This window comes from Miniopterus natalensis, chromosome 5 (assembly GCF_054644295.1).
Source record: "Miniopterus natalensis isolate mMinNat1 chromosome 5, mMinNat1.hap1, whole genome shotgun sequence".
NCBI lineage: Eukaryota > Metazoa > Chordata > Mammalia > Chiroptera > Miniopteridae > Miniopterus > Miniopterus natalensis.
In genome coordinates, this window is record NC_142085.1 from 71398902 (window position 1) to 71508332 (window position 109431).

The 109431-nt window shown below is 39.9% G+C and overlaps 1 protein-coding gene across 1 annotated transcript; it reads right to left on the reverse strand.

The window, feature by feature from the left end:
* Positions 1-13282: 13282 nt before the first annotated feature.
* On the reverse strand, positions 13283-83661 carry MOXD1 (monooxygenase DBH like 1). Its single transcript, XM_087817769.1, has 12 exons — positions 83371-83661; positions 66227-66373; positions 64395-64559; positions 64181-64264; positions 32595-32774; positions 32208-32310; positions 30407-30573; positions 29069-29260; positions 27465-27524; positions 23716-23858; positions 14554-14722; positions 13283-14166 (listed from the first exon to the last, which is right to left on the reverse strand). The coding sequence occupies exons 1-12, from the start codon at positions 83659-83661 to the stop codon at positions 13999-14001; spliced, it is 1869 nt and encodes a 622-aa protein (XP_087673895.1). The 3' UTR covers positions 13283-13998.
* Between the last annotated feature and the right edge of the window lie 25770 nt (positions 83662-109431).

Genomic DNA, 109431 nt, shown 5'->3' on the forward strand with positions numbered 1-109431 from the left:
ATCATTGGGAGCTTGGCAGGAAAATTGTATCTGACCAACATGTGATGATCGGGGAGGGTATGCAGTGACTGCACTGATGTTTTATTGTAGGGGTGAGATGTAATGTAATATGTGATATAATGAGTTACAGATAAATAAGAACAAATGACACCGTTATCAGTGGAAGTGGAGTTCTTGGGGTGCTGCAGGGAACAGTATTTCCTGAGGCCCCCACGGGAGGATGGGGTTTCGTGGAAAGCTTTATTGATTATGTAGGATTAAGGTCTGATCTCTGTCCATCTCACTGTGGAAGAAGTCCAATCTTACCTTCAGCAGGGACAGGAATTTACAGTATTGTTTTGAAAATCTGTTTCATCTATAAGACCATGAGCTATTTTAAGTCAGGGGCCTTTTCTACCTATCATTGTAACTCCAAAATTCTAGTACTGTGCCTGGCTGGCACCTAATAAACATTCAATAAATCTTGGTTGAAATGAATCAGTAAAGGCAGCCTTCTAAGAAAGAGTAAACTTTTTAAAAAGGAAGATTAGTTAAAACCAAAAAGGGTCAACAACCACTTATTGATTAGATAGATAGCAACATGGATTGTATTCGAGGAGCAATTAGTATGGACTTGTAACATTTTGCAGTGCATTGTCCAGGACACAGTTTGTACATGTGGTCCCTTGTGGCATTCCTAAGGCTGTATTGCTACTAATTGTTTCCAGGTCTCCACTAAACTGTAAACACCCTGATGCCAAGACTGTTTTGTATTCCCGAATAAATCTCCAGCAGCTGCACGGTACCTGGCATACAGGGTCAAGGAAGAGTTTGAGGGGGGAAGAAGGGCAGGGAATAAAGGAGAGGGGAAGGTATAAGAGTGTGTGGGTGGGGGCAAAGGGTAAACATTTAAGACTGTGGTAGAAAAATATTAGAAAAGATTTTTTTTTTTATGAGATCGAGGATGCTAGACCCAATAAAGCACTCAAAATATAAGAGTTTCCAGGCTGACAGTGATTGAGCCAAAAGAAAATCTGTTCTTCCCAGTCTCCTCCTGGTTGCTCAGGTGCCACATGGGTATCTGACTAACGTTCAAACAGAAAGCCGGACTCCTCATACAAAAATGTGCTGGCATGCCAGCAGTGACCTTTAAGAATCAATCACTGCAGACGGGCATCGAGGCAAGAGGAAATGATCTCCAGCTGGGCTGGTTCCCCTCTGCTGGCGGAGAGGCGGGCATACAATTACAAGGAGCACGATTTTTTGTTTTCAAACTGCCTGCCCAATTTTTCCAGTATTTTCCATAGCTTTACTGCAAAAAATAAGTTTAACAGGATGTGAAAACTCCCTCCGTGTCTTGAGACAATTCCCCTCCTAAGCCGCTGCTCAGCCCATTGGCCTCTCATCCACCCAGTGTGATCTGCGTCAATTGTTTTAGCAGCCAGATACCAAGAACAAATATTGGCCTTTCTTCTTCCTGTGTCCCTGAGTTTTTCCTTTATCCACGTGCACCTGGCAGCTCCCCAAAGTCAGAAGGCATCGCCTAGGTCGTATTCACTATCTCAGTGTAGATAAGCACCGCTGATCAGTAGCCACCAGTCCTCCTTCCCCACTCAGCCCTTTTCTCTCCAAGTGTAGGGTCCAGCTGACCTGAAGCTGCCTACCACCTGTGGATCTTTTTAGACCACCACGTAGAGCGGGTGTTAGGCAGCAAATGCAATACCCGCCCAGATATTTTAAAAATAACATAAAATATGGTTTCTAGGATAATCTTACTCCTTTGGCATTTCTCAAAGTTCCCACTCACAGGCTTACACATTTTTTTGCTACTGAATAGTTGATGGAAATTGACAGTTCCTGTTATTCCTCTAACGCAGGCACACGGGCACACATGTGCAGGAAACATGTTTTGTTTGTTTCTTTTTTGTTTTTAGAATGGAAGGAGTTGAGGAAAGAAAGTTGATTTGTTTTTTAGTATGTATTTTTTAAGGTTAAAAAAAATCTGGCGTATTCGTTTTCAAGAATCATGCTGTATCAGAACTTCAAAAATACGTGTTTTTTTTTCTGAAAAGATAAATTTCTAGCACAAGGAGTTAAGCTGCTCCCTAAAGCAATATAATATTAGAATAATCCAACATTTTGTCCCCAGCTGATAAGCAACTGCTTCACTGAGGTTTACATAATGTTGAGAAGTGAATCTAATTTTGTAGATGAAACAGCACTGTTAAAAATATGTTTCTATTTTGAACAAATCTGTAAGTGATAATACATGAAATTGTCACTGTATGTCTGTGGAAAAAAAAAAAAAGTGTGGGTATAAATTCTTTTGAATAAAATTCATAGTATACCACCTTCTGAAAATGTTTGTTAGCACTGTATTTTCTTTTTCCTATATCATATGGGACTAAATTTCAAAATCTCATCTTTGCTCTCTCCTGTTTCTATTTGTTCCTAGCGGGGAATGAGCGCTCAGGGCCGCAGGCGCCCGAGGCGGCGGCTCCTCCCCCGCCCGCTGCCGCCAGGCTCGCTCGGGGCGCAGCGGGCCCCCCTCCACGGCCCAGCGCCCTGCACGGGCTCACCAAGGAAGCAAGTTACTTTCCCCTGCAAAGAACAGATGGGACTCAACCGGCCCAAGAGGAAGCCCGACGGCTGGGGGCCTACCCCTTGGTTTGGTGACAGAGCTGGGGACGCCAGCGGTCCTGTGGGGTCCCCCTCACTGGGGGTGTCCTGTCCCTGGGGTCGCTCACCCATCCTGTTCGCTCAGGGGGGTGGTCGTGGCCCGTCTGAGACTCGTGGCAGCTACTGCTTTTCCGCAGTTCTGTAACAGAAGGAAAAACCAAGTGCCGACCTCTGCAGCCTCATGAGCCAGGGAGGTCTCGGCATGTGAACTGCGCCGGGCGGGCGGGCCCGCTCCTGGAACAGCCGGCGCCCGCACGCGCGGCTTCCGCGGCTGCGGGGAGAGGCGCACGCTGCTCCTCCCGCGGGCAGCCGGCCGGGTGGACGAGGCCAGGGCGCGCTCCCCTCGGGGCCGCGGTCCCGCGTGGGCGGGACAGCGCCGGCGGAGCAGAGGCCCCGCGCCCGCGCCGCGCGCGCCCCCGCAGCCGGGCGTCCTGGGCCTTGCGGGGAATCTGTAATTGTGTCTTAAAACTCCTAACTCTCTGGCCATGAGCAAATAGTGGGAATTTCACTACGTATAGAGCTTTTTTTACTCTGCTAATTCCTGCCATGAGCTACACACAGAAAGGCCCTTTGGGGGATTTTTCTTGCACGGGCCCCACCTGGCGTTTGCAGCCGGAGACGGGGAGCCCTCCCAATGAGGGGAGCCCGGGGCCGCTCGCGGCTGCCACCCCTGGGGCTCCGGGTCCGACGCTGCCCCGCCTGGACCGAGCTGCCGTCCTTCCCCATCAGCCGGCCCAGGCAGAGGGGTGCGGGGCCGGCGAGCGCGGAGCAGACGGACAGATGGCAGAGGGACAGGGGAGGGGTTGCGGGACCAGATGAACCAAAGGACGGGTGTGCACTGAGGCATTACCCAGGGACACAGGCGTAGTGCGGCGAAGGCCTGGGGAGGGGCCAAGGAGGGGCACGTGGGGGACATCTGCAATGGTGTCAACAATAAATAAATTTTTTTTAAAAAGACAGAAATAAACAATTCTTAAGTTGTTAAAAAAAAAAATTAAACCCTTTAGGATGTGTGGTTTCCAACAAGAAGCTCGTGGAGATGATGTCTTCACAGAAGAACCGTTCAGGCTACAGCCGTGTTCCCCCCACTCTCCTTGGCCTTTAGGGTTTGTGCTGCGGGGGAAGAAATGTGAAAGCGGGCACAGGGTGGCAACGTCCTGGGCCTGCGAGCCAGACCTGAGGGCAGGCACCCTGGCAGAGCGCGGAGAGCATGGGCCTCCCACTCAGACGGAACTGGGTCTGAATCCTCGCTGGGCATTTTTATTCTTTTTTGCGGGGGGGGGGGGGGCGTGAAAGGGAATTATTTAATCTCCCTGAACTTCTGTTTTCTCATCTACAAAATAAGAATGATTGTGTCTGCTTTATAGGATGACTATATATGCTATCATATAGTACATGACGTATAACTGAACCTCAAGCAAACACAGCTCCTAGTTATTATAATTGCACTATTATCTTTGAATTTTATTATTTTATTATTTTATTATTATTATTAGTTTATTATTTTATTATTATTTCCCCAGAATCTCTGCGTAAGTAGTGTCTGACCTTTGGCTGTGCTTTGTCAGGAAAGTCCTGACAGACTTTTGAGAGTTAAATGAGAAAAGGCTGGTGAAGGCCGCCCTGGGAAAGTGCTCACTGAGACTCAGCCTTCCCCCAGCTTGTACCCTCTCATGACATTCACTGTACCGCATTTCCTACTGGTCCCCATTGTTTCTTGTATTGAAACTTTTTTTTTTTAACCAGATTGTAAATCTTGAAAGGCAGATGGTAAACTCTCTCCCTTCGCTCTCCTCTTTTTCTAAGTACCTAGACTGTGCTAAGCACATAGGAGAGTGTCTGTGATCCACGGTGTGAAGGAGTCATAGAATGACAGGTGTTCAGTCAGACCCGCGTGGAAGAAACTTTCAATCCAGCTCACTCTGGGACCCTGCAAATCAAAACAGAAGAGCTAATACTCTTTTTAGTTTTGTGTTCCAGAGTGGAGAGGCACCTCCTCTCCTGTGGGAAAAAAGCAAACATAACTCTTGGCATACTTGATTCTTCCTGAATTAAAGTATTATTATGCTGAATATGCCTTAAGTTCAATAGCAGATTCCCCAAACTGAGGATGCAAAATCCTGACGATGTTACTGTGCAGAATCCTATCTTCCCAGGTAGTCTGCTATTTCCAGGCCTTTAGTAGCTTCTAAAAAGCTACAGAATGACGATCCACAGCCCCTAAGGCATAAATCAACGCCACTTACTTTGTTCTGAAAATCTTGTGCTAACATAATTATATGGACAAGGAAACCTCTTATTTCTTAAAGTCTTGTGATCTCAAATCTCTACCTTCTATAACTGGTCAGATGGCAGAAATAATCCCTGTTCATTTTATGTGTGAACTTGACTGGCAAAGGGATACGGAGATGGCTAGTAAAACATTGTTTCTGGGAGTGTCTAGGGAAGAGATTAGCATTAGAATTGGTGAACCGAGTAAAGCCATTGTCCTCACCAAAGCTGTGGACCTCATCTACGCCATTGAGGACCTGAATTGGACAAAAAAGCAGAGGAAGTGTGAATTAGTTCTCTCTCCCTGCTGGAGCTGAAACATCCAACTTCTCCTGCCCTTGGGCCAGCCGTGTTCCTGGTTCCTGGGCCTGGAGTTCAGATCAGGACTTAGACCATCAGCCCCTGGTTCTCAGGCCTTTGGGATTCAGATTGAATTCTACCACTAGCTCTTCTGCTTCTACAGCTTTCGGACAGTCTTCTCTGCCCTGTGAGCCAATCCTATAATCAATTTCCTCTTAGAAAATCTAAATATATCCTATTGCTTCTGTTGCTCTGGAGAATCCTGACTAATACACACCTCACAGGACAGCCATGCTATGCAAACAGTTTTATAGTAACTTAAAATTTTATTTATGCTTTCTTTTTGAAAGTTGAAAAAATAAGGAAATTAGCCATAAAAGTACACTGCCTTTGGGGAAAACTAATTTAATAAGTAGTTTATTTTTAAATAAATCTACAATTTAAAAATTCAATTCAAAAAAAGTAAAACATAGTAGGTAGTTATTTGCTCCATTAGTGAGGGCACTTCTAAAGTAAGGACTTTATCTTTGCTCTCTAAACAGCTTGTATGTGGTGCTGTACCTGACACTAATGTATTTAGCAGGCACGAAATACATTTTTAATATAATATTTCTTCAAGTAAATTTAAAATATAAAAATTAATTTACACAGCTTTCATTACCTAACCCACCTGCTTCATGAGAAGGATTATGAATTCTTACAGACAGGTAATATAATCTAAAGTCTTCTATTCATTCCATGAAATTCAATGAAACCAACATTATTATGCCAGACACCTGCTAAACATTCATATTCTTGAGACAGACAATTTGAATTTAGCAATATTTCTCATAAATGGGCATTAACAGTAAACTTGGAGATGTTTTATTATTTGTTTGTTTCAATTTGAAGTGGATAGAAACATTTGGTCACATCCTTATGTTCAATCAATTTCACTAGTGTACAGAAAACAAGAGACTGAAACACTAGGGTCAAAAAAAAATACTTTATAGTAAATGTCTTTTAAAAGGCTGTATTAAGATAAGCTTTCTTGTTCTTCTTGTGTAACACCAATAGAAAATATGAAATTCTATTAGGGTTGCATTAAGATTTTTATGCAGATCTTCAAATGCCCACCCTGCCATTTGACAAGATTCAAATCTTCCTTAGTCTTGCTTTGGAATCCTTCCAGAGAAAATTAGCACTCTTTGCAAAGTGACAGATCTACCACAAGAGGGCACTGTACTCCCAATTCCCTGCAAAAGCAGATAAAATTAGAAACACCCCTCTTTCCTGGCTAACTGCAGACGCCAGATGTTGCAAAAGGAACGTTTGCACGTGTCTTTTGTACTTGGACAAAGATGAAACAGAAGCCGTTCTGAGCTCAATTCTTCCAAAGGCAAGAAAACAAATGTAATGAAAACTTATTGGTTTGTCATATCATCAAGCCATTTTTTATCCGTCCACAAGGTGGCACCTCTTCCTTGATAACTGACCCATTGAGACAACAGTGAATTTTTTAAAAATTTTGTCTTGACTGTCATTTTGAAAAAATATTTCTGATAAGTAGAAGCTTTATTTTAAAAACTTAAAAAAAATTTTAATCTACTTATGAGATTTTATCTTTAGAGAATATGTTTCTGTTAAAAATGATCCAATGTGAGAACAGTGAAATAGAGACAATTTTTACTATGTCTAAGGAATTTTCATCAGTGCCTGAGCTGAAGCTCACTTAATACAGGTAATTCTGAGTCTTACCTGTCTCTCGTTTCCAGTGCTGGGTTCAAACTCTCTCAACAAAAATGGACAGAAATCCTTATTTTAAACAATCAGTTAGCAATTTATCCAGGAAAAGCATGAAAAAGCTAAATTATATTTTGAGGAATATGACTTCATTACTTAACACTGCAGATAGGTTTTAAAAATTATTCTAAGTTTAGCTGGATAATTTTCTAACTCATAATGCTCTAATTTTGCCTTTTGACTTGCACAGTCCATTATTAAAGTTCCCAAACTTGAGGCATTTCTGGGCTGGACTGCAGCACCTTGAACTGTGGTTTCTTTTTGTCACAGGGGACGTACTCTCTCCTTTAGAAAAAAGAGAGAGCAGGACCAGTGAGAATGGGTTTATATAAGACATACAGACTGCTTTGGTGTAACAATAAGAATATTGATGAGCATTTTTAAGAAGCTACCACATTACTTTCATTAGTCAATCCTGAGTGTTCTAGGCCCATTCCTTGAGATTATGTTTCAGTAGCTATGATGTGGGGACTGGCACTGGGGAATCTTTATTTTTACAAAATGCTCTGGTGATTCTGACTCACATCCAGGTTTTACAATCAATGAAAAGGAAACTATGGCAAAAGGCTTGTGGAGAGATAATAAGAACTTGAGTTAAACTCATAATGGTGAGGATGGCAGAAAGCATTCAAGGCTCTACAAGACGTGGAATGGAAGGACAGACAGACTATGAGGGTTAAAGAAATGGGTGAAATCTATGTTGAGTTCCAATTTCAGTCTTGGTAAATGAGAAGATTGTGGTGTCAGTTTACAAGAGGGAAATAGTTAAGAACATAAACTTTAAGGAGCAAGATGAGTTCCATTTGGGATATAATAACTATTAAAACGAACATACATATAATTGAAAAATATGTATATAATGTAATAAAATAATATACAATTCATGTTATTTATGACCAAGTGGCTATGTCTAGGCCAATGTTTGGAGACCAGGAATTACCAGGATACAAGCAATGGTGAACCATGTGGAGAAGACAGAACCCTGCTGAGCACCAGCATTTAAGCCTGGAAGCTGCAGAATCACACTTTGTAAGGCCTGCTCAGCATTGTTTTTAATTTTAAAAGTTGAACCAATTGGCTTGGACCAATCTGACTTGGACTTTGGCTTTCTGCTCTTCTTTGGCTCTGCACTCTCTCCGGGTTTTAGTGTTCCCTTTAAACTGGGCTCCATGAAACGGATGGAAACTTCCCACTCCTGCCCCACTCCCAAGGAGCCGCATTGACCAGGTAGATAAGCTTCGGTCCTCCCCTACGGGAAAAGTAAACAACTCAGACAGAAACCAAGTCATAAAGAGATGTGTTGACATACATGCTTAGCAATTTCATGAGTGTTAATCTAGGCTGCTGTCTACTGGTATGAAAGGAACCCAGCAGTCTCAGGAAGGCCAAGGGTGCTAGGCGTTCACAGGAAGAGGACGAGAGGAGAGAAACGCCCAGAGAGAAAACTCCAAGAACCTACAGGAGTCCCATTAAGTATTCAGTTGACTGTTAATCCATTCATGTGGAAGCCAGAGGGAAACCACCTGAAGGAATTTGAGGAAATCGTGGCTGAAGATCACTCGCCACTGGGAATAATGCTACAGACAATGTCTGTATTTCACAGTATTTGCACATACTCTATTTTGGAGGAGGAGGGGGTACATAGTTCATGAAATCTTATCACATGTATATATTTGCACAACTATCACAGTCAGGAAACAGAACTATTCCATCACCACAAAGACACTTCATTTTACCCCTTGATAGTCATATCGTACACCCAACCCTATTCCTGGCAACCACTGACCTGTCTTCCATCGCCATAATTATTTTGATATTATTATATAAATAAAATCATACATTATGTAACCTTTCGAGGTTGCCTTTTCACTCTGCATAATGGCATTGAGAACTGTCCCCGTTTTGGTATCAATAGTTCATTCTTTTTATACTGAGCGGTATTTCATCGTTGCCAGTACCCGTTTGTTTTTCCATTTATCCATTTGAGAACGTTTGGGGTGATCTCAGCTTCCAGTTATTATAAAGAAAGCTGCTATGAACATTCCTGCAGGTTTCTGTGTGAACAGAAGGTTTCCTTTCTCTAGTATAAATACCCAGGGAAGTGATGGCTGAGTTATACACTAAATGAATGTTTCACTTTATAAGAAATTTGCACACTTTTTACTCAACTGCTTGTACCACTTTACATTCCCATCAACTATGTGTGATATTTACATATTTTTACTTAACAGCCTCACTGGCTTTTTTCCAGCATTTTTTATTTTAGCTAATAGATGTACGGTGGCATTGGTGTGATTATCATTCGTTGTATTTCCCTCTTACTGGTCTGTCAATTCTAGAAAGTCAGGCAACTTGTCCTGTTTAGGGCCTGACCAAGTTTCGAGCGCAGGAAATATGTGCCGTTTAGCTGAGAAGATGCAAGAACGAACAAAGAAAGGAGGGGAGAACTGGAAGGTGGAAGGAGAGTGGGAAGAGGGCACAAAAGAAAAGGTGAGGAATCCGTGGGGACACAGTGTTGGCTCAAATGCCAGGCTGTCGTTCTGTCCGCAACACAGACTGCTGGACCCTCCAGTAATGAGAAATCTACAGCTGCTTGGGCATCTGTCCCCGCGGTGGCACCCACATCCTTTAGAAACAAATGATGTCAGTGACGTGTAACCCCTTCCGTTCCTTAGTAAGGTCACACCTACCACCACCAGTCGGAAGGAACACATCTTAGTCCTTGACCCACAGCCTTGTCCTTGATTAATCAGGCCCATTTCTTCTCACAGACTGAAAGAAGACTCATCTGCTGTGTAAAGGGGACCTGTTTTAAATTTTACATTAGACTTTTTTCTTGTTAAACCACAGGCTCTTGTTTCACACTGGAATAAATATTGTGCCACTTTTGTGGGTGACAGGAGAGCGTGCATTAAATGCAAATTATCCCGACAGATCTTGGGTGTGGCTTGTGCACACATACAGTGCCAACTAAGGAAATTGGAGGGGAGGCTGTTAGACTTCTTTGTAACGGCCATTACCTTTTGCAGGTACCTTTGTCATTCATTCACCCGAATACTCCACATGGTTCATCCCCTCCAACCTCTTACCCACACCACAGCAGTAAACAAGAAAGCTGAAGCTCAGGGTTAGGGAGAAAAACAGAGATTGTAGGTATGATTTTTTAAAATCTCTTATTTTTGAGATCTCTTTCCACAGCTAATACAGCACCAATTCCGACGGCCATAGGACATGGTTTCTTTTCACCCGCAGTGCACATGTTTACTTGTCCTAATATTTGACATATATATTGTGTTCACTCATAAACGCAATTTAAAACATTAAATGAAAAATACCATGAAAGCACTTCCTTTGCAAACTTCAAAGCATTCTATAAACGTATGCCATTATTTTTGGTTGTCAATATTTAATGAAGTTATGTAAAATTTTAAGGGGGAAACTGGCTCAACTCATGCTTGCATCCCTACATTTATAGATTCCCCCCAATTTTCAATTTTTTTGCATTGCACCAATTCATCACTATTAGCCTGTGTCTATAGTTTCTAACTTTCCAAGGATATACAGCCTTGTCATCGTTTCTCAAATACCTCCTTCATGCCATGTAATTCATTTTAGTATATTCTTTTTATTTTAAAAAAGGTATGTTCCCTTTTATTTGCTCTCTGTAAATTGTACTAATTCTAGATTAATTTTTTTAAAAAGTGTTTGTTGGAAAAATAAAAAGCAAAAGAGGAATAGACCAGTGAACACAAGCAAGCCCATATTTGGTGGGATGTGTTTTGCAGTTGCCCGTGAACAGCTTGGGATCTTCAGAAAACTGGTTACAGGAACCTGGGCATCTTTGCTGGGAGTTATATGCCCCAAAGCTTGTTCCTTGGGGAATGTTCCTCCATCACCACATAGTACAGTGGTCAATGAGTGTGGGTAATGATTCACACTACGTAACTTCTCTTGGACCTTCAAATGCACATTTATATATTAAAGTCAGAAGTTCTGCAGTCAGCCTGTTAAACTTTGTAACAATTTTCCATGACTCTTTATAGTTTCCATGGAACACAGCCGGGCCAAGGGAGTTAGGGATGCTGCCATGAGTCCATTCAACTGACCATTTTCTCCTCCTAAAATGCCAGCTTGACTCTGCTGGATTTGGATACAACTGTTGATCAAGGTCCTGCAGGACTAAGATGACCAAACTAACATATAAACTAGGTTCGTGGTCCAAATAATCTATGGAGAAGCGATGGTCTATGATGATAAGGTTTTCATTAGCTAAAAGGTTGCAAGAATAGTATTTTTTAAAAAACAACAACTCCTATATCCTTAATCCAGAGTCAACTGTTACCATTTTACCCTATTTGAATGACCATACTCTCTTTGTAGACAGACAATAGATAAATATAGATTGAATTCTTTTCTAAACCCTGAGAATCTGAAAAAGTTGAAGACATATAGCAATATTCATCAAATGTCTCAAATATTTATTATTAAATGAAAATCGTCAAAAATATACAATTACTAAGTCTGTAATTTCAGTTATAGTAACTTATTGTAAGGAAATACTCGTTGATATGAAAATGTTTTAATTATAAGAAAGTTAATCACAACGATGTTTATCATACTGAAAAACGAAATGGCCAGTATATCCAACAATAAGCGTTTGGTGGAGCCAATTGTTCCAGCAACTATATCCTGCTTTATTTGCCTTTCTGTCTGCCACTAGTCATTGTCATTGGCCTAGACAGCCTTTATGAGAAAGTTCAAACTCTTAGTAGGTCTGCTGCTGTTGACTGTATCACTGTTCTCACTGCTAGGGCTCCTTTGATCCCGTCTGATACTTCTTCAGAGAAACTGATCACTCAAGACACCGTCAACCCTGCGTGGCCTTGATGAATATTAGTTTCATTCATGCTCCACCTGCATTAAGGGTCAAACTAGGGACCGCTGTACCTGGTTTTCCCTCAGGTCTCAGGCAGTCCTAGCCTAGGGCAGATAATGTGACCTAATCCAGGGCAGCAATGAAAAGCTTGCTGTTCAGGAAGGTCTTTCAGTGTAAGAGTAAACTAACTTAGAATATAATCGGAATCCTACTGATTATAGATAGATAGATAGGCTATCCTAATTTCAAATAGTCAATTCCTCACAATTATATATATTCATAAGAATTCTCAGCAGAATAATGCCAGCTTTATTCTTAGTAGCATCAACTGGAAAAATAGATTCTGGTGGCTCCAAAAATGCAAACTTCCAAAAGCAGTGTACCCTTTTCTAGCCAGTATGTTTAGCTTCCTTACCAAGAACAAACAAAGATAAAATTACATAATTTCCAAAGGAAGTCATTTTACTTTGACATCTCGGATTTAGATGTTCTGAAGTAAAAATAAACATAAAATTTCACATAGAGAATGTCTGAGATTATTATATTTCTTATATAAATATTTGGATGGAAAAATCATAGTCTGATATACCAATTATGAAATAAAAATAAGAAAAGTTAACTATAAAATATGCCTCATAAATATTACAGACATTTCATTTTATGGATTAAATTCTTAGAATCAGGAAGGAAACACACCAAAACATAACATTTATTTAAAAGGCAATACAGTTAGTACTGAAGGCATTGCTTGCTGGGAAGAAAGGGCTTAAACATGAAATAGGAAAACGCAACGTGCTTAATCGATTTCCCTGGAGGCATCAGTACGGAATCACTTGCTTCTCTCAAGGCGAGGTACCACACAAAAATTTACCTTTACTTAGTTTATTCGTAGGATCTAAACTTAAGAAATGAGGAAAGGACACAAAACAAGGTTTAGCTGAACAATACAAAGAGAACCAAAAATGTCGTAAGATTTTCAATTGGTAACAATTTTATTGTGGAAAGTTAGTCTATTACCGAATATAAAAATAAATCTGCAATAGCAACTGTGACTCAAGTTGAGCCAGTAGGCAGCGCGTGTGACCCCGACGGCATCAGGGAATCAGGGAGTCAGGGCGTCAGGGGGTCAAGGGGTCAGGGGGTCAGGGGGTCAGGGGGTCAAGGGGTCGGGGGTCAGGGGGTCAGGGAGCCAGTGCGTCAGGGGGTCGGGGGTCAGGGAGCCAGGGAGCCAGGGAATCAGGGCGTCAGGGGGCCAGGGTGACCGGGTTTCAGGGAGTCAGCGAGGTGCTGCGGGGCCTCGCACCCTCCTGGGCAGGAGGCTCACGCCATCTGGCCTCTGACCTGGAGCCTCGGAAGGGACCCGCCAGCGCAGGGTTTGCAGCGGCTCCATCTCCTCAGCCTGCAGCCACAGGCGCCCCTTCTGTGTGTCCCATGGCCTCTTTCTTTCTAGACAGTGATGGAGCTAAAAACCACTCACCCGGCCAGTGCTGAGCAGGGTACAAAAGGCCCGCGGGATGGGTGCGGGGCGTTCGGGAGAGCAACAGGCTCAGGGAGCGAGAGTAAATGGGCACCGTGAGAAAGCACCGAGGGAAGGGGCCGCAGGCAGTTCACAGACCAGGACAGAGCTGGGGGACACCGGGAGGTAGGGGGGACCCGTGCTCCACCCGGGCCACACCCAAAGAGCAACAGGGGGGCAGAGACGGAGGGGAGGGCACTTCCTTCCACATTTTTCAGAGGAAAGCATTTCCTCCGAAATGAAGCCAAACCAAAAATTAAAAAAGTGAAATAGCGATTATGAGTGTTTAAATAAAATGTAACACAGAAGGAAAGAAAGAATTCTTTTACTTCCACTTGACCTTGTCCAGATTTTGACAAAGGTTATATTACGTCAGGCCAGCTTTGCTTTATTGGTAATGGATACATTTTCCCAGACATTTCTGAGGAAGAGAGCCCGGGGCCTCCCCCAGGTGGCCTGGCAGAGCGGGAGGAAGGGGCACAGCAAGGGTCGGTCTCCATGATCTTCACACTCACCCCCATGCCCAAAGTGTCTGTAACATCCACGGTAAACGGCGGATTCGCGTGGCAGAAATCATCGCCCGAGGACAACAGAATTAGGACCAGGAGTGGAAGCTGCTCAGCAGGCCGCCCAGCGCAGGGAAGCACAGGAGCAGCTTGAGGGGGAGGCTTCTGGGCAGAGGGGGCGAAGCCGAGGTGCACACCGAGGGCTCTGCTTTGTACGGTCTCTTTATAACTGGGGGTAAGGTTGTCATCCCTTGGATCTGAAAACGAAAGAGCAGACAATGCCAGTGAGCGGAGGACTGAGGAGCAGGCCTGCGGCCAAGCTTGCTCAGCCCTTGCACTTTTGCAGGGATCAAAGGGGTGGGGGACCGGGGGACAGGTGGCTGCTGAGGCTGTCAGACATCGGACAGTCACAACCTTAAGGGTTCCCAGGGAAGTGGAGAAGAGGCTCAGGCCTAGCTCTGGGATAGAAGAGATACAAAGCAGTGGAATTAGGAGTTTTGGGCCAACCCAAGCAATCATTAAATAGATCATGAGCTGGATCGTTGTCTTTATGGGTATTTGTTGCTTAGATTTTACCTGGTGTGGATTCAGGTAAAATGTAACACCTGTTTTCCCCTCTAAGATTAAAACAAAGCCGGGCTTACCGACCACTCTGCATTGTCCATCTTGGAGCATCTCACATTCACCTGCAGGCTAAGGACGAGCTTGTTGAAGGACAGACCTTCCTTTTTAGTCCATTTAAACTTATTCATCGCATCCATGAAGGAAAGGTTTTTATATTGTTTGGGGCTTTTGATAATGAAAGGCCAGGTCCTGAATTTAAAATTAAAAAAACACACAATTAGTCATATTCAGAATCAAAGCATTACATGTTTCCATTACTTTTCAACAGACCTCACACTTGTTCATTCTTACAAACATAGATGACCTGATGCAATGCACTGATGAACTCGTCACCAGTTACTAGAGGAAATACATACCAAAGAAGGAGCATAAGACTTTGTAAAACATGAAATACCTTATTTTAGTAGCAGATGGGTATTATTTTTGGACAAATAATTTTGACTCAGAAAGCTTCCCCAGAGCCTCACAGTTCTTCATTTATTTGTTTTGGGTCTAGTTAACAATGCAGCTGGTAGGCAAACAGTTCTAAATAGTGAAATGCTAATGGTGAAATAAAGAAATGTGTAGGATTTTAAAAGGCACTGGAACTGAAATTTCAGTTCCATGCAGTTGAGAAGCCTGACCCCTAGTGGCTGCCCTGAGTTGGTTTGCTGACATGGAGATAAATCCAAAAGATCTGAAAATGAGTCAGTGTTTTTAAAATTTTACTGAGAGAAAAAAATATTTTTCAGATGATATGTTTTGCTTCTGCTTGCTGCTCTAAAAAAAACTCCCAAAACATATTAAATGTCCAAGAAAGAATAAATCATAGAAGAATCACAAGACCTGTGTGAAAAGATGCTCTTCGTTGGGTATGTTTATATTATTGATTCCTGAGAAAAGGAAAAGTATGTGCTGACACATAACAAAAATTTACATAAACTAATCCATGGACCTTCCAGCAGATTACCATGGGTATCTGGCTCCCATGACGCCCCAAGAAGATGTTCCAGTAATTACCAAACCATTAACCTCCAGCGGAGGAAGCTACATTTTAATATTTGATCTTCACAGTTTCTTCTCTTATACACATAACCTACTCAGGCACACTGAATATTATCTTTTTAAGTAAATTAAACATCCTTTATTAATTTTTTAAGTTATAAAGATAAATTTTTAATGTCTAAATTAAAATTATTTCCTCCATACACTAGTAAGTAATACAGTGAAACAGCAATGCATAATATACAATGACTTTTCTATTCTTCAGTCCTAATTTCCTTTTTTCCTCTAATTAAAGTCAATATGTCTTTGTTAAGTTTTAAATGCACTATTTTGTACAGAGACTTTACGGATAAATGCCATAAAGAAGAGCATTCATCATCACTCTACATTAAGCATATGTATCAATGACCTAGAATCCATCACGTTTTAAAACTGAACATGCTGCGAAGACTTGTAGAGATGCCATTCAGAATCAGTATAAAACAGAAACTTGACTTGAAATAGGCCTATTATGTTTATATACAATGTCCTTTTAAATACAATAAAAGCTACACCTCGGTTTTATTAAATATAAAATAACTTTAAAATGAAATATTAAAAATGAGATTTGCTTTCCAGAAAGGTAAGGTATCCATGTGGAAAAAAAGGAAATCAACTTCCTAACTAGGGAAATACTGAGAGGGGAGTGCGGGAGGGTGGTGGTGGTGGAATCATCAGCCCGTAACCACAAGGTGGCACCAGAGTCTCTGCTAACGGCCTGAATTCAGCGGCCCAAATCCTCTGAATTTTCTGCAGACTTGCTGATAAGAATCACTACTGCATTATTGTACATAGATACAATCTTAAAAAGCTTTGCTGCTAGAATATATTAGTAAACTGGGTTTTTTTTTGACACGAGGTACAAACACTTATTAACTTACTATTAATATGTGGAAAGGATGTCAAAAGGGAAAACCCAGTGGCTCATATGTTGGAGACAGCACAGCATGACTGAGTAAGCTCAGGATGGAGGCACCAACCACTCTGAGATGGCATCACCCTCTCATGTCTGCTGTCTCCTTCCCAGTCCTACTAACTTGGTTCCGCTACATTTCTGCACATGAGGGCCGTATGTAAATGTCTACCCAGACAAACATTTTTAAAAGGGTATTGTTTATATATCACTGTAGATGACAAAAATAAATCACGTTAATATTATTTAATATTTGACTCAGTTTTCTTTGTAAGTTCAATCTAATTCACAAGTTGATGTAAAAATATATACAAAAATGAAATAAACTTAGACTATCCAAAATAACTTTGGAAAAAGAAAAAAAATGACAACTTTGGGGATGTACACCCTCTTAAAGACATACTATAAAACTATAATAACTGAGCGTGGTATTATATTAAGCCTAAACATGTACAATGATACAGAATTCAGAGTCCAGAAATAGTCAGTACATGGTTAAATAATTTTCAACAAACATTCCAGTGTGATTCAACAGGAAAAAGGTAGGTTTTTTTTTTCATCAAATGCTTCTTAAACAACTTGGTATCCATATGAAAAATAATGAACCTCAGCATTTAACTCATGCCACACATACCATACTTATTTAAAATGTATCATCAACCCAAATGTAAATCCTAAAACTGTAAACTTCTTTCAGAAAAAAAAAAACACAGGAGAAAATCTTCCTGACCTTCGGTAGACAACGAGTTCTTACAGAGGATATCAAAAGCACAAAACGGACTATAAATGATACAATGGACTTCAAAAAATAAAGCTGAAAAAGGAAAATCAAACCACAGACTGGGAGAAATTATCAGTAAAAATATATCTGACAAAAGGCTTATATCTAAAGTATAAAGAACTCTTTAAAAGCATAAAAAATTTTTACAAATCAACAATAAAACAACCCAATTAAACAATGGACAAGATATTTGAACAATTAAAAAGGAACATGTATAAATGACCAATAAGCATGTGAAAAGAGGCTCAACATTGTTAGTCATAAGGGAAATGGAAATAAAACCATAATAAGATATCACACTACATACATGCTAAAATAGATAAAATTGAAAATACAAAGCCTTGAGAAGACTATTAAGCAGTAGGAGATCTTATACATTACTGGTGAGAATGTAAAAAGGTCCACAATTTTGGAGAAAATGTTGAGAGTCTTATGAAATAAATGTAAACTTAGTATACAATCCAGTGATTCTACCATTAGGTATTGACCCCAAAATTTGAAGACATATGTCCGTACAAAGACTTATACAATAGTGTTCATAGCAGCTTTCTTCATAAAAGCCAGAAACTGGAAACAACCCAAATGACTTTTTAACTGGTGAACTGATAAACAAACTTGGGTGTATCCACAGGGGAATACTACTCAGCAATGAAAAGGGATGGACTGCTGAGACTCGTACCAGCATAGATGAATGTCAGAAACCTCTAAGTCAATAAACAAAAACAAACTAAGCACAAAAGAGCACATACTATCTAACCCCATTTTTATAAAATCTAGAAACGATCAAACTAGTATAGTGACATAGAGCAGGTTCAGTTTCACAAGGCTTGGTGTGCAAGGTGGGCTTGTCTCCAGACAGGCCTAAGAGAACTTTCAGGGGGATGGAACCACTCTATATCTCGTCTGTGATGGGGCTGAACAGGTGTACACATCTGAGAAAACTTTCTAACAAAAATAGGTGCCTTTTATTGCACATAAATTCTGCCCCAAGCAATTTGACTTTTAAAATAAATAATCAAACAGAAATAAAAGCCTATCAAGGAGCCAATGAAAAAACACACAACATAATGCCACAAACTTTACAATCCAACTGTTAAAGAAGGGAGCCAGGAAATCTGATTTAACAGGTTACAACTCCTAATCCTCCTGACACCCTCTAAGGAAATGGGTGCTGGGAACACACAGTGAGGGTGGGTCCCCCTGGTAAGAAGTGAAGGCTCGAAGCGGCGACAGATTGGACAGCAGGATGTAAGACCCGGGACATTCCTCCATGGAGAGCGGTTCAGCCCCCACCAGTTAGGAAACTTCTCCGAATAGATTTTTAACAAAATTTGAGGAAGGATTAACCCATGCACTGGAATATAGAGTACACAGTCCCACCTCTACACCCACAGCCCTTTGCCATCAAAACATTCAAAAGCACGCACATAAAATATATCGCCCAAACCTCTAACTGCAGTGAGGTGAGAAAGCGAGCTACTCCCAGGTTTGTTCAGAAGGAGTCAAGAATTCACCTGTATTTTATCAAAGAGAAGTTTGAGAGAGAATTGACTCCGCCGAAGTAAGAAATAGCCCCGCACACCCAGGGCGCAAAGGAGGCTATTCCACACTCCAGGTAAAAAGACAGAAAAAACCTGACTCTAGAAAAAAATATAAACCCGTTATACTGGTGAGAACCCCCACAAGTGTTTCACGTAATAAACTTATTTAATACGAGCACGGATTCGATTTAAAAAGAGCTCGAACAAAAGATGGAACAACAGAGTGAGATGCGAAGGGAGACAGCAGCCCAAAGGAAACAAACTGAAGACAAAACATGAGCAGCAACTACATTTTTAAGGAGCAAAAGAGCGCGTCTGAAAAATTTTAGAGAAAATTCTTGAAAAGAAATCCCAGAGAGATTAGGAAAAAGTCTGTAGATATTAACAAAACTTCCCTGAAGTGAATATATGTCCTGAAAGGACACTCGGAGTTTCAGGAAAGTCGGATTCAGACGCTCGGCGCTGAAATAAGTTCAACTTCACTTACGTGCTCCGCAGGCAACGGGCCAGAGCCCCTCCCATGCACCGGAGAGATCTCTGGGGGGACGTGCACCCCAAGTATCGTACCCAGGCAAACGCCGCCCAAGCGTAAGCGCAGGAACCCTCGCATGTGGGAGCGCGCAGGGCGCAAGGACCTGGGCGCCTCTCCTGATGGAACAGCCCGAGCGGGCGCTGGGCGCCGACGCCGAAGGCCTCAGAAACGGGGGTCACACAAAGACGCGGATCGCCACCGAATCCATTTAAAAGTACAGCTGCCCGAAACACTGTTAGAATTAGGGTTCCAAATTAAATACGAGCATTAAAAATCTTGAAGATACACAATTATAATATAAGTAGTAATTATTTGGAGGTGTAGACAAGGATGGTCGGAGACCATGTGAACGTGTGAACACCCTCTCTTTCTTTTATGAGCTAAAATTAAAACATGTTGTTTGGGGGGTGGGAGGGGAAGAAAAGAGAAAAAAACAAACAAAACAAAAACAAGAAAATAATCGACAAAAGAAACCTCCGACGTTTAAAAAGTAAAGAAAAAAATAAAAACAAAAAACACCAAAGAACAAACAAAAAAACCCAACCACGTAGTTTTTTAAAAGCGGGTGTAACATCTACATGTTTTGTACAATCTGTTTTCTCAGCCTCTGTGAGCCCCTTTACTAAATGCTGTCTCTTGTGGTTAAAAACAACAGCCACATTGATTTGAAGTTCAACGACTGTTTAGTTTTAGCTCCGTACCTTTTTCTTCTGATAAATTAAAACCAAATTAAATTTTAGTGTTTTTGTTTAAAACAGTGAACAAGTTATAATTTTTGTAACAACAATCTATTCATCTTTATATTAATACCTACACAGAAAGATGTCTGCAATAACTTTCAACTGGTGTTAGTATTTTTTTTCTACCAGAATTTGAGCTGATGGCTTTTATCTTTAAAAAAAAACAAAACCTTTTCTGCATTACTTAAACTCTTTATAATAAGCATTTGTCATTTTTACACATTATAAACATAAAGTGATTTTTCCTATAAAGAAAAAGAGAAACACCCCTCCTGATTCTTTTTTAGAAACAACAATAAACACAGGAGTGCTCCATCATATAAACCTGTCTGGAAGGGCACAGATGTGTGGCACTGCACAGAATAATTTATCTAAACTCACTATCTATTCTGCTGTCTAACCTGTGTGAGTTTAGTTCTTTAAGCCTTGCCAGATCTGTAGGAGGCACAGAAAAACTGCATCCCCCAGAACAGACAAACCCTGAAACAGGATGTAGTTGTCATTATTTTTCTACCAAGTCTTCCTCTAATCTTAGGATTTCTATGGAATGTTTCAAGTGAAATAGGGCACCTAACTAATTATTATATTAATAGCACAAAATAAGAGATTTGGGCTTATATGTTATGTGATATTCCTTTTTGGTACTGTGCCCTGAAACCAAATTAGCAATTTTCTTTTAAGCAAAACACAAAAAGCACCCAAACCATTCCTCTCTTTCTGATCTTTTAACCCGTCCCTTGCTATGTTTGGCCTTCAATAATATTTTTATCACCGTGATGATGAACTGAATTGAGAGTTTGATTTAAAGTCCAAATATATATTTTATAACATATGTTTTTGAAGAATAAATATATTTAACCTGTAGTTAAATGGCTTTATGTGGGCAATGATATCTCAAAAGTGGTCTTGTTCTGTGAAGCAATTCTCCTGTCCTTCCAAGTGATGAAAAACCCAACTTCAGTATTTCCTGGGCGGGAGGACCGAAGGCATGGACACTGGCAGAGCTCACTGGGATTTGGAAACTGAGCATTTTCGGAGTCTTCACACAAGATGAACACAAAAGAAAAACAAGACTCTATCCTAGTGTTTTTAGAATGACATTTAAGTGCTGTTTTGATTTTTATTAATATTTTATTTATATATAATTATTTCTTTTTAATAAAAGGCAGATATATACACACACACACACATATATAAAAGTCATAGACCACACTACAAACCCCATCTCTGCCATTTTTTGTGAATTACAGAATATTGAACAATTTCTTAATCTCTCAGTTTCCATTTCTTCCTCTACAAAACTAGGATTGCAAGTCCTGCTCTACCAACTGGAATTGTGTGAAAAATAACTTACATGAAATCATGCATTTGAAAATACTTCATAAACTACAAACTAATTTGCATAAGCATTTTGTTATCTGTATATTAGTAGATCCAGACTTCTGTTCTGGTGGTCACTGGGTTGTCTGGGTAGAAACTCAGTAGAACACATCTATAAATAGTAAGTTTAATTTAAAAAGAAGAGTCTTTTTAGGTGATATTTTATAATCCCTATAATATTTAGAAACAAAAAGTAGGCCATCACTGTATTCTCCTTCAGCATCTGAATTTTACCACATCCTCACTGCTCTTTCACCCTCTCCTTAAATACAATCCTCAAAAATCTATGGGTAACTTTTGCCTAATTACATCAGTTTCTTTCACTTTGAAATGTCCTAATCATTAGAAAATTCTTCCCTATTAAGACAAAATCTACATTCCAAAATTCCCACCAGGCATCCTAATTCTGCTCTGTGGTGTTATTTTTTCCTACATCAACCTTAATATATCCAAACCAGAATTTTCAATTTTTTCAAACGAGTTTCCCTACACGCACACCATTACGCCATTCACACGCCGTCCTTCTTCTGTCGCTCTTCTCTCACCAGTGAGTCCAGTGAGTGCTACCTTCAAAAGGCAACCTGAGGGTAACCATTTCCCATTAACTCCACTGCCAGCACCTTGGTCTAAGGCGCCCTCAACTCTCACCTGAGCAACCACAAGGGTCTCCTGCTGGTGGTGTTCTTTCCAATCTTGCCCTTCTAGAGTCTCAACAGCCAAATTGACTGTTTGAAATACACTGCAATGGTTTCCCTTTGCACTTAAAACCCTAAGTTCTCAGGTTGACTGTAAAGTCCTCCATGATCTGGTCCCACTTGCGGTCAGACCTCCTCACTCATTCCCTCCTGTATTTCACTCTGCTCCAGCCAAACTCACCCTCTCGCCGCTCTTTGGACATATTAGCTTCATACCCACCACGGGGTCATTACCCGGACTCTTCTCTGCAGAGTACACCGGGTTACCTTTGCATGGCTGGCTTCTCATCACCTAGGTCTCTGCTCAAAAATGTCACCTCCGGCCGTAGGTTGAACGTATGTGTCCACCCAAAACCCACATGTTGAAATCCTCATGCCCAATGTGATGTTATTAGGAGACGAGGCCTTCTGGAGTCTCTGCCCTCATTTACGGGATCGACGGCCCTATAAAGCAGCTCGAGGAAGCTCCCTTGCTCCCTTTGCACGTGAGGTTACTGTGAGAAGATGACTGTCCATGAGGGAGTGGGGTTTTACCAGACACTAAGTCTGCCCACGCTTTGATCTTGGACTTCCCAGCCTCCCCAGCTGTGCGAAACCGATTTCTGGAGTTTATAAGCCACCCTTGTTCACGGCATTTAGGATACAGCAGCCCCTCTCAAAAGAGGCTTTCACCATCCTTTGGGCAGCAGCTCCACATGTTTTTCACTGTCTCAATTATTTTCACAATATCTAATAGCTGAAATTTTATAGTTATATTGTTTGTTTATTTATTTATTGCCTCTCCCTTAATCTAGAATATAATCTCAAATTGGCAGGAATAATATTTATCTTTTATTATTTTATCTTAAGTAGTGCCTATGATACACAATTGTGGAGATAGAGTTAACATAGCTGGCCTGAGATTACTGTTCTTAGAAATGCCTACTTGGATGGTTGACATTTTGCTGGCGTCAGGGAATTTAAATAGTAAACAATTTCCTATATTAATATAAAACTTTCTCTAAATTATAAGAGTGACTAGACTTTTTGCTCAAACAGTATGGTTTATATTGAACACATGTTTTCTTCCTGGGAGTCTGGAACTTAGGTATTTGCTAAGCAGAGGGCACCTACGTGACCAGCCACCAGTAAAAGCTCTGGGCCCTGAGTCTCTGGTGAGTTTCTCCAGTTCACAGCATTTCAAACATATTGTCACAATTTAATGCTGGTGGAATTAGGCACATTCTGTGTGGCTCCACTGGAAGGGGTTCCTTGGGAGCTTGCACCTGTTTCCTGTTGACATTGCCCCATGTGCCCTTTTTCCTTTTGTTCATTTTTCTTTATGTCCCTTCACTGTAGTTAATATTATCCATGAGTGAACCCTTTAGGTCCTCCTAGAAAAATCTATGAACCCGGGGGTAGTCTTGGGGGCCTTGCACAGAGCAACAAAGAAGCCACCTGGCCTCCCCAGTTGAAAACACTCAAATAGCACAGCGCACAAAGGAACTGCATAACCTGGTGGTAAACCCAGCGTGAAAATAACGTCCGCGCTGCTCCGAAGCACATCAGCGCCACCGCGAAGCCCGCTCGCTACTCACGTGACTGGCCTGTAGATCTCCTTGACGCCGATGAACTGCAGCTGCTCCATAATGTCCGGGATGCTCGCGCACCGGGCCAGGTTGATTCTTGGGTAATAAAGAAGGTACGAGAGACACATTTCACTCCTGGTGCTCAGCCCTCCCTGAAAACGGAGATGTTGCATTTAGAAAAAGTATGTTCCCCCAACTCCGACACAGCACACAAGCCACCAGGGTCATACGGTTCCTTCTGTCTTACAATGGAATAAATCGAGTTGAAAAATAACCTGAATGACAAATTAGTTTTTTAAAAGTTAAATTAAGGTACTTCCATAAAATGTGATAATATGTAACCATTAGCAATGTTAAAAAAATATTTTTATTCCTATAGAAAGATGATATTTTATCTAAAATATAACAAAAAACACATGTAGTATTTTACAGATCTGTAAAAATTATGTGTTCAAATACATTCACATACATACATATTTCAAAATGTTACCAATGGGGATTACAGTAATTTTCTTTCTCTTTTTTTTTGTTTCTGTAACACTTGGATTCTTTAATTTTCCTGTAATTAACAATGTGTTTTGCACATAGAATATGCGCACCAAAGCTATGGTAAAGAGAATTACGTCCTATTAAAAATGTATAAATGAAACTGAAAAATGTATAAATGAAACTGAGAAAAATGTATAAATGAAACTCACAAAATGTATAAGTGAAAGTGAAAAAATAAGACTGGCACATTTTAAATTAATAGAATTATTTCCATCTCTTTAAAAGTTGCCTTTCTTAAATAACCTCAAAACCTCCTTAAATTTCTGTTTATGTGATGTTAACTTCTCACCACAGTGAACATTTCAGAGGATTATGGGGGTATTTGGTTAACATGATACCAATCAGTCAGCTTGATATTTGCCAGGTTGCACTGGATTTTCTATAATCTTGTCCTGTGTGTAAACATCAGCAGCTGCATAGCACAGGGGAGACAGACGTATGTATTCCTAAACAATATATTGTTTACTTTTGCATGTCCTTGAACTTTAGATACATGATATCATAACTACATATAGCCTGTTGCAAGTTTGCTTTTTTCAATCAACATTATGTTCTTCAGATACATTTGTGTTAATATATGAATGAATGGCCTTAGTTCATTAATTTTCATAACTATATATCTTATATGGACATGTTATAATATATTTATTTTGTTTCCTTTTGATAAATAATTGAGCTGTTCCCAGGTTTTTGTTCCGGGTTGTTACAAGTTACTATGACTATTTTACATAATCTTCTCCTGGAACATTACCTGCAAAAATAACCTCAAAGTTAAATCCACATAGGAATGGAACTGGTTAGAGTATATATCCTTCAACTTCTCTAGAGAATGCCATGGTTTTCCCCAAAGTGGTTTGATAAATTTATATTCAGCAGCATAAATGAGGGGTCCAGTTTCAATACAGTGGAGTTACAATTTTAAAAATTGCCAAACTGGTAAGTATAAAATATCTCACTCTGGTTTACATTTGCATGACTCCAGTTTCAAATAAAATCGAGGATCCTTTCATATGTTTATTATCCATTTGGGCTTTTATTTCTATGGAATATTTTTATTTTTTGTTCTTTTTCTTTTGTGTGTTTGTGTTATGTTATCGATCAAGGAAATTTCTTTTTAATGCTGTTTGAATCTATATATTGCAAATATGTATATTTTTCAGTTTAAAACTTCTTTTCAATTACTTAACCATGTTTTTTTTGGTAACCAAAAGCTTTAATGTAGTCAATTTCATCAATTTTTTAACTCATAACTATAAGTGCTTTTTATGTTTTGTTAAAGAGTAGTTACCTACCCCAAAGTCATAAAGATATATTCATATATATTTCTCCTAAAGGTTTTAAAATTTGCTTTGAGAGAGAGAGAGAGAGAGAATTCATGGATATGGACAACAGTGTGGTGACTGTGGGGGTGGAAGTGGGTGGGTGGAGGTGTTAGAGGGCATAGAAGGGATAAAAGGTGATTAAAAAAATAAAATGAATTAAAAATAAAATAAAATTTTGCTCTTCACATTTAAATATTTAATCTACCTGGAACTGATGTTCTGTATGTTGTGCATGATAGACAGACTTTTATTTTTGGCATTTGGAGGTGTCACCGTGCCAGTATTCTTTAATGAAAAGTCCATCCTTTTGTACTTCTCTGAAGGCCACGTCTATCCTAAACCACCTTTCCATATGAAGGCTTCGTAGGTCCGTCTCCGGGACCCCTGCTCTGGTCCACTGTTCTAACTCTGGACCCAAAACACACTATTAACCACCAAAGCTTTAAAATAGGCTTCATCTCCAGTAGTTTGTCTCCCATCCTGTTCTTTTTAGTAGTGTCCTGCCTATTATTAACACTTTGTTCTATGTAGATTTTAGAATCAACTTTCTCCATATAAAAGCTAAAACTATAAAAGTGTTAGAAAATTAATATCTAAAAGAATACCTTTGCAGCTGTGGCTAGGCGGAGATTTCTTAATACCAAAATCCCAAATCATCAAATCTCTGAATTTTTTACTGAAATTATATCAAATTTATAGACCAATTTAATCGGATTATTTTTACTTTCCTAAGCTTTTCTATCTATAAACACAGTATCTCTTAATTTTTTTAGGTGTTCCTGTAATGCCTTGCAATACAGATTTACAATATTTTCCATAAAGATCAAACACAACTAATGCCACCTTTTATTTCTATAGAAGTTAGAGTTTTTAATTATATTTTTTGAGATAGTTTCTTATATATTAAAATACAATTAATTTTAGATATTACCAATTTTGAGATTTTTTTTATGTAGAAAATTACATACCTATGAATAGTGTTTCTCTTCTTTGCTTCTTCCTTTCTGACCTCATACCTCATTTTTTTTCTTTTCCAGTAAAATGCTGAGTAGAAATTGTGATAATAAATACCCTTGTATTCCTGATTTTCAAGAAATATTTCTAGTACTTCGTTTAGTTTGATATTTGCTGTAGATTTTTCATAGCCAATTTTTATCTTGTTAAGAAAATTCTTATTCCTGGTTTGCTAAATTTTCATTCCCCGCCCCCCCCCAAGAGTGACTTAAGTTTTATGAATGTTTTGTTTTCTTCTCCAATTGAGGTAATCATATATCTTTTTCCTTTAATACAACTGAAGAATAGCAGTAATATATTTTCTAATTTAAAACAATTTTATATTTCTTAGTGAAATCCAAATTGGTCCTAACATTACATTTTTATACAATTTGACAAATTTGAGATTTAGTTTAAGATTATGCTAACTTAATAAAATGAGCTGCTGGGAGATGTGGTCCCTGGAAGAGGTAAGTACGGCATGAACGATCTAATTCTTGAATGTTTGGCAGGAATCCCCAGTAAGTCCATCGCGTCGGAAACCCTAAGGTCATGCCATTCATTCTTCCTTTTGAAGTCTTGATTCATCTAAGTCCAGACTCATGTAGATGGTGATCAGTAACGAAAGGTCTATTATTAATAATATTTGGTGAGGAAAAATAAAAGACCTAGGATAGCTTTTCATGAAAGAGTCAACAAATTACAATGCAAATATTACCATAGTATCATTAGCGATTCTGATAAAATGCTAAAACAGGTCTGATTTCATTTTTATGATGTTTCATGTTCAAGACATTCAACAATTTTGCTTCCCGTTGGGAATGGTTTTCTTCTACAATCAAAGTTTATTCCTCTCTCTCCACAGATAAATGTTAATAATAGAAATTTTCTTACCCAAGTCATCAGGGCTCTATCTTTTGTGTTGTAGCGACACTCGGTAATTAGATTATCTCCCTGAAACACAAAAGTATGAGCTTTCAGATTGGAGTTCTACGTTGTTTCATTTATTGAATACATTTGTAGGCCAACAGTTTAATTTGCTATGTGGAGGGATGCATTCATTTGATTCGAGAGAACACCCTTGATCTATTAAATTCTAGCATAGTGAGCAAGCAAACAAACAAGGTTCTCTGGCTTCAGGCCGGACTCCACCATGTTCTGGCTGCACGCGACCTTAGGCAAGGAAATGAAGCACTGGGTACAATGTGTCCATCCAAAAAATATTGATGAAAATAGCACATATTTTGCACAGCTGTTGTGCGGGGATGAAATGACAAAACACACATTGAATACTTAGTAGAGATTAAACACTTCATAAGGGCTAACCATAGCTGCTAGACATTGTGATTATGTCTTCATTTACATTATTTTCCTTAAAGGCCTTTGGCCATGTATTTCCTCACAACAGGATTATGAGGCAAATTAATAGTAATTTATTCTTCCTGTGTTTTCCAATCTTTTGGACAGTTCAGCACACATAGAAAGTGATAGTTTTTAGACTGTCCACTCAGGTAAGTGGACGGGCTATGTATGGGTCAGCCACAGCTAGCTCTGGGCCTGAGATCTGCTCTCCTCGCCCTGCTATATGGAGGGACGAGGGATCAGTATCTCAACCCACTTAGACCCTCCGCCCAGCACACCAGTTGGGAAACTGAGAGAACACAAGAAAACTGGTTGGAAAGCCCCGAGATAACACAACACAATGAAAGAGAGTGTAGACTCTTGACAAGATCAATGTTTCTGGCACTTCATCTTTCTCTTCTCAGGGTGTATCGAGGAAGTTCTGCATGTAGAAAAGATAGAGCTATTACGCCCATTTCAAAAATCGTATATAAGTATTTAACTTTTAAGAATGATACAAGGGCAGAAAATTGCATGACGATCTTGGTGGTCACGGGATAAAAAATTTGAAAAAAATGCAGCAGCACCGAAAAAAAAACACCAAAAAAACCAACAAAAAACCTTTTGAAAACCTTCATTACTATAAGGCATAAGACTCTCTTCTGTGTCCTTCTGTATGACCCCAAGTATTGTTGCAAGTGGATTATACAGGACGGTATAATTAGCTATGTCTGAACACCTCTGCCAAATGAAAGAACTGTCCTTATAATCATGTTTACTAAAATGAAACTTCTGAAAAAATATCCTATGGAATAAGGAAACCTCTGATTTTACCATCACCCTAATTGCAGCCAAAAGTTTCAACCGGGGAGTCAATCAAGAAAAGAGTAATGTTAGTGCTGGGAACCCGATTTTTATTTTCTTTTTAAATCAACAACTTGAAGTGCCCCTGGGAATAGTAAGAAAAATGAGTTCTGATTTTGGAAAACAGGCCAAACGCATCCCATCTGGGTTTGTGCAACGCCCATGGTGGGCGGCTTTAAGCATAAGGGTACCAGGAACAGTGCATCCCACCACTAGAAACCTGGCTAATTCTCAGCAGATGTATGTCTCGCGACCTTGATAACATTCAGTGAAAAAGAGCAAAACATTCATACTGGTAAGATTGTTCGTTCTTCCTTCAGATACTGAAACTCCTGGAAATTGAAGTCGAAGTTGTCATCGTAAGCAAGTAATCTCATTTCCTCCCCTCTGCGGAAATGCCGCAGGCGGATGCTCCTGCCCGCCAGGTGCGCATGCAGGAGGGCGGCGAACACGTGGATCCCGCTCGGCCTCTCGGCCTCCAGCGCCTACGAATGGGGCGGGAGAGAGGAAGGCTCCATCAGCCCGGGGGTGGGAGAGAGGAAGGCTCGATCAGCCCGGGGGCGGGAGAGAGGAAGGCTCCATCAGCCCAGCGAGCGTGTATTCAGACAGTTCTCATGCAAAGAGATGCAGAGGGACAACCGAGAAGTAAAGCTAAAGCGGTGTATGTGAATGTTTGAGCCACCAAACATTTTGAATTTGGATTTCTCACGACATTCCTAGCAGGGTTATCATTCCGAAGCAACATTTGCCAGAGGAAGAGAAAGGGAACGAATGCTGACAGGACCTACTGGACTATTCCTAAATGTCCCCTTTCTGTCTCCTTTGAGGGGGTAAAGAGGAAGTCAGAGATCCTGGCAAAAAATATCCCAGTAGGTTAGCAGCCTGCAAGTTAAAACTCGTAAAAGGAGAAATTATTCCCACATTTTCTGATAAGAAAACCAAGTGGGAGAGAGGCTTCGATGACTTGCCCGTGGTCCTACAGGCAGTGAGTGATGTCCTGGCGATTTGAATCCCGGTCTAACCAACTCAGAAGAGCATGCTTCCCTTCAGCGGCCTGCGGCACTCGGCAGCCACACCGCCTTTCAATTCATAAAGGATACGAGCCCTGTTGAAATCCTCTCATTCCAGAGAAAAAACTATCAATGAAAGCAGCCATTGTTAAATACTTATACTCAGATTTATCTTACTCAATATGTATTTTTATATTAGCTATTCTTGCTCTTTGGTTAAAGAATGGAAGAAAACTACGAAGCAAAGCAAAGCAGAAAAAACCTGAAAATTAATTAATGGAAAAACAAATAGAGATGAAAGGTGAAGCTGAGACAGGAAACTACACAAACAGAGAAAGAGAATTTAAAAGATAAAACACAGCGTCCGATATGAAACAAACAAAGGAGGTGGGGCCAGGAAGGAAAACAGGCTGGGAGTCATTCTTGTCTTCAGAATTGGACTCCTGTAGCCTTCAAGATTTAAAAAAGCAACCAAAGGTCCTGCTAACATTGTAAATAATGGTTTCCCAGTGTGACAACAAGGAAAACGCGGCTGATGAACAGGCATGGACTTTCCCAAGCACTGCTTTCTCAGAGCATGAGTGAGGGCGCAAAGAGCGCCCGCAGGCGGGGCCGGCATACCTCTTGCAGGCACTCGCGGGTGCAGTGGCCCTCGGACTGGAACTCGGGCATGCCAGGGGGGATGGTGTGGAAGAGGCTCACCCAGAGGCCAGCCTCGATCACCCCGGCATCGTATTTCCTTATATCTGTTGTGTGAAATAGCCTCAGTCCAGAATTATCTATTAAGCCTGGAACAAGAGCATGTAATTAAAAGTGAGTTTGCATTTGTAAAAAAAAAAAAATTCCCTATATTCAGTTGAAGAGATTCATTCATTGCCCCTGAAATCTCACAAGGAAAAGCAATACAAGTAAAGATTAATGGAAGACAACATTCAGCTTCACACATGGGAATTAAAAATCAAGTCATCTGCCGGGCCGGGCGTGGCTCAGAGGTTGGGCGTCGATCTAGGATCCAGGCGATCGGGGCTCGATTCCCGGTCAGGGCACATGCCCGGGTTGCGGGCTCGATCCCCAGTCGGGGGCGTGCGGGAGGCAGCCGACCAATGACTCTCTCATCACTGATGTTTCTCTCTCTCTCTCCCTCTCACTTCTCCCTGAAATCAATAAGGATACCTTAAAAAAAAAAAAAAAAAAAAAAGCCTCTAAGAGGCTAAAATTAAAAACAAACAAAAAAACCACGCAAGTCATCATATTGCCTGCTGATATATTCCACAATTATCTACCATGAAGACAGAATGAAAACCCCAAGGTCATTCATCAGAATGTGGAAAAACTCAACCAAAGTCTTACACAGTTTTCAGGTAAAGTGCAGTAGCATTTACGTAGACGTGAAAAATGCTTGGTGGAGAAACCATCTGCTGATGGAGAAAGCCATCAATGATGAACTTTCTTTATAGTTTGTCACCGTTCTTCCACTCATTCAACAGCTATCCAATCAATACTAACTAGACTGTTATATGAAAAGCACTGCAACCAGCATTGTGGAATGAAGGATGAATACGTCACCTTCCTTGCTGTGACATATTTATAAGGAGGGCAATGTGAACCCCAAACTTCATCAGTCTGTTCCACTAATTTTGAAATTAGTTGGCTCCTTCCTGCAAGTGGTGACTTACCTACCTATGAACACCAAATTGACCCTTTGGAGGGATTAGCATGTATATAATCTTATATTAATTGGTGTGCTTATTTTATTGTTTCTCTTTCCCACGATACTGTAATTTCTACAAGGGTGAAAACAGTGTCTGTTTTTTATGAACATTATATTGTTAGGCACAGACCCAGCACGTAGTCGGTGTCCAGTATTTGCTGAATAATTGCACGAATCAATGTAAAAATAATAACTTTACTATCTTTCAATGTTTTGGTTTTGGAATATTACATAAGTAAATTCTGAAATCAAATGTAAATACTTACCGCTCTTCATTTCAATATCATATCACACAGTGTCTCTGCATAAATACTTTTTGAGTATATTTATGGTTTTCCTACCACACAACAAAATGCTTAATATTTTCTAGTGTGATGAATGACAGTTTTTCACATGAGTAGTTAGAAAATGTTTCATAAGTACCTGTTTTGGGGGACTAATTTACACAACAAAGGAAAAAATGTCTATTCTTCTGCTTCCTGGTAAATTGTATGAAAATGCTTAAGATTAGTGGCCACAGGGCCCATTTGCCTTGTTCATCGCTGGTAATGACTCTTGTCCCCGTGTAATTATTAATAGCACCCCCTAATTCAGATCACCAACATATAAGTTAATCCTTTCTGACAAAGGATGCTATTTTATTTCAACTCTGAGACAGAAGTTACAAAACTTTTAAAAATGATAGGCAGAATATATGAAGAGAGAACTCACCGTCCTTATATGTCGGATTGTCATAGTGAACTTCCAGGAGCACATAAACAGGATCTAACGGAGTGCCGAGGGATAATCCAACATGAGGTGGATAGGAAAAACCCTAAATTAGGAGAATTTCATGAGAGAGTGTCCTAGGAGAGCTCCTGAAAGCTCTACTCCACTCAAAACCCAGCCATTCTCAAAAGAGATTTCAACATCCTGGAACTCCATTCATCTATAGGTGATAAAACAAAATGGCTTAAGAAAAGAATTACTTCTTTTGCAACCAAAAATAAGCCACCCTCCTATTAAAAAGCAGTATACCGAGCTTTACTTCTAAATACTGGAATCACAGGGGAAACATGACGGGTGAACTGTGCGACATCTCGGTCGTCTCAGCCCCACCTCTCCGCCGATGGCCCAGGCGAAGATGACGGTCTCGCAGGTGTGGAAGGCGTCGGGCATGTTGGGGTGGTAGCACTCGTGGCCGGAGCCCAGGACGCTGGCGTTCAGGCCGCTGCTGCACTGGTAGAGCAGGACGTGGTGGACCAGGCTCTCGTGGCCTCTCTGTATCACGGGCTCCACCTAGAGGCAGGGCAGAGCCAGGGTGCGTGAGCCCGGCCGCCGCACAGGCCGCGCACGCCGTCAGCGTTTCAGAGAAGTGGGTTTCCCCACGGGCGAAGGCTCTGAGGCTCACGTACAACCTGTTTTGACGACGATGACAACGACAACGACCATGCCAACAAGGAGGAGACAGCTGTTTACTCCAGGAATCCCGGGGCTTTACCAACCGGTGTGTTCTAACTCACTTTTGTTTCCCTTACCATGCCGCATAACAGATGTTTCAAAGTTTGCTTTCCCTCTTCCAGGCTTTACTTTGCCCTTGCTCGTCTTCACTCAAAAAAATCAAGACCCTTTAGGCATAAACTCCGTCGGCCTCCCTCTCTTCCACCTCTAAAGGTTTTCTGTACTAATCCTTACTGGAGGTGCCGCATGATGTGTCATCTACCTACCTTGCAGATGCTGAGCATAGAGATGGGCTCGAAGGAGGGTTCAATAGTGGATATTGTTATTTTAGAATTTATTTTATTTCAGAATTTAAAAAAAAATTCTGTTAAGAATTTACTTAGAGTTTGGGAGAAAAGAAAAGAAAACATTGTAGTGATGTACTCCTGTGACACCCCTCAGATTAGGAGAGGGGAGGTAGAAACCAGCGAAAACAGAATGAACAGTGAGGTTCGTCCTCACAGTGAAAGCAGGTCCAGGCGAGCACGTCCTACCATTGTTCCTTCTGCGAGTTCCCCTCATAACACTCTCCCATTCAGTCCAGGAGCCCAGAGAGGGCTAAGCGTACCCTCAAATCACAAAGAGCAGCATACCCAGAGCAAACGTGCGGACCCTGGGCTTGGCCTAGCTGGGTTAGCGGTGTTGCCAGCAGTTACATGGTTCTTCGAGCCTTCTGATATCTGACAAAGAAGCCCTGGTGCATTCCTAAATCTCTAAAAGATTAGCGGTCTGAGGGCACATCCCCTTTTCTGCTTTTAGGCTTAACTACTCAAGTGCAGGCAACGCATTTTTTTGGTAAATCCTCACATGAGGATATTTTTCCATTGACTTTTAGAGAGAGCAAAAGGGAGGGAGGGAAGGGGAGAGAAAGAGAGAGAGAGAAACACTGATGTGAGAGAGACATCAGTTGGCTGTCTCCCGCATGGGCCCCGACGCTGGGCTGGACCCTGCAGCCCAGGTACCTGCCCTTGACTGGGAACCAAACCCGAGAGCCTTTGGTGCGAGGGTCTCACAAGAAAGTGGGGTGACACTCTAACCACTCACTGGCCACTGCCAGGCAATGCGTTTGCTTCAGACATGGGTAATAAAGAGGAAGCGTTTTCAGCCATTTTTGCCTAAGGCTTCCCATTTTGATTTTCTACATAGTTTTATCTTTTAAAAAAAAAAAAAAAAAGTAAAATCTAAGCAGCAGAAGAGGGAAATGGTACATGGTAGGTAGAGACCTGAGTAGGCAGCCAAGGATTTGAGTTTTTAACCCAGCTTTATTTTCTGCTGCACACTGAGTCACGCCTTACTTAGCATATGTACATTTTAACATCACATGCATAGAAAGGACACTGCCCATGGCTCTGTCTACACTTGTCTCTGAAATACTGTGAGCCCTCAGAAATTATTTTCTATTTTACTTGGAAATGACAGTTATTATTCAAGCATGGTTGCATAATATACAATGATTACACAAACAGGTAACCCAGGATTTCTACTGGGTTTTAGTTCCCACATCTAGTTTAAGCTTCCTTGTTAGACTTGATTTATTTGGGCACCTCAGTACTCCAGGGGGGCACCGGGCACTGCTAATATGTCCACTGTAAAATATTTAGGCACATGTGGGATTTTTGTTAAGTTCAGGAAGAACCTATAGGTTGTACTGAGCTCTAAGACAGGTCCTGGAAAGGAATTGTTAGGGAAAATAGCTGGCTGTTGCCAAGGCAGCCACAGAAACTAGTGGTCTTCATCGAGGCATGGCAAGAGTGAGCTAAGAGTGTGCATGTGGAGATGTGAGGCTGGGTGGTGACTGCCAGTAAGATGCTTAAAAATGGGCAAAGGACTTGAAAAGACACTTCTCCAAAGAGGACATACAGATGACCAACAGACATATGAATAAGTGCTCAAAGTCACTAATCATCAGAGAGAAGCAGATTAAAACCAAAGTGAGGTGTCACCTCACATCTGCCAGAATGGCTACTGTCAATAAAACAACACACAAATGTTGGCGAGGGTGTAGAGAAAAGGGAATCCTTGTGCACTGTTGGTGGGAATGGTGCAGCCACTGTGAAAAACAGTATGTAATTTACCTCAGAAAATTAGAAATGAAACTGCCTTATGACCCAGTGACTCCACTTCTGGGAATTTATCCAAGGAAACTGGAAACATAAATTTGAAAAAATATATGCAGCCCTATGTTCATTGCAGCGTTATTTACAATAACCAAGGTTTAGAAGCAGCCCAAGTGTCCCTCAGTAGATGAGTAGATAGAAAAGCTGTGGGGCATTTACACAATGGAATACTACTAGGCCATAAAAAAGGAGGGGGAGGCACCCCAGTGCTCCACAACACATCCTACTCGTTGGCTAAATGCAAGCATTAAACACTACTCTCTCTTGTCTATCCAGTAACTGTTCATGGGAAAAACTTTTCCTTTTGCATCACTGTGGTGTTTGGAACAATGGTGTAGTTATACATTTTTTTATTAAAAGTATTTCTGAAAAAATAAGGCTGTAATGAATCATTGCTCTAAGGAGCAGAACTTCAAAAAGGTGCCCTATTTTGATCACTTCACAGATGTCACATTATTATCACAATCAAATGGGAATGCCAAGGGTTGTCTCTATTCAACAAATACTAAACTTACAGAAATTGTCAAAGAAGGCATGGCAACATAAAGTATGTAAGTCTAGATTGTTATTTCTGAGGCTGAAATGAACATTTAAATTGTGTTTTAGGCTGGCTCTATGATTGCAGAAGAAATAAATACAAAGCAACGTAAAGCAGTGCATATGGAAGTGGATGGCAAAGACACAAACACCCGATGACATATTAAAGCGTGTTATTGATCACTGAGTTCTTGATCGCATACGTGGGATTTACAGACACACCTTCAAATGATTAGACGCCAGGCGAGCTTGGCGGCTGGAGGTTATCTATTAACCTCTGTGCATAGTAAAGGAACAGCTGAGGAACCAAAACACAGATCAAAGAGAAGGAGGGAATAAAGAATTGCTAAGAATAGCCAAGAGCAAGTGGAAATTAACATCGACCATGACACTGAGCCTGGAAAGTGAAAGGCCCCCAATATTTATGCAGTTCCCGGTGACCTGTCCTCCGCTCTTACCCTCTTTATCCAGGTCAAATGTGTCTAGCACAGTCCCTGCAACACACAGAGACTGCTCAATAACTGTTTACTCCGTGGAAATGAGTAAATACTCCCCTTTCTCTGAAGCCAGCATTAATAAGGCTGAGTCACCAAGTTCAAATCCACTGCCTTCTAATTTCTGGGTTGGCTCAATTCCATTGACATACCCTGCACTGAACTTCAGCACCCCCACTGCCCCACCCCGTTCTTACAACCACTGAGGGCTGCACCCCCGCGGAAACTCTCTTTCCATCCCTCTTCCCTCCTCTTTTAGTTTTTCCACACCCTTCCAGTCACTCAACCCACCACTTTTCCCCAGGAGGCCACCTGAACTGCTTACTCACTCACCAGGCCCTCGCAGTCGACCCAGGCCCTCATAACCGTCAATCAATCCTGTGAGCTGCCCCTTCTGATCCCCCACTTGGGATACTGAAGATACTTCCACAACTTATTCACATAAGACCTCAAAATTCACGATTCACACTCGTGCCTCCACGTGAGCCTTTCTTTATCTTGCTCTGCATCCTGTTCCTTGGCTATGAATGGGCACAACTTCCAGCGAGTGGGAGGACTCTGCCCCATTGCAAATCTTTAAGAATCTGTGCGTACCTCCTAATCAGCCCTCCGAAAACGGCTCAATTATTTTGGTGAGAGAGGAATGGATGTCTGTCTATACTAGCTGCATGAGGCCAGTTGGGGGTAGAACTTGATGCAAAGAGCAAAACGATTGAAAAATCTTAAACACCAGCAACCTATTCCACATATTCAGTTTTTTCAAAGTATATAAAATTTTATAAAGTAATGAAATGATCCAAAGAACCTCATGTGATGTCGTCTTCTGGTTAGGATAGAATAAGAAGGGATAAGTAAAAAACAACCACCTTCTAAGTGTCTCAGAATTCCTTAGAACTTAGAACTAAGGCACTATTTCAAAACAAGAGGTAAGAAAATCTCAGGGGAAATACGTTACCTTTCTGTGGTTGGAGCTGGCGGGGAGTGGGTCCTTGACAAAACTGTGCCTGCCTCCTGGTCTCCCTTCACCAGCGAATACTGTAAACAGATTCAGTTCAAAAAGGACTCCTCCTCAAAGCCACTCAGCATCAGTAAACTTAAGAATCCACGTTCTTTTGACCCTTCAAATACCAATTCCCTAAACAGTAACACTTACTGAGAAGAATATCGGGGTTTTTTTGCTATTTCCCCTGTACTGGGGTGAACGGTATCCCTCCAAAATTCATGACCACCCAGAACCTGAGAATGTGACCTTCTTTAGAAATAGTGCCTTCTGTAGATGTAATTAGTTACGAGGTCACACTGTCTTAGGGTGGGGTCCTAAAGCCAATGACTAGTGTTTTTATAGAAAAGGAGAGGGAAATTCAGATTCAGACACACAGAAAGAGACAATGGCCATGAGAAGACAGAAGCAGATACTGGAATCAAGCTGCCACAAGCCAAGGAATGCCAGAAACCACCAGGAGCTGGAAGAACCAAGGAAGGATTCTTTCCCAGAGCCTGCGGAGGGAGCATGGCCCTGCCGATGCCTAGATTTTGGACTTCAGGCCTGCAGAGCTGTGAGAGAATAAATTTCTGCTGTTTCAAGATACCCAGCTTGTGGTCATTTATTTTGGTACTGTAGAAAGTGAATACATCCATCACCCTCAATTTTTTTATGATAAAATAACAACTTGCAGATACGTACATTTTATAATTAGGTCATAATTTCCCTCCATTTGTTTCTGATATGAACTTATCACAAATACACATGCCCCCCCTTACATGATTGAGGTTAAATAGGTTTCATTATCTATAGCTAAATAGATGTGTATCTCGCTTTAGTTTTTCTGTTGTGGGGCAAGAACAGGGAGAAAGTGCCCTTCTTGACTTGTCTAAGTACACTAAGCTCAGCGTGAGAGAAACAGGAGGTTGTTAGAGGTCTCCGAGCAATTTCCCTATACTTACTCTTCCCAGTCTACCCATTTAACATGTTGCTTGTTGTAACATGAGTGGAACATAGCTCTCCACAAACAACTTGCAATTCAATAAATTAAAATTAAAACAAGAGGAGAGAGGCGAAGGGTGGACTCTGTAATGAGCTGGAAATTTTGTAAATTCCCATCACTTTTCTTCCTGCCTGTTCTTGTTCCTGGCAGCATGCTTTATACATTCACCTGAGGCACAGGTTGTGCTCCACGTAAGAGCCAATAAACCATCTCTCACAGAGGTTATCCAAAGATCAGCTGGCTCATGAAGAGATGCTACCTCTGAGAACACTTCAGGCAGAACTAGCAGTGTGAATAGATGATTACAAGATCATGCTGACTATGGCAGGGAGGGGGGTGTCCAATTTATAAGAGGCAAACAAATTGAGTAAGAGAATGATCTTCCCACGGCTAGTCCACTCTGAAAAAGGTCAAGCTCCAAAGCAAAACCTGACTTCTAGTGTGGTGTCAAAGGGTCACAGCTTGAATGGACTTGGCAGCTAAAGCTCAGGAAGTGATGGTTACGTGGGAGAGAGATGAAGAAAAGGAAAGGGGAGAACTGAGGGAGAGTTAATTATCTGGGAAATAATTGACCCCCTGCTGCATCCCCGAGTCTTCATGGAAAGTACCATCCTCAAGCATGAGCAGGTCCTGCCCGCCACTATTGACCAGTTCAGGGATGGGTGCCCAGTACATCAATCTTTTCTTGGGATTTTCAAACTATAATTAAAACAAAAACAAAACATCACCCTCTAGAAGCTGGAGGTTGTAGAAGCCAGTGTGTCATGAGATACAAGTCAGCACACAGACTTGTCCAAAGACAAGACAAGACAGTCTTGGCAGGGTCTGAACACCTAACAAGCTGTTTCTGAAGCCAGCTGCACCTGCTGTTCTGTGGCTTATTTAGTCAGCCTTCCCTCTTATTTCATGAGTCAATATATTCCTATTTCCTAAGCTATTTGAGGTTGGGTTTCTGTTACTTGCAACCAAGAGTCCTCATTATGAGAAATTATGTATCATCAATTCATCAAGATGTATGTGCATTTACGTAGGTGCTATCCGAAATTATTCTTTTTTTTGTCTCTTAGGAAACTTGCCATATAAAACGACTTTGTTTTTGTTTTACTCTTTCATCTTAATTGGCTCTGGGTGAGTTAATAACAAAGTTAGTTCAATAAATGCCCTTGAAAAGCAACATGGGGGGATCACCCCTATAACACACCCGAATGTCCTTCGCCCTTGCTTACGGACTCCTGAAGTTCCACATATGTGCAGCAGTATTAAGGCTGCTTTCTTAAAGAATATGCACGGGCCCTCGAGAGAGGTAAAACATTATGATTTATAGTCAGTTATTTCAAAATGTAAATTAACTAGGTTCTTTTGCTGAACACCTCAAGAATATAAAAAGCACAGGGTTCCTTCCTTCCTCATGCTGCTCCAGGGTCTGCAATTCCAACTCCTCCAAAGAACCGAAAACATACTTGGGACTATGCGTGATAAGGGATCCAAGAGGGGGAAAGAACATAATCAAAGGTGACAAGGGCTCAGGGTTAAAAACTTTCCTTACCATTTTGATCTGAAAATCTTCTCTCTCAATAAATGTCATTCATTCATGCACTCGACTAACTCCCTCCTGCAAAACCCCAAACAATAACACCTGTATCTACCTACTATGTGCTCTTTGTTAGGTGTCGAGGGAGGAAACAAAAATGCATCCGCCATGAATGACAATCACACAGTTCATATTCTAGGACAGTAGAAAAAGCCAGAGAATGGTACTTTCTGGTTGCCTTCCAGCATCAGTTCCATCAGAAGGTCTTCCGGCCAGGATCCTGAATTTCTTAGTCACACACCATTTGACTGAGAATGATCCCCTCTTCTCTTGAGGGGCCTAAACCCATCTATGTGAGTCCATCTTTGACATGAACTTAAAGTGGTCCAATCGCAGGACTTTTACATGGTGGCTGATGGAAGAGCTGTCCTCTCCTGTCGCCTGCATGTGAAAGGGAGTCGGGGCTGCCATTTCTCTTAGGTGCTTTCCTTCTTAACAACACTCCATATTCCAACCAGACAATTTCCCCAGACCAGCACTTTTCACCTTGTTAATCTGACCGATAATATTCAATGGCTCCACACCACCCATCCTGTAGTTGGTCAAGTCCACACTTCTTTTTCTGAAATTCAGGGCCCTCTGTTACTGGCTGTATGCAACCTACAAAGTCCCATATGCATGAATTCTGCCACAGGGATCCCTTCCCTTATACATCATGTTCAGTCTCACCTCCATAATTTCTTTCACACTGTTTTCTCCATCTGATACATCCTCTTACTCAACTTTGCTTATTAAAATCCTACTCACTCTCGAAAGCCCAGGCTTTGTTTTCACTGGATGCCCTCTCTGATTGTTTTGGCTCACATTTGCCGTGTTGCTCTGAACTTCTTTCAAGCTACTATGTGGTAGCTTGAAGCCAAACACTTGGTTTGGAATCCAACCTCTGGTGCTCGCTAGCTGTGTGACCTGAGGCAAACTGCTTAACCTTACTGAAACTCCATTGTTGTTTTAATTTATAAGATGGAAATACAAATCAACTCTTGATCTATTATAAAAACATAGAGGAGAAAATGTGTCTAGCACATAATAATTTATAGTAAGCCGCTGAAAACTATACTCAGTTCTATACAAGTTAGCACATATATTTTTTTATTAAAGGTAATTATTTCATATGTGAATTTTTTTTCTCCTTAATTAGAGCAGCAACTCATTGTTCCACCACTTGCTGACAATTCGTTATATGAAGCAGACTTCTTCAAAGCCTTTTTATTTGTGTGTTGTAATTAGGAAAATATAATATTAAGACTGTATCTTGCTAGTTATCCTTTAACATGCTATTGCTTACATCTTTATAGGTTTAAGCTGTTTGTAAATGAAAAATTGAGTTATTTTTAAGGTTAACCTGCATGTCAAAATCTGGAATTAAAAATACATACAGTCCAAAAGCATATAATATAGATATGACTTTGCTATTTCATACTGCAGAAAAATGGTTCAGAGGACTTTTCCAACAGTTTTATTGGTCAACACATGCTCTTTAATGCAATGACATGTACATCAAAGGTGTGAGTATATCTGGATTTCTGCCAGTTCTATGCAAGGTGGAGAGACTGCATGAACCAACATGTTTTATGGAGAATTAAAACTGCAGAAATAGGATTATAGCTCCATATCTCAGAATGACAGGCAGGACAGAACCGTGCAGTAAAATGCATGGACACTCCCACTTCATTTTATGTGGCCCATTTTCCTATCTTGGAGAAGGGAACTAAGAGTTAACAGAGGGAAGAATTAGAAGCAACACTCTGCTGAGCTAAGAAAAGTAAACACTAAATTACCAAAACAGTGGAGAAATTATGTGCAACATTTGTGTCAAACAAAGGGCTAATACCCTGAATACAAAAAAGTTCTGACAATACAGACCAAAAAACCCAACAGTGAAAATGGGCAAAGTACATGAACAAAAAGTTCACAGCAAAGAGACTGCAGAGGAAAAAGATGTTAAAAGTCATTCATAATTAAATAAATGTAAACAAAAACAGCATACTTTTTTCATTTGTCAGATTGAGAACATTTTAAGTTTGTTAACAGGCAATGTTGGCAAGAGTTATGGACTGAATGTTGTATCCCCCATCCCAAACTTCACATACTGAAGTCCCAACCATCTACAAGCCAAGAGGAGAGACCTCAGGATAAAACCTTTCTTGCTGGCACCCTGATCTTGGACTTCCCAGCCTCCAGAGCCATGAGAAAGAAATTTCTACTGTTTAAAGCCACCCAGCCTTTGGTATTTTGTTACGGCAGCCTAAGCAAACTGATACAGAGAGCAAGTATGTACTGGCATAACACTGGAAATAATTAAAGGGTGCTGATTAAATTATATTTAAATTCAGATAATGGACTACCACAAAATCATAAAGGAGTAAGATAGAGCTACACACACTGAAGCGGAACATTTTCCAAGAGGTGCTGCTAAATGTAAGATGGAGTGTCAAAATATATAGTGTACTCCTAGTAAAGAAATAAACAGAAATAGACATAAAGAGATGTGATTGCATATACAAAGAAAATGTCAGAAAAAGAAAAAAATAATAATGATGTTTGTGGGAAGTGAAATGTGAGTACTAGAAGTTAGAGATTTTTGCTTTTCACTTTATGGCTTCTGTATTTGAATTTTTTTACAGTGAACAAATATTAACTTTACAATATATTTTTAAAATTCTGGTTTCACTTCCTAGCTGACTGGCCCCTGACAGGTTAATTAAACATATGAGTCTCTAATTTCCTACCTCACAATGTGATCGTGAGAATTACATGAGATACTGGAAAACCCCACACAGTCCATGGTATATACAAAGCACTAATCAAATGTTAGTTCTCACATTTCCCATTCTTAATGACGTTACATGTGTATTATATTTATGTTACACTATTATACTTAATTTTATAATACAGTCTTCAAAAACCTTTGAAATTTTTATCTCCCTATACAATGCAACATAATATCTTTTCTTTCATAGTATTTTAAATTAAAATTTGTTTTTTAGAGCAATAATTGACCAAGATGGATTTGGAACTAGTTTCCAGAACAACATATTGTTACTCTGAAAATTCAATGATGTCCTTTGAGTTTTTAGGCCCTTAGAATAATTTTAAACATTTTCTTCCCCAAACCTGTTCAAGACTTCACAGCCCAGTGGCCGATGTCAGCACGTGTGCCTTGACCCCTGAGCAGGCACAGCTCCTGCTGGGACGGTCCCAGCAATGACACCGAGACCTTTCCTTGGTTCTGCATCAAACATTTTCTATCTCTCTTGATTGTTTTTTGCTTTTTGGTCTCCTTTGAAGTTACAGTTGCTAGTCTGCTTTTGTTGTGTTGTTTTTGTGTACAGAGTTTTTCTTTTTTTTTTTTTATGGCTTAAAGGCCTAATAATTCCACCCATGAAAGGACAGAACTCGATTACTAACAGATGATCCTCATGATAAAACTCCACAGCTCCAAATTAGGGGAAAGGAAAATAAAGTTTTTCATTTTGGCCAATACCACTTACAGATAAAAAGAGCCAATTAAATTATGCACATTTTAAAACTAACTTTTTAAAACTTGTTTTCACATCCTGAAACTTTCTAGTGCTTGTGTTTATATGTAATTTATCATAATAATTTTGGCAGTTTTAAATAAAGCATATTATTTTAGCATTTATTCATCATAATTTAAGGACTGTATTTCCTGACAAAATTTAATAAATGGGCCATCTTTTTCTTTCTTCTTCGAGAAGGGAAATAATCATGGCATGACATTTTTTATTCCTTCAGGCATAGTTTAAAGAGTAGATGTAATTGTAAGCAATACAAATTAATAACATTGCCTTATGCAGAATTCTATTAGCTTTTATCCAGTGGTCTAGAATTCATTGCTATTTAAATTTAAAGTATATTCTGTTTTATCCTATCATGAAAATAAGAGAAAAAAATGTTAAATGCCTTTCTCTGAGATACAACATAGCATTGCTTTAGAGCTGGTATTAAATCCAGGTCTTCAAATCATAATTTACTTCAATGAATTTTGTATCCTTCTATGAAGTGTCTACAAGTAGCACAGCAGACCTGTTCAATTCAGCCCTTAAATTAGATACATAATCCCCAGTGCCCAAGTTCACAGTGCATCTGTCCCCCGGATAAGACAGAGCTTCTGAACGCTGTTTACAACCCACCATCATTGACTTGAATCTAGATTTGAGTTATCCATTCAACAAACATTCACTAAGCACCACTGTCAGGAACCGTGCCCGGGGCTGAAGACCCAAGGCCGAGCAGGGCACGGGTGCCGGGGGGCTTAAGTTTTATGTCAGGTAGAAAGACGAGTCCCATGGAAAACGAAGGGCGCTTTGATAGCAACAACAGCTACCACTCGCGTTCACACGTACCAAGCCTATTACGCGTGTCCTCATATTTCATCTCATCCCATCTTCATACACTCCTGAGACAGGCATCCCTGTCCTTGTCACAGACGAGGACACTGAGGCACAGTTAAGGACACTGAGCAAACTCCCACGGCCGCTGGGTAATGGGCTTGCCGCTGCCCCGACCGCTAACTGGCTCCGGTCCCATCCTCGGGGCGACCGTGCCCGTCTCCCTTTCTCATCTGCACAGGCGCAGAGGGAGTGTGGGGGGACGCAGGGGCAGAAAAAGAACTGCAGTAAGGCTCGGACTAACCTGGGGCTTTAATATGACGCTGCCGTTTCAAAGGCCACTGAAGTTTCTTCACGGACTTTTGCCCTCTGGCTGGAAAAGGCGTGATAAAGATCTGAGAAAGGCTATGCTTGATCTCACAGAATTTGTGACTAACCAGTACTCCAATTAAGAAATACTGTCTTTTATACTTCAGGAAAGTTCTACAAATAAATGAATGCCAGTGGATGGCTTTTGTAATTCTAGCTCCTTTCTGTTTCTCTCTTATTCTCTATGTAGTTAAACATAAGGCCTCCATGAAAAGCAGCAGCCATTTCTAAGGCAATTCCATGAAAAGGGAAACCAGCCAACTGAACTCTGTCTGAGGCTATGGCTGAGTGAAGCACGGTCTTCCGTGGGACAATCTCACTCTAGGTGGAAAATCCCATCCAACGAAGCCTTTGTTTAGCTTAATGAACAGGGCCACACCTAATTCGCCTTTCTAAGCCCCGTGTCTCCTGCTGCCTTCCAGCTACTTGAGTAAGCAAGTCTTCTCCTCTAGACGTAGGTGTCTGCAGAGCAAAGCAAATGTCTTATTAAGCTTTGGGGTTATTTGTTTGCTCTAGATTTAATTTAGAAAGTTTCTATCCAGAGAAAATAATATAACCTCACGTATCGACCACACAGAATTAATGAACATCTTGTCACTTTTACTTTGTTATTCATCTTTGTCCCCACTAATCCAGCACATTTCTCTCTGTTCCCACTAGGTACTCAGTGGTGACCAGAACTTCCAAACTGGTATGGGAAGGTGCGTCTCAAGGACAAACTCAGGGGTCATTAGTCCCAACAGGCTTAATCTGTTTTTTTCCTAAACACGTCAGTCATCTCCTTTAAATTAAACTTAAAATAACTTTTGCAACTAATACTTTTTATAATTTAAATATTCTCAGGTCTGTAGTCATAGAAATCAAAGCTAAAAATGGATCTACTTACAAAGGAAAGATAAAAAACATGGGTGACTGATTTATTCCAGATTTTTCTCCATCAGATAAAAGCCACGCTCAATCTAAACTTCCTAATTTACAACCTTCATAGGTATTCAGAGATATTTGCAGTTTCCGAAATGTGTCCACTCTCCTTTCTTGGCAGTTGAAAGAAGAAACCTAAAAAAGGCCTCATAAATTGAGCTATGAAATCGTTCCAGAGATCTCATCATCTTCTCTACCACAAACCATCACTCCTTTCAGATGCTTATCAAAGTCCTAATCCCAAATATCAAATGTTTTGTCAAGTGTTTGAACTTCTACCTTCACAACAAACCCATCTGCATTCTATCCTTGCTTCTGATGCCATTGTAATGAACCAGTTATTAATAACAAGAAAGGAGCAAATGGAAGACCAGACATTATAGGCATGTTCCCTGCAAAACACTTGGGGAAGGAAACCTGATAAAGGGAAGGCAGATACATGCCCAGTAACGTTGGGGTCACAGGAAAGGTGCTGCCTGCCAGTCACCTGGGAACAGAGGTCATTGACCACAATGGGCATGGCCACTGCAAGGGCATGAACACTTGGGGATATATAACCCCCTAAACAAAGGAGCTCTTACTCTCTTAGTTCCTCTCAGCACGCTTGGCTCATGGCTCACGCTTGGCTTCCTGGCATTCTTCCGTGTGAACTCATTTTTCATTGGCAACACTTCCAAAGCCACTTTTCTAGTTGAGACTGCCTTTTCTCTTCTCATGTACACTGTCCTCATATGTCCTGGCTAAAGTCTTGGTTCCAATCTTCTATATCCTGAACTCTATAATGAATCATGCCATTCCTCCCATCAAAACCCAATAGTTCCACTTTGCCTTAAGAGAAACTCACTTCTTGGCCTACTATCCATACGCTCAGCAATCCTGCCACAAGACACCTCCTGACACCCCTACCCCGAACTACCATCACCAAATTACCAAGAATATCTGTTCTCTGTGCCTTTGATCATGGCATTCCAGGCTTCTCAATTCTGAATGTGGCAAAACTGAACTGCATCTATGCGAACTTGAGCTGTCACTAGGATTAGCTAGATGTTCTGAACGCCCCTTACTTGGAAAACATCTGAATTCTCAAAACTTAAAACAAATATGCCGTGAAATGTTTTGAAAAGCTCAGTAAGAAATTAAGGACAATTTCCTGAACTTAAAAGAAAAGGAATATAAAATTGAAATCGAAGTGATAAAAACAGAAACTAAGGCTCTTGTGAGAATGTGCATCTACTGGTCACAAGGATAGGTTAATCCAATGATGGGGGCAGGGGGGAGACTAAACTTGACACACACCACTTCTCCCTGCACCCTTGATTTAGGCATAGAACCTGGACCCTCCAAGTTGATACAACTCCAGTGAAGTGGTGGACTGAAAAAATATAACTGCTAGTAAAGGCTGCCAATGAAAAAAAAAACAACTGTCTGTCTCTGCTACAGTTCTATGTTATTGTGGACTGAATATTTATGTCCCCCCAATTCATATGCTGAAGCCCTAACCTCCACTGTGATAGTATTTGAAGATGGGGCCTTTGAGAGGTAATTAAGGTTAGATGAGGTTATGAGGGTGGGGCCCTCATGATGGGGTTAATTCCAGCTGGCTCTCTCTGCCCCCTTCCCTCTATTCTCACACGAAGAAGAGGCCATACAGGTACAGAGTGAAATGGCAGCCACCTACAAGCCAAAAGAGGCCTCGGTATGAAACCTATCTGGCCAGCACCTTGAACTTGGCTTCCTGCTTCCAAAACTGTAAGAAATAAATTTCTGTTGTTTACCAGTGTATGGTATTATTTTGCTATGGTAGCCACGCTGACTAAGACATGGGTAGAAAAAATAATAACAATATTCTCCCTTGGTGATGTGTAAACATAGGTCCACCCTCATGTGACAGTAGGATATGAATTTCTAGTCCTGAATGGTTAGAGAAACTCCAAACCAAGAAAATAAAGAATCCCTCATGGCTTACCTCCCCTGGCTTCTGGCAAAAAGACATACAAATATAATACTTCTGGGAAGAAGCATCCTCAGTCCAGGACCTTGTGATTCCCATAAATTAGGTTAACTTAGTAAAATTTAACAAACACTTGGGGAAACAAGAGACTATCCACAACAATATTTAGATTCCTAAGGACTTTTTATGGGAATGATGGAACAGAAAATAGAAAATAACTTTGTATATATTATAAAAGCTATTTTATTTAAATGTTTAAAAAATGGATGGGCTTGGAAAGATAAGAAATATGAAGATTGACTCAGCAGATTTGAAAAGAACAGAATACAATTTCTAGAAATACAAAATAATTGAAGTTTGTAAGTTGAATAGCATATTAAAACTATAAGTTGAATATCATATTAAAAGCAATTTAAGAAAGAATTACTGAATATGAAGATAGCATTATGACCTCAAACTTCTCCAAGACAACTTTTTTTTCCACTTTTAAGATATAATTGACATACACTAACGTGCATATATTTAAAGTATAAAATTTGATGTTTTGATATATGAATGTACTCATAAAACCATCACCACAATAGAGATAATGAATATATACATTAATCACAAAAGTTTCTCCAAGCCTCCTGGAAATCTCTGTCTTCTCTCCTTGATCCATCGTGACCCCCAGGAAACCACTCAATGGCTTCTTTTCACTATAGGTTAGTTACATTTTCTAGAATTTTATTAAAAAATGGACTCTTACATATACTTTGTTTTGTCTGGCTGGTTTCATTCAACATAATTTTTTTCAGATTATCCCATGTTGATTTTATATATCACGATTTAACTTATGTATCACTATTTAATTTATTTTTAATTGCTGAGTACTATTGTATTGTATTGTATGTTTATCCATTCACCTATAGATAGACATTTAGGTTGTTTCCATTTCTTGGCTATTACCAATAACGCTGCTATGAATACTCTTCCCAAGTCTTTGTATGAACAGAAGCTTTCATTACTCTTAGATACATAGCTAACAGTAAAATAGCTGGAATATATGGTAGTGTATATCTAATTATTTTAAAAACTGCCAAATGGTTTTTCAAAATGGTTGTACCACTTTTTATTCCTATGCACAATGTATTATAGTTTCAGTTACTCCACATACCACCAATCCTTTAATTTTCATATAGCTGTTCATAGAGGTGGTATCCCAGTGTGGCTTTAATTTGTACTTCCTTAATGAGTAATAATATTGAGCAGTGCCTCAAGACAGTGGACTCAAGACAGAGCAAAAAGGACAGTGTTCTCTGAGATATGAGAAACAAATGAGGTTAGTCCCATAATTTCCTCAGCCTACGGCCCAGAGAGTTTCCAGGCTGTTGCACAGGAAGGGGAAACCCAGGCAGAACCTGACATTCTCTCTCAGTTGAAGAGGTGGAGCTGGGAGTCCGGGGAGACCAAGTAGGTTACAGTTCACAGAATAAAACATGGGACAGGAGAGAGATTCACAGAGAGAGTACTCAGGACATCTGCCTCAAGTATTTTACTGAGTACTGGTACTCTCATGCAGCTAAAAATCACCCTAAAAATTTCTACCCAAGACCAAGCAAGGAGTCTACTCTCACCATTTCTGTTCATCTTTGTTCTGGAGATCCTACACATTGCAATAAAGAAAAAAATTTAAAAGAAAGAAAAGGCATCATATCAGAGAGGAAAAAATAAAACTGTCTTAATTCTCAGATGACATGATGATCCAAGTAGAAGACCCAACTGAATCTGTAACAATGTTGCTAGAACTAATAGGTAAGAATAGCATGTTTGAGAGATACAAGATCCATATATAAAAATCATTTCTATTCACTGGTAACAAATAATCAGAAAATAAAGTTTAAAGGTAAATAACATTTAAAATAGCATAAAAATATTAAATACTTAGGAGTAAATCTGACAAAAGTTGTACAAGACTTCTACACTAAAAACTAAAAACATTATGTTTAGAGCAATTAAATAACAAAATATTCATGACCTTGGATTAGGCAAAACTTTCTTAGTTACACCACCAAAGGCACAATTCATAAAAGAAAAAAAATAGACTAGACTTTACCAAAATTAAGAACTTCTATTTTTCAGAAACACTGTTAAGTAAATGAAAACATGGGACAGGAGACCTTAGATTAAGACAAAATATTTATAAATCAAATATGTAATTTTAAAAAATGTAATCGGAATGTTAAAGAACACTCGAGACCCAAAAATAAAAAAGCAAACATCAATTTTTAAAATAGACAAAAATTTGAAGAATCACTTCACCAAAGAAGATATACAAATCGCAAATAAGCAATTTGAAAAGGTGTTCAACATCCTTGGTAATTTAGGGAAATACAAATTAAAACCACAATGATATACAATTAGCAGGATAGCTAAAATTTTAAGACTGACTGCTCTAAGTATTGATGAAAACATAAGCACGTGAAGCAGCCCTACATCACTGCTGGGAATGTAAAATGGTGCAACTACTTTGGAAAACAGTTTGGCAGCTTTTGAAATGTTAAAAACACTGAATACCCCATGACCCGGCTGTCCTATTCCTAGGTATACACCCAAGAGAAAAGAAAGCATGTGTTCACAGAAAGACTTATATACAAACGTTCACAGCAGCTTTATTTATAATAGCTCCAAAGTAAAAACTACACAAATATCCATCAAGTGAATGGGTAAACAAATTGTGCAATATCCATATAATAGAATGCTACTCAACAATAAAAGAATAAACTATTAAAACATATAAGCATGCAGCAACATGGATAAATCTCAAAACAATTATACTGAGTAAAAGGAAGCAGACCAAACAAAGTACATTATGATTCTATTATATAAAATTATACAAAACTAATCTGCAGTAACAGAAAACAGATGTATGGTTGTGTGGGAATAGGAGGAGGGAAGGAGTGAGAGAGATTACGAAGAGTCGTGATGAAATTTGGGGAACATGCTTACATTTTTAGTGTGATGATAATTTCAGAAGTGAACACATAGGTCAGGAGTTATCAAATTATACATTTTAAATGTGTGCAATTTATAATGTATATACCTTAACAAAACTGTTAAGAATAATCACACTATACAATACCACTAAACTCCCTCTAGAACAGCTAAAATTAAAAGCACTGATAACACCAAGTATTTAGGACACAAGGCAAGCAGAGCTGTTGAAAATCTGCGTTGTATCCAGGCTGGAACTGTTTCTTAGGGCAAGAGTAATGGCACGCCAATCCCAAGATCAGGCCTCAGCAGGCATTATAGTTTCTACTCTCTCGTTTGGAACCTTGCTACCACCATTTGAACAAGCTCCACCTAGGATTCTGGAACAAGATACTATGAAGGAGAGCTCGCTTTCCGAGTGAGGCCTCGCAGACCAGGCTACAAAGAGCTGACTCCCAACCATATGACAGAGCTCAGTCACCAGGAAAGAACTGCCTATATAACCCAAGCTTATTACAGACCTATGAGTAAGCAAAGCAATAAACAGAACCCCCTGGCCAATCTGTAAACTATAATGTATGTGCATTTACTTAACGCCTTTCAGTTTGGGGGTGGTTTGGTACACGGCAACAGCTAACTGATACAAATGAATAAAAAATGCTGGTATAGTCAGATAAACACTATGCCAAGGTGAAAAAGAACACATTATTTTCTGCACAGAACAGCATAGGTGACTCACACAGGTTGAGCAAGAGAAGCCAGGCACAAAAGAGTACTTACTACTGTCTGATTCTCTCTACATAAAGTTCACAACTGGCAAAGTTACGAAAAGGAGTTTTTTTAAAAAGGAATTGGTAAAGGATTGAACAGTAAATTCAAAGAGGAAATATAAATAAAAAGAGCCCCACTCTCACTGGTAGTCTGCAAGAATCAAGTCAAAACCATTTTAAATATTTGTTTTCACCCATCAGTAGGCAATAAATTGAAAAGACTGAAATATTCAGTACTTGAGAGGGGATTAGGAAATATGTACACATTGCTAGTGTGTGAATTTTAGAAAGTTATCCGATGAATGTTAAAATTTGGAAGGTATATAACCTATACTCAATGCATTTAGGAATTTATCCAACAGAAATGAAACCACTAATACATAAGAATATACTTACAAGAATATTTATTGAAGCACAGTTTATAGCAGCAAAAAATGAAATCACCTTGAATGTGTATCAGTGTGGATGGCTGCAAAAATTGTGCTTTTTATACACAAGAAGGGACTTAATTATGTAAATATAAAAATAAACGTGTTATTATATTTTGACCTATATAGGGGTGGTAATTTGAAAAAGCAAATTTTAAAGTAACATATGTAGTGATCCTACTTTTGTTTAAAAAAAGAAGGGAGATTTACTCAATAAAATCCTATATAATTTTATAAATGTTTTTTGAGCATAAAGTTATAAAAGGTTACAAATAAATCTGTTAACATTGGTTACTTCAGGGAAGTAAAATTTGGAGGAAGGGGGAGGATACCACTATTATTTTTTTAATACACTTTTCACTTTTTTTCTTGTAACAAGTACCTATTACACTGAAAATGAAATAAGAACAGATGTTAGCAAATACTTTTTAAAAAATTCCCAGCATTTTAATTAAAATAAAAATAAAACATCAATCACTTCATTAAGTGCAGTTTTCAAATCTTATATAAAATCAGCACAGGTAGACACAGACATCATACAAAATAGGCCAAAGAAAAAGAGGAAAAACTAAACATCTTCTTGAGAACCAGTGTATAGAACAAACTCCTTAATCTTTCAAATGATGAGAGAGAAAAATTTAACTGCTGTGATCTCTTTTCAAGATTGTTAAAGGCCAGTCCAGGAGCATATCATATCACATATGAATTTCATGTGATGACTGATTCAAGCTGAAGAAGAAATAAATTATTCCATAAAATATTTTTTAGCACTTGGAATAAATATACTTTGAACTAATGTGACCAAACCAACAATCTGTTGGAAAATTTTATTTGCTATATGAGTGGAAAATATTACTCAGAGTACTGACATTTCCTGTTTATCATTTTAAAAAGAACTTAGTTCTCTAACCTTGTAAATTTAATTCAATCGTGTCTTTTATGACATTTTGCAATGAGAGCTTGCCTTACATAATGCATAAGATGCACTTGGAAGGCCAGCTCTTAAAAGAACTAAGCTTCATCTTAAAAGTGAATATAGAAATAAAAACCTAAGGTAGTGAAAATAGTTAATTTAAGTTATAAAGGAACTAATATACCATATAAAAATTCAGTAGGATATAAACAACTATATTTCAATGTTTCCCTCTTTTTCATGTCTCAAAGAAGTCAATGAAACCAAAGTGAGTTTCACAACTGCTCTAAATTACTAGTTACATGTAAGTAATTTAGAGCTTTCTCAGAAACTCTAAAACTTCTTTCATTATAGATTATTGAAAGATGACAGAGTAGAAAGGGGTATAAATCTTGAGAAAATGTTTTGCCCTGATATTGTTTTATATTTCGTATGTTGAAAGAAAGGTATAGACAGTTAACAGCAATTTGGGATTTATGGCCTAAATTTGAATCCCAGTTTCAATTCATTAACCAGATGAAAAAGGCAGTTTTTTCACTAGCCCTCATTTTCTGTAACAATGGAATAAACTATTGACAAAAGTGAACAGAAGGTTTAGACTGTCAGAGTGAAATAAAAGTTACTACGGAAGGATACTATTTCACATCTATCTTGCCTCAGGTGTTTTAAAACCATTTTCAAGTAATTTTCACAGTAATCTTACAAATAGGATAGTATCTCCATTTTGCCAATATGAAAACGGAGAATCCAAGAAGTTCTATTTAAGTTACCCAAGGTCATGTATGTGGTAAATGAGAGAGCCAGGATTTAAACCCAGCTCTAAGTGACCAGGGAGACAGCACTCTCCAAATCTAGGCTCAGAGAAGTTAAGTAAATTGTGCAAGTCCCCGCTGCTAGACTAAGAAAATGATGTTATGTAATACTAAATACTCCGTAACATTAGGAAAGACATCTAATTTTCTGAGCCTCATCTGCAAAGTGGCATAAGTAGTGGGTAAAGCACATCAACAAATATTTGTTTTCTAAAATTCAATATTTTTAAAGCACTTTCAGAGTAATCTTGAGAAGACAGGAATTGTTTTCTAAAATTCAATATTTTTAAAGCACTTTCAGAGTAATCTTGAGAAGACAGGAATTGCTATTTCCATTTTATATAGGTATGTACTGGCAACAATCAATACTATAATATGCCCCCGTTGTTTTGATGAAAAACCTGTGTTCAGTTTCCATCCAAAAGAACTGATTTTGCCTTGAAGTTAAAATTAGCTATTATGAAGAAAACACCCAATTTCATGAATAAGGATGGTTTTTAGAAAGCCTGGGGAATTTTTTTATAATTACAAGAAGCATACATCTTTGGAGGGTGGTTTTAAAGCAGTAATTTTTTTTTTCAAATCTTGGGCCATAAATAAATAATCTCTTAAGATAGATCTATATTAGGCCTATGATTCAATAAAATGAAAAACTGAATGATACAAATCTCTCCTATAAAGATTCCCACATGCATTGCATACATTTAAACTATTAAGAAAACGTGACCGACGCTGACAATGGGAATGGACGCCCAACAAAGTCAACAGTCAAGTCACCCTACGGTGACTAGAGTCTAGAGACGATGCCTTCGTTTCCACAAGAGCAGAAAGGCCATCGCTCTCCTCCGGGGAACCGCCTGCAGCTTTTCTTTAAAGAACGAAATGGTTACATGCACATGTGTGCAGTTAAGAGGTAGCCTTGATTTCTGTTTCCGAGAGTATGACGCAAATTCCCAGAGTATCAGCACTAAGGAAAACTGGCAAATTCATGTCTGGGGGTAAAGCTACACAATGGTATCATTCAGCCTAAAATCAGTGACCCCATTTAGTACTAACCGCTGCAGTCTGCAGTCGCTTTCAGTATTTCACACTAGGGGCTCTGGTATGGATCCGGCATTCCCCGACCAAAAAACGCAGTTACCCTGACAAGAAGTCAGTGCGGGAATTCTGCATTCTCATCTGACACAACCAGACGACGGGCTGCGAGCTCGGCTGGCAGCTGCTAGCTGGCTCGGGGGCCGCAGACGTGGGTCAGCATCGTGTCCTTTACCACACGCGGGAGCAGATGGGGCCTCCGCACACGCCAACGTGTAACACTGCGGGACTTCAACAATGGAGCCACGTTCCTAATTTTGTGTGTGTTTTCCACAGACCTGAAAGTCGTATTTTGATGTTAAACCAGCAAAAATGCTCATTCGTGTTTATTTTAAAAATATACTGTCTTCCTCAGGGAAAAGTACACAAACAAGAAAATTATCAGCATGAGGCAAGTTCCTTCACCTCCCAGGGCTTTCGTTTCATCTGTAAAGTCAGGATAATACTACTTATTTCCTGCTTTGCTTTGTTTTTTATAAAGGTTGACAGTGCAGAAAATGCACAGGGCTCTCACTAAATGCTGTCTTATCATCGAGTTTTATTTTGGCACTTAAGCATATAAACAGAGAGGCTGCCTCCTAGCCATCCCCACCACATGTCCCTAAGATCCAACTAATTGCACTTTCCCAAAATGATCCTTTCCACGTGGCAGGGGACTGCCCTTCACTGCTCTCTTTTTGCCTATACTACGCACCAGTGTTTCCTTGCTAGCGTTAGGGTTTCTCTATTATTCGCGCGTGCGCCAATTCTGCACATCCAGTCTGGGAGGTCCTTGGGGATGAAAGGCCGTGCCTTATATTGCTTTATATATGACAGAGGACATAGCACTGAGCGCTGTCCAAAGCAGGCACTCACCAGACACTCACTGATTCATTCTTCGTTGTGATTTAGAGGTAGTGGGAAGGGATACTCCCAGCAGCTTAAGATATATAGTGTATTAAGTCCACATCCGATTTCTGAAACATACCACAAACCAAGTACCTTTCCTATATTCTCAGGACTTCCTCACACTAAGCTAAAGGCTGAGAGGCTATGGGTAGCATTTACATATTTATTAAAATGGTTATTTACATCGTCTTGCCTTCACTTAATATTTAAAATTCCACATAGAGCAATTCGGTGAGATTTCAGTGATGAAAAGATCTCTTTGTTGGTGATGGAATGCATCTAAAGTGAGCAAGGTGGCCTTCAGTATACAGTTTCTAAAATGGGTCCAGTACATTATAAGCATTAACGTTTAGAGTTAACTTTGATGTATGTATTTCACTGGAACATAAATCTTTCTCCCTTCATAAAAGAAAGTATCCTTTATATCTGAATTAGTTCATGTTGAAATTTTATAATGAAAGTCAGCTGCAGCTCCAGAAAACAGCTGGTGTTTTTGCCTCTTCATGTCCACAAAGAAATATGCACTGCGTCAAGGAATAAACGGTCTCAGAACCATAAACTGCTTAAATCGTCTTCATGTGCAGACAACTAACAGTGCATCTTATAGTTGATGTACAACATGTGTTCGACTTTTACAGTATTTGTTGAAATGAAACAGTGTATTACCCGAAAAAATGTGTATTCATGCTACTAAAAATATAAAGGGTGTTTACTAGGTGCTACAAAATAGACCTTAAATACAGTCTCCTGGGAAATTATAGTAAATACAAAACAGTGACTCTCAACCAGGGAATTTGTAACAAAAATCACTTGGGGAACTTTTCCAAAAGACAGCAACAGCCAACACCGACAGAAGGGCCTTGACACCATCCCTAAGGACTCTTTTCAGACGAGGCTAATGTGCACCCAGGTTAAGAAGCAAGCAAAAGACAATGACAAAAAAGCAAGACTCATCATAACCTTTTTAACGTGGAAGTGTAATGTTTTTCTTCATAAAACAGACATATTGTTAAATTCATATATACTCTGAATTTTTGATGTAGAAATACATTCATTTTAATTGTGCCGAGAGAGGCTTGATACTCTAAAAATTACAACTGTGTAGCCTTTTATAACTTGACTTGGGTTGTATGAAACTATACTTTGATTTATGAGTTTTATAAACTTGATGGTAAATATCTCATTTATTTAAAGTGTTTCCACTACATATATATTTTCTGCCAATTACTGAAAGATCCATTCATAAAAAGTATTTTAAATATTTCATTTTTGTATCAAAAAGGAAACAATGGACGTCACCTTGTTTTAATAAGTATATTATTTTTTACCTTGGAAACAGACATCAAAATTAAATTGGCATATTATAACCTATGGGACCACACACAATAGTTATCTTCATTTCTTTTACAACTTTTTAGAACAGCCTTTTATTAAGTTTATTTTATAAATTTATCAAATTTATAACATTTTTTGTTTAAACTTTCAGTTTTGTCAGTTCCAATATTTAACTAAAGTGCTGGAATTTTAAGAGTTAAAGATCACTTAGAACCACCTCTCTGTTGTACAATTTATAGTCTTTAAACTGCGGTATTAACATGGATTTAATTCCTTCTCCTGAGCAGCACCGTGGAGCATCCACATTCACGCTCGGCAGACCACCGGTGAGTGCAGGATTAGAACCCGCACTCTCAGTCTGCTCCTTTGGCCACTCAGATGCCAACACTTCTAGTTCCCCTTCCAACAACATGGTTCTTGTTTTTAAGGTACTTTTCTCTAGGAATTTTGCCAAAATTTAACTTCCAAATGAAAATGTATGTCTTCTCAAAAGTCCCTTTTTATAGACCGTTAGAGTGAAGGGAACAAAATAGGTCATTACTACTATTTTCACTTAACTCCAAAGAGGATTGTGATTCATTTTAAACAGAAGGCTATGGGATTGTTTCCAATGATCCTTATGCTACAAAATATGTCCAATAAGCTTAGTAGGCTACCTTCTTGCCACTGAAATTACTTTCAGTTCCTTTCTCCCTCACATCATCTCTGAGATTTAACATTCTGTAGCCCATATGCATAATCTTTCGCCTAATCATCCTAATTCTATCTTATTTAAATGACTTCCTAAGTCACAAATGAAACTGTATGTGCCATCCCTTGTCAACAAGCACTTTCCATCCCCAAGGCTGAAAACAGCAGGCCTCTGGATACTCAAATGTCATGCGACTAGATTTAATTTCCCAGTATCTCTGAACTGTAGCTCTGGAATGTTCTGGTGGGATCTTTTCATGTGGCCCTTGGTCTACGTGCTGTTTCTGTAGGACACACAAGTAACTTAGACTCTGAGAAGCATATTCAAAGGGCCAGTGGCTGTATATAAGCTACCAGACATTTCTCACACAAATTATTTTCATTGTAGGATATATCATCTGGAAAAATCATAAGGCCTGAGCTAATAGAAATTATATAGAGAAAGGTCCACCAGTTTTGCTAAGATGATCTGTGTTCACAACTTAGCTCTCCGCTTCGCATAATTTTGTAATATTAAGCAAGTCACTTATTCATGCGGTGGCTCAGTGCGTGCATCTGGAAAGTGGTGTAATTCAACTGACCTCGTGGGCGGCTGTGAAAATCTAACAAGATAATGTATTTAAGTAGAAAAAAAAACACAGCTATTTTACCTACATAATTCCCTCTACACAAGTGAAAGTCATTCATATCTTAATATCACCATATTTCTTAATCCTATTATGCCATCAACATCTAGAATTCAACTTAAATGTCTTAGCACTCTTTCAATAAAAGTGTTGTTAATGAAATTAATTACCAATTTTTATAACTAATAATTATGAATAATGCTTTTCTATTTTCATCATCCAACCTTTTGGACTACCTTAAAAAGATGTACTAAAGTAGGGAGAGAGTTCAGTGGTAAAAGAACAAACAGAAGTAAATACGTTTTTACATCTGTTGAAAACAGCATGATTTAAGGCCATAGAATGGAAGGCTAATGGGTGACCCTGGAATGCGAAAGAATATTTCCCAGAGGTTAGTCACCAGCTGGGTTTTATACTCACTTAGACAAGAACAGGAGGAAATTAGCTTAAATTTCATTTGGTTTAGGACAATGGAAGCAAGCTATGAAATCTAATTCCCAGGGAATCTTTGCTTCAAGATAAAATAGAGACTTACTGCCTACCACAGTTTCAGTGCAGTCCTACTGAAAGTATGAGAAAATGCTAGATGAAGTTTAAGTCGTCCATCTCTCTAATCCCCATCCAGAGAAGAAAACAAGCAATTACAAGCCTATTATGCAACAGGTGTTTTCGCTTGCATTCATTTCATCTTCACTGGAAATTATTTTTCATACTTCACAAATGAAGATACAAACTTTGAGAATTTAGCTTGTTCAAGATCACTGAGCTCATGAAAAGCAGAATTAGACTACAACCCCTAACCTATCTCCAGAGCCCCTCCTGTCCATGGTACCAACCTAGAAGCCTTGTTCACCCTGGCACTCTTAATTTCTATTCTGTATAAAGATGACATTTCCAAGATTTACATTATTTACTTATTTATTTAGATTTATGTTATTCAGATTATTTCCAACATTTAGAGGAATGTGAGATCAATGTAAATTGGGAATATAGCTAATACTTAAAATTGAGCTATCTAATAATATATGCCAAACATATAGAACTCTACAGATATGATCTCATTTAACAATAACAGCTACCACTGGAGACAAGTACTATTATTATTATTTCTATTTTCAGATGGAAACCTAAGCCTCAGAACATATGTTAAGAAAGCCCATGCCCAAGAGACTAAAGAAGGAGGCTTTTAACTTCAAGGGAGGCCGTGGAGTCCTAAACATTTCACCCTGCCCCGGCCAGGGGCAGTGAGAAGTAAGCATTATCAGGAACTCAGACCACGGGGCATCCAAACCCCAGCACAAGTTTCACTTCTAGTTCATAGCAAGTCATAAATATTTACAAGTAAAAAGAGCCAATGGAAATCATCTGGTCCAGTCCCTTTATTTTACAGACAAGGAATTTGAGAATCAGCGTGAGGTTAAGTACTTTCTGTAGGGTCAGAAAGCTAATTAGTGACAGAGTTAACAATAAATCACTTCCATGAAAAGACAGGCTTTCAAAGTGAATTCAATTACCTTGTACCCTCATCAAGTGGCTGTTAAGAACACCCATGTAGCTAGACAATCTCCAGTATTTCTGTGAAGTAGATGTAACCCAAGACGATCTAAAAAGAACTTTGCGACGCTGAGTGATCTAAGTCAACAATTTTTTTAATGTGCTAATTTAAGTCAACTCATTGTTAGGGCCAGTGTTCCTACCAACATGTTTTGCCCAAAGTTAAGTATCAGCCGTGTAAATGCCCAAGTATTTTCATCTCTTCTCTAGTAGAAAAAAGATAAGTAAAATTTCATACACACTTGGATAAAAGGTATAATTATTTTGGTATTTATAAACTGTGAATGACAAATTCCCAAGGAAGAGGATTCTTTTAAATTTAAAGCATAATTCAAGAATCATCCATTCATCAATGGATGACAAAATCACAGGTGCCAGAGGTAATGCACAGGAATTAAGAATTTACTAACCAAATATAGTGTTACCAAATACTTAAAAGGAGTGGAAAGCATTTTCACATGAGGCCTTCTTTGAAAGTTAATTTCTTTCAACAAACAAAATAAATCTGCCTAAAGATTCACAGATTTGCCTTTAGGAAATACTAAATTAGTAAAAGATGAATGGGAAATATCAGTAAGCCAAAAAAAGTTATACAAACTTAGAATGGAAATGGGTAAAAATACAAACAACCATTCAGTCAACAGTCAAGAGCAAACACCTACTAGTCTGCCACCTAATAAAGTGAAACAGAAGGTGAGCACATGAAAAAACAATGAGACTACAGAGGAGAGTCTGTGGAAATGCATCCTGGTGACAAACCAAAAACCTATTTCCATCAGGGGGAAAATCACATCAATTAAAGTATATTTTGAAATATTTCATGGGGGGAAAAGGAAGAATATATACTGACAGAGACGAGATCATTCTAATAGTTGTCAAATCATGTAGTTTGAAATTAAGAATTCCCACAACTGACTGAGTTTAACTCTGAAATCTTACACATTTTCAGAAATAGAAACCCTCTATCATACGTGACATTTCAGAACGTGTCAGTGCTAAAGTTCTGCATTTGACGGTGTCCTTTCAGTAAAAGGAAGGTGTGGGCGATGAACATAAAGAAACTGGGCTGGGCTGCAATGTCCATTTAACATAGTAGATACAGTAAAATGTTCATGCTATGTGTCTAGAATAGGAAAGTCAATTTTTGAATGACTATTTCACGGCTATATAGTACCTTGGCTTCAAGGGCATTTCACGGTTCTTCAATGACAACCTTGCTTAGATTTCCCCAATTAAATCATTCAGATTTACGAATGCCACCAGCAGAAAAGAATATTAGCATCTCATTTCATGGCAAAAAAAAGATGTTCTGTTCAGTAGCAAGTATAAAGCGTAGCAATTTCTTTCCTTCCTGCATCTACTAATGAAGAGAATGACTGACAGTGTTTTGTTCGCCTGAACAAAAGGTTTCTGGGCAACAGGAAGTTCTCCGGAGGGCTTCCCTAAATGAAAGAGTGACGATCTGCGTCTCATTTAAAACTCGGACTTTCTAGAAAAGTGTTGGCTGGTTTGGGATTCCTCAGTGACCCAGAAACCTAACAAGACTTGATATTAACAACTTGATATTAACAACTGTGTATCGCTAGTAATTAAATTTTATTTAATTACTTTATTTAACAAACACTGTGTACCAGGCACTGTTCTAAATACTTTACAAATGTTAAACTCATTTGTTCCACTTAATAGTCATAAGAACCCTATTAGGTGAGAACTATTATGCCCATTTTCCAGATGAGAAAACCGAGGTACAGGGAAGTAAATAATTTTCCCCGAGGTGAGAACAGGTAAAAGTAATCTCTTAAAACTCAGCAATGCTCAACCTTTTTGCATGGTGCTCTGTCATCTTCTGGGCCTCCTCACTAGCAGTTTCCAATAATAAATCATTCAGAATGCAACACTGAAAACAAATGGCCTAATAATAATAGTTGGGTTTATTGAGTTTTCTATGTGTCAGATACTGTGCTAAGTGTTAATAATTTTTTATAAAAAAACTGATATTTAATCTTCAGTATAAACAATCATATAAGGAAGGTACAATTCCTATTTAAATAATAAAGTTAAGGTGTGGGTGATGGTTAACTTTCCCATAGTTAAACAACTAGTAATGGAAAGAGAGGGTTCAAACCTGGTCCCACCTACTATACCATGAAGCTTACTCGCCTCCCTCTTAGGAAGCTGGTCCTTTAAGGAGAAATGACTAAGAAATGATGAGTCAGTCTGGCTGTTTTTATTTTTTTCCTTTTTAACATAACAGGCCATCAACAACTATTTATTAAATTGAATAGGACATATCATGTTTAAACAGATGAGTTAGGTGCTTAATTTATCTATGAGAATTTCCTGACAATTCTCCTAAAAAAAAGAGTGTGTTAAACCAATGGATAACCCCAGCTTCTAGCAGAGTATACCCTGTCGCTGTTGGCAGGCGATAATGATATTACTATTGACTAAAGAAACTGGGAAGAGTCACTTTCCTCTGAAAATTTTAAATTTAGGTAAAGTCACATATTTGGCAAAGCTTAGCTAGGGGCATGTTTACATATGAGGAAACTGGCTGGACAGTGGGCCTCAAGGCAGAGAGACAGAGATGACCTCATATGAGGAGTGTGGTTTTAATATAAATTATCAAGAATTTTCTTTTTTACAATCTCCGTATGTCTGCAAGTTTGACGGCACATTTTCAATTCACAATTTTAAACATTTTTGCAAAGATCAAAATACAAGCAGCTCAGGAATTTATTATAAGTGGTATTCTTAAATAATAATAGAATTTTAAAATCTAGCCACCAACCCTCTGCCCCGAAAAAAACAATAGCTAGTCTCTGACCTGCTGCCCTTCCCTCAAATCCCCTTTGCTGGGGTAAAGCACTTTTGCCCTTTTATAGACCTCCAAACTGCAAAAAATGCTCCAAAGTCTTTCAAGTCACTGAGAGCTCTCTTCATCACTAGTGAAGACAGCAATGCAGACCCCAAAGTACTTCATTCTAAGCACCCCCTTAGATAACAGATGCACATGTATCTGAGTATTACTGGAATATGCTTGTGATGGGAAATCTAGCTTAGAATTCTTAGATGAGATACCAAGCAAATGTCCTGCATGGAGGGTCAGAATATATACTGCCTTTAAGTGTAGACAATTATTTTTATTTCATTCAATTTATTAGTATTAATAATGATAAGAATAAAAATGCATTGGTGTAAATGATTAAGGAGTTTGCATCCCATCAATTAACATTTGCTGAAAAAAATGAACGAAGGACCTATTTTGTGAGACATTTGTTTTTATTTTTGAGCCTACGGTTTTATACATGTCCATTAAGCCAGGTTCCAATTAAACTTACTGCAAATGACACAGTAACATATGACTCACAGTATATATTAACTATAACATTCTCTTTTCTAAGAAAGACTTCAAGGAAAAGTCTTTCTGATGCCAAGGAAGCACCAGGAAAGAACTTAGGCACTGTATTAGTATGTGACGCTGGAATTTGCATTCCCCTTTACATGTAAAAAATAGAAAATTACACCGCAGAGGTTAAGTGACTCATCTGCACTCCAATACTGACAGTGTCTTCTGATTGCAAAAATATTCCACAAATATTTAGGACAACTTACTAATTCAATAAACATTTCTCAACCTGTTTCTGTTGCCTCTCTAAGTAGTTATGAATCATTCTTTAAATGGAAAGCAGGCATGTGCCACAGGACCAATATATTAGAAATGAACAAATCTAAGTGGCTTCACAGAGTGTACTCAGTGTTTCCATCTCTGCCAAAATGCTTTGAGGTTGGTAGGGCAAGTGTTATGATTGACCACCTTTTACAGATGAGGAAATCAGGGCCTACAGAGAGCGTTCGTTACCCCAGGGCGACTTACCTGAGACACACAGTTAATTAAAGAGTCGACCTGCGAATCGAACCCACATGTTTTCCTCTGGAGTCCAGAACCCACAAGTTTGCTCCTTCCTCACATCCACACTGCTTATTACCCAGTCTGAGGGCTGACAAAAAGTTGGCAATGTCTGGCCTCACAAATGTTTACTGTATTTAACATGCACTATTTAATTCTATCTTATTCTTGCCTGTGTCTTGGTCTTGACTCCTACAATCTCACTGTAGGTTGAGACCATGGAAATCTTCAGCCACCATAGAACCGCCGAACAATTCCTAGCACAGAGCCAAGGACCTCTGATTTAAAACACTTGTTCATTCACCAACTGGAGGCAAAAGTTTTGGGAGGCCTATCCCTGAAGGAGTGGGAGGGAATTATATGCCACAGACAAGCTGGGCTTAATTACTACACAATTCTGTATTTTCAAAATTCTGTAGAAATTCACTAATTTTCTTGTTTTCCTAAATACTGTAACTATTATTTTTATGACAATATTCCATATTTTCAATGAAGCAAATTCTCTCAAACAACTTTGGTGGGGGATGTAACCTTCGTGGATATAATTTATCAATATATAAACATATTTTTAAAATTGCAATTCCAACAATTCCAATTGCAGAAGTGTTCTCTGAGAAGTAGCTGGAGGTGTTCAAATGCACCCCAAACATTTACCTTTAACATGTAAAATTAGGAGACAAAAATCCAAAAGACTAGCTACAATCCAAGCTTTCTCCCTAAATTCAGCGACTCTTAAGACAGTGTGTGTGTCAGGTAAGCCAGTTCTTTGTTTTCTAAATAACTTTCATCAAATGGAAACTCATTTCTATATATTTTTTATCATTTTCATTTTGAGAACAACAGTTTCTCTTCCACGCATACAAATTAAGTTTAGCCTGTGAGTGAGCCGCATACCTTTATTACATGATGCTTTTCCTGGAACACAGGAATCTTAAACATCTGGCACCAATATGTTGTACCTTTATTTGGGATGGGGACCTGTCTTAATAAAAAGGGAAAGAGAACACAAAGTCACATTCTCTTGACAAGCAACAAGCACAACAAGTAATAACTCTTACACACTTTCAATAAACCCACTCTTATAGGCATAAAAACCGAAGAAACTTACGTTCTGATTTACCAGGTTAAAGTACGGTACAGCTACAGACACATTGGTTTTCTCAGGATTCAACAGCCTCAGACTCTTGGTGCCACGATTGGAGCTGTGGTACTTGGGACCATCTGCTCCCACATCTTCGTGGTGATAGGCCCAGATCACCTTCACAGTGCTCTCCTGGTGACCAGACATGGGCATGATTATGTGTCGGGACAACGCTTCCCCCACCACTGAGTTAAGTTTAAAGAACTCTATTTAAAGCAAGATAAAGAAGAAAAGGGAGTGATAACATTTGGAATTCTCTAACATTAATTGTGTAAATGTGATTCAGCCATTAAGTGTCCGAATAGACAAGCTCTGGGGTGGGGTGAGAAGTTGTCTCTCTGCAGGCAAGGTTATGTATTCCAAACAGAGCGAAGGACAAGTGACCAGCAGGTGTGCTTCATGCACGAGAAACAGCAAATCCTCGTCATGCTAAACCTCCAAACCAGCAACTGGTAGTTACCAAGCAAATATTCTTGTTAAGTGGCAGGGATTTGGGGAAGTTGAAACCTGTTTTAATGCTATGAACATTTTAGGGAAAATAAATAAATAGAATGAAAATTAAAATTACTTTCCAGGGCAGAGTTTTTACTTTCACAGGCATTAGCCCAGTTACTTGTATGAATTGACCAAAATGCAAATACAGGAGGAACTTCTGATTCTGGGTTTGTTTGTTAACCTTGAATTTATCTAATAGTCATTTTATGACTCCTAGGACTTTCTAAGGAATCATTCTGCTATTCATCTTGATTTTAGGAGTTCACTGAGATGAATCAGTTAAGATCAGACGAACTGCTGTATCCCAACTAGGAGATGTACTGTTATATGAAATTGGTTTCCATTCAGCAACCAAGAGAGATTGCCCAGAAAGTGGTGGAGCAGGGGGAAGGGCTTGCTGGGGTATAAAGAAATTATTCAGTCTTCCCACAGATAAAGGTATCTTTGCCAGATCTTTGTAATAAGAATTTTGAAAAATAATAATACAGCAAAAAGCTATTTATTTTAAAAGCTATATTCTTTCTTAATAAGTCAAATGACTATAATTATTATTCTAATTAAACTATAATCGCACTATATATTACATAAAAAGTGATCCATGTCTTTGCATGTGTTTTTTCTTCTTTTTTTACTCTTTAAGCTGAATATTAATCAAAACAGTTTCAGATTTTTACATTCCTATTTTCAAGGCTTTGATTTACCAAATAAAAGAGATAATTTTATTGGTTCATACAAAGTGAAATTGATCTAAGAAGTTTGTGGAAACTTCCAAAGTACCACATAAATTATGTAGTCTCTAAATATTTAATTTGCATATGTATAAAGGTATTACTTTTCGCATGAGGTCTGACAATAAGAAATCTTGTATAATATGCTGATGGGCAATTTTAATCAGTTTACTATTCATCTTGATTTTAGGAGTTTACTAAAATGAATCAGTTACAAATCAGATGAATTATATTCAGTGTCATACTTCTCTGTCCTGTACACATTTCTTTCGATCTTTATCGTGTATTTTCAAACAGTATAGAGAAGAAACCAAAAATCTCTTCTAAGTCAAATCATACACACTTTAAACAGCTCTTCAAAATTTTAGATTCACACAAAAGTTGCCTTTATTGATATTTATAGGCTTAGATTTTTTGTGTGGCTTATAAAGAGAATTCAAGAACATTCCGCCAAAGACTGTGCGACCTTGCTATCAAAGGTTATTTTTAAATAACTCGCTCCTTTTATTCCGTAAAGGGTTTCTCAGCTGTAACGGGACATTTCTTCATGCATGCATTCCCTCGGAGGCTCCTCACCGTTATGGTCTTGTCATTTATGTCGCACGTATGCAGTTTTCTGGTAAATTCGATCACTGTGTGCGTGCTGTTTTCCATGGCGTATTCTAGGTGATAATCTTGCTGAACATCCTTTATCAACTCCCTATTTTCATTTGTAAAATAGTCCTGTGGAAAATACGGGAAAGAAAATCAGGATATCCTAAATTCAGAAAGAACGAATTTAGATTAAGACCACTCATAGGACCTGAAAAACAACAACTGATCCTGGGTTTGTTTATTACAAAACCCTGTAACTGTAATCATTTTTTAAGTCCTGAAAATTTCTAAGGGCTGGAAGATCCCAACTGGGGAATCAATTCCCTAGGAAACTGGCCCATCTTGAACTTCTGGCCCTTCAGGAAAAGGCGGTGTGGATGGATAATACCATAGTGTCAGGAGAGATGGAGCATTTGAGGTCACTGTAGTACTTTCATGGATCACGCAAATCAAAAGAGGAACTGTGAAAGTGCAATAACTAGCTTATATAAGCAATTCGAATGAAAAATTCCCGTGAAACTGTGATTTTCCCATTTTTTATTACATAGATTTTCAATATGGAAATGAAATAACAGTGCCTATGGACAACAAGGAATTTAGATAAACGAACTGTGCCTTTACATGAAGCTCACATTTCATTACATGAATCAAGCAATCACGGTTTTTGCAAACAAAAAGAACATAGTACAAAATGCCATCAGTTCAAAGAGTAGAATAATTATCCTAGTCTTACAAACATGTTTCTAAAACCATTAGTCCCTCAAAATATCCAGCTAGCTTGCCAATTTTCCATTTATTCTATTTCCATTCACCAATACCAATTCCTTCCAGTTATTCTACTTTTCCTGGCTTTTCAGATAACTTGGCTAAGAAAATGGGAGAAACGTCGCTCAGGTTTCACTAAAATCCTCGAGTTCATGTGCCCTGTGTAAACTGAGTGTTCAATGTGTAGAAAAGACGGCTGCCAATTATGTTGAGGTTCAGACTCCTGGAAAAATGTGATTGTCTAAAAGAGCTGATATCTTCAACCTTCATAAGGGAAAACATGAATGGATTTGATTAAGACTAAAATTGAAATTCGAAACATTCCATTACATTCCCCCCCATTTTTCAATATTTAAGCCCTATTTGGAAACATACCTTCAGATTAGCTATCTAAATAGTATTATTAGTTACATGTCTACTTCGGCTGGCCCTTAATAATGCTTAGAAATCCATGTTACTCTTTTGCTGTTTTCTCAGGAGACCTCCCAAGACGAATATCCTAAGCCTTCTCTGTACAAGATGCCAACATTTCCCCACCCTCAGTTTATGATCATATGTCTTGCTTTATTGAGAGAATTTCAGTTATAATCCATGAGAGTTCACATCCTGCCTTTTTTCTACCCTAAATAATATTTACTTTATGAAATCATAAAACATAGTCAATTTAAAAGAAAGCCTAAAAAGAGAAAATGAAAACAAAGAGCAGATGGGATAAGTAGAAAACAAAAAGATGTAGATGAAGTAAAAAGAAATATTAAAACAGACCCTACAGACACCAAAAGGGTAATAGTATTATGCACACCTTGATGCATAAAACTTGGATAATTTAGATAAGAAACAGGCAAACTCCACAAAAGACACAAACCAGCAACTTAGGAAAACAGATACTCTAAATAGCCCTATAATCTACTCATGGGCTATAACCTACCTACAAAGAAAATTCTAAGCCAAAGTGCTTTTACTTGGGATTTTACCAAATATTTAAGGAAGAGGTAATATCAATCCTTCACAAACTCTTCTAGGTAATAAATAAGGAAATGGCACTTCCCAACTCATTTTTTGATGCAAGCATTACCCTGATACCAAATCAAAGACATTACAAGAAAATTTATAGGTCACTATTTCTCATGGGCCTACAGGCAAACTTTCTTAAAAATATATATTAGCAAAAAGAACCCAATGACATAAAAAAAAAGGATAATATATCATAAGCACACAAAGTTGGTTCAACATGAGAAAATTAATCAGTGCAATTAATTGTATCAAAAGTCTAAAAAAGAACAACCATCTGATCATCTTGATAAAAGCAGAAAAACCATGAAACATTCATCCACGGTAAAATCTCTCCATAAACTAACAATAGAAGGGTATTGCCTTAAACTTATAAAGGGCATCTGTAAACACCTTATAGCTAACATCATACTTAATGATGAAACACTAAATTCTTTCCCTCTAAATCTGGGAACAAGTCGGTCCTGGGAACAAAGCAAGCCTCAAACAACTTCGAGAAGCCTCTACTGTTGACTGTCCACCTCTGAGAGTCAGTCTCTGTCATTCTCAGCCCCTAACATGAACATCAAAGTTCTCTTTTTGACATTATAATGCTCTGTTTTCATACTTCTTCCTTTGGGAATCTCATCTACTCCAAGAGTTTCCAATTGTCACCTTTATTCAGTATCACATATCCAAAAGTCTATTGGATACCTGCACTTCGAAGTCTTATTGTCATCTCAAATGCAATGTATCCGAAATTATATTCACCTGCAATCTGTAAGACTAGTGCTCTTGATTTTCTTTACTTACACTGCCGTTCTCCCAGCCATCCAAATTCAAAACCACAGTCTTCTCTAACTTCTTCCTCTATCACTCACAACTCCAGATAGCCCCTGCTCCCATCATGTCCTCCTCTGAAAAAATAACCAGGCTTTGCTTCTACTCCATCACGTCTCCTATCTCAGTTCACTCTACCACCTACATATTTGTGTCAAGCTCTTCCTTCAAAATCACTCTGTGCTAATACATTTAATTCAACAGTATACAGTACTTGAATCTATAATTTAGATTCAAGTTTCTCTAAAATTCAGCCTAATCTGATTTCCCAGGATGTCTGTCATTCATCTTACCACATGACCTCTCTTATCTATTTATTATTGCCCTTAAATATTCTGCCTTTTTCTAGCTCTTTGCTTTTGGTCACATTGTTCTATCTCCCCTGCTCTCCTGACCCCACAGAGATATCCTCCCCACCAGCTCCATCCATTAAAGCACTTCCTTCTCTTCCAGACTCATGACTTCATCTTCTCTAAAAAGTTTTCTTTGATCATTCTGATGGCAGTGATCACTCCCTCTCTGAATCCGTGTTCCTCTACCTGCATTCCCGTGTAGCACGCAATATATTCTAGACACCGCATTATCTTCCCAACTACCTGATAGCTGCCTAGAAATACAGACCTAATCTTGTTAACCAGTTATTAATTTGTAATTTTAGAATAGTTGTTTACATTGTAAATAGAACAAAAAGGGGGAGGTAACAGATTATTTTCCCACTTGCTCTCAATTATATTTACAAAAGGTTAAGATCTGAGATGGAATGTGTTTAACCAGATGCTAGGATGAGTTTGGGTGTGTATGATCGGCCATGCAAACACATCTGGCACCGAACTCTGGGGATGTTGTTATAACCTTTTAGCCCCTAAATGGATATGAATCTTATGAAACTGACATCAGCATTTAGGAAAAAAAGTTTATGCATGCAAATGCTCTTTGAGATCCTTTTACAAGAGAAGGGCACTCCCTACCTATTTGAAAGGCAAGAAAAAAATGATCTGAGAGAGAGAAACCAGGTTTTAGAATATTTTCTAATGTTAATTCATATCGTCAATGCCTAATAGAGTGACTTGCACAGAGCAGAGGCTCATTAAATGTGTGTAATTTTAAAGAGTACATCCTGCCTTTCCTTTGCTAAATCTAAATGAAAATAAAAAATAAGAACCCAAGCACCTTCTTCCAATATTCACATCTTTGTGGTATAGGAATAGTTTAACTTTGGTGGGAGCAGGATGTCCCTCAGCAGTGCCTTTTTTCTTCCTTCGCCCTACAGTAATAAAATACATGGTCTATAATCAAACACAATCTTAATGATGTCAATATTATACAATAAAAAATGGTACATTGGCAAACCTTAGAAGAACAATTAAGTGAGGCAAGAGAAGAGAAAAAGGCCCCCCAAAAAGTCAGGTCCCAGATTTCCTTTCCCTCGACTATTATTGCTTGGAGGGCGAGAAGGAGGAGGGAGGGGAAGAAGGGAGAAGTGAGGGAAAGAAAACAAGTCGTTCAAAGACCTGTCAATCTGAAAAATCCTTCCTGCAGACAGACTAAACCTCGGAAAGTACGTTCACTGAGTAAGAGTTTCCTGACAGTGTGACAAAGGGATAAAGTTATTCAATTAAATCATTAAATGGAATAGTTATTTTGTAACTATCATCCTCTGGGGGGGAGGGGAATAGAGAATGAAACTGACAGTAAAACATCAGCCAAGTAAGAGTTCGAATATCGCTAACATCGCCTATAAATTTATATTCATGAGACCATACCGTAGTACTTAAAAGATATTTAAGGAAATTTCCCAGATCATTTTTACTGATTTTCACCTTTAGAATTAGAACCGAAAGGCGTCCCTCACTCCCACTTCCAGTCCCATTTAGCAAGTGGACCCAGAGGCAGCTCTCCTGGAAATCCATGGTGAAGGCCATTCCTCCCCTACCTTCCTACAGTGCCTGATACTCCAGGGCTTTTAAAATAAAAATAGGAATTTGATCTCAGTGCACTCTCATTGTCATGGGACAGCCAGCCATTATAAAAATATAATTGCATGATATGTGTATTAAATGTTATATATTTTATAAATATCACATAAAATACTGATAAATAAAAGTAGGCTCCAATTAAGTGTCATTAAAAATGGACTTTATGAAGGCAAGAGCACTGAGGAGGATTCCAGGAGTCGTGACCCTGTAGAGGTTCTGTAAGAGTTTAAGAATAAAAGTATGTAGATGCTTTAATTATGTAAATATAAAAGCTGATATGCAGAAGCTATCTTCTTTGTACTTATTCAGTTGTAATGTTCTGTAAAGTGGAATGTGAAGTAATGTTACCCTAGATCAATGGCTTTTATGTGGATGTCAATCATTCTAACAAAAATATCTACATTAAGATCAGCTTCAATATGAATTGTCACTGAGATATTTTTGTTTTTATTGTGGATTATCATATTAATTAAACAGTATAAACAAGCTAAATAATCGTTTATACTTTTTTAAAGATAAAAATATTACCTATTACCCTTGAAAGCCTGAGTTAATAGACTCCAGCAATAAAGTTCGGCTACAGTAGCGTCATAAAAAATATTACTCCTGAAACATGTTCTCGTGGGATATTTTTTCTTTTGAACACTTTATACTTTGAAAAAATGATGAAATGTATCATTAAGGTTTCAAAATGCTGTGTGGCAACAGTGAAGTCAGCATTAGCAGAAGTCGGCATTTATCATTAAGCATGAGGGGCTAGTACTGGCTGCCACTTTCCGACTAACGTAACATCCCCCAAAAGCTAGCTTTTATATTCTAAAGATCGCTCTGACCTCTTGCTAAAAAACACGATTACACAGATGTTCAATTAGTTCTCACTCATTGTCAGCCTTTTTTTCTCTCTTGAATAAAATCTCTGTAACAGAAGGGAGCTTTGACTGGTGCTGTGTTAAACAGGATAAAGTGAAAACTCGATGGTGTAATAAAATATATGAATAAACTCCCGTCAGCCTGCAGAGCTGAATGTAAGCACAGCTGCGGGGAGATCTTGAGGAAAATGTTGCCATCTGTCATCATTTTCTTCAACAGGTGCTTGTACTTTTCTTTTTCTGCCTCTCAAAAGCCTTGTTCCTTCAAACATTTGTTTGTAATATCAATTTCTATAGTAAGCGCTATGGTGCTTAAATAATACTGATAGCAAAATAATAAATATTTTTGTCTTAAAGGGAATCTTTGATTCTAAAAAAATCATAAAACTATAAAGAAACTATATAAACAGAATCTTCAGAATTTCAAGACAAGCTGATTTTAATAAGTTATTTCTTCACTAATCTTAGAAATTTGAACAAAATGTCAAAGCAGAAGGGGCCTGCCTTCTAAAAACCACATCAGATAAAACTGAAACTCTAGATATAAGAACGGATCAGTTAAATAGCTACCAGAATGCCAAAATATGACACTGTTAGCTTGCGTTCCATGCAGGGGTCCACCTGAGCAATCTGTTTGTTCTGTGAGTGCCACCTTATGAAACACACATCCTTGATTTCCCCCACAGACAATCATAGCATCTTAATTTTATTGCAATTAATACTTTACTATAATTATAGAAATAGCAGAAATACACTGTAAAATTAAAATTTTGACTCTTTAATAAACTCCAGTGAAAAAAAGCAACTTCAGACTTTACCACTGAAATAAGCTATTATTTTACCTTCATCCTATCCCATCATCTTAATTTTTTAAAAATTTTAGATGACGTCTCTTAACTGTCTATGACCAGTTTATGCAAGGAATAAACTTTGAGAAGAAAGCTCCTTTCTCCCTTCCTCCCTCTCTCTCCTCTTCTTTCTTGCAACACATATTTTATTGTGTGACTACTATTCCTCAGCCCCTTTTGTAAGGCTGAAGGCATATGACTGTACAGGATAGTCGACAAAGTCCCGACTATAATAAAACTTCTAGTTTAGTTGGGAGAGGGTGCAATCACTTTTTAAAATTTAAATAACAATAGAACAAAAAATGTTTAGATATTAAGTACTTCTAGGAAAATAAAACAGGGATTATAGAGAGGAAGTGGAGAGCCTTTCGGATGAGTGATCAGAAAAGTCACTGCCAAGGCAATGATACTAACTCTGAGAAATAAAGTACAAGTAGAAGCCAGCCACAAAAAAAGCGTGGAGGAAGCAGATCCCAGGAAGACAGAGCAGCTACTGGAAAGCACCTGAAAAGACGGTAGGTTTATCCAGTTTAATGAAGCAGATAAAAGCCAGTGTGGCTGAACTCCAGTGCTCAGGACGGTAAATTTGGTGAACAACAATCAGATGAGGCCCCAGATGTGACACCTTGTAGGTCAGTACAGGGAATTCAAATACTAGGCTCATATAAAAGTCATCTGAGCTTTAAGCAGCAAGAGGCATATTCTGATGGACATGAAAAATATATATACACATGTGTGTGTGCTGCTGTGGCTACAGTGTAGAGAAAGATGAGAAGGAATAAGAGTGGTGGCCCCCAAGACAGTTAAACAGCGGCCCAGTGGCTCCAGCTAGAGTGGGGGCGGGTTAATAAACAAGACAGTTTCATAGCTGCTAATGTCTTCCCTTCTACTAACTTCTTGAATAACCTAAAAGTATGAATGTGGAGTAAAATCACTTAAGTTTAATTCCTCCGATTGTCAGCAAAGTTTTTCTTATATAAAGCTAAAATCTTATACCCTTTACTGTACATTAATTGGGTCTTTTTCTCCTTTCTGGAGCCTGATAGGTAGCATCTAACCCATATTTCTTGAGGAAGACTGTCCACTCTTTCAAAGACAATCCTCGTGTTTTTTGTAATTGTTCTTTCTCCAGGTACAGCGTTGCCAGCCTTTCCCCATTACTCAGGTACCCAGTTTCCAGAGAGTTCAACCATCCTTGTAAGTCCCCTCTTAGGCGTCTCCAGTTCAACCCCCGCATCTAGACTAGATGTCTTCTGGTGCGATTAGCCGGGTACCGAGCACTATACCAACATTACTTCCCTTGATATCGACAGCAGAGTTCATAGGCTAATACTGCATCTGTGTGTTTAGTAAGCATGTCTTCTGAGCTTAAAATAAACTAATACTATTTTTCATATGAATTCCAGGTAAGTTCAATTTTACACCTTTTTGTGCAAATACAACTAATTTTTTAACCAAGTCTTTAACTTTGTCATCTCAATGAATTTTTAACTTGTAGTTTCCTTTCATTATTTTCATAGATTACTATCTTTTGAGCCCTCCTTCTGTTTTAAACCTAATGTAGCCAGTTTGTTAGGAACATATTTTGGGTGTGCATGCTTAAATATGTATGATTGTAACTAATTCAACTTTATTAGTCCGTCTTCTATAAGGACATCATGAGAAACCCTGGTAATTACTTGTATCATTACATGCACCATTTATTTAATACCCCAATTACTGGCCCAGCAAATCACATGCAAAAGAAAATGCAGTCTTGTTAGCATAATCTATGATTATTGAAGGCATGCTGGTCTCTAGTTATCAAGGACTGTAAAGTATTCACAAGCCAATTGCTTAAAGTTTGTCCTCAAATTTTCCCAAAAATTTCTATCAATATCCCCGACCTATACATTTAACAGACACCTTTTCCCACGCTGAAAAGCTGGAACATTTGTCTCCAAGTAATCTTCTGATGACATTTCACTAAGTGATTGATTCATTATGATATATCTTGTATCTGCTGAGTACTTTCAGTGTGCCAATATTTCATTTCTTTCGTTTCACTTATTCCTCACAAAAGCCCCACGCATGACTTACTTATTGTATAACTGGAACAGCACAGGGAATACAGTCAATTTTATCGCAATACCTTTGTTTGGTAGCTGATGGCCCCTGGGCCTCTGGAGATCACGTGGTGAGGCCTGTAAGAGCTGCGTCACTGCGCGCCACACCCGACACTAACTTAACACTGTCTGCCAGCTAGTCTTTAATAAATAAGTAAAACGGGCAAGAGAGTCAGGTTAAAACGACGCCTTAGCTACCACGGCTCCCTCTCACAAAGGAAAAGTCAAGGGGTTTGCCGAGGGAGACACAACAAACACGCAGCCAGCCGCGCGGGGATTTCCACGCTTCCTGCGGGGAGCTGCGCGGCCGCCACCCAGCAGGTGCTCCCTGGGGACCTGCCAAGCCCACGGACTTGTTCCCGGGCCCGGGGGAGAGTGGCAGCGCCGACAGGGCCCCGGCCTGTGAGCAGCGCCCCCTACCGGCCGCCTCGCCGCCTTCGCCCCCTGCCCGGGGCTGTGGGCACTTCACGCTGTTAGGAGCCCTGGAGAACGCGGCGGGAGGCAAAGGCTCCTGTTCACATCACTGGGCAGACACTTGAGGATTTTTCCAAACACAAAGGGGCTCCATTTCGTTATTGTTAATTCCAATGGAAGATCTGGGAGCAGAACCCTTTTCTTGGCTTAAATACAGGCTGAGCATGGTCCGGGACATCCCTTCATTAATGTCCCGCTGAGCCCTGTCATCATATATAACATATATTTTAGACTCTGTGTGGGCAAACACTCCTGTTGCGTAGAAAAACGGCAGCTAGTGCCCACTCACAACAGGCGTGCGGGAAGAGTGGAGGGCCGGGGGGGTCTCTGGTTCCCGCGTTCTGAAATACCTCGCTACCCATAGTCTTCCACTGCTGCTCGTTTACGCAGAAGTACCATCGATTCATCAAACTCATCTCACTACTGCTTCCGTTCTGGAAAAACGACTTTATTTTTGTTTTTACAAAATAATCTTAAGTACCAAATGCTAGCTCTTGTTTCAAACATCAAATGATCCTTCCGAATTGCCTTGTATGGAGCCTTGCTTTGCAGCCCCATGTCTACGCCTGGAATCTTCCAAGCTTCTCCACGTGGACCACAAAGGAATCACCCTATTCCTATCAGAGAGCCTGACCACATAAGGTCAGAAGTTCCAGAACTTGTATGCACATTAGAATCACCAGGGAAACTTAAAAATATATTAATGCCTGTGCTGTCTCCTCCCCAGAGACTGTGATTTAATTGGTACGGGGGAGAGAAGGGATTTTTCTGGACATTAAAAAATTTAAAAGACACCCAAATGGTTCTGATATGCAGACAAATCTCAGAATATTTAACACAGGAAGTATCTTTCCCAGTTTTCAGTTCTTTATTAGCTCTGCCTACCCATCACTAGATTGCAATCTGCCACAGCATAAATCCATCTCAGCCTTGACCAAAGGTGTCCAAAATATCAGGAGGCCAAGCTTCTACATGCTTTTATCTACCATGAGTTTCTTTATATGAGTGAGTTTTAGTGCATGAACTTTGTCAGGGTGGGGAAAAAAAGGTAGCAATTTAATTTTATCTAAGTAGCCAACATTTGAAAATTTTAGTTCAAAAATTGCCTAAAAGATGGAAATCTTCCCCAGACACATGTGGTTTTCTTGGTCTAGCTTCTTAAAATCCTTAAGCTCTCTAAGATTACTGAAGATGAGAAAGAACACAGGGTATAAGAGAAAAACATTCACACCTAGTATTAAGAAACTTCTATAAAATCACCAAGTCTCTAGATCAAAGCTTGGAAGACTCTAGTTGAGCTTACTAAACATCTGTGTAACAATGCCACAGAAATAGAAAAGACAGCTCATGCGGTTCAGACACATTGAAAAAAGCATTAATTATATTCCCTCCAGGTAGGCAGTTTCCTACACTCAAGGTCTACTGAGTTCTTTGATGCCCCTGCCAGATAATATTCTTCACAGTATAGAACACTTCGAATTGTAAACACTGTGGTTCATCCTGAAAACAGCCTTAAAACCTGGGATACTTATTTTCCTTCGTGTTTCGATTATAAGCATCATAATCTGAAATAGTCACACAGGCCCTTATCACATCACCCTATTTTAATTCTTGGCACAGCACTTACCACTTTCTTATTTATTTATTTGTTTACCCCCAACCCCCACCAAAATATGAACTCCACAATACCACTAACTTTATCTCACTCAGTGCTATGTCCCCAGCATCTAGAACTGTTCAATAAACCTTCAGTAAATATTGAGTGAATAAATGAATGAACATTCCAACATTCTTTGTCTATAGGTGAGAACTTTACTAAAAAGCAAAAGTCACAAATGATCCCCAAGCTGTGTGGCCCAGAGGCTCAGGATTATACATCTACAAAATGGGGAAAATAAGACACTGACATCAGAGGGCTATTGTGAGAATTACTACGAGATAACACACTTTAAGGACGTACCATAATATATGGTTGGTTATATTAAGAATTCAGTGAATGAAAAATTGTATCATAGAAATGTATATCTATGATATTTATAGTGAAACAAAAGTAGTAAAAAATACTGTGATTTTATCAGTCTGTTTAAAAATGTATTTTTATTACACATGTTCTTTCACTATTGAGGAAGAAAACTGGGATATGTTTTCTGTAAGCTGCAGCTGGCTTGCAGGAGAAGAAAGGATACCCAACTGGAACTCAGAGGAGCAACGGCCGTTTATTTAATTGCTACCCCAAACTCAGTTTCCTCACCTTTAAATGGGAGGGGGGTAATTAGGAGATTTGAGGGTAACTTTTTATATAACCTCAATCAACCAAACTCTGGGCTCTTAAGAGGCAGCAAGTAAATATATAAAACATCAACATTTAACTTGTAAAAGCAAGAACTGTTTAAAGATTTTCCCATAATATTTGCTTACATTAGATGGATAAAACCTCAATAGTAAACTAAATTTGGTCTGCTCATTATTTGGGTCGCACTCGGATATGTAATCCCAAATTCACAGTTAACAAAAATTACCTATTTGAAATTAGTTTACAAAATTCTCTGCTAATGTGCTGTATGCTGTCCTTAGGAGTAGCTTTTGTAGTTTATTTTTTGTGGGGTTTTTTTTGGTCTACTCTAGACTTTAACAAGATACAAAGATGTAGATTTGGAGGAAGCTTCCTGGAAAAACATTTTTCTTTTTAAAAGTTCTGTATTCATTATTGTTTTAAAGTTACAATAAACAGCATTGTGAGGCATCTGCATGCACAGTTTTTTTTAAAACATATGGATCAAACATTTCCAGAAACATGATGATGTATAATGAATTCGTTCCTTTCGCCAGCAACTTTATTTTAATAGGGCTCTATTACAAATAATGAATCAATAAGCCGCCATTCACTTTCTTTGAAGTGGAACCTTGCCTCTCCTTTCAAGAACTCAAAAACTGCTACTGGTAGCCTGAAGCCCTGAACTCTGCAGGTCAATTCAGGTGCATTGTCCCTTGGCTCTGGGCTCTGCCCGTGTCCTCAGGCTGGCATTCGGAAATCATCTGCTCTGCCAGGGAGAACCATGCGCTGAAGACTATCACCCTGTGTTGAGCATTACACTGGCCATGTGTCCGCATTACTAATGCACAAAGCATGAAACTCAGAGAAGTTCCTTTGTCATCTGGTTCTTGGGGGGGAGCAACATCCAAAGACTTATAAATATCTCTTAACAAAGCCCCCCACCCCCGCAGCCGAGTCAGGGCTGCACTCTCATCTTTCCCTACAGCTTTTCAATTTGCTTCCCAAACATTTCTTTGTTGCGTTGGCTGGGGCACTTAAAAGCGGCACATCGTTAACCACAAAGAATGCTCACTGTTTTCTGAGATTTCGAATCAGTTCCAAGCACTTCCTCAGCAAGCAGCCCAGCAGCAATTACCCTGCTGCTGAATGAAGACTCACTTCTCATCACAGAAAGGCTTCAGTTTTAGAGACAGCCAACAAGCAAGGCTGTAACAAATGATGACACATATTTCGCCTCCATTCACTAGCGATTTACACCCCCAAAGGAAGAGTGAATCAATTTCTGTGCAAATTCAACAGCACACCCCACAATGCTGCCCTCTTCTCTAACTCGCACAAACTGAGCATTCATCAGCCCGGATCACTTGCCTCAAATGGGGACTCACAGTTGCTAAGTGGCTCCGGTGGGGGTGGCACTGCTCTGTGTCAGAAGGGGGCAAAGTACAAGGAAAGGACACAATCCATCAGGGAAGTGAGCAGAGTTAATTCATTGAGACAAAATAGCGAGGTTTTCAAAAGCCAATGCCAAAGGAAGGGCTGCTCCCCACTCCCACCCCTGGCAATTCCGTGAAAGACAGTGTAGCAAGTGACCTCAGCAGCATCCCGGGAGTAACGTTTCCCCAGTGGGAGCCGCTCCAGAGCAACTTATCAGACAGAGAGCATTGAGACAGGCTTCACCTCACCACACTTCTCTTTCCTTTCCCGTCTGGATAGTACCTGGTTATACGCCACTGCAGGAAATGTCTCCACACAGGGTCAGAGGGTTACAAAAAGGGCAGGGCAAATTCCCACAACACCTCCTCCCTGGGGAGAGTAAGTCTACTGCCCTTCAGGGGATTTACTAAATTTTTTCATTCCACCAACCTAGGAGCAAATGTCACACTGCCCTCTGGAGGTAGTCTCACTGGGTGACTGGCAACCTTAAACATATGGGTTGTGGAAGTTCAGAACCCACTGGGGGAGCGGTGGAGGAAGAGGGGTGGAGGGGTATGGAACAGGAGGACGATGGAGAAATTATCAACTGTTTGCTAACTTCTTATATTAGTGGATTAGTGGGGGGGAGAAGGTGAATAAGAAACATTCCCTCCAATTCTTGAGTGTCAGGAGAGTGGGTACTTGTAGACAGGTATCCAAAAGTTCAAAAGGGGACGGTGGCAAGTGTGCAAGGATGGGTGTGGTAGAATGCTTTCCCCAAAGATGGTCACATGAATGTATTTCACTCTCATGTGACCACCCTACAATATGTGATGGTCCCTCTTGAATCCTGTGGGGCTGTGACTACAGCAGAAGACATACTCATGACTCAAAGTCTAAGTTGAAAAACCTGCAGTTTCCACTGTTGGGGCCCAGCCACTCTGCTGTGAGGAAGCCCAGAAGCTACAGGCAGAGGCCACATTCCCACCACAGTACCAGCTGAGGTGCCAGACAGCAGCCAACATCAACTGCCAGCTGAGCAAGCGAGCGCAGCAAGCCTTCAGGTGATTCCAACCACTCACCTGGAGTGGACACCAAGTGGGGCAGAGATCTGTCCCACTAAGCCCTGCTCAAATTGCAGATCTGTGTGCAAAACAAGTGCTATCCTTGGATTAAGCCACTATATTTTGGGGTGGTTTGTTAGACAACAATAAATGACCAAAACAATAGGCAAGGTCCCCTCTGACATCAGACAGAATGTTCTTGGAACAGAATAAACCTGGCCTGGAAAGAAATGGAACCCACTTCTCTGCCATTCATGGATTCTCTTAATTGGGGCTGATTCTTTATTAATATTAGCTTTTTCCTCTTGGTACCAGATTAAATTGTCCACGGGATCTATCTGAACTGAAACCGTGTATGTATATGAGCATTACATGGTGCTTTGTACAAATTTGAATTGTGGCCAGTATTTAGCAGTCAGATTTTACTGCACAAACACACAACTAAATTTCTGTCTTGTCTCAAAAAACAAAACAAATGAAACAAAACCAGAAGATCTGGCAATACTTTATTTGCACTCACACATAACAGTAATTCACTTGCAAAAACTCTGATTTCTTCAATCCCTTCTACCCTCTGTTGCAATACATCCTGCTTGTTCCATTCAAGCCCCATCACTCTTTCCCATTTGCTGTCTGACCTCTACAGGCACTTAGGTTTGTAATGTCTATTTAGCCAACAATTCTCTAGCTGGTTGTTTGGGACTTATTCTTATATAGTTATTCAGCAGTTCATATCCCATTGAAGAGTTTAAAACAATCAGAAAAATAAAATTCAGAAGAGTAAAAGAACAAAAAGAATCTAAAAGTCAAGTCTGGAAAATTTAATTAAGAAGCCACAACTGGTGTGGCTCAGTTGACTGAGTTTGCTCCATGCACCAAAAGGTTGCTGGTTCGATTCCTGGTCAGGCACATACCCAGGTTGCGGGTTCTATCTCCAGTCGGGGTGCGCACATAAGGGAGGCAACAGGTCAATGTTTCTCTCTTACATCTATGTTTCTCACTCTCTCCCTCTCCCTTCCTCTCGCTCTAAAATCAATTTTAAAAATACTTTAAAGAAGAAAGAAAGGATGACATCAAATAACAAGCCACAAGGGGAGGTGACTGGATGTCAGCTTAGGTTATCCTACAGTCTGACGCCAACTCCAACTATCAGTAGCTGCTGCAGAGGCAAAGATGCCCCTGAAGCCGATGCTTCTGTTTCATTGTTTCACGTAAAGTTTGTTCTCCCTGGAAGTAAAATTACACAAGATCCAAAGTCTACTACTGGAATCGCATATACTATGATTAGGAACACTATTTACTTTTGGGTATAGTTACAGAGCATAACCCTTATCACACGACTGCATGAAGACTCTCAAATAGTTTCTAAGTAGAAGATTCGATGTCAACTGTTGGAAAATGGAATCACCCAGTTTAGACAAACAAGCTGGAACTGATACATTTCTTTGTATTTTTAGTCTTTAGTAGCTTTAATTTTATTAGAGGTTTTTAATAAATTTTCTTTGAACTTAATTGGTTAGCATAATTTTATTTTAACTTACATGTCCCAAAACGATTAGGATGTTTAAGGAAATGAAATAGTAAAGAATGTCAGGCAATAAGGAAATGATTATCTTTATACATAAAAATAAGAGTGTTTCCTTAGGAATAAAAATGGAGGGAAAAATCCTATTTCTTGCTTATTAAATATATTGGGAAAGGGTCCATTTAAGGTTTATCTCAAAGCGATATGTATTCACTAATTACTTTAAGAAAAGTTCTATGGTTCAAAATCAACCTAAATAGCACTTAATTAATTCTTATGCAATCTTCACAAAGACCCACCAGCAATGTGAAAACATTCTTTAGTTTAACCAAGCCTACGCTTGTGGTGGGCCCATTATGGCACGTTGAAGCAGGATTCTACTCTTGGCCTTTCATTTGGTATCAAACTGAGTGGGTTTTCTAGAAATGCTACTCTTTTGGGAAAAACAGTGTCAAGTTATCTTTGATAGTATAGCCTGTTTTATGATATTAGTTTAGTAAGATTTCTCATGTCCCCTTGAACAAAACATGCAAGGATAGTTACGGGGAATGTTACCCTCCGCACCCTAAAAAACAAATCAACAAAAAGATTTGGGTCAAATAGGCATTTATATAAGGTATTGTCTACTTCGTATCACAAGAGACTTAAGTTATTCAGCCAGTGAGGCCTGTGTTTGGGGTCAGCCTCGTGGTTTACAAATTTAATGTCTGAGATGCTGCAGAAGAAGAAAATTTATATATCAATGAGTGTGACATAGTGTAATCCTCATAAAACTTTATTTTATTGGAGCTGTAGAGTACTCAGTTTGGGAGGGAAGGATTAATTTATGGAAAGAAATTAGAGAAGAGGGTGGTTTTGAAGTTTTAATTGCTGTCATTTTCTTTACTTCCGGCCAAAGTGAGTAGCTCAGTGCCAGAATTGGGGTTCAAATTTGATGGCGTGTCAGTGAGAACGTTGTAGAAATCAAACTTAGACGCCAGGAACACAATTACTGAGAAATGCACTTTGAAATCTATGGGGTGCATTGATTTGAACACCATCAAAGCCTAACGCAATGCCAAAACAACTAGGAGTTTTTATCTGCATCAAGAGACTTTTAGCAAAGGGCAGTATCTCTGGATAAGCTTTAATAAGTAACAACCGGGGTATATTCACTACGCTGTTACATCATCTTGGAAAAGTGTCCAAATGTTGGTCAAGATCAAACAAACAAAGATGTCCAGAGAACCTAAATACCTAACCACTCTGGTCATCTCACGATTCTTCTTTCTATTCCTAAAAACATCTATGGACAGGCAACGTCTCTCCTTCGGCTCTTTCTAAACAAATCACCAGCTGTCAAATTAGCCTCACTAGCTATTAAAGGAAGTGAAAAGTTTCGCCACTTAATAGGGGACTTTGCCTGGGGCTCTAGGTTTTGCAGATCTTTAAACGTGGCTTCCTAAGCGGCTCTCACCACAGCAAACACCCCAGCAGATTCTTGGAGACTTACCTTCGCCTCTGGAGCGGCGGCTGGCGCCAGCCCCGCGCCCCGGGCCCCCACGGAGCCGGGATTTGGGAAGTTCTCTCAGGAACCCCGGCCCTGGGCACAGCGCAGCAAAGTGCCCAAAACTCTCTGGCCCCCAAGCCTGAGCGCAGTCGGCTCGGTGCCCAGAGCCGGGGTCCCTCTCCTTTCCCATCCAGGAATGGCCGGGAAGCGCCGCAGGTGTGCACGGGGAGGTCTGCGGCGCGGGGCGCAGGGCTGGAAAGTCGCGGGGGCGAAACCGCGGGGAGCGGGACGGCGGGCACCGCGCGCTCCGGGGGTGCGGGAGCTGACCGCCACGCGGGGCGCGTGCGGGGCTGCGCGGGGCGACGGCGCCCAGCCTCGCCAGAGACACAGCGGGTGGCCCCGGGGACCCTGCACCCGCGCCGGCTGCGGGGTCGGGACCGGACGGGACGCGACGGGACGCGACGGGACGGGCTCCGCGGAGGGACGCGCTCACCTGCAGGTAGGGCCGCCCCTGGGCCACGCCGCCCACGACGATGTCGGCCGAGGCCATGGCCCCGGTGGGCGAGAAGCCGAAGCCCACGTAGCCGGCGGTGCGCACCTCGAGGCGGAAGGCGAGCCGGTCGTCCCGCGGGCCCCAGCTCAGCCAGTAGTTGCCCTCGGAGTCCAGCAGGGCGCGGTGCGGGAAGGTGCCGCCCGCGCCCCCCGCCGCCCTGCCCCCCGCGCCCCCCGCGCCCCCCGCGCCCGGGCGCAGCGCCCACAGCAGGAGCAGCAGCCAGCAGCACATCCTCCGCGCCTCCTGCCCCGCAGGCACCTGGGCTCCCGCCGCCCACTGGCGGAGCCAGGACCAGGCGCAAGGGGCGCGGCGGAGCGCGGTCCGACCCTGGGACCGCCCCTCCGCCCGCCGCCCGCGCCCGCCGCCCGCGGGGAGGGGCCGCACCGCCCGCCCGCGCCCGCCGTCGGACCCGGGACCGGCCCGCTCGCCCCTCTCGCGCTTCCCGCGGAGCCACCCGCCGCCCCGAACCCCCGACTGGGTCCCTGAGGTCCGGATTCGTTGGGGTTGGAAGCGAGGGGCGCCCTGGGGGAGGCGGGGGGGGCCGCGAGGGGGCGCCCTGGGGGAGGCGGGGGGGGCCGCGAGGGGGCGCCCTGGGGGAGGCGGGGGGGCCGCGAGGGGGCGCCCTGGGGGAGGCGGGGGGCCGGGAGGGGCCGCCCTGGGGGAGGCGGGGGGCACTGGCGGGGGAGCGGGGCCGCTGGATCCCTGCGGGAAGAATGGGAGTGGGTGGGGGCAAGTTTAGCCTAGTCCAGGAGAGGAGGGGTCGGGGTGCGGGAGCATAATCCTGGGTTTGATGGAGGGGGAGGGAGAGAAGGTCCCTTCCAGGGTAACTGTTGACCATCCGTCCGTTGATTTTACGGAGCCGCTGCCCCGGCGAGGACCCGGCCGGTGCGGGGCGCGGGCACCGCGAGCGCCTTCCCCGCACCCGCTCCCTGCTGGGGCGCAGGTCTGGGGAAGCCTTGCTCTTGACTCCAGGACTTGGCACCCTCACCCTGCCCTTCCGCCCCAGTTTGGTGGGTTTTGAGGGGACAATCCTTCCTAACGACTTTTGCCATCCGCAGAGTAGGTCAGGATTAAAGCACCGTGGGGCAGGTAGATTTTAATTGGAAACCCTCTTTTCCGGCCATAGCCGTGTTCATCAAAAAGTGTGTTTGCCTCCACCTTTGACCATATCACTCCTGTCTTCAGAAGACCAGCTACTCAAGGAGGCAACTGTAAATTAGCTTCCTTCCTTGTTTGCTTACTTATACTCTGCCGTGTTTCAAAAAACAGTGCTAAGGAGGCTTCCAGAAATACAAACAATACAAAGTGGAAGGATGGGTGAAAAATGTGGGTGAGAAGAGTGCTACAAGTATGCACTGTTTACCCTGGATTCAGAGGCTCCACGCAGGCCACCTCTACTTCTCTCCAAGACATGTCGCAGCCTGTTTTTTCTTGCTCCTGTTTTCTCTGCCCATTTCTTTTCCCATAACTTTCCCCAAATTAACAGCATGTGTCCAAACTGTGTTCTCCCGAAGATTCAGGCATCGTTGACAGCGTCTGGAAGGCCACCGCCAAGTGGATCTGCTTACCAGGAGTTCAAGGGTTTATGTAGGAAGGGACTCATCCCAAGGGGAGAGGGGTTTGGGTCCACAGTTTTAGCCAATGACCGTAGGCCAACATCAGGGTAGAGTGATGTTGAAACCTCAGAAAAAGGGAAGAAATAAGAGTCTGGGAAGCCTTCAAAGAACTTAGGCTTCCAGTGACCACAGGGCCCACTGGGCGGACGTTAGAACAGCGCATCAACTGCAGCCACCTAAGAGCTACAGCCTTGGAACTGAGCGTTTGCATATCCCAGGGGCTTGGCTACTGCCGCGGGCTCCAGCCATGAAGAGGGTGCTACACAGAGAGAGAAACAAAAGGTGGGCGTGCAGGCCAAGAAGAATGGTTCTTGGCACCATGTGAGGCACTCTCACCACAGGGAGCAGGATTTCAAGGGAGTTAAGTTACTGCGGAGTGATCAAAGGCGAACCTCCTGTTCTGTGAGGGGCCTTTTATTCTTAGCAGGGAGGAGCCTGGACCGCATGGCTCTCTCTGCCTCCTGGGGTTCGCAATGCAAATCCCAAATTCACATCTAGAACCTGCCCTTGTTTGCTGTTCTAGTTTCACCTTCCATCATTCTTTTGTCATTCGCCCGTTGCCCTCTAGATACATGATTACTACTCGAGATTTCTCAAAGGAGAGTCCTGCCCTTTCCTTCACATCACTGCACCTTTGCACCTTTCCAGGTGGCGCACTCGCAAAGGATTGTCTCCCCTCTGTTCCTTGGAGTACTTTCCGATCTTCCTTCCCACCTTGGCGGCGGTGCCTGTGGAATGGCCTGTGCAGACCTCATGATGGCACCCCTAACACTTCAGTTTTCCTCCAGTAGCCTCTTTAGGTCAGGAACAGCTTCTGGTTCCTTGTTTTTGCCAAGAATATGTACCAACATGCAAGAGAGGCTTAATAAATAGTTGTAGGAAGAGTAAATGCATTCCCTGATTCTCCTGGAAAAGGAGGATTATGGGGGGAAGCTTGGCCTCAGATATGGTTGAATAGTCTTCTCTGCATTTGTATGAGGCAAAAATAAGAAGATGACACATAAGTATACAAAAGAGAACATCATGATGGTTTTTATTCTTTCTTTAAGGAAGATCAGGTTGCTGAGTATGAAGAGATTGTCTTTTGTTGGTCTGACTGGCATTGCATCTAAAACACCTTGAGTATTCTGTAAATATTAAAATTATATAATCATTTTAAGAATTGGTCAACAAACAGAATATTAGTAGCATAAATTCATACTCAAGAGACCCACTCTGCTCTGGTTTGAATTACTGTAGTAAATGAAAACAAAACAGAAAATTTTATCTAAGTGTGCTACATAAGCTGCCTGACTTCCCTAGATCAAAACCAACTCCCCACTCAATTGCAGAGAGGTCTCAGTTTCTTCTCAATTTGGAAATTATTTTTTCTAACTCCTGTTTTTATTTTATTGAATTTATTGGGGTGACATTGGTTAATAAAAGTATACAGGATTCAGGTATGCAGTTCTATAATGCATCATCTGTATACTGTAATGTGTGTTCACTGCCCCAAGTCAAGTTACTATATAACTATTTGTCTTAAATCTGTAAGGAACGGAGGAAGAAAGCATAGATCCATTAAAAGCTTGGGGTGTATGGCAGAGGAAAGAATGAAATCAGTGGTAAGGAGTTTTAAATTTATTTTTTTAAAAACCATTGCTTCTTATTTAAAGAAAAAGGTCAGGAAATGCAAAAAAAAAAAAGTATGAATAAAAAAGTAAACTAAAAAAAAATTGCCTGAAATTCCACCATCCAATAATCATCCTTGTGTGTATTCTGAGAACATCATTCCAGAACCTAATTCCATTAAAGCCTTGAAGGAACAGCCTGTTGGACAAGAATTTGCAATGAAACAGGTGAATTAATTTAGTAAGACTCCACTTGAAACAGAGTGACTCTAAACATTCCAGTTACAACATGTTTTTTAGATTTCTTCTCTCCACATGTATCCAAAAAAAGAAACAGAGCAGGCAAAACTAGATATTCACTGAGGTTTTACTTAAGTTCAGAACATTCACCCAAATTACTCAGTCTTCAAATGAATCATTTTCCCACACTTTTCAATCAGGAATTTTAAATGCAATGTTTATTTTTGAATCTTCACCCATTCTGATACACAGCTTCGGGTCAGCCAGTGTGACTGCACCATGCTGAGCTTCTTCACCTTGGTTTATTTATGTTTCCACAGCCATCAACTACAAGGGGAGGAAGGGGGGAAAAGAAAGCCCAACAGACAGTAGCAAGCCAATGCGAAAATTGCTTGGTATGAAGGAACTAGGATCGTCTGAAACAAGTTACTTCTTAGGTAAATATGGGAGTATCATAATTTTCTGTCTACTTGTACCTAAGGTGCAACAATAATACTAAATATTTATAAAGTTCCTGTCTTCTAGGGAGCTCAAAGAGAAATATTTATATAAGTGATCTCAGCAGGTCTCCAACATTAAAATAGGAAGGCTGAAGCGTTTTCTCACTCTCTCCTCTTTTAACTGTGCCTCTTGTGTGGATAGGTGACTGGTGCAAGTTAATACTATGAGTCAGTGGCAGAAAAGCCAAAAATAGAACTTAGGTTTCTTTCCTTTTTTTATAACTGCATACTTTCTCTAGCTCTCACCTCATCTCCAAAAAAAATTATAATTTTTAAAGCAAGCAGGTCATCACCATGAAACATTCTCTCAGTAGGGCTGATTTTTTCACATGAGCAAGATGCTATGATCCACTGATAACCCAAGCTTATAGTCCTCGTTAGATGATACTAACAATGATGGTGGTGTGGATAAAGAATGTGAAGGTATCATGCACTGACTTTTTTTTTTTTAAATATATATTGATTTCAGACAGAGGAAAGGAGAGGGGGAGAGAGAGGTAGAAACATCAATGATGAGAGAGTCATTGATCGAGCCCACAACTTGGGCATGTGCCCTGACGGGGAATCGAACCCTGATCACCTGGATCCTAGGTCAACGCTCAACCACTGAGCCACGCCCAGCCGGGCTGATTTTTTTTTTTTAAATATGTTTTTATTGATTTCAGAGAGAGGAAGGGAGAGGGAGATAGAAACATCAATGATGAGAGACAGTCATTGCTCGGCTGCTCCTTGCTCGCCCCCTACTGGGGATCGAGCTGCAATTGGACCGTGACCACCTGGTTCATAGGTCAACACTCAACCACTGAGCCAGGCGGCCAGGCTTGTGCGCTGATTTTTATTAGTGAGAAACTGAAATGGGCTTAACTGAATTCTTGAAGTTATTTTGAAATTGAGTGCCAGTTGGCACTGAAAATCACTCATAGATTCTTTCATATGAAAATAATAGCAAGCACTTTCTCTGTGCAAAACCTACACTTTGGTTTTATCTGTAAGCTATGTTCTGAAATAAAATTGTTTCAACTTAAACAAAGTCTGGGAAAGAAAAAAATAATATATTTTTTAAATCACTAATAATCATTTGTTAGAATTTTCCTTTATAAGGAGCCATGATGTATATGGATAACATGATAGGAAAGAAATTTATTTATACTAGGACTCAGCCTATTTTATTGTCAATCCATGTTTATAAAGTTGCTTGGATATTGATGATGCACAGGCCCTGGCATTGTGCTCCTAATCAGAGTGATCTTTATGAAAAATAACCATGTCCTCAACATTTTGACAAATTTCACGTCTATGGGAAAGAAGCAACTGGAGCTGTCAGTGATTATTGGAGAAGAAATGAGGGGTGATAAAATGTACTGAGTTGGTCCCAGGAATATCAGCCTTGAAAGGAACCTTAGGGACTCTCTTGTTCATGTGCTCACCTTGCAGATGAGAATAGCAAGTCCTGGAGAGAAGTGAATTGTTCAAGGTTATGATTTTTAAGTAGATACAAGCAAGAAAGTTGGTTGCCTAGCACAATTAACAACAATATCTAGCTCTTTCCACTTCTTCCTCTGAACAGTTATTCTTTTGCATGTCTTCTGTTCACTACTGGTATTTGGTTACACCAAGTTTTAACACACATAACCATTTTGGGAGAAAGAGTAGAGACGAAGAAGGCATTGTGAATACAGTGACATTCTCCCCAAGTGTAGGCCTCTGGAGATATTACCATTCTGGTTTTGCAGTCATTTTGGCATTTAAGTATGTGTGCTTCTATGAGTTTATACTTCTATGGTTATCACTTTAAAGAAAAGTCTACATGCTTAGTCAAAATGAGCAACCAACATCAGAACTGAATACAAATTTAGCTCCACACTGAGAGTGATGAGATGATTCAGCACTACTTGATTCTAAAATTCCACATGTAGATCTGGCCGGTGTAGCTCAGTTTGTTGAGCATGGTCTCATGCACTGAGAGGTTGCCAGTTTGATTCCCAGATCAATATTTCTCTCTTTTCGATGTTTCTCTTTCCCCCTAAAAAAGTAAATTTAAAAAAATCTACATGTGGTTTTGGAAAAATTTAAAGTAACCTGTACTATAATAAAGAAAACAACATAAAAATTAGAACTATAAATATAAAAATTTAATTAGCCAAAGACTTAATTGAAGTCATTATGATTATTATTAGGCATAATACATAATGAAAAGAGGTTCCCTTAAATGAAAAATTGGAATAATTAGCAATTACTTTTCCATATGGAAACTGGCAAATATAATAAGAACATAGTCTGGGAACGAGTGGTAAACAGGGCATGGAAATTCTCTAATCAACACTGGGATAAAGAAGAAATGCGTGTGCTTATTTCTTATGCGGCAAGATTTTATTTCCTCTCATTTCTAAATCTATGCTCTAGTCTCAACTCTTTGGAAATTTCCACACTTAAAAACCCCAATTAGAAATTAAAGATTAATTAACCTAGCCTTACCTAAATGCTGTTTGGTTCCTAAAAGACATCTTTTACCTTACTTTAACAAAAGAGTAAATTTTAAACCAAATAAATAGATTGACTGTCATTGATAAAATTAACCAGACAATTACTGTCACCTCTCCTATAGTAGAGTTTGCCCAAACAGCCTATCGAAACCCCAGGCTATTACAAAATTAGCCTTAGGAGTAAAACTATCAATAATAATGATAGTTATTGGAGTATGACAGGTGGGTAACTTCTAGGGAGCCCTAAACTTGGGGAGAATATCACTGTCCTCCTCCTGACTCCTTCTTCCGGAGTGTTTGTGGAAGTTAATATTTTATAAAACCAATTCCAACAGTGAGACTGAGACACCAAAAGAATAAAGAATAACTGTTGAGGATATGGAAAGAGACAGATATTCAGTCTTAGGAATAAAACCATAGTAATAATGATAATGATAATCATCATAATAATACGCTTACTGGGTGCTGCAGGTGGGTCACATGAATTGTCTCATTTAATCTTTATAGTAACTTTATGAGGTCAGTGTGTCTTTTCCCCATTTGGAGGAAACAAGAAGAAAATTGCTTTTCAATTATATCAGAGCAAAGACAGCAGGATCTTCTCTCAACTGTGAAGGAAGAAATTTCTTGTAATATCCAATTATGAATTCCATAAACATATATTTTGGAAAAATTTTTACATCTCTATCAAGCAACTCTACTTGTAGTATTTTTATGGAATACAAATAAAGCAAGCAAACAAACACCACCACAGAAAGCCAATTTGCTACAGATGTTTGGGCCTCTCCTTGACACAAATTTCTAAAATTTTATGTAGTTACTGAGTTCCCGGAGGAATGGCGATATACTAAGTTGGTCCGATGACAATGGGACATATAAAAATTTAATGTTAAAAAGGTCATGGTGGGGCTATCATGTGAAGAAAGAAAATGAGTTTGAGTGAAATTGAATAAGATGAGTCATCTTTTTAAAAAATTTTTCATTCTCATACACACACGTTAAAGTTTGGGGGAATCGTAATTATTAATCCATTCTTCTTTTTTCAGATGTGAGGGAAAGGAGAACTAGACGCTTGAAAATTTAAATTTCATGCAACATACAATGAGAGTAGATGTCTTGTACCGAACAACTTCAAAAAAAAATAAGTAATTAGCTCTCTTTCTTAAGCATATAATCAGTGCTCAGCATTCACAGAAGAAAAAGTTACAGAGAAAATTGCCATGATCATGTTTATTCAGATGGCAGGTTTATTTTGTGACTCCTCCTGACACTACAGAGTGAAGGCATGTAGATAACTCACACCATGACTACAGCATTAACCAGTTAGTGGGTACAAAATATTTTAAAAGTCTAATTAAAACAAAAACGTGTTCTTTTAAAAAAACACACACACCTGACAAATAATGTTTTATTGTGGTTACTTACATCACAGGACTATTAAGTCAGAAAAAAAAATCTAAGGGAATCAAAAATATCGTAATTTGTGTCATAAGCCAGAGAAATAAAAATATTATTTCTGTAACTCCAATACTGTTAAAAGGCTTTTTTGACTACTATAAAGAATGTTTTGGTTTGAAAATATTTCAAAAATATTAACCCCTAAGAGGTGAGCTTATCCATGTAGGAGGCATCAATATTCCAGGAAGGGGCCTGGCCTGGCCTGTGGATCACTATGACCTGCCTCTCACAGAGAGGAGTCAAATAATCAGAACCATGTCCCGCCCTGCTCTGCTCTTCCTTCCTCTTCAAAAGTGATGCCTTAGTCCACTCTTGCAGAAATTCCTGGATCAGTATGATTGCCAAGGAAATAATAAGCAATACTGAGTGAAGAACGTTCATTTCAATTCTCTAATTCACTGTGAGAGTGAACACCATGTGATAAAATGCACGTTATTTGAGGGTAGCAAAGTTAGGCAAACTGACAAATCATATGGTAGTGATTTCTTAAAGTGTTTTTATTGTCAATTCCAAATTACCTATGACCCTTCCAATATGAAGGAATTACCTAAAATGTGTTCATCATTAGTAAAAATCCGGAAGCTCAAAAATACTCATAGCTGTTCACAAAAGGCAGAATAAAACCAACATCTCCATTATAGAATGTATACTGTGAACATGTCTTCCTATTCAATATTTGAATAGCATTTTTAAATTTTAACCTGTTTAAAACAATTTTAAACCGTCTAATTTAGTGCCGAGAATGAAAAAAGAAAGAACGAAAGAAGGGAACGGACTGAGTCCCGCTGAAGGAGTCAGACGTGTGAAAACGAAAGGGGCGAGGGTGACAGCTGGCTGCCAGGGGCCCGTCCGCATCAAGCGCATGGCCTCAGCCAGGCTCAAGGGGACGGTCCCTCGACCGGGCCATCGCCTTAACTTGGCTGGCTTGTGGCATTTCAATGTAGGGCTTCGAAGCCGAGAGCACAGGAGCCTGAGGTGCTCCAGCAGACGACAGAAACGGAAACAGGCGACCCGAGACAGCTCTGCCCAGCTGACACAGATGCTGTGAGAGGGGGAAAGCCATACAAAGAGTGGCAGTTAGCGGAGTTCACCTAAAGGTCCAGCCTGAAAAGAAAAGCTCGAGATTAAAATAAAATTCTAACGTGTATGAGACATGATGTCTCACTTGTGAGGAGGCCTCTGTGCAGTGTTGGTTAGAAGAGAGATCACCATCCATGGGACAGATTTTAGGCTGGGGAACGCCAGACCTTAAAATCGGGAAGTCTAAGAAAATTGTGATTTTTTTACAGAAAGAACAGTTTACAATTAAGAAAAACTACTCAACTATTTAATAGAAATGTGTACAGTATACATTCTGTAACAAATAATTTTTATGCAGTCTTTTGTGAATAACTATTAGTATTTATAAGCTTCTGTATTTTTACCAATGATTAAAAATTATCAGAGCAGTTGATTTTCTTGAGAACTGCTAAAAGAGGCAAGCAGAAAAAATTTTACATGTATTGTGAAGTAAAACCTGTCTAAGAAACCATCCTGTTTACACAGCTCTATAAATATTAATCCCTTTAAAAATTTTTTGTTTGAAATTTGTATTGCAAATACAAATTGCATTCCAGGGTGTTACTTTATTCATTTATTCATAAGTACTTTGATAACCTATTGTGTGCCTCTCCTTCTAGACATCGGGGATGTCTTGCTGAACAAAATTCATTTAAAAAAATCCCTGTTCCATCACGGAGCACACATTCTAGTGATTTAAGTAACTCAAGAAGTATTAGAAGAAGAATCAGATTATAGGCAGGCAGAACCTGACAGGTTTTTTTCCCCCTTTGAGTTGGATATGGGATGCATATTTCTTTAATATAAAACTATTTTGAAATATCATTACTTTCTTATTTTGAATTCCTTCAAAAGAAAGAACACAATAAGGCCCTCCATTCTCCTAAATAAATAGTGTTGAAATGTTTTGCTCCATGTGGTAAGAATTATCGGAACCCAGAGAGTAACTAAAACAAAGCAAAAATTTGGGGGCAGAGTATTTATATAAGAGAACTGCATCAAGATACTTTTAGTGGAGCCAAGACACAAAGTTTAAACCACCATAGAGAAATAACGCGTCCAAGCACCACAGAAACACATGGAGACATCACAGTCTAAGCAGTGTCCACGGAGGCCTGACATGCTGATCCTTTTGTTATGGGACACCCTGAAGCAGAGGTTTAAAGTTACCAGATTAATTTATTAGGAAGCAAATTCAGTCAACCAAATGAATGTTGGGTATGACATTTAGAATTAGCTTGGTTATGTAAAATTTTCAAATCCTCCTGTTTCATATTTACTCAAATTGCTTCGCACACAATCATTCCTGCTCACTCTCCCTCCCTCCCTTCCTTCCTGTTTGCTTTCTTCAAGCAGAGTTTACCAATAAGTAACAAGATACAGGTTCAAGTTTTTAGATAAGTTAGAACACTTTGGAGTGGGGGATGACCTGGAGCTGGATCTCAGCCCTGCCACTTCCCAGCTATGCAAACTTAGGAAAGTTGGTTAACTTCTCTATGCCTCGTTTTTTTCATCGCTTATAAAATGGGGATAAAATTAATTATTAACTCATAGGATTATTAGGATTACATGAACTCATAATGTCGTTAAAACCTGGCGCCAGAAGTGCTATACAAGCACATGCCAAATAAGATGAATAAATAAGCTGAAAGATGAAACTGTTCTTCAGTCCTAGAAATAATTTCTCTAGAACAAAACCATGGAAATTAGTCAAGCCAGTCAGTTTTTTTATTTATCTCCTTGCACCTGTTCCTGCACGATAAATATATTCTTATTTCAAGAAATTGAAATTGATTCCTTTTGGCCATTTAGTTCACATTAGTAAATAAAAATTCCAAAAGGTACCTATTGTTTACATTCTATTGGTCATTGATAAAAGGCTTGGTTGTTTCTGAAATTGGGTATCAGTAGAGGAGTAGAAAGAAAGAAAAGTAAAGAAGCAACTATAAGTGACATAAGAAAACATTTAAAAACCCTGTAATTAGAAGCATGCGAAGAGTCCTGTTGACCTCGGCTGACTCCAAAGAGAGATGCAGTCTACTCCAGCATGTCGTTAACCGTAAACACAGAGGTGAAGTTCCAGGACAAATAACATCAAAGGCGACGGGAAAGTGATGGGGTGAAGGGGCCCCACCCAACCTTCCTGGATGAGCTGGGTTCCGCATCATTTTCCAGCATAGTAGCCAAACCAGCAGCTTTAACCCTAAGTGTAAATTTGCACCGACTCTGGCAGACACGCCTGCAAGTACAGTCACAGGCAGTTACTCTTGGGGATCAAGGAGCCCAATGAAATCAGAGACAGACCTTTCATTCCCTTGTCTCTTGGAGTGGTGACTTGAGTTGGGCTTGAATGAATAAAGCCCCTCTCCGACTGGCAGACCCCCCCAGGCTTTGACATCACTCGCCAAGCACTCACTGTGTCATGATGCCCTCTGACCTAATGAGAAAATCCAGCTCCTGAAAGAGTCCCGAGATGACTGCTCATTTGTAAGGCAGTTAAAGTACAAGTCTGTGGGCTTAGGGAATCATTTTTGAACTGGTCATTAATTTTGGAAATTTTAAAAAGTGAATGCCTTGAGTTATTTTGATTGATCTTTCATTGCTAGATTTACTAAATCACTATTTGATATCTATTCTCAAAAGTTTAAAAACGGAGAAGTAAAATGTGTAGCAAGAATAGAAGTCTAAGTATTTTTATTTATAGTTATCAAGAAAAGGCTAGTAATTTCTTTTGAGATTGGGAGAAATGTAATTTCCGGTGTGGTGCAGAAAGGTAGTTCCAAATGCTTATGATGACACCACCATACCATTCTTGGGATATATAACTCTCCCTACCAATGGTCAGCCAGCAGCCTTGTCCTGAATGTACCCATCTCTGAACATGAAGTCTTTCTAATTAATTAATTTAAATTGTGAAAACTTTCTGGCACACAAAAAGATATAAAGAACAATATAACACGCTTCTGAAGAAAGATGGTCCACCAAGCACTTGGTTTGCCTGATCTCCCTCCTGAAACCCACTAAGATAATTTTTCAAAGAAAAAGACAATGTTAAGGGGAGAAAAGAACAGCAAACTTTTGGAAACCATTAAGCATATGGACCAATGGTAACCAACTTAGAAAACCTGAGAAAACTAAATCCTAATCTGGCAATAGAGAAAGTCCAGGAGAAAGGTGATTTAAATCACAGACCCTCCAATGACCTGGGGACTCCAGATGCTGCTGCAAGTGAATGTGATGGGGAGGACAGTGAAAATAGGAAGATCGTGTGAAAACTTAGGAAGCCGTTAGGGGACCAAGCCCCCTCTATGCCACTCACCTGGGCCAATGACCTTCTTCTGTTCCAGCCCCAAACTGAAGGATCACTCTGCAGAAAGGGTAACAGAAACTCTGATTGGGGAAGGGGAGAGGGGAGCATGCAGCCTTGGAAGGGAGTAAGTGAAGTACAGAGTGTCCGCTTACAGTGCTGCTTTCTCCACTAGCTCTAGACCCTGAGCGCTGACTTAAACCCGCCAGACAGAAGATTATTCACTCAGCCTAAGGACATTGCTGTTGGGGATCCCCAATATAACTGCCATGTCAGATCACCCCACCATGAAGACCACAGTGTACCAATCCCACAAGGCCCTAGAACCTCCTATTGAATTCTTCAGTATGAGTCAACTGCAAAGGGTCACAAGGTATTAGAGGAAATCCTCTACTATTATAAAATGAAAGTCAGAGACTCCCCCACAAAGGGGAAAACAAATCACCAAAAAATAATTTTAAATGCACCTTGAGGAAATGGAAAGTATCCTAAGAAAACAAAATATAACAAAAATCTATCAATATCCTCAGGGAGCTAAGAATCAATATAGTATCTGAAATAATGATAGCAGGGTGCTATAGGAAAGGAACAATCAGATGTTAAAAGAAGTCTGAGAGATTTAAAATACCACAAACAAAAAGCTCAAAAAAAAAAGCTTGGAAGATAATGTTGAAAAAAAAACACACACAACACAGATAAAAATAAGATGCAAAATAACTACTTTTAATAACACTAAATCGGTAAAAAAAAAAAAAAAAAGTTTCCATCCAAATAATAGAAGTTCCAGAAAGAGAAAGCAGAACAATTTGGTGAGGAAGGGAAAGTTGTCAAAAATTTCAAGAAAAGCTTCCACAACTATAGAAGTTGGTCCACTGGGCCCAGGATGCAAATGAAACTACACCAATTGGCATCATCATGAAATATGAAAACAATCTGAAAATTGCCAGAGAAGGAAAAAATTTGCAAAAAAAAAAAAGAAAGAAAAAGAAAAGTGAGAACCAGATTGGCTTAAGGATGAGGGTACCAATAAAACATTTCCAGGCTTAAAAAATATCAAAAACTTATCTCCTACGCATCCTTTCTCAGAAATATTCTGGAGGGAACACTGCAAGACGGAAGATGGTTATGGAGCTGTCCATCATGATCTCAGAGACAGAGGAGACAAAGGAAGGGCTCCCCAAGAATTTGATGAAGAGAGATCCAGAGATGACAACTCTGTCACAGAAGGAAATCATCCCCCACTGACACTGAACAGAAAGCTCCAGGCGAAACTCCAGCACTCCCAAACTGACAGGATACTGATGTGTTTGAGCTGTTGAGAGGGGATTTATACTTTTTGGAAAGTTTAAGGATAGGCTTATGCCAAATTCATAGACATCTAAGAAAACAACACACATAGGGCAAAAATTAAGAATTTTAGCTTTTACATTTAGGTCTATGATCCATTTGAATTAATTTTTTGTGTGTGGTATAAGGGTCTAAATTCCTCTTTTTGCCTGTAGATATTCAATTGTCCCAGAATTATATTTTGAAAGGACTATCTTTTTTCCCCAAAGAATTGCCTTGGCACCATTGTGGAAAATCAATTCACCATAAATGTAAAGGATACTTAAATTTCAGGACTTAAAATTGTTTCATTGATCTATTGGCCTATCCCTATGCCAATAAATACTACATTGTCTTAATTACTGTAGCTTTATACTAAGGTATGAAATCAGGAATTCTAAATTCTCAAACTTTTTAAAAAAATTGTTCTAGCTGTTCTGAACTTTCGCATTTTCATATATATATTTTAGGGTAAGTTTGTCAGTTTCTGAAATAGAGAATTTGGAGAAAATTGCCATCTTAATACTGAGCCTTCTAATCCATAAACACAAAATGCCTCTCCATCTATTTAGATCTATAAATTTCCTCAGTCAAGTTTTATAGTTTTCTGTGTACATATCTTGCACTTCTTTTGTTAAATTTGTTCCTAAGTATTTAATTCCTTTTAATAAAATTATGAATGGAACTATTTTATTTTCAGATTATTGTAGTATATAGAAATAAAATTAATTTTTGTATATTAATCTTGTATCCAACATTGCTGCACTTGTTTATTAGTTCTAATAAAACACTTGGGGTTTTCTGAATACAAGATGATGTCATCTGAAGAAATAAAATTTTACTTTCTCTCCAAAGTAGATATCTTTTACTTCTTGCTAGAACCTCTAATACAATGTTGAAAGAAGCCTCCCAATAGTATCAACAATGAAGTCCCAGTTCTCCAGATTTGGAGGTGGCGTATGCCATGCTTTTCTTCCCATTCACTTCTATTCCTCTTAATGTCTATAGCACTCTTATGGCTATTAATCACTGAAAGTTTTTGGCTAGTAAAATGCCCTGAATATCCCACTTTTCTAGACAGGGTTTGCTTTGGTCCAAGTCTGATATCTCTCAACTACTTCTTAAATCTTGTTTAGGTAGAATATACCCTTCATATTGGAACTAACTCCTTTCAAGACCTCTGAACTGGGCAAAGGGGTATAAATTTTACTTCCACATCCATTTATCTGGGTTTAGCATTTCCTCCATTACCTCACTTAATTTTTAAAAAATATGTTTTTATTGACTTTTAGAGAGAGAGGAAGGGAGCAGAGAGAGAGAGAAACATGGATGTGAGAGAGAAACATTGATGGGTTGCCTCCCATATGACCCCAGCTGGGGATCAAATCCACAGCCTGGGTATGTGACCTGACCAGGAATCAAACCCACGACCCTCGGTGCACAGGACGATGCTCAGCCAACTGAGCCACACTGGCTTAGATGCTGTGAACCCTCTTCCTCATAATAGTAAATTTTAAAACCAGACTCTAACACATAGGGATATTAGAAAAGTCCAGAAAGAAAACAGAATACAAAGTCTTTTAAGGATTTTCTTTTTCCTTGAATACTTAGCCCAAATGGTAGTTTAAATTCCACAAAAAAGATTATGTTTATTTGGTTAATCTTCACTAAAAAAAAAAAAAAGGAAAAGTTGTGTTTGTTACTTTAAGTATTGAAGTAGAGAGGAAGGCTTGTTTCCAAATAACAAAAACGGGACCTAATTAGACTTCTTCCCTGGTTTCCTTACAGATTTTGGTTGTGCCAGAAGAGCACTCATCAAAGCATGTTCCTTTATTGTATTAAAGAGAAAACAAAGGAACAGTGGGTTTTTAACTCGAGCAATACTGTCTGGATAAGTGCTACTAGGAAATATTTACTTCGTTAGAGTGTGGGGAAGGTTATTTGCGATCCCTAGAACATATGGATGTTTTAAATAAGCCGTGAGACTGTTGGCTGACGAACGTCAGATCTCCACATGGCAAATGAACCGAGCCAATTACCCTAGAAAATTATTGTTGGTTTTAATTAATTCCGCTGTCAAGGTGGTGGAGTGATGCATCAGAGAATCAAAAATCACTTGGAATAAACAGTCTGCCTACCAAAATAGAACAGAAATAGTCCTCAAGGTTTTTATCATGATAATATAGAAAATTCAAAAAGAAAATATGGACCAGCCCCCCACAGCGCAGTCCAATGATGAGGATACTGTTATTGTTATTGTCAATTTTGATGGAACAGTTAATACAGTTCTTTAAAAATCATTTTTAATTTTTCAACAGTTGACATACAACATTATATTAGTTTCAGGTGTACACCCCAGTGATTAGACTTTATATAACTAAGTAATCATCCCGATAAATCTCATACCCACCTGACACCATACGTAGTTATTAGAATATTACCGACTCTATTCCCTATGCTGTGCTTTGTATCCCCATGACTGTTCTGTAACAACCAATTCGTACTTCCAAGTCCCTTTATCTTTTTCACCCATCCACTTAACCCCCCCTCCCAATACACTTCTTAATTACATACAAAACATTGTAAATTTTCCTTTCCTTGAGATAATCATATATTGTTCTGAGACCAACTGACCCCTTCTGAAATGAGTTTAGACTGTTTGGAGTTCACTAGAGAGAAGTTTTTCAGGGTGTACACAGGGGCAAATGAAAGCACGTATATGAACACACGGTGGGGGGAGAATAGGTTGGCACCCCTTTCGTTCATTATTTTACCTGCAGCCCTGAGATCAAGTTGACAGGCTCCTGTCTGTTTAGCACAGGAAACACCTTTCACTGAGTTGGTGCAAAATCTAAGTGTCTGCAATTTTCCGGGGGAAGGTTCTCCAGTGCGCCTGCGCCTGCACCTGCCATTCTGGTAGGCACTCGGCTATTGTCTTCCAGGAAATCAGAGCTAAGCTTATTTCACATGAGCTCATACAAGAATTTATATACAGCATGGCTTGGCTTCTGGTCAAGATGGTGGTGTAAGTAAATGTGGTAAGTAAATGACAGCTAAACTACAAAACCACCATCAGTCAGAGCCACCTGAAACCTAGCTGAACGGAAATCCTACAACTACGGCCATAAAGCAGCTACATGAGGACTGGTGGGAGGGCAGAGATGAGGAACAGGCTGGTCCCACGCCCACAGGCGGCAGTTTAAAATCGGGAAGGCTATGTCAGCTGCAGGGGGCCCTGGGGAGCTAGGCTCCCCAGCCCAGGGTTCCAGTGCCAGGAGGAGGAGTCCCCGAGGCCTCTGCTGAAAACGCCAGCGGGGGTGGGGGCTGAGGGAGAGGCCGCTGGAGGCCCGGGCAGCTCCTCACGAAGGGCCTGCGCACGGCCTTGGGCTCGCTCGCGGAGCTCCAGCGCTGGGCAGCAGCTCAGAAGGCGCCAGGGACATCCGGGGAAGAACTGAGCTGCCTGGCGTCAGAGCGAGAGCTGGGGGCAGCTCTGCCCCAGGCAGAAGGGCCGGCAGAGGCCCCGGCTCCTTTTCCGAGCTTTGCCCACGGAGCCGGCAGACGCGTGCCTGCCGTAGCGGAGTCTCCGTCAACCTGCCTCTCGCTGTTCACCTGCCCTTGCGACTCCCTGAGACCCGCCTGCCTCGCCCAACTTGGGGGCCCAGCCAAGCTGTTTTCCGTGGCTTTTCCATACAAATGGACTGTTCTGGTTTATGCTTCAGACATTCCTAAAATCTCTCAAACAAGCGGCATCTGGCCTCGGCATGCCCCCTCCCCCTCCCTAAGTGGCCCCAGGCCCAGCACCAGCAGCAGCCACCTATGGTTTGCATCTTGGCTTCTCCTGGGCACCTCCAAACCCAGCGAAAGTAGCAGCCATCTGCATATTGCTTTGTAGCTCATGCTGGGTGGCCCTGGGCAGAACATATGTGGTGGCTGACCTTGGCCTGCACCTCCTGAGAGGCCCCAGAGCCAGAGCACCAAGGAACACACTATTTTGTATCTTATTTTTTACCTGCATCACATCTTTAACATGTCATACTTCTATAAAATCTTTATATTTTGCATAATGTACAATCAAGTAGGCATTCAATAATTTAAACTAGTCCACTATGTTGGACATAATATATCACTTCTAAGTTTTTTCTATTACATGGAAATTAACATCTTTGGGGATATAGCATCTTTTCTTGTTTCCTGAGCTAAAGTGCCACGAGTCCCAGGATACAGGCTGGGACACTGGCGAAATGGCATATGAATCTTGGTTTAGCCTTTGTACATACTGCTAAACTGTAAAAGTTGTTTCAGAAAAATGCATCATAACCCTTTTTTCAAGAAGCTTCCGTGTGTAGTAAAAAGAAGCATTACAAAATCCTGTTTGGAAGATATTGGTTCACGAGTCTAGGAATCCAGTTTCAGAGCATCTGCGACAATTATACCAGATTTCTTAGGATATTTTTCAAGTATCTGGAACAGCAGGAAAGAAAGCTAATATTATCCCATCTGTACCCATCCTTTTCTTTAATTAATTATCTTGAAGTTAAAAATGTTTTGTGCCCTGGCTGATCTTGCTCAGTGGTTAGAGCATCGGCCCATGATCTGAAGGGTCCCAGGTTCAATTCTGGCCACGGGCATGTACCTCGGTTGCAGGCTCCATCCCCGGCCCTGGTCGGGGCATGTGCGAGAGGCAACCAATCGATGTGTCTCTTTCACATTGAAGTTTCTCTCTCTCTCTCTGAACAGCAATGGAAAAAATATCCTAGGGTGAAGATTAAAATAAATAAATAAATAAATAAATAAATAAATAAATAAATAAATAAATGTTAACAAACAAACAAAAAATGTTTCTTATGCCCTATGAAGAGATGGGGGGGGGGGGACAAAACAAGTTTGGTTGAATAAGCTGCAGGTGTCTGTCACACTCAATAATTGCATCTTGGCTAACATTTTAGAATAAATGTGCATTAAAAAAACAAAGCTCTAAAGCATCTATGTCCAGGTTCTGCACTCAGCCAACTCATTGTACAGTTCATTGTGAATGACACCACCAAAGATGCCAAGCACATCAAATGTAACATCTTCTCTTTGGCATTTCTGTGGCCTCTGGGACTCTCCCATGCTTTGTGGAGACTGGAATTTCTAGGGTTCCCCAATGAGTTGCCCTTATAGAAGGAGAAAAGTTTTCAGCCAGAAACACATGAAAAACGAAGTAACAGAAAAGTCAGAGAGCTAAAGTTTAATATAGACATTGATTTATCTTAACGTCACGGTGAGTCTTAAGAAAAATTAAGCCCGGCCGGGCGTGGCTCAGCAGTTGAGCGTTCACCTGGGATCCAGGTGATCGGGGTTCGATTCCCGGTCAGGGCACATGCCTGGGTTGCGGGCTTGATCAATGACTCGCTCATCATTGATGTTTCTATCTCTCTCTCTCTCCCTCTCCTTTCCTCTCTCTGAAATCAATAAAGATATATTTTTTAAAAAAAGAAAGAAAAATTAAGAGACTCAGGCTCATTCAAGATCATTCAGGTTTAAATGACCATTTAAAAGGGGATTTGCTTTGAAGAAAGGTTTTGGAAGATGGGATGTAGACCACAGTAAAGACTGTAGCTTCCTGACAGGATGCAATCTAAGTGGGACTGATTTTTGTGAAAAACATTAATCATCAGTAGGATGAGCAGCACTTACGAAAATGATGAAGCCATAGAGGCAGAATACCATACTGACTGAGAACACAGAACTTAAGAGTCAGACAGTCAAGTGCAAAACTTCTCTACATTTGAATTAGCTGTGTGACCATGCATATGTTAACCTTTCTTAAACCTCAGTTTCCTTTCTGTAAAATAATGATGGTGATAATAGCTACTTCACAGGGTGGTGGTGAAGATTAAATAAGGTCATGCACGGAAAGTTCTTGACACAATGCCTGGTCCCTAGTAAGTACACTTATAAATGTTAACCATTAAAGATGATCTGCTGCATAATGATGATTATTAATAATTGTCATAAACAGCACAGGGACATGAACTACAACCAAGAAGAAGTTAAAGGTAAGAAGTTAAATGCATAATATGAGCAAGGGTTAACTTCTGTATCGTCTTCAAAACCCCAAACCTTCAGGAAAGTTCGATGTAACACAAAGTATCTAAGTAAAACCTTGGAAACAAGGAGATGAGACCACGTTCAGGTGTTGAGGAAACGAAAACCAGAGAAAAGCTACAGCAATCAGCAGGTGTAAAGACGCAGCAACACAAATCAACAAGCAATTAAGTTGGCTCAGGCATCTTTGAAACAAATGGAGAAAATGCTGGATTCCCAAAACTACCTAGATGAAGACTCAAGCTACTTTATTTGGATATTAATGTAAAACGTGACTCGAGAAGATTTGAGTTGCATAGATCTAGATGGAGATGTTTATATCTACATAGAAAAAATGTTGGAAGGGTATAAACGAAACTGTTAAACAATATTTATTGGGAAAGGGATAACTGGAAACCTTCCTCTGTCTGCTTCCTATATTTTTACATTGTTTAAAAATAAGCATGGACTATCTTTAAGCACGTGAAAATTAATAAAGATGTTTTCATGATCATTATGTTTGTTGGCATACAATTTCAACCTAGGGATTATTCAGCTTACATTGTTGCTTAGAAGGGATAAAGTGTCATTCTCACTCCCTCTGCTGGCTGCCGACAGCGAGGAGGCACCGTCCAGCCCGCGGGGAGGACAGCGCCCTCGCCCCCGGGAGAGGCTGTCGGGTGCCGAATGAGGACCGGGTTGCTGGTCATTTCTTAGTCTGGAGGGAACCAGGTGACTCTCAGTGCAGGTAGTTTTTTCCTGGAGAATTCTAAGTATAAAGGCGATTTAGAATATGTCACCTGATGCTCCCCTAAATCCCACCAACTGTACTTTAGGTATGATGACTTTTGATCTTAAATTTCACAAGTAGATTAATAGCTTCCCTTTATCAAGTGAGAAAACCTCTTTCCTTCTTGTGTCTGTCTTTCTGTCTGGAATTTTCCAGGAAACAGTGTGTTGCCCAGTCAGAGCCTCATTGATCACTTTGCACCAGCAGGTGTTTTGCCTTCAAAGAAAACCATCACCCCCTGCATCCCCAGCATCTTAAACACATGCCCACGGGCATGCTAGGAGCCCCCTGGGCTGACAGTGACTCCAGGGTGCTCTCCTGGGGGCCCATTTTCCAGCCCCCGCTGCCAGAGCTCCACCTGCCTGCCTCTTGGTGCTGGCTGCCTACCTAAGGTATGGCCCTGCTCCTGCTGATCAAGGCCTGGCCCGTGCTCCCTGGGACACCTTTCATGCTCTCATGGCTGCTGTCCCCTGCCCGAGATACTCACTGTCTGCAATATGCTGCCCTGTCGGCCAGTTAGGAAGCATTGTCCTCAGCTTTCAAAGAGCCGTTTTCACAGCAGCCAGCCAGCCCAGGGGAGATTCACTCTGGTCTTCCCTTTCCTTCCTAGTGCAGCCTCATGTTCTAAACCAAACCACTCACGCACTGTTGCTGAGTCTAACTGCCAGGCAGTTGAATTACTACTGGGGCTTTCCCCCCAAAGGGCCCTCTTGCCCCTCCCTGAAATCTGTCTTCATTTCTGCATTCACAGCCCCTCTCACCCTTCTCACTCTGTCCATTGGCTCATCTCCATTTGAAGGAACGGAAACTCTGGACTGATTTCAAGGTCATTTATAGGAATGCTAAGCTAATTGCCTTCTAACATTCTGTGACAGAGCAGCTTTCAGGATGTTTGGCAACGTAGGTTGACACACTTGAAAAAGGTGTCAGCGGTGGTCAGAGGAGTTTATAAATTACCACGTTGTTAATGAATCTTAATCTTAGGGGCCCTCACCTGCACCTATTCTAAGACTTGCTATGTTCTCTGGGTAGCCAGGGGAGAAGTGGCCCTATCCTTGAGCAGGAAGCACTGCCTAGCTTGGTGGTCACCCTCTACAATCCGCGGGTGGTACAGGGACTGCAGTGGGACTAGCAGGCTGCCAGCAATACTTCCATTATCATCCTGGGCCCAGAGATATAACTTCAGGCTCCTGGAGCCTGCTCATGACCACAAGGAGATGTCTCCCTGTTGTGGTCACTATGACCCAGGATTCAAGAATATTTTCCATCCATAATCTCAGACACTGCCCAGTGGGAAGAGGGGACAGCAAAGGCCTAACCAAAGTGGACCCCCTGCTGTAGCAGGGGCCACGAGAGCCCACACCCAGCGATACCAACAGGCGGGAGTTTCCCCATGATGTTCCCGATCACTGCCTGAGCAAGATTTCCGATGTGGCATTACCAGGAATGAATGATAAAGTTGCAAGAAAGCTTACTGACCACTCGATCTCCATCAACCATGAGAGAAGAAAGATGGCATTATATTTCTAGTCTTTCTAGAGAAAAAGATTACAAGATTTTTCATGCGGAGAGAGAGAGAATCTAAGTGTTTGCAGCCCAAAAATGTAGACAAAAACCTGCTATCGAGGCGTTAGGCAAAGCATCCTGTCACCACCACCACGACTATTCTTTTCCTAGGTTTCGTGATGTTTGTGCTATTTAGCCTGCCCAGTTTAATTTTTTCTTACCTTACGATGGTTGTTAGAAGGAGAAAGGAGCACGCGTTCTCCCTCTGGTGGTTTCAGCTGTGGAAATGAAGTCACTACGCACTGAAAAGAGTCTTAAAAAGAAAACTGCCACTTTGCTGGCCAAGAGGGAGCGGCCTAGGGGATGGGGGAGGGACCGCCCGCGTACACTAAGGAGTATTGTGGTTCACTTCCAGTGTTCCCATTCCTTCCGAGATGCCCTAGCTGTGTATTAGAATTTAAATGGAGACAGCTTCTTAGCGTTATCCCCTTAAAATATTGCTATTAAAAGGCTATTTGTTATCTTCCTATCAACTATTTTCTCAACAGCCCTCCTTAGTTACAAGGGTAAAGAAGCTAAGAGTCTGCAGGCACTTAGTATAATCGATGACTCAAATGAAGGCAGTGACTTGAATGCTAGTCAACAGGCAAAATTGTGCCCCTGTAGTATGTTTGCCTGTGTGTGTCCCTGTGTGTTGTTTCTCCTCAATAATTGTTTCAGTAAAAAACAAACAACAAACAAAAAAAGCCTTCCAAATAGTATTGTCCTTAAATAAAACCATTACACCATTAATTTAGAAAATCTGGAAATAGTCTTAAGGAGAGAAATAAAAATTAAATAAAAAGTATTGAAAGCTAAAGTAAGGAACTGAATTTTTTGTTTATAGCTAATGATTCATCCAAAAACAACAACAGAAAAGCCAAATTCTCTTTGTTCAAGGAGGTTTTAGATTGTTTTAAAAAGAATTCAAATGCCATATTGGAATCATTAAGTGGGAGCTGTCGGTCTTTTAATTTCTTAAACAAGATTAAATAGTACTACCTTACAAATCATAAGTAGCTTTTGGGATTAGGAAAGAGTAGGACTTTAAGCATTTTTTTTTTCTTTAGTCAAAAATGACGGGCACAACCTCACCCTAGTTCTTTGAGGCACATTATTACCAAGTCTTGGAAAAGCAAGGCAGCAAAAATCCTCACGCATGGATCTCAAAGACCCTCATAGATGTGTCTTCCAGTCATGTTTAATTTAAACCAAATGCTGTAGAGTATCAAGATAAAACCTGTTTTGTTTTGACAGTATCCATATTATTTTATCATTGTGTAATATATTTGGGATTAAAGTTGGCTCATTATTAGAACTATTCAGGAAGAAAGTAAGTCTAGAGAACCCCAAATCAAATTATGCTGTTTGCTGTGAGAGATCAAATTCCTCTCTGAAATAACCTTCTTCCCCTCCATCTACACTTGGAAAATTACAGAAAGATTAATAGATATTTGTAATGCAATCAATGTTGAAGTGTTATCCAAGAGGCTAAGTAAGTGCTTGGGATACAAGCAAAGCAGAGGAACCAGAAATGACTAAGAAAAGTTTAATTGCGATGAATTTATGCAGCATTTCAAAATAATAAAATACAGAAAAAAGTAATTTTAATTTCAGTTTTTAAGTGAATTTTACGACATTTGGAAAAAATAAAATTTAAAAGTTAGATACAGGGTTGTCATCACAATCTTTTTCGTATTTGAAGCTTCTAACATTCTCAAGCTGGCCCTGGATACAAAATCTCTAAACACTGAGGGTTAAGGCATCAAAGACGAAAGCTAGCACACTTACAACTATTTATATTGCAAAAGCTTTGCCTTTCTGCAAGAACATGCAGTTTCCCAAACACTAGCCTCTCTTTACAAGGTTATGCTTATTAGCTGGGATTTGTAGCTCAATAGCAACACTGTTCATCCTTGGTTCAATTCAGATTGTAATTTCTTTTTAAACTACCTGACACCCTTATAATCATATGGTGAGTAGGTCTGATCATTCATCTTCCTGAGGCCAAGTACTTGGTCTGAACACAGAGTCACTTGTATTTCTGAAACCTCTCAGCATCATGATGATTGGGGTAAAAACTGTTGAGAAAAGTTTGAAAGAAACCTTTCATACAACGATTTCATTGTCTTGTTCTTTTTCTGGAGCTAAAACTTCTGATTGCAAAAATAAAACTCTTCCTAAGTACACGGATGAAGTTTTAAGGAGTGATCTTTGTTTCTAATGAAGTATGGACACTATCAACTATTGTCCCCACCGTTAGAATTTGCTGAGTAAGATTTTGCTTTTTCTCGGGGCCCAGCAGTTATTTAGCACGCAGCAGATGCTTAGTGAATGAATGAATTGATAATGAATGGATGAATGACTCCACCCAACCTCATGCTTCATGATTTTAAAATGCTGCATTAGTGTCTGGCTTCTGAACTGGAGCATCACAGTCCACATGTTGCCCAAATTCAATTACAGGTTGGAGGAAGGTAAGCCCTGAGCTAATTACACTTGGTGTCTGCCCATTCCTGAACCAATCACTGAGGCAGAGGAAATGTGATCAGACTGACTGGTTTATGTAAAGCAGTGTGGACCAGCTCTGGAGTTAGGACAGAGTCCATTCCACCCAAGGCACATGGCTGCTCCCCAACAGAGGAGACAATATTCCAAAGGAAAGTCTGGGACCGTTTAGAACTGGCAGGGGTGGCATAGATATTGACAATGTAATTTTTACTTTCAATATGACTCAATGAAGGGGGTCCAATATATAGTGACGGGAGATGATTTCACTTTGGGTGGTGGGCACACAATACAATATACAGATCATGTATCACAGATCTTTTCCTAATTCCTATCTTTTTAAAACTGCATATATTGGGAAATCTTACCTTTGTTTTTTCTGATGGGGTAGGTCGTTTATATTTATTGCGACTATTGATCTACTATACTTTCCATTTCTTTGCTTTTTCTGTGCTGTTTTTTTTCTCCTTTATTGCATTTGTTTGGTCTATCAAAGTTGGGATTTTTTAAAGTTTTTTTTCCTTCCTATTTCAGAATACTTTCTATTGGTTTGGAAGTTACTTATGGTTATCCTTGAAAATTTACCACCAATACTTTGGTCAACAAAGCCTTAACTTACTATCTTAACTTCCATGTTAAAGGGATCGAGGTTCTTGGAGCACTCTTGCCACTTTCCAAGGGCCTCCTCCCACCTTCCCACATACATATTTCCTGGCTTATACACCATTTGCTAGTATTTTCATTATGCTTTTCTTTTTAAACCCACAAAGTAAATATTTTTTAAAAATACAGGCATATTTACATTTCCTGCATAATTACGTTTCTTACCTCATCCTTTCTTGCATCTGACTTTCCTTCTAGTCATTTTTCTCTACCCTAAAATTCATCCTTATTAAGTGAAAGACTGTTGGTCATAAATTCTCCTTTTGGAAACAAACAAAAACAGAGTATGTCTTGTTCTAAAGAAAGGTAATTTCACTGGCACTCATTTTGAGCTATTTTCACTTACCACCTTGATGTTATTCCACTGCCTTTTGGTTTCAATTGTTTGGTACTGAAAAGTCTCTTGTCAATTTGTCATTCCTTTGTAGGTGGATATTTAGTTATTCTGGCTGCTTTTTTTTTTTTTTAATATATCTTTATTGATTTCAGAGAGAGGAAAGGAGAGGGAGAGAGGGAGATAGAAACATCAATGATGAGAGAGTCATTGATTGAGCCCTCAACCCAGGCATGTGCCCTGACCGGGAATCGAACCCCGATCGCCTGGATCCTAGGTCAACGCTCAACTGCTGAGCCACCCCCAGTCGGGCTATTCTGGCTGCTTTTAAGATCCCTTTGTTGTTCTAAAGTTTCCTTACAAGAAAACTGCATTGATTTTCTTTTATTTATCCTGCTTGATATATATTTTGTTTCTTGTATATGTAGATTCATTTTTTATTAGTTCTAGAAATTCTCAGCAATCATCTCCATTCTTTCTATTCCCTTTTCTC

Excerpts from the sequence above, each read along its gene's own strand:
- MOXD1 (XM_087817769.1), bottom strand. The coding sequence starts at position 83,661 with ATGTGCTGCTGGCTGCTGCTCCTGCTGTGGGCGCTGCGCCCGGGCGCG. Across the intron at positions 32,775-64,180 it reads AAAAGCATCATGTAATAAAG|GTGGAGCCCGTGATACAGAG; the intron begins GTATGCGGCTCA and ends CCCTGCCTCTAG. Across the intron at positions 14,723-23,715 it reads GAGATCTACAGGCCAGTCAC|GACCTGGCCTTTCATTATCA; the intron begins GTGAGTAGCGAG and ends TTTTAAATTCAG.